Below are 142,781 nucleotides of genomic sequence, written 5' to 3'. Positions count from 1 at the left end.
AAGTGATACAGCCTGGTTAGGTTGGTAAGTCGAGGTTGGAAACCAGTGATCTTGGATAGATTTCAGTTTAAGGTCATATTTTGTTTTGCTCACACAATTTAAAAAAAATTGAATTGGCTTCCAACATTGAAGAAATCATGAAATTTCAAATAAATATTCATATTTCCAGCTTCTCTTAAAAGCAAATCCCTAAGACTGTACCCACATCCAGCTGGCTGAAAATGCCCAGAGCTAAGCAGCAGCAGCAGCGTCTCTGTTTAAGGATTGGGCGCCACAGTTTGCCTCCATCCCTATCTGAGCTTTGCTCCCTTGCTTTCAAGCTGGGCACCAGGGTTCAGTGGTAGAGTTTAACTATCTTGCTTCCTTATTTCTGAGCTTGAGGGCTGCCTCATCAGAGTCCCCCCAAGAACAAACATCCACTTTCTAAAACCATCCTAGCAATATTAACAGACGCACACCACAGATCATGATAAAACACTTTAATCTTTGAAAATGATCTTCTTGATACTTCAGTAGACATGTTGTCCTATCCAGTGAACACATGGACTAGTGCATACAGAATATTAATTGGGATTTTAGACTTAAGGCATTCAGAGTAGTACCTAGACATAGCCAGCACTCCATGTGTGGTGACAAGCATTTGAAAGTTGTGGCTTCTAAGAGGTTTGAGGGGGTGTGGGAAGAGAGCTGAAGGCCAGGGAGAAACAGAGTTCATGGGATCCCCTTCTGCCTTCAAAGCCACAGGAAACTCAGTGGGAAAAAGGGAACTGGTGATAACGAGCCAGTCCAGGGCTTGGAAAGCCAAGGTCACTGTGTCCTGCAAATAACACAGTTAATGACGGACTCTGATGCCCTTCACCCCACACTCCCAGCCTGCCTTTCCTTCACAATGAGCCATTTGTGTCTGTCAGGGGCAAGGAACTCACACAGAGATCATGAGATGCTACCAGTCATGCATGGGCTTCCAGCAGCCCATGAACCCCCAAGATGGAAGGCAGGACAGTGCCTCTCTGTGCATTTTTGGGTGGAAGGAATCTTAGAGTCCACAGCCTCTAAGACTATAAGATTACTATAGTAATCGATGCCAGGGGTCTTCCCTGGCATGTCCTCCCAAGGACCGCTGCCCACAAGCACACCAGAGACTTGCCTTCTACCACATGTAGTCGGCGCTGCCACTGGACCAGGTCAGACGGGTCCATTTGAGATTGATGAAAGACAATGATATTTACATGTTGCCTTTCATTGATATGATGCCAGGTTCTTAACAACTGTTTTACTAAAATATTCCTCTCTGTTCAGGCCCACAAGATGTCAGGGTATCTCATACACTCAACACTGGGGTGGCAGCTGGAGAAGGTTAAACCCAAGGCACAGGCTCCGTGATGCCCTCGGGAGGTCCCGTGACAGGCGTCCTCCTACGGCGTGAGGACATTCCAGCTCATCTGTCTTTACTGCAATCCTCCCATCTCTGGTGTGTGAAGGAAGTTTCCCAGGGGATCTTCTCTCTGATGAGGAGGAAGGCACTGGGGGCAGGGGAGGGGCACTGGATGAGCTTTCTGTGGCTGCTGTAACAAAATAACTCAAACTATGACTCAAAATAATAGAAAACCATGGTCATAGGTTCTGGAAGCCGCAAGCCTGAAATCAAGGTGATACAGGATCATCCTTCTCTGAAACCTGTAAGGAGAAGCCCTCCTTGCTTCTTCTAGCTCCTGGTGGTGGCCATCAACCCTGACTTTCCTTGGCTCATGGACACATCACTATTGTCCCTGCCTCTGTCATCACAAGGGGTTCTCCACATGTGCCCATGTCCAAAGCTCCTTCTTTGCCTAAGGACACCAGACAGACTATATTAGACCCTCTCCCCTAACAGCCTACTTAAAGTCATTAACTTGATTATATCTATAAAGACCTCTATTTCTAAATAAAGTCACATTCAAAGAATCAGAGGTTTGGACTTGAACGTATCTCTCAGGGGGACACAGTTCAACCATAGCAGACACATCACTTCCAAAGGTCCCATCACCTCTGTCCCATGTGCTGGCACCTCCTCTTGCCTACCTCCACTCCTTCCCTTGGGCTCACCAGGGGGGTGCCTCCCAACTGTCATAAGTGAGCACCTTCTCCTTGGTATACATTCTGAAGTGGGAATTTTTTTCCCTGCATCTCAGTCCTGTAGGACTGAAGTTCCTTCTAGATCAGGGTGTGTGGGTAGAAAGTGCATCTGCAGGTGTGAACCTGTGCATGTATGTGTGTTTGCATGTGTCTCTGTGTGTGCCGGTGTGGTCTCCACATGTCTGTGTGTCTGTGTACACGTGCACCTATACACAAGCATCTATGTGTATATCTCTGTATCTGTTCACATGTGCATCTGTGGATGTGAGTGTGTATCTGTGTGTACTGGGGAAGAGAAGGAGATACGTGTGAAGGGTGTAAGGGAAAAGTAGGAGGCAGGAAGACAAGGGGAGGGCAGAGCTACAGTAGTGAGGGTAGAAATGACCAGATCAGAGTAACACTGTCCTGCAATATGGGAGAGTCTGCGTGTGACAAATATGGAAATATTACACTGTTGGTCTCAGTCTCATTACATTAGTTAGGATATCAATTCTGCTACTTTAACAGAAGCCAAAATAACAGCAGTTAAAGGAAGACCAGAGTTATCTTCTCTTTCTTATAAATTTTCAGCTGGTGGCTGGTCCAGAAGAGGGAGCCTCACCCTATGGTGTTGATCAGGGACCAGACTTGTTGCTCTGCCATCTGTGAATTTACTGCCCCTTTCCAGGGTCAAAGCTGGCTTACCACCTCTCCTGCCTCCCAGACACTGGGGAGGGTTTTTTTTGGGGGGGTGGGGAGTGGAGGACATGTCCTCTCAAGGATCACTGGACGTTGCACTCATCACTCCCACGTCTACTGGCCAGAACTTGATCACTTGCCTTGCTAGCTGCAAGGGAGTCTGGGAAACACAGCTCTTATTAGAAGTCATGATCTCTGGGGTTCTACTAAAATTAAAAAGTCAGGGAAGCACTGTGGAATAGCTAGTCTATTAGAGAAGGAATATGATTTTGGAAATAGAATTATTAATCTACCCCTCATCCCTAACAATAGCAACAAAATAATAACCATTGTATCCACATAGAGAAACTATGAGAGGCACAGGATTGGACGAGGCTGATGGTCCAGTAGGATGTGTCCAGTTTTAAGCAGCTGTGTGGTCATGACAAAGGCTTAGTCTCAGGAAGGTGTGTGCTGGGTTGCTCCGCAGCCAAGGGGTTTTCAACGACAAAACATGCTCTGCAGTTCTCCAGAACCCGGGCCTGGAAGTACACCTTGTCCTTCTGGTGCCAGGTGTCAGACTCAATGTACACATTGAATGGGTCATGGGAGTGCTCCAGCTTCTTGGAGCGGATGTAGCTCAGCATGATGCCCAGAGTGAAGAAGCCAAAGAAGCCCAGCACCATGAGGATGTACAGGGCCTCCAGCTCACCCTCGCCACCGCCGGGGGACCTGCGGGACAGGCTGGAGGCATTGCTGCCCTGCGGAGCCGCCCCTGGCCACAGGCTGGTCAGGAAGGGAATTGTCTCTGTAGAGTTAGATGGGTTCATCCTGAGCTTGATGGTTCTACTGCTGGAGGGTGAACTTCTTGGGCAGACTTTCTGAAAGAAAGGTGCTGTTTGAAGTCAAAAGGTATTGGCCAAAACCCACAAATATATGCATGCATGTGCACACACACACACACACACAGTTTTAAAATCCCAGGCATGGGTGTGGGAGTCCCTAACATACTCCCCATCAATCACCTGTGCCTCTTGGGGTCTGCACAGTGACCTCTCTTATGGGCAAGTTGACTCCCCTTTGTTTCTGCTCACCACAACCCCGCCCCCCCACCCATGGGGGACTCCAGAGTGAATTCCTCCAACAACAGGTCGTGTGTCGTGTGGTGTGTGTGAGTTCTTCTTTCTGCGCTATGAATTGAGTTGTGTCTCCCCCACCCATAGGCTGTAGCCCTAACCCCTTAGGTGACTTGGAAATAGTGTCTGCAGGAGCTAATTCAGGTTAAACGAAGTCATAAGGGTGAGGTCCTAATCTTACAGGACTCACAAAAATCTTATAAGAAGAGGAAGAAACTCTCTCTCTCTTTGTCTCTCTCCATCTCTCTCTGTGTGTATCTCTGTCTCTCTGTGTGTGTGTGTGTGTGTGTGTGTGTGTGTACGTGTCCGTCTGTCTTTGTCTCTCACGCTCTCTCATCGCCACATGAAGACACAGCCGTCTGTGCGCCAGGGCGAGCGCTCTCGTGAGCAATTAGATTCTGCTGGAAGCTTTGTCTTGGTTGGAATTTCCAGTCTCTGAAACTGAGAAAGTCCATTTCTTCTGTTTATGCCCCAGTCCGGCATTCTGTCCTGGCAGCCCGAGTGGACAGCAGGTGAGTGTGGGGAGTGGGAGGCAGCTCAGCCCACGAATTAACCGGCCGTGAGTGTCTCAGGAATGAGCGTGTTGGTTTTCCCACCTCGCTGAGGATTAGCGGCCCAGGGATTGGGGAGTGTGGGGTTCCAGGTTTGCCTCTGCCACAGCTGACAACTGCGTGTCTTCCTCACCTCATGGAAAAGTCACATGAGAAACACGTTGGCCTGTGTCTTTCCTGGCGGCTCTGGGGCTTTTGGGTCTGTGCCCGGAGATCTGTTAGGGGTTAAGCTGTGCGAGTTCAAGAAACTCCCAGCTACTGATGTTTATACGAAACCAGCCTTTTGCCCCATTTTAACCAGCAGGGCGGGCGGGAGTCAGATGGTAACAACTTTTGTTGTTAGACGGAGCTGCTGGTCAGCTGGAAATCACTCAAACACGGAGCCCCAGGCAGCTGGACAGGAGGCTCCACAATTTCTTCTGAAATGACTTGAAACCACTTATGCATGCAAGGACCTGCCCCAGAAACCCAGGGGCTCTGAGCTGCTAGTATAATCTTTTTCCAAAAACCTAGAGTGACCACAATTGGCAAGTAACCCTGCTGCTAATCACTGCCGGAGAGGTCTTATCCCTCAGTGGCCACGCGAGGCTAGAATGATGGCGACGACCTCCAAATGTGAATTGGTCCCGACCTCGTCACTGCACACAGTAAGTCAACTGGAGAGCAGCTTCTGCAATGAATGCAGATGGGTGGGTTCAGCCAGAAGACCTGTTGCTTAAAACCAGATGGACGACTCTGGGGCTGGAGGAAGCAACCAGAAACATCTGCTTTGAAAAACTGCCAGACCAGCCATTCCCAGCCTCACGTCCAGATGAGGACACTCTGCTTTGAAATGCGCCAGCAGAAGACACCCTTGTCCAGCGTGGGGTGTTGGGGGGTGGGTGCTGGGCTCCTAGTGTGGACAGGTGAGGGGCAGGCAAGGCAGGAGCAGCAGCGACTCAGGGAATTCCAATTCCAAACAAAACCACCCCGGAAGCTGAGCCTGTGTCCCACATCCCAAAAACTGGCCTGGGTGGGCCCAGAAAGAAGAGGGTTTCAGAAGTTTCTGTCCTACCTGGATTTGAGTCTCCCCAGGACGCACAGACACTGGCCCCAATCAAGGTTAGTGCAATTTTTGCCCTTCACTTAGACTCAGAACTGCTGGAAGAGTCACTCAGGATTCAGGGCTATGGGTGGGCAGCTGAGCAAGACGGCCGTGTCCACCATGCTGGGGCCCACGGGGGCCCCCAGCTACACCCAGAAGAGGGGGCAGTGGTGATGTCACATTGTCCTGGCACAAACTAGGCCCTTCTGCATCTGTCCTACATGTCCCAGGAATGTCTCGTATCGGCACCGATAACAGCCTGGAAGCTCTTAGACAGAGTAACTGGGGTTGCCATCCTCGCTTCCTTCTTGAGCACGCGCTGAGCAGGCAGCCTTCTGAGGCTGCCCCGAACTTCCTTCTGGGAAGCACAGACTGTGGGGTGAGCAGGGGAGTGGGCAGTGCCGGCTCAGAGTTCAGGGACCTGAGTTCTGCCCCAGTTCAGTCCCAAATAGCCCACAGGGTCCCGCGGGACCATCGCTGCCTCTCTGGGTAGGACGGGAATCGCCCCGCTGTCCTCAGCAGCGCCCCTTGATGCCGCCACTTGCCCTTTCCGTGAAAGGACCTCCAGTCTCCACCTCACCAGCAGGCCTTGTTTGTTCCAGAAAGCAGACTTCCAGAAGAAGGTCCGGCCAAGTCAGGGCTCCTGAGGCAGTGCTCCCGGGAAGCAGCTGCCGCTTGTTTACACTGTTATCCTAACATCTGGTCCACATGCTGAAGACAGGCTTACCTCCCGACAGGCGGGGGCTCCCCACACCCCTGGACTCTGGCAGTTAGCTGGCTCGGTCTTGACCTTCCCACCTGACCATCTCTGGGGAGGCAGCCAGTGACTAGGGTGCCGGGTTGCAAGGAATTGGGGTGAACCCCATCTAGAGGCACCACCTCGTCTATCCTGGCAGACCCGAGGGGAGCCCCCCGCCACCTCCCAGCTGGACATGGGGTGTGGCTCTTGAGCCTGGTCACAGACTGTGGGTGGGAGCAAGGGAGCTTTGGGGTGTCAAGGGTGGAAGGGGAACCACTCAACTGGCGAGAGGGACCCAGTGACACGGAAGATGGGGAGAGGGTGAGCATCCTGGTGGGGGACGGAGGGACGGGATCCCCGTGCTGGCGGGCAGCTGGCGGCGGACAGAAGGAGGGAGATGGCGCTCACCTTCCACAAATCAGACGCTCAGAAAGCCTCGGTCTCCTCATCTGACATGTGGGAATAATGGAGCCCCCTGACTAGCCTGCGGGGTTGTGCGAGACACGGACTGCGTCCACAGGCTGCGGCCTGCTGCCGGGGCCGCGCTCTCCACCGGGGAGACACCACCACCGCGTCCGCCTGGCCCCCAGGGCCTCCCGGGCGGCCCCTCCCTTCTCTGACCCTCCTGCCCGGTCCCCTGTGGACCTGACTGGGCGAATCCTCTGGGAGCTCAGGAAACCAGCGACTATCTTGCTCACCTTGACCCCAGTGCAGCACCCAGAAGACTCAGGAGCCACTGCTGGGTTCCGTGGGGATGCAAAGTATCACAGTTAACACCACCCCAGCGTGAACGTGGGCGCCAATAGCTGGCAAAGTGTAGCACATTCTGGAAAGAAACTGGCGGGTGACCAGGTGAAAGCCGCTCTCAGGGCAGTGTGTTCTGATGTCATACATCCACGATGTTCTTCACCTGTAGCATTTATTTTGCTTGGGTCATTTATTTGAGATATGAAAATGTATGTTAATAATTAGCTTACACGTGTGTCTGCACCCCGCCTGAAAGGACCCCTCACCGCTAACAGTTCAGAAGATGTTCCTCTCCCCTCCCCAACTCCAGCCGCCCTTACCCTGGGACGTACCCCCTGCTCGTACAATTTCCCTACCGTGCTCGTGGCTGCTTCGCCCCATCCAAATGCAAGGGGGGGAGGCAGGGATCCTAGTGTGTGCTCCCCACCCCCATCCTGAGGACTGCAGCAGGGCTGGCGGGGAGCACGCGGGACCCCAGGGGTGCAGGCAGGCAGGCAGGGATGCATGAAAGCTCCATTCAATGCCACAGAGGCCCCACCCCACCCCCCAGCCCCGCTCACCAGCTCTGCCTTCAGGGACGGAGGGTGGCGGAGCCTCCCCTCCTGTATGTCTCCAAAGTGTCCTGGGTTCTCACAGCGGCTCACTTCTCAGTCTGCCGGCAGAAGCCCACCTGCCTGAGTGCTCTGGAGACAGCGCGCCTTCCTCGGGGGTCCTCGCTCGCCTCCGAAGGGCAGCACGAAACCGCGGGAAGGTTTTGCCCCTCCCTGAGATCCCGAGACGCAGCGGTGCCGGCAGCCCAGTCCTCACGCCTGAACCCCAGCCCCGGCGAGAGCCCCGCGAGGCGCCCCGCGGAGACCCGGAGCGCAAACGCCAGCCCCGGGCGCGCAGCCCCGTCCCAACCCGAGGGTGGACTCCAGCCGCTGGTCATCGCGCGCGCTGTTCCCACAAATCAAGGGAGGGGCGGGGGCGGGTGAAGAGTGGGGGGGGGGTGAGGAGGGGGGCGGGGGTGAGGAGTAGGGGTGGGGGAGGGGAGCGCACAGCGTGAGGTGGCGCCGGCACCCGGCGGCCGCTCGGGTCCAAAGGCGCACGTGTCCCCCAATTTCTACACTCCAGCGCGGGCTGATGCTCCCGCAACCCAGACCTTCCTCTGGGGAGACGCCAGTCCAGGCACCTTCCTGCTTGGAAACAAAAAAAGTTCCCTCCGAGGCCCGGGGTGTGCGACAGGGGCGGGGAGGGGGGTGACAGGGCGGGCCGGGGCGGGGTGCGGGGTGCTGGCGGGCGTGCCGGCTTTCTTTGGAGAGCGCAGATACTTCCCCAGAGTCTGCGAGGAGCCTGCACCCTAACGTGGGGAGCTGGGAGCTGTGGTCGGCGCCGGTGGAGAGGTGCTCTTCCAGGCGCCCCGGCCGGGGCGCTCCACCCTCTGTGGGTCTCACACTCGGGGAGTCGCCGGCCTCTGGCCTGGGGGCGCCCGGGGCGCACCTGGGAATGAGACCCGACTCGCTGGCTCCACCTCAAGGTCGCCCTACGGGGATGCCCCAGTGCAGGGCGAGGACCCGAGGCGGGACCCCGACTTAGTGGGTGCGCGCGGGGAGCCCTGCGCACGCCGGAGGAGGCTGGGGTCGAGGCAGCGCCCGCGGGTGCGCGCGGCGCGGGCGGGGCTCCCCGGAGCCGGCAGGCGCCCCACCTCCAGCGCCGCCGCCGGGCCCACCCCCACCCTGGGGCGACCCGAGCTCCCGCAGCCCCAGCCCATTCCAGGCCTCCGCACCCCGCTCTGGGGGCGCTAGCGGGGGCGGACAGACCTTCCGCTGCCTCCAACAAAAAACCCTCCAAGAGACCCACATCTTCTGCCAAGAGCCCAGAAAATCACCCCTTCAAACAGCTCCAAGCAATCACTTCAAAGTCGGCGCCCCCCTCTGCCCCCCCCCGCCCCGCCCGCCCCCAGCAGACTCCCTCCAGCAGCATCCAGCCGGGCGGACCCGCATCGTGCACCTGCTCCCTGGGGCTGGTCCTGAGCTGGGGCGCAGCTGTGGACCAAGCAGAAGGGACCCCGGGGCGCAGGAGTCGGTCCTGGCAACTACCCTGACCTTGGTACCCTGCTCCAAAGTCCTTGGGGCAGCAGGAACAGCCTCTCCTGCCGGCCGGGACGCAGGGCACCCCGAGACTCGGGGCAGTCCCCGCGCGGACGCCCAGGCCTGGGCCCGGCAGGGCCGGGAGCGGGGTTTCCCCTAGAGCTGGAGGACATTCCTGTGGTCACTGCCCCGGTCTCCTTCCCTGCTGGCATTCCCCTTGGGTGTTCTCGGGGGAAGGAGACTGGAGGCTCCCTCAGGGTCCCCCGATGCAGTGTCCTTGACCCCGTATCCTTCTGGGGCGCCCCTGCACCACCCTGCTGTTATGACCCACACTCTGGAAAATCTACAGCGTCCAGAGCCCTTGATGTGCCCGTGTGGTGAGGAATCTGCTGTGGAGCGGATCTGACCAGCAGAAAAGCTTTATGTGTGGGAAGTTCCTTCCTAGTTGTACTTATAAGCACAGGACTCTTCATGTCTCAAAGCAGAAAAGTGGTTAAATAAAGGCACATATGGTAGATCTTATTCTGCACAGCAGGAAGGTATCGGCAGGCATTAAGATCAAGCTGGCAAATCATTTCTAACAACCTGGTGTTTCTTATATTATAAACCTAAGTGAAAGATACAAAGCCCTAAATTCAGAGGGTGATACCCACGGTTTCCAAGGCTGGTGGACAGCACACCAGCATGTTAATAGTGGATTTGTTTTCTTATTCTCGTCTATGTTTTCCTCCCTTTTTGGCAATAAATCCATATGCTTTAATATTTAGTGAAAAAAATGAACTAAATGTTATCTGACAATCCCCTGGATTCTCCCTACTCAAGGTCACATTATATGTGTGTAGTATCTTCTTGCCCATCTCTACACAAAAGACTCCTTAGGGAGGGGGACATGCATAATGGAGTAAAGCCCGTTTGGTAGCAGCCTGGGGCAGGTGAACACGCCTCAGACCTGGGCAGGATGGCATCTGGCCCCAACAGGAGGCAGGTGCTGCTGCCCGCAGTCCCCCAGTTCTTGTGAGGGAAGGTGGATGCAAGAGTTTTCAAAAACAGAAGGGTCATGGGTGTTCTTACTTCTCTTCCTGGTTGTCTCCATCCCACATGTGATGGATTATTTTATTATGCTGATGCTGTTGTCATTTCCTATTAAATGATAAGACATGATTACACATGAGGACCTGTGTATCGTTCACCTTGGCGAACTTGCGGTGGTTTCTTCTTTTCTTTTTTCTCTTCCTTTTCGATTCTCTCTTTTGTTCTTTCTATCATGCACATGTGATTGATCAATTGACCTAGTCATCATAATAATAAGAGTGACGTTAGCTCTTGTACCCAGCCATTGGGTCATCCATCCATCCATCCATCCATCCATCCATCCATCTCCATCATCTAGCTGCTGCATGCTCTCTTGCTCTCTAGCTCTCTCTCTCTCTTTCCTCCACATTCTCCAATCTTTCTGGCCCCTTCCTGGGGTGGCAAATGTGACCCTTTGGTCCTCTCAGTGAGTTTATCTTCACTCCATGAGCCTGCATCTCAATGCAGATGATTCAAACCCAAAACTCCAGTCATATCTCAATTGTTTTTAGAAAAATCTTAAACCTTATCTTGCAACTTGGATGTCCTACTTATGCTCCTAGCCCTGCTCACATGCTGTTGGAGGAAGACACACAAAAGGACAGATGCTCAGTGTCCCCTGGCCTGGGTGCGTGGACAGCACTGGGGACATGTAGGCAGTTCTGCATTCTCCCCTGTGGCTGCCATTCACTCGGAGTCAAGATGCCCAATACATGAGTCTGCAGATGTTTTCTACCCTTTGGCCCCCTTCCTTGCTCTCTTACCCATGGTTTCTACCACCCCAACTCCTTTGTGATAAGAAACACCTGCAAGGCAAACACCCTTTCTTTGGTAGCAGCAGAGCTATGACCTGGATGCAATTGTATGCAAAAGCGACAAAGCTCCTTTCCTTTGCTAAGAACAAAGAGGGGAAGGGCAATGAAGTCTCCATCTTGCCCCCTTGGTGACAGGTGATGAGTTGCAACCTGATGGAAGGGGGGCCTACCCTACAACCTGGGGCACCCTTCACCCCAACCCTGAGCTGTTCACAACTCTATCATTGTCCCACACAGGTGGCTTGACATGTCTTTGTCTTCTCTCAGGTCTCCTCTGGCTCCTTCCCTGGCCAATATCTCCCCGTCTGCCTCAGTTTCCTCCCAAGACTCCCCTTTGGTCAGGAGTCCTGCACAACTCAAGTGACCTATGGACCTCTGCTGTGCTAGTTGATTTGTAGTTGCATCATTAGGAACTGTTGACTTAGGACAAAGGAGTACCTTCTCCATAAAATAAATTCAACTCTGTAGCATCGATTCTATGAGTCCCTACTATGTCTTGTGGTGAAAAATTCCCACCGAGTGCTGCTGACTGGTAGAAAGGAGGATTGTCCATTAAAACTGTCATTTGTAGGGACCTCTCTGTGGCGCAGCGGGTTGAGCGCCATGCTGTAAAGCTGTCCGTAGCCTCTGCAGCATGGGTTCAATTCCTGGCCAGCCAGGGAGATTGCCACATGGCGCAGCAGGCCTCTCCTGCCGCCCGCTGCTCCCCTCAGCAGTGTATTTCGGTCTGTCTGCCTGTTCTGCTACCCGCTCTGTCTCTGGTGGCTTCTTTCACCCTCCTGCGTCTCTGACCTGTACCCCAGCTCTTGTATAAATAAATAAATCAAAATAAAATAAAATAGTCATTTGTATTGCCTCCTCCCAGGTCTCGGGGGCATCTGCACTAATCCTTGGCACCCTCGAGTCACCCAAGAAAGACACACAACTGGCTGTGGACCCTCGCATTCAGGCATGCCAGCTGTCCTCACATTTGACAAATAACCTTAGTCTTCACCTTGCTGTCAAAGCAGCACAAATCCAATTAAGAAAAATTTTCCAAAAGAAATAACAGCATTGTTCACCTTCCCTGCCTCCCTACCCTTGCCACCGCTTTCTCTCCTGGAATAATGCTATGCTGATAGGAAGGTGGATAAATTAATTACAGTATGGAACGTTATCGTGGCTAAGAAAGAACACTAAACCTACACATACAATGTTTGACGTTTGAATACAAACACTGCTGTTACGATTTTTTAAAAAGAACCCAATGGATCCAGCTTACACAGACATAGGCACAATCCTTTTTTAATGCTGTGGATTTAAAATCGCAAAGGTAACAATACGATGGGTGTTTAGTCAGCCTGAGAACAGGGAGACACAGGAATGAGATTAGCATCTTTTCAGTTGCCCTCTTGTCTGATATGATTTTGGTATTCCTCCAATTCCTGGTAACACAGAAACACTGCTGTGATCAAGCTCCCTGAATGGAAGGAACTGGCAAATCTGAATTTAAAACCCATGCAGGCTGCCTTTCTGAGAATGCCCACAAAGGTCACTTTTTTAGAAACAGGAGAGTCCACAGTCATTGCCATGGTTTCTACGCTATTTCAATCAGGACCTTCCTCTTGGACGTCTGGATTCGTGTGGCTTACTGCAGGACTGAGGAGTAAGTGAAGAAATCAGACTTTGAGTTGGCCATGGTGGAGAGGGCAGTGAGAGGAAATATATTCAACAATCTTTAGAAAATCAAATTCCAAAATACCCTCAGGTGCAGAATTTGTAAACAGTGAAGAGGTTTTGATGACAACTTTGATTTTCAGATTGTACCTTCATTTAACTAATGTCCTAGTCTGAACTCAGAGACCTTTCCTTAAATTGCTCCTCAATAAATAAGCTTCTCCTTTGATGACTGTCAGTTCAATGCCACATGGGCAGGGTGTAGGGCACCTGATCAAATGCATGCCCAGATTCACTCACCTTGCAGTGTAGAGCTAAGTGCTAACCCCCCTCTTGCCAAACTCTCCTCCTCAACACCCAGAAAGATTTCCAGGCACAAGTGACCTTCTCTCCTGTTGGACCCTGCTGTGAAGGGTCGTTGCCTCTGCCTCCCAGTGATCCCAGACCATTCTTCTCCTTTCATTTCTGAAGCCATTTCTCAGGCTAACCTGTACCAGCTTTGGGCAGAATCTAGTAATTTTCCAGGCTGATGCCCTGACCCAGTCTGACCATCTTTATGAGCCCTTGAGTGGTCCATTTTACCACTCCATTTTCCACTCACATGTCAGTAATTGATGGCAACATTGGTCCCTCTAGCTGTGAGCTGTAAACTCCCAAAGGATGGATTCTACCCATCTCTATCAGTCCTTGACTGTGGCCAGTAGGGGATCCTGGCAAGAAGAAAGGGACACAGATACTTCTTGAGTAGAGAACTGGTTGCTCATCCACCAGGGATTCTGGAGATACCCCAATCTGGATAGAAGCGAGGTGTAGCATAACAGAGCCCAGGGGACATTTATCAGGTCAGGTTGAATTGCATGTGATGTGTAAGCATGGGAATCTGTGCTACAAAGGAAAGTTGGAGGAATAGGTGTGAATGACAGTATCTAAATTAAAATCCATGGCTGTGACAGCTCTTAGACGTTTTCAGCTCTGACATTATCCTTCTGGAAATGACAAAATGTCCAACGCATCATAAGCATTGAGTAAGAGTAAGGGCATCGCCTTTAACAAATGTCATGCTTCGTCAGCGTTCTGGTTGTCTTGGCAGCAAGGGGAACTAAAGACTAAAATGGGATGGACCCTGGAGCTGGGTGCGGAGGTGCAGACTCTGCAATTAACCTTCCATTTACTCAGCCTGAGCCGCGGCACTTGAACTCTTTTCTTGTTTTGCTCATTTGGCACTTGGGTGATGAGAATACCTGCTCTATTTGACTTGTGTTGGTGTGATGAAGTAAAATAGCTTCTTTAGACATCCTTGTGCAATTAGGTAGTGAATTGAAAATAAGAGATAAAGGGGGAGTCTTCTGGACAAGACAGTTCAAAGAGTTCATGCTTTGAGCCACCCTCAGCGCAGAGCACAAAGCCATGACACTTGAGGTTTAAAAATAGAAAGCCACAAAGAGATGCCTGGCCCAGCAGAACCAGGAGAAAAACGGGAGTATCCAGTCCACCGGACTCTGTCTAAATCAGCAGGGAGTGTGGCTCCTATTGGGCGAACCCAAGATACAAAGACCCAAAATGGAAGACAGGAGCTAAGTATATTGCTGGAAGTCAGGAACTGGGGTGGGACCCCTCCCTGAAAGAAAGAAATCATGGTTTTTCCATTGTGTGGTGACCAAGATTTAGAAGAATGAGAGTCTAGGGGCTGGAATGAGGTAGGGGGACTCAATCCCCAGCCAAAAACTGAGCTTAGTCACATACTGGCCTCACAATGATTCCAGGGTTAATATGGAATTAAAAACCCCAAACTGTCATTATAAAATCCGGTCCAAGATGGAACTCCAGGGCCCAGGTGGAAGCTGGTAAGGATCCGTTGGCATTGTGAGGTGGGGTCAAGTGAACAGAAAAATGGAAGGAAACATAACAAAAGAATTAAAATGTGGGTGGTTAATAGGATACAAATGTCACAATTAAATAAAAAGAAATAATCTTGCAGGGAGAAATGAAAACGATGGGTTTGTATTTCCCTATACACACAGACTCAAAAAAATACAAAATAGGGCCTCCCCTGGTGGCGCAGCGGTTGAGCGCTGGGTTGCGAAGCTGCCCGCAGCCTCTGCAGCGCAGGTTCGATCCCCGGCCACTGGGGACAGACCTCTCCTGCTGCCTGCTGCTCCCCTCAGCAGTGTACTTTGGTCCTTCTGCCTGCTCTGCTCCCCGCTCTGGCTCTGGTGAATTCTCTCACCCTCCCACGCTTCTGACTGTACCCAGTGCTTGTATAAAAATAAATAAATAAATAAATAAATCTTTAAAAAAAAATACAAAATAGTGACACATGCCTCACTTGGATGAGCCATGAAAACATTGTGCAGACGTTCAAATTCCAGGTCTGCATGTAAGGAGCTTAGAAGTCACTACTCCATCCTGATAACTAATAAATCTAATAACTAGCAAAAAGCTGAGCAAACTGAAAAATCAACAACTTTCCTTAACTTGCTCAGAGAAGCAAGATGATAGGGCAAATGACGTTCCTTGAACCTGGAGAGACAGGCAGACACAGAAAATCTCAAATTACTGAAGTAGAAACCTGTGAACAAAACTCTCTGTGGAACCAGGGCCAGGGCAGGAAAACCTGAACTGTCACTGACAAATTGCAGGAGGCTCAGTGTCAACAGGCTTAAGAGTTAAAAATTCCAGGGGGAGCCTAGTCATAAAAGGCCCACATGGCTTTTGTGAGTTTAACCTTAAAACTCTACCAGGTTCTTGCAGAGAAGATTGGAGAAAAATCCTCTTGTACTTCTCTTAGAGGAAGGGGACAAGTAACCATTTCAAAATACCCTAGCAAAGTCTACCCTCCAGAGAAACTAGTTTATCAGAGTCAAACCTGCTGGGTTGGGTTTCATCAAACCTAACCTACTTGGGGGAAGGGAACTAACCAATTCTAGTCCACCCTACCCATCCTCTCCCACCTAAGGTGGGAAATGACTGAGAAGCACTTGAGAAGTTTGTAGTCCATAAACAAGGTGACAAAAAGGCTGAGTTCTAACCATGGAACTATGGAACACTTCCTCTTCCACACACTTTGCCACCACATTGCTAAATGCCTATGTACTGAAGTTTCTTTTAACCAGTATATCATGTCTAGCTCTTGAACCAAAAAATTAGAAGGCATGTTAAAAAGCAAAAGAAACGAAACAGGTTGATGAGACAGAGTGTAAAGATAAGACTTAGATATGGCAGGGGTGTTGGGCTTATCAATTTGGGATTTAAGCCAATTATGAATATAATGGGAAAAATTGATGATATGTTAGAACAGATCAGCAATATAAGCAGTGGAATGGAAATTCTCACAAAGAATAAGAAAAGAAATGAAAAATGCCATGGATGGACTCATTAGGAGACTGGACATAGATCAGAGTATCTGAAGTTGAGGCTGTATCATTACAAACTTCCAAAAGGTGAACACAAAGAGAAATAAAGGGTGGAAAAAAAAAAAAAAACAGAACAGACAGGTGGAAAAACCAACAACTGTGAAACAGCAATGGAAGGTATAGTGATACTTAGTGGAAATGCCAAAAGGAGTGAAGAGAAAGGGACAGAAGAAATATTTGAAACAATAATCACTGAGAATTCCACAAACGAATGTCAGACACTCAACCACAGATCCAGGAAGCTCAGAGAACACCAAACAAGATAAATGCCAAAAGAAATACACCTAGCATAGCATACGCAAACTGAAGAAAGTCAAATGTTAAAAAAAATCTTGACATAAATTGGGGGTGGAGGGAACTTACTTTTCTTTAGAGGAGCAAACATAAGAATTAAATATGACTTCTCAGAAACCATACAGTCAAGAAGAGACCAAAGTAAAATATTTTGTGTGGAGAAAAAAATAATCACCAATCTAAAATTCTCTCTGCTGCGAAATTATCCTTCAAAAGTAAAGGAGAAGTAAATAACTTCTCAGACACACCAAAATTGAGTGAACTTGTCCATATGCCTATCTAAGAATATAAAAGAAGTTCTTCAGAGAGAAGGAAAAGGATACAAGTTGGGAACCCAGATTTACATAAAGAAAGGAAGATCAGTGGAGAATGAAGGAGTGAGGGTAAAATAGAGACATACCTTTCTTGTTCTTAATTGCACTTAGAGAAGAACAGCTTATTCAAAATAATAATGGCAACAATATATTTGGTAATTATAGTGTATATGAAAGTAAAATGAATGGCAGAGGTGGTACAAGGAATAGGAGGAATTAGGAATTAGGAATATTTTGTTATTAAAAGGTACTTGCACTATTTGTGAAGAAACACAGTGTTATTTGAAAGTGAACTTGGATTACTTACCAACTATGTTGCAAACCTAAGGAAAGCACTTCAGGAAGCAAAAATAAATAAATACAGCATATCTGATATGCTAAAAAAGGACAGAAAATGGAATCATATAAAATATTCAGTTAAAACTGTAAATGCAGAAAGAGTGGAAGACAAAAATAACAACAAAGAACAGGGGAATAAACAGAAAACATGAGCAAACATGGCAGGTAGTAATCCAATTATTTCAGTCATCACTTTAAATGTCAATAATTTTTTTGGTTAATGTCAATGATCTAAACACACTGATTAAAAGACAAACTGTTGGTAAATCAAAAAATAACACCTAACCACGTGTTGTCTATAAGAAATCCTTTTAAAATATAAAAACAAATGTAAATTAAAAGTAAAAGGAATTATTCTGAAAATGCAAAATCTTTTTTAGGTCTATTAAAAAAAATGAAATGTACAAAGAAACTTAGGTGAATCTCTCAAGTATAAAACTGAGCAAGAGAAGCCAGAAAGGACTGTATAACTTCGGATTCCTTCCTTTAAACTTTTAAATTTTTAAACTGGCAACTAGTGTGAGAAATTAGCGAAGTGTGTCTTGTGCAGAAGTGAAGAAGATGGTGGCTGAGGGATGTCTTAGGAGGCACCTGCTCAATGTAATTAAATTCTATTTTTTGGATCAGTTAGTGGTTACATGGGTGTGCTCTATTTTTTTTTTTTTAAGATTTATTTATTTATTTATACAAGCACTGGGTACAGTCAGAAGCGCAGGAGGGTGAGAGAATTCCCCAGAGCCAGAGCGGGGAGCAGAATAGTCAGACTGACGAAATACACTGCTGAGGGGAGCAGCGGGCGGCAGGAGAGGTCTGTGCACCATGTGGGACCCCCACTGGTGGTCAGGGATCAAACCTGCGCTGCAGAGATTGCAGGCAGCTTTGCAACCCAGTGCTCAACCACTGCGCCACCGGGGAGGCCCACATGGGTGCGCTCATTTTATGAAAATGAATTGAGATGAAACTCCTGATTTGTGCACGCTTATGTATAGCTTGATCAACTTCAAGGATGGAAAGAAAGTAAGACCACAGGAAGAATGTTTATCCACATGGATAAATGTTAAAGACGATATTGAATATTGAATTTGTCATATAATATTTAATCTATACCAATCTTAAAAAAACCATCTATAAAGCAACTATATCTTGCTAACAGACTTACATAACTTCGTCTAAGTATAATAACACGTGAGATTATAAATAACAAATTCAAGAGAGCAGATATTTCAGCAGTAGGAGAAAGGGAAATAGAAGCAAGGAGGGAGGATTAGTAGCCTCTGTTCTCCCTGTAATGCCTTACATATGAAAGATCTAGAGCACATATCACAAAAGACAAACCTGTGGTACTGTGGGTCTAGTTACGAGTAATCATGGTATTAATCTCTATTGGTTTTTCTAGTTCTGAAATATGTATACATATTTGTGTGTGTGTGCACGCACACCACAGAGCTCCATGAGAACATGTAACTAATGCTATAAAGAACAATGACAGTCTAGGAAGATTGATAATTATTTTGTGATCACTACTTGACCTTGACCTCTGGGTTGCTGAAAATGAATAGGTTCATAGATCCTTTACAATATGGTTAGTGTTGATTTCTTTTTTTTTTTATCAAGAGTTCTAACTCAGAGACTAACGATCATTGCATTTCACCAGCCTCTTGTTAACAGCCTATCTTTCATGAAGTGTAATCTCAAGGTTATCTGGAAGATAAATTATATCTGCTGACAAGTCTCTTTAGAACCACCGGGAACAGTCAGATATTGGAGGTCAATGAGAAACCCAACCAGCTCGCTCATTCACTTACTGCATAAACCCAGCACTGCCTGGTCCAGGTGAGAGGAGATGGAGCTTGAACTCCATTGGTTGCAGTGGACAGAGAAAAAAACAGATCTGAGAAACATTTTCAGGAAGAGCTGCCAGAAGTGGCTGAATGACTGAGTCATGTGACAGACCCAAGAGGTGAGAAGAAGAATCAAGTCCTCCAGGGCTGACCCGAGAGCTGCGTGACAGCTGAGATGGGAGCATGGGGAAAAATCAAGGTCTGATTTTGTCTTTTGAAGGTCTGAAGCCTGGGATGCCTTTCAAGGTCCGGCTCCAGGAGTGGGCAGTTGGGTGTTGAATCTGGGACTCAGAGAGGGCTCAGGATGGAGATGTGCACTGGGGTGTCGTCAACATATTGATGCTACTTGATGCCAGGGGACTTGAGACGCTGGAGGAAGAGGAGTTTGAGAAGAGAATGTGGATACAGTCCTGAGACACTCCAGTGGTTCAGGCATCATTAAGGAGATAAATGAAAATCATCCTTGCTTTTCTCAATGGCACTCTCCCCAGCATTTGGACAGAGACTCAAAGGCAGATGGAGGTGTGGGAAGCTCCATGGTCGAGACTGGGGTAGGGGGCAGCCTGATGGGAGACTGTTGTGCAGGGGAAGCTGGAAGCAGCTACCTGGGAGTAGGGCAGCGATGTGATGCATGAGGACGGGTATATTGGCTCTCTCTGCCTGGCCCTAGGTTGGAAGCAGGGATAACAATTTGGAAGCAGTCAGTCATTCATCAAGTCCTGGCTATTTTGCTAGAGAATTTATTATTTAGCTTCCTGGGTTGTTATCAGAGATAGCAGCCTGACTTTATACACATCTGAATCAAAACAGGATGTCTTCCCAGGCTGGTGACTGAGCATAGTGGTTAATTGCTGGACAGGCCACTCCCCGTCATGGGCTCAAAATTCTATGTTCATGGATGTTCTGGTCATTGTCCATTGCATATTCCACCTCCCAGGAGAATAAAGCAGGAAAGAAGGCTGAGAAGAACAGCTGAGACACAATTATCACCTTGGAAATGCAGCAAGCAAAGAGTCTCAAAAATAGGGGTGGTTAACTGTGGTGAATATTGCTGAAATGTCTGCTGAGGTGAGGATGCCTGGGTGTGCAGCTTCTCCACAAGAAAAGGAGCTGCAGCCAGCACTTTCTAACATGAGAAACATTTTCCTGTTTACAGAAAACAGGAACTAATAGGTTAAGAAGAGAAGAAATTCTCCCGCCTGGCAGGGGCACACTTACCACAGTTAGGGCTAAAGAGCCAACACTGCCTCCTGTGGGGAAGAAGCCATTTCCAGGCCAACTCTGGATTCCATGATTGCTTAAAGGAGGCACCTGACACTGCCGTGACCGAAACCCAAGCCGAGGTCTTCAGCACACACAGTCTCTAATGCTCCATACTGGGGAATTCGATTGTCAAGTGGCTTGGAAAGCAGGTCACTTTGTAGACTCACAAACAGGAGATGGGGGTAAAGAAATCCACCCCTGAGCTTAATCCTCAGTATTTCACCCAACGGGACTTTGAATCTTCCACAAGTGTTAATCACGAGCAGAAATTGCTTAATGATGCTTTTTATTAACAAAAGTTTGGTTTTTCTTTGCCTAAATAATGCAACCGTGTTCCCCCCAAATGTGTAAAATCAAAAATAGATCACAGTTACCCAGAAAATCTCCCCTACCCTGGCCCATTTAGAATCACCTCATGTTGAGTTCTTCTTTGCAGAGTGATATAAGCCGATATTTCTGCCCCTTTATAAGGGGACATTTGTCTCATTTCTTGTATGAATAGTAACTCCTATTCTAGAAACTGACTTAAAGGCCACAGAAACCTAAGAGCAGAGAGAAATGGCATAGGATGAACCTGAGCGATGGTGAGTGAGTTGAGCAAGGTCTAAGGCTCTCTTTAATCTATCTCAGGCCCTTTCTCTTCTTCCTAGTCCTTTTGCTTCACCCTAGCCCATCTGGATCATCCCAGAATCACCCACCAGGTCCCCCAGCCTTACTTCTCTCCCGTTTACTCTCCACACAGCCACCAGAGATTCTATCAAAATCTTTCCACTCTTTTCACCTACAAAGTTGCAAAGACCTCCTCTTGCTCGAAGACTCCAATCAGGACTCCCCAGTAATTCACAAAAGATACCTATGGCCCCTAGAAGGGGCTGCACCCCAATCAGTCTGCTTCCTGCAGTGCTTTTCAACCTTTCTCCACTTCAGAATCCTGGGGAGCTTTAACAACTGCCCTGAGGTTCTGGTTTAATCAGTCTGGGGAGGTTCCCAGATGTGAAAAGTTGACATTTGGGGCATCATTTAAAGTTGAAATTTTGGGCCTCCCTGAAGGTGCTTAGCTCCATAAAGCTGTCCACAGGCACTGCATCACGAGATTGATCCCCAATCAGTAAACTGACCCACACGGCGCGGCAGACCTCTCCTGTCTTACCTGCTGCTCCCCTCAGCAGTTATTTCAGTCAACGACCTGTTCTGCTCCCTACTCTGTCTCCGGTGAGTCCTCTCACCACTACCCCCCACCTCTGACCTGCACCCCAGCTCTTGTATGGATAAATAAATAAACTAAATCTTAAAAAAAAAAGTTGAAACTTGTGAGCTGCTCCCCTGCCCTCCTGTGTCTCTGCAGGTGTCTCTTTCTTAAACCAACTACTTCCAAACGCTTGTCTCTTCCTGCCGGCCCCATGACTACGCAGGTGATTCTTTTCCCAAAACTGTCCCTGTCAGGGGCAGCTCCTCCTGCCCACTGTGTCTGTGCCCTTGCCCTTTGCTTCCCTTCCTTTTTTTTTTTTTTTTAATAACAAACCTGCCCTTTTGGATATAAAAAAATTAAATAAGAAAATAAAGTTGAAATTTGTGGGGAGACACTGGTATCCACCTGAACCGAGTGTATTTGCTCGTCACTCAGAAAGGCTGAACCATGAAGAATTTCCACAAAGGAGTGTTATTCTGGGTGGTACCCGCACAGGGAGCGTGGCAGGGTTAGCTTTCCCAAGAGTCATCTCCCTAGGTCCCCGTGGAGACAGTACATAAGGGGGCAGAAGAAAAGTGTAGGCCCAGGGCTGGCTGTGCAGGTAGGTGAGGCACCAGTCCTGTTTTCCTGCTGGTACAATTCTATTTTTTAACTAGGCTGGGGTGACTGCTGGGTGGTGTCTAAGAGGCACAGGTGTTGCCAATTATCTTAGAAAAACAACTTTCCAAGAATTATTGGGGTAAGTGGTACATTGTAACCTTTTGGTTACCTTTTTTTGGTTGCTATTTTTTATGTTTACTGAAGTCCTTTTGGTTACCTTCCACGAAAACTGTTGTATCTTCTGTGCAGGCAAGGGGTCCTTTACATAAGACTCCAACATTTCAGTTATAATTAAAAACCTTTCAGAAAAAGGACAGATTCCAAAGGACAAGGCTTAGGGAAGGGGATGGGGTCAGGACCCCACCTTTGATGGCCACACTGCCTCACTAGTATAGTCTGAACTGGCCAAAGGCAACTGCATGAGGAGATCATCGAGCAAACAATTGGGAAGCCAGGTGGGTCACGAGGACGATGGACTTTTTACAGCAGACTAAGATCAATTACCAAGTAGGTAGAGCCCCAAATACTTTAAGCTTGTTAATGCTAATTAGCACTAATTAACTCTTTTCTTTAACCACTTAACTCACCTGCTCTTCCTATAAAAACCACTGACTTTTTTTTTTTCAACTATAAACCTGAGAGACATTATGGGGGGTGGAGGAGGGAGTAGGATCAAAACAAGGGGGTGGGGTGGGAATTGTACGGGGACTATAACCAAGATGAAAATGCATACATTGTGCAAAAATGAAAAATGATGAAAAAATATATAAAATTTAAAAAATAATAATAAATAATAAAATTTTAAAAAGAAATAAAAAGAAAAACCACTGACTTTTGGCCCCCTGGGGCATGTTTTAAGTTTCTGCCTGAAGTTGTATATCCTAAATTGCAAGTCCTTGATCCCAAAGAAATCCACTTTGCTTTTTTTATTGCCTCCTGAATTGTTAGGTTCCACAGGTAACTGGTAACTGGATTTGTAGTTCAGATTCCTAGGATTTGGTGACATCTTCATTGGGGCAGCTCCAAAGCAAGGTCTTTTGGCGCCTCATACAGCAGGTTTCAGACAGAGAGATGGGGTGGGAAGGGGCAAAGGAAAGAATGAAGACATGAATCTGGGACTCCCCTGTGAAGCTGAAGAGGTAGCAGATGCAGCACTGAACGGCAACCCCAGAAATGGAGCAGCAGCTGCAAGAAAGGAGGCTTCTTACACCTGGACTCGCGGAGCTTCCTCCACATGGGGGCCATTCTCCAAGGCAGCCCTGGGATCCTCAACTGCTTATGAACTTCCTGGCCGTGCAAGGGCAAATTGTGAAGGTGACTGCGAAATCATAAAATTAAGAAGGATGGTCTCGCTCATAGCAGGAATTTAGAAAACCTAAATAAGGGACCAGGAAAAAGACTAATTATAATAAAGTGAAAATCAAAATCAACAAGCAACTATAAACCAGACACACTGGGGCAGGGGAGGAGGGATTAGGGTCAAAACAAGGGCGAGGGAGGTGGGAGTTGCATGGGGACTATCACCAAGATGAAAATGCATACACTGTGCAAAAATGAAAAATGATGTAAAATATATAATAAAATAAAGAAAAGAAAAGGAAACATCCAAAGCAGAGGCAGAGCTTTCAGGAGAGTGTGGAGATTTAGGAGCTTTTAGGAGGTTCTTAGCAGAGAAAGGATGCAGGCCTGCCATGCCTGACCACGCAGTAACTCACATTTACAATCGCGTGGATCTCCCAGAACCAGCCGGCATCCGTGTTACAGAATGCACTGCCGCGGAGGGGCGCGGAGCACCACACACCAGGCCCCAGGGAAGGCCTCCATTTTCCCACTGACGCTGACTTGCCTCCTAGGGCTACACCTCCCAGCATGCCATGAACCAGACTTCATGAATTGGGGGCAACTGGGAAGGAGGAAGGAGCGAGGAGACATAGAACTTGAGGTGGAGTGAAGGAGAAGAGAGACATAGGAGAGAGGGACTCATGGGGATGCTGGTGCTGGTCCTTAGCAGAGACAATGGCGGCTGTTCCCTTGACCTCTTGGTGGATTACATGGCACACTGTGAATTTCTGGTCTCTCCTGGCCAGCTCCCTGGGACCTGCCTGACCCCCTGCCTGTGGTTTCTGCTGAGATGTAGCTTTGGGGCCTCAGTTACACTGCTCTGGAACTGGCCTGTTTGGCCAGGCATTTGCTCACAGGGGGATCCTGTTGTTTGAAATCCTTTCTTCTCTCTATGCCCTTTGAACTTTCATACTAATTAAAGATCTTCAAGCTCATCAAGAGTCTGCTTTCCTTGCCCTTGTGCTCACAGATGGCTGGACCTTTTTAGAATGGGCATAACAGATCCCCCCGTCAATGGTGTGGGGCCCCTGGGAATCCCTATGTCACACAATTTCATCCTGACAACTGGGATTCAGGTGTTTGGAGAGACTAGATCCAAGTCTTCTCGCAGAAACTGATACAGGCTGTAGGACCTTGGTCTCAGAGGACAGCCTGCATCTGCACCAGCCTGCAGGCATCCTCCCTTTTGCATGTTTTCTTTCCCATTTTAAAGACTTTTATCAGGGGGCCTCCCTGGTAGCTCAGGGGTTAAAGACACAGCGCTATCAAGCTATTACCAGTCACTGCAGCATGAGTTCGATCCCTGGCCAGGGAGCAACCCATATGGTGCAGCAGACCTCTCCTGATTCACCTGCTGCTCCCCTCAGCAGTGTACTTCAGACAACCTGCCTGTTCTGTACCCCACTCTGTCTTTCGTGACTCCTCTCACCGCCCCCTCACCTCTGACCTGTACCCCAGCTCTTGTATGCATAAATAAATAAATCTTAAAAAAAAAAAAAAGACTTTCATCAGTTTGCTTGAAAGAGGCAGCTCTGCCTATACGAGCTCTGCATCCCTCCTCCACATTGGGGTACTTACATGGTGTTGCTAAGGGGTGTTCTCAAATTGCAATCCCCTAAAAACCTCAAATAAAAGTCTTGTTTCCATTTACAGATAAAGTTCTGGTTCTCATCTTAGTGAATTCTTTAACAAAGTACAAATAAAAAGAAACAGGATTTTCCCTGGTGCTGAAAGGGAAAAGGAACCCCCTCTCTTGCTTGGAGTATTTTCTTTAGAATCATTTTTCTCATCTTTTTGCCATGGATATACATCTTTCAAAAAATGAAATAAGCCCCCTACCAGCTTCACTTCCCAGGAATGCCCTTCTTGTGTGTCTTTGACTTTTTTTTATAGTATTATATTAAGTCATGTTATTGGGAGATTTTCTCAACGGTTATTTCAACAACCTCAAATATGTTCTTTGTGGTTTTTTGTCTTTTAATCCTTGTTTATTTTTTCACAAGATAGGATTTCTCCCCTCAGGTGAGGTCACCCTAGTTTTCCCACCACCACAGTCCCCACAATCCTTTACCACGCCCTCCTCCACCCCCCTGCTCCCTGGCCTCCCCTCTACCCCTCCCCTACCCGCATGGGTCTCAGAGCACGTGTGACTTTGAACCCCGGGCCTCCAGGTGGATGGTCGGCTCCTGGCTCCCTGGGAGGTTCGCCTCAGCGCCTGGCTGCAAGTCCTCATTTCCTGCTATGGGAAAAATGGAGAATCTTGGTTTTCCTTAAAATTGGTGCTTCAGCTGCCTGCCAGTTTCTGCTTTGGGTGGGTGAGGAAGGTGTGACTTGGGGTTGGAGGGGGGCACCGCTCTAGATGGCCCTTTGCCCGAAACTGCAGGGCTTGCTCTGGCCTGCAGGTGCGGTCACCGCCTTAGGAAAGAGGGGTTAGGCCTCAGAGAAGGGGGATTAGGCCTGAGTCAGTGCCAGGTAGGAAGTCGCGCCACCCAGAACCGCGCAGAGCCGGCGTGGGGGAGCCCTCTGCAGCGCGAGCGCCTCACAATGAGCTTTTCTGATCGTGATGTAAGAGCTTGACATTAAACTTGTGATTGTTGAGGTGTTTGTTTGAAAGACAGCCAGTCTGAACAAACACACCGTGGCTTCACGGTGAGAGAAAGAGCGGGCTCACCCCCCCCCCCCCAGCAAGTTCTCATGTCAGGCAGTCTTGGGAGCCTGACAGCTGAGGGCCTGGGTGTCTCCCCGAGTGTGATTCCTGCTCTTGCATCGAGTGACCCTCCGAAAGCCTCGGCGCCCTCCGCTGACCCTAGCAAAGGCGAACCTCAGGAGGGCACGCTCCACCTGCGGCCTTTCTCTGTGCCCCGGGGCTTGCCCTCCCCCGCCCCAGGAATAAAGCTGGTTTATTCAGATCCCCTGATGGGTGATGCCGAGGGGCACCTTGAATCGTCACAACTGGCCCTGACTCTGGTCAGGGGATGTCTGTGGGGGCTGCCCTGTGGAACACAGGCAACTCAAGCGACCCCCAGGCGCTCCTGGCCGACAGCGCTGTCAGTAGCCTGAGACTGACACAAAACACACCCCAGATCTCATGGACAGGGGAGTAGGGGCTTCCCCTATGTAAATATCACAGTAGAGTGAGGCCCAGCGCCTCAAGGTCATTGTCTGGTGAGTCGGGGTCAGCCCTGTAACAAGCTGCTGTGCAAGGGAAACTGAGAGAAAAGGACCCCCACGTAATGATTTTGTGGTTATAAGAGTGAGTCCACTGGCTGATGTTTTCAGACTTTCTCTGAAGGTTTTTCTCCTGACTCCCTATTTACTACCTTTAATAGCCCTCCCTCCTTCCTGCCCTTTCTTCTCTCTGTGTCTCTCTGTGTCTGTGTCTTTCTCTGTCTCCCCTCCCTCTATACACACTAAAAGATGTGCACAATTTGATAGCCTGACTTTTCCATTTTCAGCATATCAGAACCGTCTCATGGCATTAGCTATTCCTTGCAGTTGTCTTTTTTTTAATCAATCTGCTTTTTCCCCATGAACATCCCTTATACTCTTGATATTTTCTCTCTTCCCCCTGTCTATTAATCTCAGAAACCTGAGATTAATTCAAACTTCATTTATTAGAGGCTGCTGGTTTTTATAAGTATTTTGCTTTACCAGATTGTCTGCTGTGTAAATGTCCAATATTTGTCTTTGTCATTGCAACTTGTTTTACTACACACAATTCCCTCAAACTCCTTCCATTTTCTTGCAAATGGCAGCATTTTGTCTTTCCTTATGGCTGAATAATGTTCCATTGGTGAACAGACCATGTCTTAAGCCAGTCCTCTATAAGTGGGCACTGAGGTTGTTTCCAGGTGCTAGCTACTGCAAACAGTGCTGCTACAAAGACTGTAGAACATTTGGTTTTTACATTTGATGGTTTTGCCATCTTTGGATAGATGCTAGAGTGGGATTGCTGGCTCAGAAAGGAACCCACCTTCTTAAACACAAAAGCAGTCCGTCCTGGATGAGAGCAATGTCCAGCTGGGGCCTCAGGGCTACTGCTCCTGACTCTACTGGGAGTAGAAAAAGGGGCTTCTGGCATGAGGTGGGGACAGGGACCCTCTGGTCTGGGAGGACATTCCCATCTCCAGGTGTCAACCCTTGTTATTGTCTTCAAGGTAGATACTCAATGATTTGAGAAAGAGTGTGAGATCATTCCACTAGTTTCAGGGCCCACGAGTGGGATTTCAGAGCCCGTGGGCAGGAAGGAGGTGGATGACAAGGTTTTGTCTCTGGGTCCAAAAGGTGTGGTTGGTGAGTCTATGGGAATAGTAGAGAACCAGCAGAGCCTGGAGGTTTGAGGGGGAAGGCAGAAGAAAGCTCTAAGTATATGGGCCCCATGCCAGTGCCCAAGACAAGCTCAGACATGAGAACCCACCCTAAAACTGTGATCTCATCCTCATAGGCCTCCACTTTGCAGCTGGAGTATCTAGGACTTCCACAGGCTTAAGATAGCATCTCCTGTCTCTGGTCTCCAAAGTACACCCCAGTTATACTCAGACTCTGGAAACAACAAGCTCTGCAATCACCCCAAAACTTTGCAAGCCCTTGGGGATCACTGGGTCTCAAGGTGGGCTTTGAATGTTATCACCCACTGGTGGGAGTGGACCCGGAAGCACTAGCCTCAGCAGGCACAGGGACATTGACATGCTGGGCACTCTGGGTGGGGAATGCTCACTGCATGTCTACACACATTGGCTGTTGTGCTACCCACTTAAAGCTTCTTTGCCTATTTGACCCATGTGGCAGAGTCTCCCTTCTATGAGAAATCTACATCAGCCTCACCTTGCTGAAGGAGACTTTCATTGGATCTCCCCTCTAAAGAGCCACTGTGAGAGGCCCTACCTATGTCAGGTGAACCCACCGGGGCTTGTGTTAGCTGGCATGGGGCTCTCAGAGAAAGGGGGATCCACCTATGAAGTAGAGCAAGAAGACTTTGGACCTGGGTGTACATGGGAATGGGTGGGGTACAGGGGCCTAAGGGAGAGTAGGAGAGCAAAAGTGTGAATATTCCACGAGACCCCATCAAACCCAAAACAAGTGATGAATAAAGATGGTCAACATCACTGGTCATCAGGAAAAAGCAAGCTCACGTCATAGCGCGATATCATCTCACACCCATGAGGACCGGAATGAAAAAGTCAAGTAAACGTGGTTAAGGGTACAGAGAAATGGGAAACCCTATACATTTGGGGGCATGGCTCAAACAAAGGACATTTGTTTGTAACCCTGAGGGCAACTAGTCCCATAGACTCACCAACTGCAACTGTTGGACCAGAGACAAAACCTTCTCAGCCACCTCCATCCTGAAGGTTCTGAAATCCTATTTGTGGGCATGAATTTTGAGACCTGGGTAAGCTCAAGTCCCAATTCCATTACTCCAGGAAGCCCCAAGCCATGATGGCTCAGTTGCCATGGAAAAACAGTCTAGCTCTGTTAAACACAGAGTGACCCCATGGCCAGCAATTCTACTTCTGGATGTATACCCAAGACAAACGAAAATGACACATCTGCACAGAAACTTCTGCACAGATGTTCACAGCAGCATAAATCATAATCGCCAAAGAGGGAAACAACCCAAAATGCCCATCAACTGATTAGTGGATAAATGAAATGTAGTAGAACCACACAATGGAATATTTTTCAGTTCAAAAAAAAAAAAATGAAGCTACAGTGCGGGTGACCCTCAGAAATGTTATGCCCGGTGAAAGGGGTTCGTCACCAATGACCATGTGGGGTCCCTCCACATATGAAGGAAGGCCCACAGCGGGGAAACCTGTAGAAACAGCAGTGGTTACTTAGGACTGGGCTGGTGCTAAGTGGGGGAGACAGGGAGGGAGGAGACAAAGGACCAGGGCTTCTTTTCTGAGGTGAGAAAGATGCTCAAACACACTGCTGCGATGGTCGGGCATGTCCGTGAGTATGGTCACATGTCACGAGTGACGTTTCAATGGACCGTGTGTCTGACGGTGGTCCTGAGAGGCTGCCCCATCCAGCCTCCGGGTGACGGCTCTACCCTCCAGGTGTGTGCAATCACCCCTCTGATGTTTGCTTGATGAAATCACCTGTGGCCTAATTTCTCAGCATGTGTCCTGGTCATTAAGTGGCAGGTGGCTCTTTACCCAAAGCCACTGACTGGACATCACCCAAGCAGGCGGTGAAGTGTGTGTATGTGACTTATATTCCCACAAAGTCATTCACAGCAAACAAAGTGGAGGCTCTTTTTTTCCTGCTCTTTTGATTTCTGTGGAAATCCATGACCACTTTGTGACATGGGAGATGGGGGCCAGGAGTTTTCCCAGTGGTTGTGCCCTTGGGATTTGTAGGGCCTAGCTAAAAAGGCTGGGGAAAAGGGGGGTGCTGCTGACCTGCAGAATGGGGCCAGGTGGGGTGAGGCATAAGGTGGGAACTGCAGGCATCATGCATGGCTTGGGGCTTCCTGGAGTAATGGAACTGGGACTTGAGCTTACCCAGGTCTCAAAATTCATGCCCACAAATAGGATTTCAGAACCTTCAGGATGGAGGTGGCTGAGAAGGTTTTGTCTCTGGTCCAACAGTTGCAGTTGGTGAGTCTATGGGACTAGTTGCCCTCAGGGTTACAAACAAATGTCCTTTGATCTACGCCACAACCCTGGGAGGTGGGACTGTGCTCATGTCCCAGGAACAGGGCTTTGAGTCACATTGTTTCATTCAGGGTCACTTTGTTATAATGTTGATAAGGAAAAAGCAATCCCCTCGGACAGTGAACAAAAGAACAGGATTACAGGACCTGCTTTTGTTGTAGGCTGTTTCTGTTAAAGTCACGGACTCCAAACAACTCCCCGACCTTGACCTGACTCATTCACTGTATGTGCTTTGTCAACGTGTCCCCAGCGTCCCTGAGTATCACTAGGCAGGTTATTCATTCTCTCCGCATGAAATAAAGTGAGTACAAGCCCTCTCACTGGTGACTTCAGCTCCAGAGAGGTCAAGACCAGCTCCCCAAATAGGACCTGGCCTGGCTGCCCTCATGGTCACTCTTACCTCTCAGGAGAGTTTCTACCTTCATGTTGCTGGAAATTCCCAAGTGTACAGAATTGCTTGAATGACCAGAGATGATGCTGGGAAAAAAAGTTTTTAACTGCAGTGTTTGTTTTTTTTTTAATAGCACACTGTTTAGAAATGATTTCAAAATACACTCTTTGTCCGTTGAGTTAAGGGCTTAGAGATCAAATTCCTTACATTAGAGGATTATTTGGCTCTCATTCCCAGGAATGAGCTGCTATTGTGCATTCAGAGTTCTGTAGCTATAGTGGCTCCATTCTGCAGGTCAGCAGCACCCCCTTTTTTCCAGCTTGTTTAGCGGGCCCTACAAATCCCAAGGGCACAACCATTGGGAAAACTGCTGGGTGTGGAGACTAATCACGTCTTTGAAGTGTTTTCTCATCACTCAGTCATTTATTGCTTCAATTGAGCTCTGCTGCCCAGGTTGGATAGGTCAAGAGACGAACACAACCCTGGGGGCATGGGGACGAGACCCAGTCTGCCCTGGAAACCTGGGCAGAGCCGGATCTGAGTTTCCATGTTGGAACACATTGCCTCAGTGGAGAAAACACCCCTTGTGAAATATTTATGAGGCTCACCGCTTTGCCCTAGGCTCCACCACCTACACAGACACAGCCTGTTCAGTTCAGTTGTGTCTGGGGGGAGCTGCCTCTAGAAAGAGCTACAGAAAAAATAATCAAGTTGGGTCATAATCAATTCAGCCAATAGATACTTACAGTGGCTATTTCATCTGAGCGCTAGGATTGCTGGGGGCTGTGAAATCAGAGATAAATAAGTTGAAAAAATTGGCAAACTGGTGGTGGTTAGGGGCAGGGAAGGGGCAGGAAGCCCACCTCTGGCAGGGCCAGGTCCTCAAAATAGAAGAGGGAATGGCCAGGAAGTGACTGGAGTGGGGCAAAGAGGCAGAGGGCGACTTCCATGGCCTTAACTTGAGTCATTGAGTGGATGCGACTGCTGGACATGTGGAGAGGAAAGGACTGGACATGCCCAGCTGGACATGCAGTTATAGAGTCCCTGAGAGAGGGGTGGGCTCAAGAGTGTGAAGAAGACTCAGAACAGAGACTGTGCAGAAGGACACTCAGCTGGCTTCCATATCATCTTCCTCCGAGGCACACAAAGAACTTAACACGTTACCTCAGGTCTCCTGGGTTAGCTCATCTGTTTAACTCAGGCTTTGGGTGTTTCTAGAACATTTATGAGGTCACTCTCTCTTGAAAGTCTTCAGAATAATTAAGTATTATGAGAGAACATGTTTTTTAAAACAGGGGAAATATGCAAAGAGCGAGGAAGCAGTCACTGGGCAGCTTTACAGAAATAGCCATAAAAGCGAATATAATGATGAACAATGTCATTTTTCTTCACCCACATGTCCTCATATATAGAGGGAATTAGGTTGTTTTCTTTACTATGTTACTAATGCTTTGATAGTGGTGCAAAATTAGCTGACAGAAGATTTAAACTGGAATTTTAATTATCTATTGGAGCAACAAGTCACTGCCAAACTCAGCAGCTTAAAACAACCACTCCTGTATTCACTCATGCTTCACTGGCTTCAGCTCCTCTGGTCCATGAGGTTGAAGCCACAGTCTCTGAGGGCTCTATTTGGCTAGAACATTCCAAGATGGCTTCTTCACTCACATGGGGCTCCTTCCTGTGGTCTTTTTCTCTACAGAGGGGCCCATCTCCTAAAGCCTTTCCCTGTGGCCTCTCCACGGCAGGTAGTTGGACTTCTTGGTAGTTGCCAAGAGGATAGAAACAGAAGCTTCCAGAACAGACATGGTATCCCTGTATCCAATAGAACCGTGTTCTATTGGTTTAATCAAGTCTTAATGGCAGCCACACTCAGCCGGGAAGCAGATGGCTCCAGCGTGGGGACATCAGGCAGGCAAGACTCGCTCCCGGGCAGCCCCGACCCCGCCGCTACAGGGGCCGTGTGGTGCAGTGGCTAGAGGGAAAGTTCTGGAGTCACACCAAATGACCAAAGAATTGAAATCTTGGCCACTTCCTGCCAACACTAGGAGATGTGACAACGTAGTGTAAGACATCAAGCAAGATTCAGGATTGTGATCTTCACGTCTGGTGGAATCAGAGCGTCTTGAACGGCCACCCCACAGATCCCCCTCCCCACTCTGCTCCTGTGGATCAAGCCCCTCAGCAACCAACCCTCCTAATGAGACGCCAGGCTCAGCCTCTGCTTCTCCTGAGCAGGAGCTTCCCAGCTGGGGGAATCACTCAAACAGCCCCATCACATTCCCCTGTGACCACCGGGGCCCCTCACCCGCACCACCAAGCCTGCCTCCCAGAGTCCTCTTGTTCACTGTCCAGAGCGTGGCCCCTGCGTGGCCGTAATAACCTCCGCTGCTCTCACCTGTCCAGGGTTGGGGGTTGGGTGTTCACCAGCCCTATGATCCTGGGGTGGGAATCTTCCCCATGTTCCCCTACCACATCAAGGGGGCAAAGAGGAGGGATCAGAGACCTGCTAGGAAGGGGTCTTGAGTCAAAGAATGCAGGTGGCCTCTGGACACTGAAGCAGGCAGGGCTTTTTCCCTAGAACCTTCCAGAAGGAACACAGCTCTGCTGCTACCTTGATTTTAGACTTCAGGCCCCCAGATCTGTAAGATGACAAATGTGTGTGGTGATTTGCTACAGTAAACACAGGAAATGAACGTACCTGGTTTACCTGTTCCATGGTCCCCCTTGCTGTCTGAAATTAAGTTATATGTTTACTGTCCAATTCCTCTGACTAAGCTCTGTGAGAGTGGGACCCTGTTAGCTATTTTGGCTACCTCCCTTCCCCTTCAGCTCTGGCCACAGTACCTGGCATACTGGATGCTCAATAAGAACTTTTGGAAAGAGCAAGGATGAAATGTTAACAATATTTCATCGCAGTGGCTCAAGTATGGTGTTACCTGTGCTCTCCCCCAGTCACTCACAGGACCGTTGGAAGCCTGATTTTTATTTTTTTAATTTTTTTTCAAGATTTATTTATTTATGCATACAAGAGCTGGGATACAGGCCAGAGATGTGGGGGTGGGGGTGGGTGGTGGTGGTGGTGAGGATTCACCAGAGACAGAGAGGGGAACAGAACAGGCAGATTGACTGAAACACACTACTGAGGGGAGCAGTGGGCAAGTCAGGAGAGGTCTGCTGCGCCATGTGAGTTACTCCCTGGCTGGCCAGATATCGAACTCATGCTGCAGAGGTTTTGGATTGCTTCATAGTGTGGTGCTTAACCCCTTGCGCCACCAGGGAGGCCCTGGAAGCCTGATTTTTAAACCAGAGTAAACTATTTTGTATATTTCAAAGTAATACGTCCTACCAAGAATATTGTACCCTTAAAAAAAAACCCACCCAATTCATCTCTGTGTCTCTGCAAAACTGCCTCAGAGACATGGTAAAATCTCTTGACAAATGCATCATTAAAAAGGAGACAAGAAATCAGTGTTCAGGTCAACATGACCTGAGGCGTGCAGTGCAGGGAGGGACTCAGGTGGCTCAGGTCATTTGGGCTGACTGCACATGAGGTGCTTGGCCTGCCCTCAGGGGCTGACCTTGAGCTGAACTTGTGGCGCCTGGCCCCGAGAGATCACACCTGCCCTTTGAGGTTAGACCTCACACCACTGTGTTCATTGTCTATTCCTGTACAACTAGTTATCACCAGTGGAGGAGTTTACAACAACACATATTCAGTACCTCTCAATTTCCATGGGTCAGAAGTCCAGGTGTGTGGTGGCTGGGCCCTCCGCTCAGGGCATCCCCCAGGTGAGCCCACCTTGAATGCAAGGTGTCCCCAAGGCTCAGGATCCTCTTCCAAACTCATGCGGTTGTTAGCAGAGTTCATTTCCATGCAGTTCTGTGTAAGATCCTAGGTCATCTTTTTTTTGCTAACTGTTGGCCAGGGACTGCTTCCAGCTTCTGGAAGCTTCCTCCAGAAGCCTTCCTCGTTCAACCTGGCAGCCCAACTCTTCTGGGTCAGCAGGGGGGGCACTGTGACTGCTTCCTGTCTCCTCTAAGAGCTTGCCTGTTTAGGTCAGACCCACCCAGCATAATCTTCCTTCTGATCAACGCCAAGTGAACCCACTAGAGCTCCGAGTTCTGTGGGCAAAGTCCCTTCTGCCATCTACACTAACGTAACCACGGGACAGCTTGCTCAAGGCAGTCACAAGTCCTGCCTAAGCTCAACGGGCAGTGAGGCAGCGCTTATTCCTGGGGGCAGGCCTGGGAATATTAGGGGCCACCTCAGCCGTTCTTACTCAAATGCTCGACTTCCTTCTCGCCAATCCACTGAGTCCTCTCAGGCACAAAGACCTTACTTGTCAGACTCGGGACACCCGCCTGCTGAGCCGCATCACCTTCTCCCACAGGTCCCTCCCAGGTCACCTCTCTGTGTCTCCTCACACCCTCCAGAGCACCGTCAGGTCCCATCTCCAAGCCACTTCCGTGTCCACCGCTGCTGCGCCTCTAGGTTCTCTCAATGGGCAGCAGGGGGCGCTATTGTCCTTGGCGAGGGAGCCACCGGAGCACATCTGGTCCAAGCTCTCCCCAAGAGATACCCAGTCTTCTCCTTTGTCGGGACCCCCAGTGCTGGGAGGAAACTGGCTGGGCTTCTGCCTGAGGGTTCCTCTCCCCCAGCCTACCTCTTCAGGGTTCCAGGCCCTGCCCCCAGGTGGGTGCCAGAGAGCATGGGCAAGCGGCTCATGGGCCAGGTCCCTGTCGGCAGATGAGCATTGGTTCTGTATGAATAAATAACTAAATGAAATAGTCATACATCACACTCTAAGGAAATAAATATAGCCCAACATGATTTTTGAAGTTCACAAATGGACATGGATATACCATAATTTTCTAGAGAAGCTGAATTAGAACGCTGACATTCTAATTTTCCATGCTGTCTTGCCTGGCTAGATAATACCGTCTTTTAAGAATGCTAGTAAAGTGTTACCCACTTGAAAAATGTTTTGCAAGGTTTGTGTCGTCACTACTGCTGCTATTGCTGTGTTGCTCAATCAAGATCTACAGCATCCCTCACGCTGGAAACTTCTCACACGCCCTCCAGTCCCATGGCCTCTAGCTGTGGCCCTGTTGTGCAGAGAAAAATGTGAAAACAAAGTCTTTTTCCTTTTCTCATTTCAACCTCAACTCAGGGATGTCTCCTTTTTTCCCTCTTTCATTCTTGCTGCTTCTACGAGCCTGGCGATTTGTTGGATCAAAGCATTGAGCTATCGGCTGGCTCTACTGACTAGAGAGGGGAACGTGCCTCATTATTTTTCTGTTCTTTCTCAGTGACTTCTCACTCCTCTGCCTCTGAAATCTCAATCCATCCACCCACGCATCCATCCACCCACCCACCCATCCACCCACCCATCTAATTTTGCTGTATGTCTACTATAAGCCATGATTTAGGAGAAACCTCACCGCCACTTGATTTACGTTCTAACAGGGAAGACAAACAATGTAAGTTATGCTTTAAAAAATACATATTACACCTGCTAAGTATGGCACACAATGGAAAGCACAGCAGGGGAAGCTGGGAATGATTCTCAGGGGAAGAGACAGTAATGATGGAGACCTCGTGGACAGATTCCAGTGAGTCAGTTCATTACTTCAAAAATATTTGAGTGCTGCAATCGTGGCACAGGGTAGCTGCTAGTGATTGAGGTGAGTGGACAGGCATGGATTGCTTTGTGGGCTGCATAGCCTCTTGGAGTTAGCCTGCTATGGGATGGGCAGAGGGAGAACGTTCTAGGCAGAGAGAACGTGTGTAATGGTGCATGGGGAAGAGAAAAGTTGCATTGTAAACACTGGACATTCCACATGACCAGGGCATCAATGTCAGCTAGGAGGGGGGCTCTGGTGACCTTGAAAGAGTGAGCTGGGACTGGGTACACAGCAGACACTTGACTTTGGAGGTGGAGAATGGCTATCACATCCCTTTTAGAATCTTTTTTTTTTTAAGATTTATTTATTTATGCATACAAGAACTGGGGTATATGCCAGAGGTGCAGGATGGTGAGAGAATTCACCAGAGACAGAGCAGAGAGCAGAACAGGCAGATTGACTGAAATACACTGCTGAGGGGAGCAGTGGGCAAGTCAGGAGAGGTCTGCTGTGCCATGTGGGCAGCTCCCTGTCTGGCTGGGGATCGAACTCATGCTGCAGAGGCTGTGGATAGCTTCATAATGCTATGCATAAACCCTTGCGCCACCAGGGAGGCCCCCCTTTCAGAATCTTGAACAGAAAAAGAAATGTCGAATACCAGGCACCACATCTCAACCACTTCGAGATAATTTCCTTCTGCCTTTTGTAACATAGTCATGATTATAAGGACCTTTCACGAGCAGCAGAGGGGCTGCTGAAGAACATGAGGCATGTGAGAACAAAATCCATCTACCTGATTGCCATGTAGCTCTTGGTGAATCACTGGAGCAAGAATTTTAGATGTGCGTTAAAGATGGCCAAGAGCGAGGTCTGCCTGAAAACATTTCACGAAAGTCCTATTTAGAATTAGAAGACCAGAGCATTTGGGGGAAGAAAGATATATTCTTAGAGTCTAACTTCTTCTTCCCCATCATGTTATGTAGCTCTGTTCTGCAACCACCCCAGGCTGGGTAGGTTCACAGCCAGTTCAGGCAGCTTAAAAGAGAAACTTGGAGCCCTTGACATCATCCCTGCAGGTTTTCTAACAGTATGGGGGGTGGTGGGGTGGGGAGGGAAGCCAGCAGGGGAACAGCAACTTGACCCCCTGCGAATCGTCTTACCCTCTTTTCTCTGGACTTCCTCTCACAGCGCTGCCCATCCACTCACAGCTATTCTCATTGCTGAGTGATGCTGCCCTTATAGCCTCAACCTCCAGGCTCAGGGGGCCCACTCACGCAGGCCCACACCTTACTCCAGCTGTTCACCATCAGGCATGCGCACTCGAGCCCATGCTCCCAAGCGCCTCCTGCATTCAAGGCCGCAGGGGAGAGCCACAGAGGCCCGTGGCGTAAAGGCCTGAGCACCTTCATTTACCCTACAAGCTCCTGCTGGGATTGCTGACCTTCAGATGAAAGTCGTCGAAGGGACTCTCACTTACAAACAGCCTGCCAGGCCCGCAACCTGGAAGCACACGCTCAGCTGCTGGTTCATCTTTGGTCAGCTCATGTCCATTGACTCCTTTGCAATCAAATATTTGATAAAACCTATTATTTGTGTAGTGAGTTCTGTGCCATTCACCTATAATTAAAGCTCCCTAAGAACCCAAATCTCCTGTGGGTACTGATTCGCACACATTCCGGAAGTGTGAAATCCTAACTAATTTGCTGACTGCAAATCAATGTTTATTCCTCGAGTACCAACCACTGCTACTCTTATGCTTCACCAACTGTCACTTGGATTGATCGCCCATTACAAGGGACTGGTTTTCTTTTCCTGGATGACCCTAAGTTACTCGATCATCTGATCAGAAATACACGCCATAAAAATGCATCTAAGGAACACGTTTGATCAATGGCAAAGGGCTCTCTGCCTGCTTCTGCCTGCTTCGTGTCTGTCATTGTGCTTTGGACAGAGCCCCTCACTAGAGGGGCCACAGAGCTGCATGCATGCTGGGCAGGCCCAGAATTGGGGCTCTTGGTAGCCATCTGCCTGGAGCCAGCAGCACACACTGCTGCCTTGAGGCCAGCCACGGCAACCGTATACACCATCGTGGACGACCCATCAGAAGCTGGGTCTCAAGCGGGAACGTTCACTGACGTGCTTTCTGCTCTAGGACTCGGGGGCTTCCCTGGCAGTAAGACCACCTGCCTCTATTTCCCCCATTGTGTCAGGGGAACCCCTGGAAGTCTGAGTGAACTATAGCACATTTTGTCGTTTACCCAGGGCGATTTATGAAATCAGTCCTGGGCCAGCACGCTGCCCAATCCAGCTCTCTCTCGTGTGAGCTCCCAGGGCTTCCAAATGATGATGGATGACGGCACGCCACGCCGCCAGTGACCGCCCAGTGGTCAGATTTAATCAACCTGGTTGAAATGTGGATCTTCCAACATATTTAAACCTCAAACATCTATGGCTTTAGAGTAGGCAGATAGCTTCGGTGGCAAGAAGCCCCTGAAGCAGCCCAGGAGATGGACGAGGAAGATCAGAAATGGTAAGAAAGGCAGAGAAACTCAGGAGCTGCGGGGAAGGTCCTGGCCTCAGGCGCAACTTAGAAATCCAGCAAAAAATCAGCTGTCTTTTTTTGCCTGAGGCAAAGGTGATCTTTAATCCCGTTCCTGAAACATCTGGGTTCCCTGCCATAATATCCGTTGCTGCCAGTAGCTAGAAGGAAGTGTCTTGGAGCCTGCTGTGCATTTAAGAATAAACATGTGTAAAGAAGAAAAAACGCACGCACTGGCTCATCTTCTCTGTGGTTCTGCTCCCTTGGCCACTTCTCCCTGGGCTGTGAGGTCAGAGGAAACCCAGCCCAGGATCCTGCTTGTCCTCGGTCTAGGTTACATCTGAATTCTGTTCTGGGGGGCATTGGAAGGGCTATATAGAGAGACAGACATACCTATCTATCTGTATTTACATATATATGCAAAGGTTTCGGGGGATGACAGAATGGGGTGACTCATAAGTGGAATAAAGAGGAGCATGTGAATTTCATGGAGAAATGCCGAATGACAATCTCGATGGAGCTGGGTGCCATCTGCTAGAGTTCAGCCAATAAAACTGGGTCACTTAGGTCTGTGTGGGCCGGTACGGGGGGCTCACCACCATTTATAGCCTATGTCCCGGGGTAAAGCTGCCCGAGAGTCAAACGGAAGGCTTCAGGCCAACTTTCCCCACGAGACCAGCCCTAGTAACAGCGTCTTCCCTGTCCAGGAAAGACAACTCCGGCAACTGACAAACAAAACCATTATTGTGCGGTGGCGCTGCGGGTGCCTGGGGTTGTCATCACAGCATCATCTCTCTGCACAAGGGACATGCTCAGCCTTCTGATTTCAGTTTTACATTTTGCCTTTCAGTGAGCCTGGCTGACCCTCCGTGGACTCTGGCAATGAATCAGGACTTTCTAAAGTCAAACCAAAGGCTGTATCCTTCTCAGACTGCAGGTCCCAAAGATCATTAGAAATGAAATGACAAACAGATAACTTTCCCGTAAAGAGCATATTGTGTCGATTTATTATAGAACGCAGTTAAAAAAAATATCTTGAGGTTAGCCTCTCCGGTTTAAAAGCACTTGACTAGAACACTTGAACAGCTACACGATGCTCTCCCGCCCCCTCCCCGCCCCCAACCAGGTACTGTAAACAGGGTTTTGAGAACATTCAGTCGATTCCTTGATATGAACAACCCAACACACTTGCTTCTCAAAGAAAACCATCTTCCGGATTTCCAAAGCATGCATTGTTTACTCGGCATTAGGCATTTCAGAACGACAAACTCTGTTATGGTATCGTAAGGCCAAAATGTTACACTATTTACCAGACACACACATTACAACTGGGGAAGGAAATTACAGACGTCGACCTAGTGTAACAGCTGCTTCGGAAACGAATGGGGAAAGGCACTGCATCCCTCGTACACCAGCACACAGTATTTCCACTTCACATGCGTGGAATTCAAGCCCCGTCAAACATTTGAACGGTGTTTGTTTTTTAAACAACATACAATTCACAGGTAGGTTAATACATCTTACACTATTTTTCCACTGCCATATTTTCCACCCAAGTGTACAACAGGTATGAGTAAATGCGATCAGCTTTATTTACAAGTTTATTTTGATGTTTTCGTGGGGTTAGAAAGAAAAATCAACTCTCTTAACCAACAGTTCCCCCCCGGAAGGCGTTTGGCTGTGATTCACGTATATAAAACACCATGTAGAAGAAATAATGTAAAACTTATGTCTGACCCCAAACACCTGAAGTTTCTCACCCACGAAAAGCTGGCAGTGAAACGGCTGTTCTCTGGATTTTAGAAGTGAAACTCTATGTGGGAATTTCAGATCAACTTTTGCAAAAGCACAAGTCATACATTGTGCCAAATAGGATGGGGGGTGGGGGGGAACGTATCCTGGGTAGAATATCACTTGTGGGAGCTGCTGCAAAGAGAGCTGAGAATCTAGAAAGGTAACCGACTCTGCAAATGCTTCCCGACCTCCACCAAGGGTGTCAAACAGCAATGGCGCGACGCTATCTACGGACCAAGGTTAGTTCTGGAAATTGGGAATATACATGCACAAACATTGGGATGTGAGGGGCAAAGAAATGACACACTACAGTTTCCACATTGCATTGTTGTTGTTCTCGCAACTTTTCTGCACCAGACACTTTGCGGTTTTGCGTGGTGCCTTCTCCAGCCAGAGGAGACTCGCCCCGCAAGGCTGCTCAGAAACAGAGAGTTCTCTCCCCAGGCCCACGGATCAACCTGCCCTTAGCAAACACAGAACCTACCAGAAAAGAACAAGTACAAAACACTATCGTGATCAGTCTTCTGGACACAATCCCCAATGCCCATGTGTGTGACCGCCCCAGACTCAGTGGCTGGCCCAGGCCTCGGCCAGGGGCCACGGACATGGGTCACAGCGTCAGAACCAGGAGGCAGAGCCCCATTCTCTTCTGGGCAACATGACCTGGAATTTCTGCCACCGCGATCGCCGTGGCTGCCACCTCCAAAGTTGTGACGAGCTATTTCCACAGTAAAAGATTCCTCCCCGTGAATGAGTACGATTTGCAACGTGCCGTCGCCCGGGTGCCGCTTCAGCTTAAGTGGATGGGCGCGTACTCTGGCCTTCGGGTCTGGATAATTTTTGGTTTGGGTCTCTTGATTCTTTCCATCTCATCTTCCTCCTCGTTCTCCTGATCGCTCTCGCACACGTGGACCACCACGCTGGGGGTGGTGTCGGTCGCGGCGTGCAATTCGTACTTTTCCCCTGCGGAGAGAAAATCACTGCAGGGTAACTCAGCCCTGGTCGCCGGGGACCAGAGAGCGGGAGCACCTGGGAACGCAGTCCAGAAAGCTCAGGGCTCAGGACCATACTTGCAAAATCTTTGCAAAAACCTGCTGGCTGAAGCGCCCACCCAGGAGATACTGTTCAAGCTCAGTGTTAAGTGAATGAAGCGCGAGTGGATTCTATCATGTCTACTTTCTAGAAAGACTCCAAAAAGCGTCTCTAAAGGACTGGCAGGTGCTGGAGAGGGAGGAATTTTCTTAGCAGTTCTTCTTGCCTCCAAGCAGTCTGACAAGCAGTCTGTCCCCAGGAGGACAGCACCGTCTGCTGCTCTTGCACCCCAGCAGACCCCAACCCTCAGGGGTGCTACTGCACCCACTAGGTGCTGCTGGGCGGGGCAACCCTTCCTCCAAGTGGCCATTTCCACCTTGACCTTCATGCCTGGACTGGCAGGAAGTAACACGATTCCTGCTTTCTGCCAGAGGGGACTTCCGCAGGGGCAGTGTTTTTGGAAATGTGATCTTTTCCACATAAAACTGCTGATGGTCCAAGAAAATAAAACCTTAAGTGCTCAAAGGGACATCAGGTTGCTGGTGGAGAAGGGGGAGTTGATGGTCTCAGCATTTATCCCACTGCCTCCAGGCACAGGGCAGGAGGGCGGCTCGACCTCTTCACCCCACCACCCCGCTGTGCCTGCCCCTCACCCCAGTCCTGTCGGGACACAGCTGCCGCCATTTTGGTGTTTCTAAATCTCAGGCGCTGCCTGCAGGCCGAGTGCCGTTTGAAGTGCTTTTTAAATCATGTCCTCACCCCCTGTTCCTGACTCCACCAGGTATCACCCGCTTTGTGGACCAGCAGCCCGAGGCTAAGTACCGTGTCCTGCAGAGGACTGCCCCTTTTCCTGTCCAGAGGTTCAGAGGGGGAGCACCCCAAGGGACCCAAAGGGAGTCTTTATTTCACTGTGATTTTTGTTCCTCCTCTGCATGTCATAGAGGCCAGAATCATGGCCATGTGTGGAGTGACTGTGGCTAAAAATGCAGTTTCTAGAAGGGGAAGGGGTTCCGTTTTCCCCTTCCAAAGCCCCACAGTCATCCCCACTTGGGAATGAGAAAGGGAGGCTGAGTCTGACCACCCATAGGGGCTGTGCTCAGTGGTGGGGGGTTGTACTCACCCCAAATTTGTACGTCCCCCTAAGACACAAAGCCAGAGGCAGGCGGGATGCTCCTGACACAGGCCAGAGTGACGAGGAAGGATGTGGATAGAGACGCTGGGCCAGCGGGGTCCAGAGGACCACGGAGGGTAGTGGGGGGGGGGTCTCTGGTCTAACTCTGCACATCTTTTCACCCCCCTCCCCCCCCTGCAAGCGCTGCTTACCTGGCCCGAGCTTGGAGATAGCATATAAAAGATCATAATTTATGACGGGGGTGGCGTCTTCCACTTGCTTCCAACCAACCGGCGGAGAGGCGGGAGGAGAGATCAGAAACTGCTTGTCAGGATTGGGGGGAGCCAGGTGTGAGCTTCCTATGTGCAGAGTCTGGGGAGAGAAAGAAATGCAAGTGGCACTTAATGACCCTGCGGGAAGATGGGGTGAAAGGACAAATCCACGCCTAGACGCCAGAACAGGGGTGGCTCAGGGATGACTCCTAAAAGGTCTGTGTGGGGAGGCAAAAGGGAGGTGTGAACACTGGTTAAGGCGCCCACGTGTTCGGAGCCCCTCCCATGACTGTGGACTCGCAGGTACAGGGACCGTCCGTGTTAAACCGAGCTGGGCAGCCAGACTAAGAACGGAGATGGCTTTAGCATAAATAGAAAAAATAAGGCCACTCTCACTGAGGTAAGAAGGGCTCTAAGAAACCATTTCTTCTAGCTCCATATCACCAAAGCTGAAGGATGTGTTGTTTCCAGGGACCAGCAGGGACGGGAACCCAGGACTCCCTCCACCCACCACACTCTCCGGCTTCCTGCTCCCAGCAGCTCGGTGCTTCCCTGGGCTTCTGCATCAGATGCCAGACGTGAGGACAGCAAAAAGCATGCACCTTCCAGCAGGTCGTAAAGGAAGAATAACCTGTGATCCTCGTTTGGCTTAGACGTGATACTGGAGATTAGGGGGCTCCAGGAGGAGCGTAACTCAAAATCCTCAGAGTTGGGTTTTTGTGTGTGTGTGTGCAGTTGGCCATGAGCTCAGGGGTGCCCACCCCTGTGAAGTCAAAACCCAGAGTAGAGCTTTTGATCACCTCAAAACTTAACTCCAGTCGTGCCTTGGTATCCTGGCGGGGGCCTCTCCCCACGCCCAAATCCTCCAGCCCCCGCATCCCTTGCAGAGCACACCCTCATGTGCGGGTTCTGCAACCTGCGTCTGCGGCTGAACCCCAGGATGCCGCGCCTGTGGGTGCAGAGGGCCTCGCCTGCGGGTGCAGAGGGCCTCCCTGCACTGAATAACCCGCGCATAACTGGACCCCAGCAGTTCAAAGTGTGTGTTCAGGGGGTGACTGCACTTCAAACTTCTTTCCCCTGCCCAAATCTTCACGATGAACATGCATTACATTAATCGCAGAAAAAGTCGTGGATTAAGTGACTCTTAGCTGGACCAAGTGATCCTTAAGCTAGACTCCCCACCACCCCCGGGCGCCCCACCCCAGGATGCAGAGGAAGGGACTGTGTTCACGAGGCAAAGCCCCCGCCCACCGCCAGGGGGCAGTGCATCCCAGGGGTAAGTGCTGGCCGCACGGAGCAGGCCCTTGGACTTGAATTGAAGAAAGGGCATTTTGATGTCCTCCCGCCAGCCTCTGTGCAGGGTCTGCTGGTTCCCCATCCCCGTGCTGGGGAACTCAGAGACCCTACTCCAGCTGTTAGAACCTGCCCTGAGATTGTGACTGCCTTCAAAGTGGGCCCCCCACCATCACAGGCAGCCTGGGTGCCCACTGTCTCTCTCAAGTCCAGCCTGCAGCCTGTGCAATGTGCAGAGGCCTCGAGGACTCCAGGTGCCGCGGCCAGTGAATGCTTGGCTGACAAGCTTCAGAGACAAGGAACCCCCCTGGTCTGCTCTGGGGACCAAGCCCTTAGCCTCCACCCTCCAGCAAAGTCATAGGCCCCCTCTGCACTCAGGCAGCCATGTCCACAGCACCCCACCCGACAGCGTCCCTGAACCAGGATAGGCATCTTTCTCCCATCTTTTCTTCACTCAAGGTTGAGGCCCATTTCTTGTTTTCTTTATAATTAACAATAATAATTAAGGTTTTTTTTTTTTATTGTGGTAATATTGGTTGACAAAACCGTGTGTTTTGGGGGTACAGGTTCACACCACTTCAGACGTCTAGATTCATGTGATTGGCACAAAGGTCCCCCAAACCTGCCACAGAGCTCTGGGGCCAGTTCTGAGGCCGCTTTCCAATACTCCCTGGGGTGTTCTTAAAAGAGGTGAGACCCTGAGTAACAGGTTGTGAATCTTGCTTTTCTTGAGCTAAGCGGAGTATGTAATATAACCAAAGACCCCACTCACCTGAGCAAAATATAATTTCATTTCCTTTCCCAGAAATTCAGTCTTATGCAGCTGGAGTCTGGCATCCGCTGCAGATAAGGGGTTGCTGAAGTTTATTCTGACTCGCTTGAAGCTCTTAAAATACTGAAACGTGATGTCCTTGTCATATGTCCGAAAGAGGGCCTCAAATTTGGCCTGAAAAACAAAAATAAGAGGAGTTAAAATGAGGCCTGAGTCACAGCATCATTGCATTTCTCACTGAGGAAGCAAGTTGTTCATTGCAAGAGCACCTGGCTCCTTTCTTAGAGAAGGCAGAGAATCGCCTGTCCACCACGAGACTCTGCCCCTTTCAATTCTGATACTGGGTATTTCATGAAAATGCAAGAACGTATGATTTACCACATTTATTTAGTCCATGGAACAATGGCCAATCCCTATACACTTCTCAGAGTCACAGAACATGCTTTATGAAGTGGCTCGGGCATCTTCCCAAGAGGTCACTCGTTGCCCCTCTGGACCAAGACGGCTCTTGTGTCCAACACCCACCCCCATGCCCTGCCTCTTGTCTAGGGCGGTCGAGTCAAGGGTGCTGCTCTGTATGGACATCAACTCTTTTGGGCTTAAAAGCATTGCAGCTAATTTGAAAAAAAAAATTACTGACTTGGAAGACAATGAATAAAGTTTCTTAATGTAAAGGAAGCCATTTAAAACTAAAGCCTACGTTGGCCTCCCTGGGGGCACAGGCAGTTGAGCGCCACACTGTGAAGCTGTTGGCAGCCTCTGCAGCGTGGGTTCGATCCTGGCTGGCTGGCGAGAATCCCACATGGCAAAGCAGACCTCTCCTGTCTCACCCACTGCTCCCCTCAGCAGTGGATTTCGTCAGTCTGCCTGTTCTGCTCCCCGCTCTGTCTCCAGTGAATCCTCTCACCCTCCCGAGCATCTGGCCTGTACCCTGGTTCTTGCATAAAAATAAATTTAAAAAAAAAAATAAATAAAGCTAAAGCCCAGGATTGTTCTCCCACTCGCTCTGTTACTTTTTAACTCTCTAAAATAATACTGGTTTTAAAGATTAACACCCTGCAAGGCCCTTCTCTGCTTTCGTGCTCCGAGAGCCAGCAAAAATGGGATTGCAATGCCCGAGTTTGAGATGCGAGATCGAGTTCAAGCATTGCTTGTCTGGGGTCAGGAAAGCAATCTTCAGCCAGGGGAAGCAGGGGTGTGGGGAGCAGGGAGGCTGCTGGGATCCCTCCCAGAGTGGGAGGGTGGTGCTGCACAGCAGAAACTTTCAGAAAGGTGCCCGGGCTTCCAATCCCCAGGTTTTCGGAGCCTTTTCCCCAGGCCAAACCCTTAGGACAGGTTGTGGGGACCCAGTGAAAGGAGTGGGGGGCCCACCAGAGTCCGGCCTGGGCAGCTGACCGCCACACGGAGGGGAGCAGAAGAGGCTGCGAGCCTGGGGAGCTGTGGGTAGCACGCACTTCCATAGAGGGGAGCGGACGCCACAGGAGAGGGGGAAGAGTCCCTGCTACAGACTTGGGGGAGAGGGGCCCTGGGTTGCTGCTCTGTGGCTGGTGGGGGGTTGTAAAGGGTGCCTGGGGGCAGCTCACAGATGCTCTCAGCCTTCCATTGGTGAGCGCCCAGGGCTTGTCCCTGAGGGCTTGTGCAGAGGTGAAAATGGAGGAGGCCAACGTGGAGCAGATGCCACAGGCCGGTGGCATCTGCTGCACGACCCTTTCTGCACCTCCTCCCGTGGAGGCGGGCTCTGGCATGCAGGGGGCCTGCGTCAACCCGGAATCTCGGATGACCTCATCAGCAGGCCCGGCGGCCAACCCTTTCGTTTTGAAGTCATGATTCAGAATTCAGGGGAGGTGACGCTGATGACTATTTTTAGAATGCAAGTCAGGGCTGAGCACCAGACGCGCCAGAACACACACGAGCCCCGGACCCCGTGCTACTACGACGCCACCCCCCCTCTCCTCTCCTGGGCTCGCTCCTCCTGACACCCGCTGCCCAGCTGGCCTCGTCGCTACTCCACCACGTAAGGCTGGTGGTGAAAACACAGCCTTTGTTGTCCTTTTACACACGGGAGTGCTCGATCTCTACTTCCACAACTGCCGTCCTGGCCCACAAGCATCGTACGTGATTACAGAGTGGTTTGATTTATGAAAAAAAAAAAAAAAAGGTCACGTGTCCCGGAATGGCTTCGCGCTTAATATATAACCCGATCGCCACCCCCAGACAGAACCCTCTGGAGTCATTCATATACAACGCTGCTGAAAATCAGCTGGCTAGCGAGGGATGAAAACCTTGCATCTTAATCAAATAAAGAATAAAAGCACAGTAATTAAAATGACTAATTATATTAATTACCATCCATGAGCGCTGCCTCCCCGAGGTACACTTAATCCCACACTTTAGTTATTTATCTGGTTTTATTATTTGCTATAATAAATATAGCATTTTCTCCAGCTAGAGATCTGGAAACATTCTCGAGCTGGAGATTCACTCAAGCCTGTGAATGTACAAATATCTTTATAGCATCCACTGGCTAAGATAAAGACAGAAGATTCTGAACTCCTGGTGTCAGAGCGAAACCTTCTGGCGACTGTCAGGAAAAGACGTGCTGCCAAAAAGTTTACTTACAACCTGAACAGGAGGAGAGACAGACCTCATGCAAGCTGCCTTGCGGGTCTGGGGAGGACCCTGGAGGTTTCCAAACACCCAGAGCTTCAGAGTCCTTTACCTTTCACTCCCCGGGCAACATCTCTGGATTTCTTAAGGCTGACGGTATTTTGGGTTGCTCTCCAAGCCCAAACCCACCCACTCACCCCCCCACCCACAAGACAGCCTCAGACCCCTAACTCTTTCAGTTAACAGCCCCGAGTCATGTAATGCTTTGAAAACTCTCCCCCCAAATCACATTGTATGAGAAGCCTTACCCTGGTTTCACTTTCGCTGAAGATATCACTGTTTGCCACACAGGCAATCAGGGAGCTAAAGCTGTAGTTGAAGTTTCTAAAGTGCATATTGCTTTCTTGGAGTGAAAGCGCCAGAGACCCACGCAGTCAAGCCTCAACTGAGGTTCCGGATCAAAAAGCTGTGGGCTCTTTCCTGAGCCCGGGGTTTATAAGGCGCGGAGGTCCGGCCCTCGGGGTGGGGGTGGGAGGAGGCACAGCTTCCCGGGCATCCTGTTTGGACAGCAAATTCCTGAGTCAAGCTCCGCATGCTTGCAGGCAGACAGGGACAGAGTGTAAGTTTCTACTGGAAAGAGGTGACGTCAACACCTTAGTCATTTTCTCTATGCTAATTAACTTTGCTTGGGGAGAATGGAAAAAATAGCCGAGGTTTGCTTTGCAGCTGCTTTATCAACCCCTCTTGCAGAATAGTTTCCACTGGTAGTGATTCCATGGAGCCACTCAGACACCACGCTCCTCGGCTGAATGGGAGGACCCTTCTCAGGATGGAAAATGTTACAGAAGAAAAGGGACGAAGGTCGGCAGTAAACAGTCATTAGCCTCCAGGGGAGTTTTAAGGCTTTGGGAAACCTGGAAACCAAAGTCTTGGTGAATTGTTTGATCCCTGCAATTTCCTGAAAACCTCAGTCAAAGTTTCATGTTGGGGTATTAGAGAAAACACATTTTGAAATCTGCCTTGGTCAATGAAGTCTGTGTTTTGATTTGTTTTGTTTTTTTTTTTGTTTTTGTTTTTTTTTTTTTAGGAAAAAAGCGGACCTCAGTGGGAAACGCTGCTTTTTTTCCCCCCAATTGAACTTTATTGGATGAGATGTCCCAATTCCCACTTGTATTCCGCAGTAGGCTCGTGGGACGAGATCCACAATCAGGCCTAGGATTTTCATAGGAAACCTGATTCCTGTCATCTGGGAACCAAGAACATGCAATCCCTTTGATCATTTCCCAGCAGCTTCTGAATACAGAAAATGATAGGAGAATGTTTCAGAGATCCTAACCTCTGATGACGAGAAAAGAAACAAGAAGAGGTCCTGCTGGGAGACCCCCGACACTGAAAGTTTGTTTTTTTTTTGCTAGGAAAGGAACAAGACAGAGGGGGAAGTGGGCTCAGCTGGCTGTTTCCAGGTACGGTGTCTGGGCTGGAGAGGCCTCCTGGGCTAAGGCCGCGGGTCTTTCCAAAGGCTGCCTTGAACTTCTGTGCACTTCACACACTAGATCTCTAGGGCACTGGGGGAGGGCCCTGCATCCTTCCCACTGCCCCCAATTTCATGTCACCTAAAGGCACTCAAGGTACTCAGAAAAGCATTTCTAGTCTAGGGGCACACGAAGACATCTCTCAAGCTCTCTAAAGTTAAAGGGAAGCCTGCCTTTCACACTGGAAAATGAACCCCCAGTCAGCCGATCACAAACAGGGAATATGCAACTGGGAAAAACCCAGAGCATCTTCTCTCTCCAAAGGGAGATGCCACGACTTCTTGGATGAACAGTGTTGCTGAGTTTCCATGCAGGCACCTTGCTGCCAGGCACAGAGCTAGGTAAGAAGCCACTTACACCTGACTCTCAGCCCCCAAAGATCTAAATCTAAATACATCGGTTCAAAGAACCTCCCCAACAGCGCAGCATCAGCACCCAAGGGCAGGTCTAAGGGTGGCACCTGCAGCTTGTCCTGGAGGCCCCCAAAGACTGTGGTGGCCAGGGTGGGGGTGTGGGGGGCATTGGTGAGGGGAAGCTAGAGATGTCTCTGGAGAAGGAAGACGTATGGGGAGCCAGAAGGAAATCTGGAGGAGGCGCATGGAGCAGAGACATGGGAAGAAGCTGCGCTTGCTTCTTGGTCCTGGCCTGGTTGACACAGATGTGGGTGAGAGTCCCTGGGCAGCTTTTATCTTGATTTTCTTCCTTCTGTCCCAGACGTGCTGGGCCTCTTCTGTCCCTTTCCTCTGGGTCCCCGCCAGGAGGTGCCTTAGACTTGTGGCAGGCTTTTGGGGTCTCAGTGGCCCTGGTTTGTGTCAACCCTGTTTGGCTGGGCAGTTACCCACGAGGGGACGGGTAACTCTGGGTGCTTGATTTGGAAACTTTACTCTTCCCCTTTTCTGTATTGCACACTAGTTGTATTAAAGTTCCTTTCCATGGAAGGGCTTACGCACTGGAGTTTGCTTTGTCTTGATGTGGTGGAGGGCAGAACCTATTTAGAGAGAGCAGTTTTGGGGGTTTTGGGGTGCCCCTCATCCTGCCCAATAACATACCTAGGCCGAGAGTAGCAAAGGAAAGAGGAACAGGGACCTCCTCACCCCTCTCCCCCCACCCCCACACCTCCATCTTCTCTTCCTCCCTCCTCCTGTCCCCGCTCGGCCTCCCTGCCCCGTCTTCTGTCTGAATCATGACCTGAAGCTCCAGGTCAAATGTGGTCAAATTTGGAACTTTACTGCTCGTCTGAGACAACTCTTTCTGAGCTCCCCCAACTTTACACTTCCGGCTTCTTTCTATGAATGGGCATGAAAACTGGTGTCTGAAGACTGCTCTGTCCTCTTTGCTCCTAGAAATAACTGGGCAGTGATAGATCTTCCCCGAGGTTGCTCCCCCTGAGCCCAACAAGATGTGTCCTTCCCTTCCTCTGAACTGCTGGTTCTAACTCCTGCTGAGCTGGATTCAGTGACCCTGACTGCTTCCATTTACAGGTGGAGAAAAGGGCTCAGGATGGCGGCAGCTGCAGGGAGGCTGGGCCAGACGGTGGCAAACGTCACTGGGTCACGCACACAGTGTCCCAGGGCCGGGACCAGGAGGGAGGGCGCCTGGGGTCGGCATCTGGGCTTCGACATGAGTGGCCTCGACGTGGGTCACCCTGAGGAGCGCAGCTCCTTCCTGGTGTCGGAACCCCCTGACCCACCGGCTGGGGGGACCACAGCTGTCCCGCACCCACGGGTAACATGGCCTCCCGCGCCCCTCAGGGCCCCTTCGCGGGCTGAGCTGACACTCACATGCAGAAAAAGCAAAGGGACAGACAAAACCAAACTCGGCCCAGCCCTGGAAATCCACTGCAGAATTGAGGCCCCCAGGGGGAGAAGGAGCCCAAGGGAGGGGCCCATGGGCTGCGGGGGAGGGTTATGGGTGCTCTGGGGTGGGTGTGGGAGGCCACACACCCCAAAGAGGTGTGACTGCGCCCCTCAGTGTGCCCACAGTGTCACAAGCCGTCACCTCAACAGTAACAAAGAACCTCTGCTCTTTGGCTGGGTCTTGTTGTCTATGAACGTGGATTTCCACACGTCCTTCCAGCCAAAGCCTTGACTCTGTACGTCGCGGCTGCCTCCACCAAGAGGAAAAGTGGATTTGCAGCGAGTATTTTTAAAAAGCTGACGGTCCCCTCGGCCACCCGTGGCCGGGAGGTGCGCCCTGGGGACTCTGGCTGCAGGGAGGGCGCTGGGGGCAGCGCGTGGCCTTGCTCGGGGCGCACCTCGGGCCCGGGAGCCTCCCGCTAGGGAAACTGGAACCAGGAGTCAGGACAGACGCGGAGCCGCGGTCCCCTCCAGGCTGCAGATGTTTTCCATTTCTCCAGTTCACACCGTAAAACCCTCCACGCAGCTCTTTAACCTGCGTTTGCCTCCTCGGCTCCGGGCGGTCAGACCTATTTTCATTAAGCTGCTTCTATTTCTGGCGAGGAAAAGCTGAGGTTTCTGTTGCATTCCACCCTCCCCTTACAGCATTCCCAGAGCCCCGTTAGGGCGAGCTCAGCGGGCCCCACAGAAACCCCCAGGAGTTTACGGCTCCGCCAAGAATGTGGCAGGCGAGGAGGGCCTGGAAGAGGTGCCCAGCCGGGCGCGAGGAGGAGGCGTCGGTGCGGTTGTCTGGCACGCGGGCAGGACGCGCTCCTCGCCTCCGGGACGGTGGGCCAGCTTTATTCTTGTTTAACGCTTGCAGCCTTGGCCCCCAGGATTGGGACGGTTGCTCCCTGAAAATTAGAGGCCGGGGCTCGCGCGCTTGCTCACCTCTGTCTTTCCCGTGTGCAGGGGCCCTGAGCCCGGAGGCCCCGTCCTCCACTTGCCGCTGGAGAGCAGGGCAGGGGGCTGGACAGCCATCGGGTGTGGGGGCGAGGGTGCCCCGCAGCCCGCGGCTGATGTGTGTCAGTTACACCCCATCTCACTGAAAATGATTCCCAGCCTCGGATGGGCACAGTGTTAGGAGAGCCAGGCTTGCCCTGGCCTCTGCCTCAAACTCCACGCTAATTCCAAGGACCTGCGTGCGCCGAGGCAGTGCCCTGTGTGACTAGAGCTCATGCCCCCCCTTCATTCTCAGGCCCTCTGGCTGGACTGTCCAGGGCACCTTGGAGGTTGTCTCCTATCACTTCATGGGTACATGAGAGGTCTGTGGGTTCTCTGTGCACCCCCCACAACCCCCAGCATGCCAGCGCAGACAGCCCCTGTAACCAGTGACTTCCGACCCCCAATGGCCTTGGCTTCTTGCTACAGTCCAGCGTGTCGTTCCCACAACATAAAACTGCCCAAGCTGAGCTTATTACATTCCTCTCCTATCATAAGCACTGCAGTGCTGTTCCCTTAGGTTGAAGATGACTCATTAAGCATCCATCTGTTCATCCATCCATTTATCCATCCGTCACCCACCCATCAGACCATCCATGTAGCCCTCACTCATCCATCATCTATCCATCAGCCACCCAGCATCTTTCCTCTACCCGTGCATGTGTCCACGCACCTATCTGTCCGTTCATCATTTATCCACCCAACCAGCCATCATCCACCCACAGTTCATCCCTCCATCCAACCACCAATCTGCTATCCCTCTTCCACCTGTCCAGGTGTCCATCCATACCCAGTATTCTACCCATCCTATCTTCTATCTACCACCCATCTGCCGTCCATCCATCCATATCACCCGAGCGCTGTTCTAAGATACTGAGGATTTGAAAGTGAACAAAGAAGACAAAATTCTCCACCCTTGTGAGCTTACATTCTAGTTGGGGAGAAAAGGAAGAAGATGAGCAGGTGAAATGCATGTAGCATGTTTAGCATTCCCTCGCTGGGAAGGCAGCGAGGAGGGACAGGAAAAGCTGGGGAGAGCAAGTATTAAAAGACTCGCCAGGGAGACCTCCGTGAGATCACATGTGGATGTGTCAGTTCTGAAGGGAGCGGGGAGTGAAGCACAGGGTGTTGGGGGCTGCGTTCCGGGACACAGAACCGCATCCCAAGGCAGGAGTACCCAGCACGTTGCAGGCCTGGCCAAAGGCTTCCGATGGCCGCAGAAGAGGGACACAGTGGCTGGAAACGAGGCCAGGCGAGACCTTTAGGAGCGGGAAGGACTCTGCTTGTATTCTGACTGACGTGGGAGCCAGGAGAGGGTGTGGAGCAGAACAGGGGTGTGCTCTGACCTCCATGTGCTAGAACCACTGCAATGTCTGGGTTCAGAGCAGAACCACAGGGCAGGGCAGAAGTGAGGTGTCCAGTGAGGCATGTGGGCATGGAGCCCCTGGGTCCCCTAGGCAAGTCCATTTCTTCAACCAGCTCCTCCTTTGTCTCTTCTCTGCCTGTCAAACTCCTATTCATCCTTTAAACCCCACTGCAAAAAGCACTTCTCCAGGAGTCTCCCTCTTTGTCCTTTACCTGGTAAGCTCCAGGCTCTCACCAGTCAGCCTGGCATCTAGTTACATTCTTACTGGGCAATCTCCCTGCTACGTGGCGAGCCACACGTGGGCCATACTCTCCGCTCGTGGCGTGGGACCTGGTGCTTGTGATGTTCAGGGACTTGCAGGAGGGAAGGGGCAGGCTCAGAGCCAGGTGAGATTCACCAGGCAACCCAGGGACACGGCCTTTTGTGCTTGCCCACAAAGCAAAGGCCTTGCCTTCCTTTTTGCCCCAGGAGGTAATTCACATGTTGACTCAGTGGGTTTACCTTCTCGGTCCTGGCTGTGTGTGGGGGGGTGGCTCAAAGGGCACCTGGTCTGGGGCTGCACCACCAACTTGACCCTGACACCCAAGGCCTGCGATCCTTCTTACAGGTCTAGGGCAGTATCTCTATCACCTTCTCGTGGGTCGAAGAACATTTTCCACTGAATGTGTACTTTCTTAAATGCCTACTTCCAGGAGAGGCATTATTAAGGTGCTCAGCGTATGAGAGAACATGTATAGAATTTACAAATAAAATGCGTTTACTGGAGGATGTGCTTAAAAATCTTGTACCAGGGCCTCCCCGGTGGCGCAGCGGTTGAGCGCTGGGCTGCAAAGCTGCGCACAGCCTCTGCAGTGCCGGTTCAATCCCCAGCTGCTGGCGAGGGTCCCACATGGCACACAGACCTCTCCTGCCGCGCCCGCTGCTCCCCTCAGCAGTGTACTTTGTCAGTCTGCCTGTTCTGCTCCCCGCTCTGGCTCTGGTGAACTCTCTCACCCTCCTGCACTTCTGACTGTGACCCAGTGCCTGTATAAATAAATAAATCTTAAAAAAAAATTAAAATTCTTGTACCAATGAGATTCATGATCAAAAGTGTTTGGAAGCCATTTGAGCACGAGGGTGATTCAACACCCAAATTTCTGCCTCTTCGTGATGGTCAAGTGTAAGAAAGAGAAAGGGAGAACGATTCTTTGTCATCTCACCAGGAACTTCCATTCTGCTCACTGTCAGAGATAATCGGGGAATGGGCTCAGGGGAGGCCGGCTCGGGAATGCACTGCTCCCAGTAAGCTTATTACTCAGAACATGTGCTGGGCCAAGGCAGGGGTCTGAGTTCAAAGTCAGCATAAAGCAGAGCAGAGAACCTTCTTTTCCTGATGGGCTTCAAGGACTCTGACTGGGACGCCCAGATGAAGGCTGGTTCTCCGCTGCAGGGGGCGAGGACTAGGAGCCCAAAGTCTGAAATGAGAACCTCACGTGCCATGACAATCACCTGTAACTTTCATCTTCTGCAGCTGGAGGCTAACACAGGGGAAATGACAATATCCTAACACCAGCCGGGCGCCGCTCTGATATTTCGAGGGGGAAAAAAAAAAAAAAGAGAAAAACCTGAAATATCATTTGATACTTTGCATGTATTAGGACAAGAGAGTGGACAAATAATTTGTATTCGGGGTAACACAGACCTTTCAATTCCCTAAACAAAAGGCACAAGTGGCCCGTGACGCGTGCAGAAGACGCTGGACGTGGAGTTTAGCGGAAGGCTGATGGTGTTTTGCTAAAGTTTATGGTGGAATAAAGAAAGATTTCCATCACCAAAAATAAATAAAATGAAGTGAAATAAAATAACCAGTTGATGGTTATTTTATGGGAGGAAGTAGGGAGGAAGGCCACGTTCGGATTTATACCTTGAGATAGAGGTCATGGTTCTTGTGCGATTTCATCTTGTTTGTTACATTCCATGTGCGCCTGAAATCCCATTAACTTGTTTCCTTATTACCTCAATCTTTCCTTAGCACATAAAGGTTAACCATCCCTCTGTAACTTCTTGGAAATGCGCTGCTTGCAAGACTTAAGGAGGAGAAACAGCCACAGGCAAATCAAAGCTCTCCTTAATAACTTGGGGAGCAGCAGCTGCGGATTAAGGAGGCACCATTTATTTAGAGCTGGCTGCGGCCAGAGCCGCCCTCATTAATCACTCCTTGTTTGCTCTCTTTCGTTTACTCCTTTCCAGACCCACCTTACTTTAATTACTGATTTTAACTTTTGCTTTGCTGCCATGGCCAGGCTGGGCCCTTGACTGCAGAGACAAAAGTCTGGGCAAGAACTATTGTCTAGCAGTGGGGGGCTGAGAGGGGTGCTGCTTTGGGTTCCTGGGTCTCCTGACCTGGTTGCCTTCCACTTTCCTAGACTGACCTGCTCCCATCAAGTACCTCCCTCTGCTTCTAAGTGTGAGCGCCGCTTTCCAGAGCTGAGCTTTCCTGCCGCCTGCACTGACCCGGGGAGCACACATGACAAAGCCGGGTGAGGGCGCGTGCCTGTGCCCTCTCGCGCTGGGAGGTTCTCCAGGGAGGATGGCACAAACACCCCGCCAACACCTGGCGGTGACTGGGCAGCCCTCAGAAGATGCAAAGGTGAGGTCCTGGAGGACAGGGGAGAATGGGGCGAAAATCACCATCTGTGACTCTCTAGTACCAGAAGTCAAACACCCTTTGCTAAGTGGAGTTTGCATCCACCTCCAATTGGAAAGTTCAAGAATCAGCTCAGTACTCATTTTTTGCCAAGTGCAGCAGGAAAGGGAGTGACTGGAGTGACGGTCTTTGCGACTCTTTCCGTGACACCCCCAGGCCCTGCATAATTCCCTTCTGACACGGTCAGAAAGGTGATCTGAAAGTGGATTGAGACCCATGGGTTTTCAGGGGGAAGTTTTTAAGTTTTAAGGTCTTTTCAACGACCATTTGGAGAAGCTGGCATTTTAAACTGCCCCTGTACAAATGCAGGATACAGTTGGATCGATCTTCCTATGTTAGCAAGACCGTGCTGACTTTTACAAAACCCTCCCCTGAGTGTGAGCTGCCCTGGGCTGCTCCATCCCGAGGGACCTCCTACCCTCTGCAGGGGTGCAGCAGTGACCCGCTGCCGCCACCCACCATCTGTATGCCCGACCAAATCCAACAGTCATTGGTTACTTCCAGACTCTGAGACGGAAGTTCCTGAGCAGGAGATTTGGCAGGGAGTCCCCCAGAATCAACACCCAGGGAAGACGTAGGGAGAGAAGGGAGAGCAGGCAGAGAGGTAGAAATATAAGCGGGTCAGCTCTGGGATAAGGGCTACCTGGAGAAGGGGAGGTAGGGAGGTGGCTCTGTTCATCCAAAGGAATCCCCAAGGATGGCCAGGGAGACACATCTTTTATACCTGAAGGGGCCAAAGGTATGTTGGTTTCCCCCAACCAACCAGCAATCAACAAACCAGACCCAAGGTCAGTGAGACAACCAGACCCGAGATCAAGGAGCCACCAAGTCCCAAGGTAAAATATTTGTACCCTAAGTTAATTTTCTGAAATTTCTCACAAGTATGACATGCCAAATCATAATTAGCTTATCGATCTGTGTAAGAAACTTCAAGAGGAATATGGTAAAATAAGTAGGAAACTCAACAGCTTAAACTTGCAGTATAAACCAAGGCCACTAAAACCGGGTCCAGGCATTTATTTCAGTCCTAGGAATTTATTCTAAGGAAATCCTCAGGAGTCCTCAAGATTCATATGCAAATCTATTCCCTGCAATGCTGTTTATGCAAACAACACCTGGAAGCAACCTACGCATCCTACCGGTGACCAGCCAGGACATTCCTCAGGCTGGGAGCCCATGGCAGGAGAGAGGAAGATGCTGCAGCTTGTGCTTTGAAAGTAACAGCAGGTGACAAGCTCCTCTGTTTTGGTGAAAAGAAAAATACATACGTGGTAGAATTAAAGATGTTTTTCTTTTACTTCTCTGGACTTCCAAGAATTTCCACAATGAACACCTATTACTTGTTTAATAACAAAAAGGCTTTTCTCCTTCTGCTCCCTGCTGCCACATGTCCTATGAGGATGGTCACAGAAACCGGAGTTAACAGACCCACCATGTAAGGCCAAAGGGTCGTCACCGAGGAACTGGAGCCCTGTTCTGTGCACGGTGGTCCAGCATCCCAGACTTTCATTTCTTTGCACTGGATTTGTTCTGCATAGTTCCCAAACCTGGTAATTTTGAACCCACTGATATTTTACAATATCGATGGTTGAACGAATCTCATTTCTTACCCGAATACCTTTGAAAACAGGAATTTCATCAGAAAATATTGACTTTGTCTCTATTTATAACCTCTCCTGCCAACGGCACTTATCTGATGTAATGCCCGACTAACAGTTAAGCTGGCTGAGCCATTCTCACCAGCTGGGGCTGGCCAGGCTGGGAAACAGCCATGGACTCTGTCCTGTGCCCGGTGGGCAGCTGGGCCCTGCCCTGCATTCATGTAGCAGGTCTCAGCCCCAAGGTCTGGAAGCTCACAGTGTGGCCAGCAGAAAGTCTTCACATTCTTCGGAAACTCTCCCATCCGGGCATTGCATAAGCCCTAAAGCAGTGCCTTCTCTGAGCAAAACTATCAAATTCTTTCTGGTCATTGCCATGTCCTCCATCCACTCCCTCCTCATCACCCTGTTGTCTGTCTTTCCCACTGTCCTGGGATCACATCCAGGTCTTTTTTTCTCCCTGGCACGGCCCCATCTTCTGCACCTCCCATCTAACAGGGCTGGAATGTTACCCCATGACTTCTTCCCCGAATGGCATCGATGGTCAAAGTTGATTGATGTAAAAGACCTCCCAGATAATTTGTGCGTAATCAGAAAATTCTGATATCCCAGTCTCAGGCCCGCAGGAATGCATCCCTACGGGGAAATCCCAGGCAGCAAGTCAGTGGACAGGAGGGCTCTGCCGGCCCGGGTGCTGCCGACCTGGAGAGGAAACGCGTGTTTTCGGGAACCGATGCTGAGCAGTCTTGGGCGGGATGGGTTGGGCTGAGGATGGGCTTTGAAGTCTAAAGGAAACACTCTCATCCATTGGTTCATTCAGCCGCCACGCGCGTGCCTTCTCCAACTCCAGGATGGGGCGAAATGACACCCTTACATATTCCCAGAACACCAGGCCCCCTAGTCCGTAGCCTTATCCCCTTTCCTTGGTCTCCTCTCCACTAAATGAAGGGCGGATGGAGCCGCGACACGGGAACACTTAGGATTCTCCGTAAGTATTTGCAGAACGCGCGCGATGGCTGAGGACTTGCTTTTGCAGTGAATTGCGGGCGTGGGTGGAGATGTGAGGATGGAAGTGGGGGCCACAGTGAAATGGGCCATGAACCAAGGAGTTCTGTGGCCTCTGGAATGCGGGAGGAGGCAAGGAAGCCGATCCCCCAGAGGGACCGAGCCCTGCTGACACAGTAATTTCAGTAATTTCAGAGCGACAACCGACTCTGACCTCCGGAAGCTAAGAAGACTGGGTGGTTTTCAGGCACTACATGCGCCATAGACTGTCTGAGCAGCCGTAGGAAAGTTATCCAGGCTTTCACCTTGAGGAAGGTAGCTTTACGGGACACAAAGCAGACAGAATGACGGAGAGGGATGGCTTTTAAGATCAATAAACTGCCACCTCTTTATCCCTCATCCTGACGCAGCCCCCTCTTGGGTGGGCCAGGCCCAGCGGTGGACCCGGGCACAGGAGCCGCATGGCCCCGTCCCACCACCCGGCTCCAGCCCTAACCCGCTGGGGTCCTGGGTCAGCTGTCTGATTGGCTTGACCACCCATGGGCTGGTCCTCCTCTTAGCTAAGTTGTGGGACTGTACCTCCAGGCGGAAGCCTCGGGTCTCCTGATCTGTACACGAGGCACATGTCAGGGCGTAGAATCAGCATAGCTAATACTCCTGCAACTGACTCCCCAAGCAGCAGCATCTCCTGACCTGAGAACTGGCTACAAGTGCACATTTTTGCCCCACCTACTGTACGAGGCAGGGCTCTGAAAGGCCTGAGATGCCACTCCCTGGTGGGCACGCCCGGCTTAATCCCCAGGACATGGCAGAGACGGGCTGCACCCACCCCCACTAGGTCACGGTACACAGCGCGATTGTGCAAAGGAGATTATCCAGGGCGAGCCTTGAAAGGGACCAGGCTCTTTCTGAAGTCAGGGATCCCCCCTTGCTGGCTTGGGGTGGAGGGATGGGCGTCAAGGAAGGCAAAGGCCTCCGGGAACCAGAGCAGACCCCTCGGTCCGTAAGGAAATGGGGATGGACAGTGCCTGGAGGCAGATTCTCCCCCACCCACAGAGTCCACAGGACTCCCGCCCTTGGATGACCTTGAGCAGGGAGAGCCAGGCCACGCCAGACTCGGTGGAGTCACTAAGTCTATGGTCCTCTGTTCCACAGCTCGGCCCACTCCAGTGCTTCCTGAGCCAGCAGCTGTGTCTGAACAAGTCCTCCAGCGGCCTGGGAGGCTCCTCCAGCGTGAGCGCCTGCCTCTGGCTACATCAAGGGCCCGGGCACCACACTCCGAACATGTAGGTCCCGGGGGGGTGGCAGCAGCTGCCACATTAGCCCACTATGTCTGAGGATCTTCTGGCTCCCACATGCATTTGAAAACATTTTAAAAGTATAGAAGAAAAACCCTTCAGACATGCCCTTTCAGGCACGGGAGCAGACTGACCAGCGATCATTCTGCCAGCACCAGACCAGGGGTCGTGCTGAGAGTCATTTTCCCTTCAACTGAAGGTCAAGGGCAGCGAGAGCGAATCCCCGTAAAGCAGCTGCAGGAGAGTTCTAGGGGCAGGCGGGACCGCACCTCGCATTCAGAGGGGCTGGGAGCAGGGGTGGTGGGCTGCTGGGCCCCTGCACCGTGGCTGGCTCAGCACTGGGTCTGGCACTCAGGCCTGTGGTCGGCGTGAGCTGCCTAGGGCTCCTCTCACCCCTTTATCCTTCGTCTGACTGGTCCTGACTCCAGCTCTCACTGTCTCTCCCCAGTGTGAGTGTGAGCACACCTAGTCCTTCCCACCCCGTTTGCTTTTAACCTAGATCTGCCTTGTGTGTACAGTGTGTTTCGTACAGACAGCACAGGGCGGGTTTGGATCCACTTGGACAATCTCTTTTAGCTGGTACATTTATTTACTTGTCTGCAGGGACTTTCATTGTGTTATTGCTTTGAAACTTACTCCCATTCCTGAGATCCCTCTGGCCCTTCCCCACCCCCTGCCCCTTAATCTCAGAAACCTCAATCCGGTTATGCTGAGGATGTGGAGAAAGAGGACCCCGCATCCACTGTTGATGGGAGTGCAAGCTGGCGCAGGCTTTGTGGAAGACAAGGTGCAGACTGCTCCAAAAAAGGGAACTTCCATATGACCCAGGAATACCACTGTAGGCAGATACTCAAAGGCCATGAAAACAGTGATGTGAAAGGTTTACACACCCCTGTGCACAGCAGCATTACTCACAATAGCCAAGGCATGGAACCCACCTTAGTGCCCAACAAAAGACTGGATAAAGCAACTGCTGAATATGTACTCAGTGGAATATTACTCAGCCATTAAGAAGATGAAATAGTGCCTTGTGGGACAAACTGGATGGATCTAAAATGAAGACACTCAGGGAAATAAACTAGAAAATGAAAGACAGGCACTGCATGGCTCACTCAATGTCAGATGGATGGGCAGCCAAGGAAGGGGGTGGTGAGTGCCCTGCGTGCAGGAGGGCACCCCCTGGAGGGCTGTGTGGCCTGGACGTCCACCTCTGTCCCGGGAAGCCGGGCCGCCGCTCCATGGAGACATGTGGGCCGTGACTCTAAGTCAGTAAGACCTAGCGAAATCCTCCTACCCCTTGACAGACCTCCGCCCGTGAGCCCCACGCTGGCAGTTGGGGTGCAGGCAGGCCTGGCCTTCTTGGGATCACCAGCCACACAGACTTCTCAGTGGCAAGTGATGCCTCAGAGAAACCCAAGAGGCCAGGGCCAAGGAGCATCACAGACACACACACACATACACACACACACAAGCGTGTGTGCACAGACACATGTGCACACACAGACATACACAGATACACACAGACATACAGACACATGCACACACAGTGTCCTGGTGTCAGTTCTCACTGGAACCCCATCTGGCCCGGGCAGGCAGGTGACTGCTCTGCAGTGTGGGCAGTGGAAGCTCATGCGTGCGGCCCACGTGTCCAAACCCGGCCGGGCACGTGGGCACACTGGCCTGACATTTTCCAAGAAAAGACTGTGTTGGTGGAGGCCTGTGCCTGGCTCCCCCCGCGGAGAGCGGACAGGCATGACTAAGAGAGCCATTTTAGAAATGAGGAAGTCGAGCTCCAGTTCCTGTGGTTTCTGATGAAAACTGCTGCAGGGCGGGCCCCGGGGAAGGAAAGCTCTGAAAAATCCCTGCTGTCTTCTGAGGAATGAGGACATCCTGGACCCGCAGACCCTGGACGTCCTAAGCGCCTGAGAGCCTCCACTTTCGCTCCCCCTTTCTCCAAGGTGACACTAACGCCCTTTGGCAGGAGTCTTCCCTGTGGGCCCCTGTCCTCCACGGCCCGGAAGGCCTAACACCCTGCAGGCCCCTCTCCTGCCCCTCCCTCGCCGACCCCTCCAGGGCGCCCGCCCGCGCTGCAGCCCCCCTGCACCCCACGGGTTCTCAGAGGCCCCTGGGAGAGTAATAATAACTCTGGGATCTAAAATTAAGCAGTTTTGTTCCGACCTCCTAAGAATAGCCCAGCACACCCAACACACTCATTTAATTTCTTGTTCAACAGGAAAGAGTGACCTCTTTTAGGCAGAGCCCCTTTGAAGCGCGTCATTGCAACGGGGTCCGAAGGAGATGGTCCAGGTGGCCGCCCGCGGCCTGCGGCGACAGGGAACCCTGAACCCCGCGCTCTTTGATCCCCTGAGGGAGGCGCGGAGACAGCGATGCACAGAAGGGAAATGGGCAACAACAAACAATTCGGTGACTCAGAACATGGCTAGAAATCACACTGGACCAAGGTTCATTTGTTTCCATTTAAAAAAAAGGCCTATTAACCGCGTCTCCCACCCAGCGTTTGCCAGCAGGCCGGGCGCTGGCTGGGTGCTGGCGCGGAGAGGCGGCACCTCACTCGGGCCGCGAGGGCTGGCCCGGCGTGTCCTCCCTGCTGCTTTGTTCTGCGTTTGCCTTTTCCTCTGCCTGCTGCAGCAGGGCCCGGGGTGTGGCTGAACACGAGGGGGCCTGAACAGCCCCCGCATGTGCCAATGCGCAGTCCCCGGGCGCGCAGCTCCTGTTTGATTTAGAAGCCGAAGCAGGGGAGGAGCCGGGAAGCAAAGTCACTGCAGCGCGAAACCCCTTACCACTGTCTCCCCCTCGGAAAGCCGTCCCGGGGGGCACGGAGCACACCCTGGAGCAGGAACTGAAGGCCAGGAGGAAGCGGCTGAGGACAGCGACGGGGCTTTCCCTGTTTGACAAGCGCTAGGTTCCATCTCCGATGCGGAAAGACGGCGTGTTTTCCCATGAAAAGGGGAAACAGGAGGGGCCGGGGCCGACCCGTGACCATGTCCTGGCTGGAAAACAGGACAGGTGGGAGATGACAGTCACGGTGCATGACTCCGTCCAACGGCACTTCTGGGGGTAAGGATGGCTCCGCGTGAAGGGACAGGTCTCCCCCAATCCGGTTTAAGGTCCACACTTTTACCAGATCATCACAGTGAGCCAGGTGGGTGGGTCTTGGGGGTGGGGCTTTATTTGGAACCCAAAGGGTCACAGGAAGGCTCCCCCAGGCTGTGGCTACACTGTCCCCCAAGAACCAAGGATTAGTAGAAGAGGGAGGAGCGCAAGTCTCAGCCCCTCAGGAGAGGGGGCAATTCCAGGGGACCCAAAAGACCTTTCGGGGTGACCAGGTTGTCACTCAGGCCTGTTGCCCACCGGAGACCCTTGCTCTTCTCCCTCACCTGCTCCTACGGGTCAAGAACAGCCCCAGGAGAGAGAGAACTGAGGGGAACAGAGTCCCAGCACAAAGAATGAGCCCATGGAGAGACAGGAGAATGAAGCAAGCCCAGGAGCTGGCCACTGGCTGGGACGCAGCTGTGTCCCCTCCCGCCTCTGCATGCCGGAGCCCAGCACAGTGGGTGGTAGGAGGCCTCAGAGGTCGGCACAGCCCCCCACAGCCCTGGCACCTCCATCCCCAGGCCCCGGAAGCGTGCGGGAGAAGCATGTTTAAGCCACCGGTCTCCAGCGCGGCTATTGGCTTTTGTCCCTCTAAGGATGGAGGGAAACTCACAAAGTCAACACCTTCTTGCAGCCAGGACGGTGCTGGCGCGGCTAAAGGTAAGAGACACTGAAGCAAGTTGAGGTTCGAGCTTGCAGGGGCCTCTGTGAGTAGCCCCTAAAGGGGGTGCAGAGGTGCAGGAATGTGAAGGGGACTGGGGCAGTCGGTCACCTCCAGGGCCTACGTGCTCTGGGTGGAGGCAGGCGTGGTTTGCCATCGGTACCCACTTGTTTATCCACCCACTCACTGAATGTCTACCTGGGCCACAGGCTCTGCTGGGTGCTGGGACCCAGACATGACCTGGCCTTAGTTTCTGGGGGATCCAGGAGCTATAGACGCGGATTTGGGGCCCCTCCCTCAGAAGCTGCTGGCAGCTGCCAGAAGGCACGTGGTAGGGGGCAGGTGGGGAGGCAGGCAGCCCTGCCCTGCAGGGGACATCAGTGGTGTTTCTATATCCCCTCTGAGAGGATTGTGCAACTGTTGTTGCAGTTCTTACCTTCACAATAAAATTGCAGCTCTGTGGTACCCCCCCCCCCAGACCAGCCTTGAGGAGAAACGTCACAGTGTATCCCTGTGCTGAGTCATCAAGTTTTCAATAAGCCTCAGAGAAGGGGCACGTGCCCCCCACAGCAAGCAGGAAACCATGGGACTGGGCCACAGCCCCTCGATGCCTGTGACAAACACCAGACACCCCGACAGTCAGTTCCTGGGGTGTGTGCAGGGCGGGTCTATCAGAGGAAGGGATGCCTGGCTGTTCACCTGCGCAGAACCACAGAACCACGTAACCAGCGCCGGACGCTGGTCGAGTCAGACAAGCCTGCGTAGCCACAAAGTCCACCTTTCAAACCAGCTTCTCGCCCATCATGTGGACTACTGTGGCTTTTCTTTCGTTTCCTTCCAAACAAAGACCCCAGGAAAAGACTGGAAAGCTCTGGAAGGCACGGGACTCTAACGGGAACCACAGAGCGTGTCCGCCTGCCAGAAGTGACTAAGTTTACCCTCTGTCCTGAGCACTGTTTCTTTTCAACCCCCAGGTATGAAAGGTCGTCTGGCTGGCTGCTCCTGGAAAGTCACAGGAACACACCCGCTACAGTTTCTCCCTTGGGAAGGGAAAAAAAAAACAACAAACGACAGGTCCCAAATCCTATGTCCTAGCATCTTCAAATAACATTGATTTGCTGGTTTATCTGAAAACCTCACGGGAATAAGAGAACCACCTAAGATTTAGCCTGCTCCACAGTGGCCAGCGAGGGCAACCGTGTTCTGACCCTTGTGGTCTGGAAACCCAGCGGCGGAAGCATCTCGGCTGGGACACCCCCCGGGGACAGTCTTTCTCAAGTCTGTCTTTAAATTCCTGAAGCTTCTCCCCGAGGGCTCCCAGCACCGACCCGTCACAGAAGCTGGAATCGTGTCTGTCCTGAGCTCCCTGAGCCCGCTCCCCGCCTGTTGGCAGAGCGGGGCTGAGTAAGGGCTCAGAGGAAGCCATCAGATAGAACCCCGAGTTCCAAAACTTGTCTTCGCACTGAGAGTCCCGTCGGTGGAGAGGGAAGAACGCCCAGACCTTGACGAGGCTTTGGCAGAGTTTGGGGCAGGCAGCGGGTCCCCAGGCGCCGCTGGCCCCCCGCGGCAAGGCCACAGGCCCCTGCGTGCGTGTGGTGTGCAGGGACGAGGTGAGGACGCAGAGGGCCCCGTGTGCCTGCCTCGGGCAACATAACCCTGCTGTGGCTCTCCCGACTGACGGCAGCACAGCGCATGTGTCCAGCACTGGCCAGGACATCACGGGGGTCCGAGCCAGCAGCACCCCGAGATCCAGCACATTTTAGCGAGATTCCCAGGTGACCCCAGGTGCACTGTCTTAGTCCGCTCCAGCAGCTGTAACAATACCCCAGGGACGAGGCGGCTGTGGACATGGCTCTGGGGGCTGGGGTCCACGATGGGGTGCTGGTGGAAGCGCCCCTCCTCCTGGTTCCTAGGGGTGGTCTTCTGGGGCTGCTCAGGCGGCAGAAGGGGCAGGGAGCTCTCTGGGTTCTCTTTCATAGGACCCTAATCCTGTTACGAGGGCTCTACCCTTGTGACCTAACAGCCCTCAAAAGCCCCACCTCCTAGCACCTTCACCTGGGGGTGGGTTTAAACACAGAAATGGGGGGCGGGGACACAATATTCCGTCTATGATACATAGTTTGAGATGCACTGGGGGGCTGTGCGATTTTTGCCATCTGATTGCCAAGCAAGACCATGGGATAAGGTCACTGAAAAGTCCTGATAACTCTGCAAGACCCTTGCCAGGTTGCCACAGAAGCAAACCTGGTTTCTAGGACCACGTCTGGAGAACGTGCCTGCCAGGTAGCCCGGGGCATCGGAGTCAAGGGGAGCGCCAAGGACGCTCCGTGGGAAAGTGAGTGCCCACAGGCGCCTTGTTAACTGAAGCCCCGTGAGATATGCTGGTTTTAAAATGACCTACCTGTCCATCCTTCCGTCCATCCTTCCACCTGTCTATCTGTCCATCTGTCCATCCATCCACCCGTCCATCCATGTAATTATCCACACACACACATATCCTTCAGTATTACAGGTTGGGCTATATCTCTGCTGATACCTCAGTCTCTCTTTCTGCCTCTCTCCCAAGCTGGCATCACTAAATTCTGTCTGCGCCCATCAAGAGCGGCAGGGAGAGGTGACTTCCTTGCTCCTCTCTCACTGACTCACAGTGTCCGTAAAACAAGAGGCGTTTCCTGCACGTGCGTGCGAGTGGTTAACTGTTTTCGGCACGTCCTCTACAGATGCAGGATGACCACCGCACTCCACTGAGCCTCTTCCCTCCCACAGGTTTGTCTTTTCTCTCCACAAGGATGACAGGAGGACAGGACGCACTGCCTGGTTCTGAGTTTCGGAGCAGCAGAGCCAAGACGCAAGCCAAGAGCGCAGAGGTGGCAGCCGCTCTCAGACCATAGATGGCCTGTCCTGGGGACCAGCAGGCTCCAGGGTCTGAGCAGAAGCATACAAACAAAAGAATGTGACAGATGCGCGGCCCCTGTGTGGCAGCGGTGCTGTGAGGCCGACCTTTTTGCAGACCTGAGCTGGCAGCTGAGGGTCTGCAGGACAGACGCCCCTCTCCCCGGTGGCTGGGGACTGCTGGGGGCAGCTGGGGGAGGGAGTCCGTGCGAGCCGAGAGCCGGCAGCTGAAAGGCCGTGCCTTTTACTTTGCAGTGCTTTTCAGTTTGATCTCAAAAGCCACGATAAAAAAAAGACCCCAGGTGTCTGGAGCAAGATGCCCCATGATTTACGGCGCATAAAATCATGGAAAGTCAGGCCACTTCCTGAAAGTGCACAGCTCATGCCGGCCGCTGCAGCCTTCCTCTGACTAATCCATTCCCCCCTGGTTTCCAGGGCTGACTCAGGCCAGATCCACTTTTTCTCATTTCCTGAAATGATTCTGATGAAGGTTATTCCACATAAAACGGGGATGATACAGAAAGCCCAGAAACCTAGTGCGATTTAAAAACCTTAACTCCAGGTCCTAAACAAACGTCTAGCTGCAGAGAGGGATGAAGTGGGAGCATGGGGTGGCTGGGCTCTGAGGGCCCAGGAACCCCAGCAGGTGAGCCTGCAGCCGGAGCCACTCAATGAATTCAATTCAGAGACGTGTCTGCTTGTAACACAACAACTAGGCTATTAAAGCAAAAAAGTCTTCAGCCCGAAGAGATGTCTGAAGTCCAAAAGAAGTAAGATTAGGACACGGCAGAGCAGAAGGCACATGGGCCCTTTGGCATTATGTGAGGCATTTCGATACCTAACCATGGACGGCTTCTACATTCTTACAGAAAGAAGCATGGGGCACTTTAAAATCCCTGACTTTTGTTGTGTTTTAAAAAGATAAATGCCGGGCCTCCCCTGGTGGCGCAGGCAGTTGAGCGCTGTGCTGTGAAGCTGTCCCCAGCCTCTGCAGCACCGGTTCATTCCCAGCCGGCCAGCGAGGGTCCCACATGGCGCAGCAGACCTCTCCTACCTCGTCCACTGCTCCCCTCAGCAGTGTATTTCGTCAGTCTGCCTGTTCCGTTCCCCGCTCTGTCTCTGGTGAATCCTCTCACCCTCCCACACATCTGGCCTGTACCCTGGTTCTTGTATAAATAAATAAATAAATCTAAAAAAAAAATAAAAGCAAGAACTTGCTTTAAAAAAAAAGATAAATGCTGATAAAATTACTGCCATTCTCTTAAAAAAAATCTCTTAGAAACCTCACACATTTCGAATTTTTATTTGGACCTCGTGGGGAAAGAGTAAACAGACCCTTTCCTAGTTATTTCTCATCCTCATCCTCATCCTTTGAGGCCCAGGATTACTCTGGTTTTTCTAGTTAGTTTCCTGAGAAAGAAGTGCTTCTCTATAAAAACGTGAGACCATTTTGAATCATGCCCGATTTTCTCCTGAAAAGCATTATTCTGTTAGTCACTCAGTGATTCCAACACTCACTAGACAGCACTTGCTGGAAAGTCCTTCCAGCTGAGCGACGCACTGGGTGCTGACCGCCAGGCCAGGTGCTGGGGCTCGGCCAGAGGCCGCCTCTGGGGCAGGGTCGGGAGTGACGGCTGGACCACCCAGTGAAAGATGCTGGGGAGTTTTATAAGCTGGGTCAGTCTGACCCCACTGTCCTCCAGGGTGGCAGGACTTGGGAGTCCCAGGAGAGGCGACCAGTCGCGATGTGCCCCCCAGGTCCACACTGTCAGTAACACGCGTCTCAGGTACACAAAGGCCGAACTAACAGGTCACTCGATCTTGACCAGCCGCCCAGACCGACCTGCTCATGACACACAAGAGGGCCCAGGAGGGACCCCAGATGCGGCGGCTGCTTCCAGAAGGTGGCTCATTTCACCAGCAAATGACCCAGCGTCCCCCAAAACACCCAGGGGATGGAGACCCAGAGTACGAGACAGATTTCAAGGAGAGACACGTCAACCACACGCAAGGGACGCATCTAATTTGGGCTCTGATTTAAAACAAGCTAATTATAAAACAGATTCATGAGGCAGCTGGGGAACGTTGAACATAGAATGGATATTTGATATTAAAAAATACTTTCATCTACTGTTTTCTGCTTAAAGCAAAGAGCCCTCATCTCCTAGACACGTGTGTAATCGGAACATGACGCCTGGGGCAGGAATAAAATGCCCTGTGGTGTGAGCAGGGGACGAGCTGAGGACGGGGTCTTCACCAGACCATCCTCTCTGCGTTTGTGTGCAACCTAGAATCTCGAAAATAAGGCTGCTTCTAAAAAGTGAAAAGTTAAAAAAAGAAAGTCGTGAGGACCTGACAAGGGTTTTGAAATACGGTCAGCACTACCTGTGCTAGGTCAGGGAAGACATGGTCTAAGATCATTTTTCTGACAAAATGTGTAGTCACAGAACTGGACGTCCCTGTTCCTAATTCGACGTTTAGCAAGTTTTCAGGACAGCAAGGTCTCTGCTGAAAAGGCTCAAACCCTGCCACGGGCCGTGCAGACCACAGAACTCTCCTGGGCACAGTTATTTTTGCAATTTCGGTGATCCAGGCAGGAGGGGAAAGAGCGGGGTGAGTTTTGCAGTCGACGGAGGGGGAAATGCTCAGGACACAGCTCACGATGCCTGGAAGCACGGGCGGAGAATCGCCCAAGCCCACCTTCCAGGGGAAGGTCGAGCAGGATGGACATTTTGGTCTTTTGCTGAGCAGGAGACCCTGCCACGCCCGTCACCGGCCTGGGGGTCTGAAGGTTCAGCCGGGCAGGGCGGGCTCACTGCTCTGCGGGTAGGATGCTGGGTCTCCTGTGTGGTCTGAGCCATGAGGGCCACGCCAGGCCGTCGGCCAAGGTGACGGGCAGGACCCACACAGCTCTTGGCCTCCTAGTGCTCGTGCGGCTCTGGAGCCCAGACTCCCACCCACAGTACCCAGAGAGGTGTGCAGGCCGCAGGCTGCATGTACCTGTTCCATCCAGGTGGAGAGTGATGCAGACACGTGGCCGCTGGAGTCAGGGGGTGACTCCGGGAGGTGGGGACAGAACCCGCCCCAGCCCTGAAGCCCCCATAGCTCCTGCGCCGCCATCGACTTCTCCCGAGTCTGGGCGAGAGGCACACTGGCCAGTGTCCGGGACCCGGCTTTTCAATTTCCAGATAAAATAAACACCAAGGCAACTGTCACGTTTCATGAAGTTAGAAGCTGGGTGAGGCAGTGCCCATTTTTTTTCAGAAATGATGCTAATAGACTTTGCAATAGGGCCTCCCTGGTGGCGTAGGGGTTAAAGACAGTGCTATGAAGCTATCCGCAGCCTCTACAGCACGAGTTCTATCCCTGGCCAGGGAGCTACCCACATGGCGCAGCAGACCTCTCCTGACCCGCCTGCTGCTCCCCTCAGCAGTGTTTTTCAGTGGATCTGCCTGTTCTGCTTCCCACTCTGTCTCTGTCTCTTACCCCACCCCTTCCCTGCACCTCTGGCTTATACCCAGTTCTTGTATGCATAAACAAATAAATCTTTAATAAAAAAATAGACTTCACAGCAAAGAGTGGTGATGAGGACGGAGGGAAACAACAGCCTCTGTAAACCGAAAGCTGATCCCACGAGGCCCAGCGGGGCCCGCTGCTCTGCCTCTCCAAGACCCTGTAAGACAGGCCACTCTCTCTCTTACGGAGGAGAAGCTAAGGTCACATCTCAGGCATAATTCTCCTGGATGTTTGACTCACAATTAGAATTTGAAGCAAAGCAATAGTGAAATTATACCCAGCCCAACACAAATTCTTAAAATAGTGAAGGACGATCCATCACGCCCAGTGAGAAACTGTGCTGACAGGTTCAAGCTGCCAGGGAGGAGGCCGTGGCCCCACGTATATGGAAAAAAACATAATTCTTTTCATGCTACTGGCAATTCACAAGACAACATCCAGTCACGCCGGGAAGGTGCCGCCCGCACAGGTGCCCAGCGCTAGCAGAGAGACGTGGCCGAGAAAGGCAATGGTGTGCAAGCCCCATTCCCGGCAGCCAAGGGATGGAGCAACCTGTGTCCAGCGCAAGTGGAGTGGACAGAGAAGATGTGCAGTGGAATACTCCATGGCAGTTAAAAAAACAGGATGAAAACTTGCCATGTGTGACAACAGGGAACGGCAGAGGACTGTGTTAAGGGAACTAAGTCAGAAGGACAAATAATGGATGATTCCACGCATCTGTAGGAGACAAAGAAACAAAGCAAAGCAGCAGACAAAACCAGACCAAAGGCACCTTCAGAATCTGACTCTAGAACTGAGGGTATGGTCGGGGGTGGAGAACCAAGTGGAGATGGTGCTCAGTGGACTATGTTGGAGGCTTTTTGGGGTCTTAGTGGTGGAAGAGATGTGCACCTGCCCCCTCTAAATCACATAGAGGGTTGTAAGCCACAGTCACCCCAGTACAAAATAGTAAGGAAGGAAGAAAAGGGGCCCAGGCTCCAGACTCAGGCCAGGCCTTGACACACTTACACGTTACACAACCACTCCCAGAGCAAAGGCCGTGGCTGAGGCTCAGGAGGACGGGTGAGCCGAAAGATCTAGAAAAGGCATGACCAGTCAAGAAAAGGACGCTGACCCTTACTGCAGTGGAGAGTCGGCCTATTCTAGACCCTGATCCCCGGAAGGGTAAACGCTGGATGTCTAAGCAGAGGCCTCAGCGCTGCGGCCTCGAGCCCTGGCTCTGGTGAAAAGCAGCCTTCTTCCCGGGAGGACATGCGCCTTGCTGGAGCTCCGTCTCACCTGCTGCATAACCAGCAGTAAAGGTTCCGTGAGCTCCAGTGCTGACTCCAAGGGCTCCACCTGCAGGACAGCGGGGAGGGGGAGGTGGCCAGCGGGCGTCACCCAGCTTATGTAACGGGGCCGGGGACGCAGGCAGCAAGGGGGCACGCCAGGGATTAATATTGATGCTGATGGCGCGCTCTCTAAAAGCGCTTCATCTGAATACTAAAAATAGGTTTCCGAGTAATCAAAGTAAAAAAAGATCATCAATTGCTGTCACCCTAGCTGCTTGAAACTCCCAGCAGAGTTACTGGAAATGTGAACACGCGGAAGGTGGCAGAAGGCAGCCGGCTTATTCCGGGAACAGCTGGGAATTCGGAATAAGGCCAGAGGCAGGGGGGAAGCAACTTGCCTGACAAATTAAGTGGTGTCAGGAGTGGAATACATCCTGTCTTCAATGCACACCGCATCTTTCCACACGCGCTCTCCCAGACCCTGCTTGTTCTGAGTAAAGGCTGACAGGCTCGGGCATAGGCCCGGGCAAGAGCGACTTAATATCAAGCGAGCTCTTGATAAAATCCTGTTAGGGAGGCGCCCCCCGCCCCCCAAGACTTTCACAACAAAGGAGAAGATGAAGAACCTCGGGCAAGGCCTGCGGGTCAGGGCGGGAAGCCTCTCACCCACCCCCTTGTTCTGGTGGATGAAGTCAGTCAAAATGCCGGGAACTGAGTCCCACACCGGTCCTGAGGACACACCTCACATTTTCCAGTTTCTAAAGCTGACTCTGACTGATGATAATTCTGAGTTTCATTCAACCTACACTTTGAGGTTTACAAGGTCTTCTCACCTGTCCTAACTCATCCGGTTTTCCCTAAACTTCCCCCGGAGGACACAGGGGCGCACTTTATCCTCACCTTTCCGGAAAGGAGGCTGGTGAGCTCAGATTACTTGCCCAAGGTCAAGGTGCTCCTACCTGCCAACATCAACACTCACATCCACGCCCTGTGACTGTCCCCCAGGAAGGCTGCCTCCAAATATCCTTCCAGTAAATCCTTGCCATCGGACCAGAAAAAATTCAGCCCAGGGATCTGGACAAGCCCTCCGACTTCTGTGGTGAGGCAGCAAACCCCACTCAGGAGACACTGGTGAGCTCCTTCAGGCCTCAGGCTCTGAACTGAGGGAGGATTAAGACTGTCAAAAATAATGTCATGTTCTGGGCCTCCCTGGTGGCACAAGGTGTTAAGCACAGCACTGGGAAGCTATCCGCAGCCTCTGCTGCACAAGTTTGTTCCCCGGCTACCCACATGGCGCAGCAGACCTCTCCTGACTCGCCCGTTGCTGTCCTCAGCAGTGTACTTTAGTCAGTCTGCCTGTTCTGTTCCCTACTCTGTCTCTGCTGAATCCTCTTACCTTCCCACCCCTGTACCTCCAGCTTGTACCCCAGCTCTTGTATGCATAAATAAATCTTAAAAAAAAAAAAATGCCATGTTCTAGCCCAAGACGTCAGGCTCTGCACATTTTTGAGCTCTGTAGTCAAAATCCCAGAATCTGCCTAAGAAAGCAACAGAGGGTGTGTGACGCATGACTGGCAAGCACACTTTAATCTGAAGCTGAGGCTGATCAAAGATACCTCACGGCACAGGTGCAGGCAGCCGGCCAAGGTGCAGCTGAGGGCGAGCCCCCTGGATGGGGCTGGGAGTTTCCATGAGGAGGTGAAGTTCGAGCTCTTTCTGCAACCTGCGCCACGTAAGGATGCCAGGTTCTGGCCTTTGGCACGAATTTAAAACAGGAACTTCCTTTGCGGCTTTTCTATCTCGTACACTGAGAGCACAGGTCAGGGGACAGGCGTGAGGCCGGAGGAGGAAGTCCAGCGTCAAGCAACGCCACTGCTGACACTCATCTCAGGCTGTGGGTTTCTGTGGGGCACCCGTTTACTGGAAAACGTCTTTACCAAAGGAAGATTGTTGTAAAGTTTTAAATGATGGAAAGAGGGTTTTTAATGGAAACTATTTTGCAATTTTTGAAATAATTTCCATACTTAATATAATAATTTGAAATGTACCAGAAGAAAATTTGGTTGAAGTGACAACAAAAAGAAAATAATGTGTTAAAAATCAGAAATATCGACGTGATTTCACAAAGACATCAGAAGGGCGATACATCTGTGGAGGCAGCACATGGAGGGCCTGGGGCAAGCAAAGCAGAGAATTAGTGGTGAAATGAAGAAAGAAGAAAGAGAAATGTCCCGTAAAGCTGATCTGCTGGGTTGGAAAAACGAACGCTGTGTTGAAATCACCATCAGCATAAATACAGGATAAAAGTTCCTCATCCATGTGCTGTTTTTCCAGCACCGAGAAATTGTTTGGGACAAGGAGTTACTTCAAGAAACTTTTACTTTTGGTGCAAAGAAAAATAATCCGCAAACTCTATCAGGAGGCCCTGGATGGACGATGCTCGAGGTCAGGACCCGCTGACCATAAGCGCTATTCTAAAGCTCCCTCGCTGAACAAGATCGTGTTTGAACAGTTTTATCTTCCTCCAGCTAAAAATATGATGGCTGCTTTTACTTGGCTGGTGGGAGCAACTAAAGCAGAACTGCAAGAACTAGCACTTTCTAGAAAATGGAGAGCTCCTTCCAGATTGTTTTACACAATGGTCAGGTGCTTGCGTGAGCTGTTTAGGAAAAGCAGCTCGATGTGGATCCATACACAGTGTCACCGGCTATAAAATCTGAATGTTAACTCGGAAATATGCCGTCCTCGCCGGCGCCCTGTGGCTCTGACCTTAAGAGGGGAGACTTGGCCTGGACACGCACCCCCTTCCGTGCCCCCCAGGAGCAAGCTTATCCGTCTCTATGACTTTCCTTCTCTCCCCCACGAGGGGGGTCGGAGTCAGAGTAGTCCTACCCCAAGCGTCCAGTTTCCTGTGGGTGGCCCATGCCTGTTGACTTCCTGCCCCCAGAAAAACTGCACGTCGCTGCATCTGATGATTAAAAAGCTGCAGTTCGTGTTTGGCCTTTTGCTCCACTCTGGGCTTCCAGTCATTTATTGTGATGATACATCTATTAGCTGGAAGAGACTGGAAGCGGAAACAGCAGCTCTCCCTCCCAGATAGCTTCAGAAGCTCTGAGGCTTCTGCCCGAGGAGCAGCAGCCCCTCTTCAGCCCCCCGCCCCGGGGCACGCTGCTGCTCCCGTGACTTGGTGTTTGGGGTGTCACGGGCTGGGCAGCTGGGAAACAGTCGCCTTGCTCAGTTCTGCAGCTGTAGCCAGTGGGGGGAGACACTCCTTTACTGTGACACACCTGGGCGTGGCGTCTCCACAAGACAAGGACAGGTCAAAAAACACTGCCTACGCAAGACCAGGCGCCTTTAAATAGCACCAGGGCCTCTTCCTGAAGACACCTTGAATTTTGGTCATTTTTAAGAGGCAGCAGCTGTCCTTCTCTGCACCCTCTCAGAGATCTGTGGCCTATTTAATAAATCCCAGCCGCGCAGAGACCTACCTTTTGATTCACTGGGATTCCTGGCATCTCCCCGACACGGACTACGCATAGGCACACGCTGGAGCCCCGGGAAGGTTCACACCTGAGATTCGGTCACTGATATGTGTGTGCATTTGCAGGTTGGCCTGCCCGGGGCAGGTCTCAGAATGGGGCCTAGCCTGGACGTGCAGGCATCCAGCCCAGTCGGCCCGAGCCCGGGGAGAGGACTCTGGGTGCTGGCTGACAGCGCTAGGTGGCTGCCTTTCGTGAACACACACAGGTCCAGGTAGCTTGGATGGTTAGAAGTCAGACACTGAGGGGGAGGCTGTATCTATCTCCCTCTCTGGAAGAAGAAAGCAATGCGTTGCCATGGGTGGACGTGACCGTCACCAAGTACCCTTGTCAACGCCTCCTCCCCGACCCCATGGTATTGCGGGTGGGGACTCTGGGGTCAGGTCTCATGACCAGGCCTGACGCTCTTTGAAAATAGGCCAGGGAGCCAACTTGCTCTTTCTCCATGTGAGGACACAGGAGGCAGTCGCGACAGTGGCCATCTGCACCCAGCCAGGCTCTCCTGCCAGACGCCCACCGTGCTGACCCCCTGGCTAGGGGGTTTTGTTACAGCAGCCTCAGCTGATGAAGACCACAGAGCCACCCGAAGGCCAGGTTCAAATTCAGGCCTCTCAGACTCCTGCCCCCATCTTTCCCCAAAATGTGACAGAGAATAGGGAGCAGCCCTTTCCTACCCTGCCACTGACTGCACCCCACTCCAGGTGGGCACCCCAGGGGACATGTGGAAACGCTGTCCACAGCCCAGGGACAGCCCCCTCAGATCTAGGAGGGTACCTGCTCCCCTGGGTCTCAGACCTAGAAGTGGGCTGGGGTCACCTGGAACTGCAGGGTCCTGGGTACCCAGAATGTGGCCCAGCTGGACGGTGTAGGTGCAGGGGCAGGGGGTGTGGACAGACGGAGCAGGGAAGCTTGGGGCCAGGCTGGTGTGCATGGCCTGGACCCTGGGGAGGTGCTGATGAGAAGCAGGCTGTGTTCCCCACCCTCCCCCAAAACAATGTGGTCCCATTGTCCTCTAAGTTCTCAGTTACAAAGGACCCGACGCCCCTTGCTTCGTCTCTGCTCCTTTTCCTTTCTCCGTCCTTGACAGCACACAGGCCGGTGCGGACACCTGCAGGGACACGTTCTGTGCGCTTGTGAGCTCCTGGCCACGCCCAGCCAGCACTGGTCCCGGGTGATAACCCTCACCTGGACAGCAGGCCTGGGGAGGTCAGGGCCTGGCTAAGCACCCGCCCTCGGCATTCCTACCCGTGTGGCTCTAAACACAGACCTGGACCCCACTGTCATGGCTTCTGCCCCCAACCCCAAGCCTAGTCACAGTTCTCAGCGTTTCTGCAATTTGATGCTCTGTGGAGGCACAAAGCCAAGGCTCCCGTGTGAGAGAAGTGCGTGCGGATCACTCCCACAGAAAAGGAACCGGGAATTCTCCAGAGCCTGAGAACACGGGCTCTGTGAAGTGGCTGTTACCCCTCACCCGCAACTTGCTATGTCTTCAGAACAGCTTGAAAGTAGCCACCAGCCTCCGACTGACGGGATATCGCCCCAAGGTGCAGCTTCCACCAAAGGAGGCCCTTGAAGCTCAGGCAGCACTGGGACTCGGGCCGGAGCAGGTCTGACCCTGCTGGCCCCTCTGGACTCAGGTTCATCAGTTATCACTAAGGGGCCATCCTAGGACAGGAGACGAGGACTTGGGTGGCTGCAGGGCAGACCCTGCCGCCGAGCTCTGGTTGTGTGTCAGGTTTAGGGAAAGAATCCATTTTAAAAAGATATATCACTACAAACGTTGAAAATAGATTTACCACACCACCCAGCATTCCCACTCCTAGGTAACTACCCACGAACACAGAGACACAAGTTCAAAGGGATGCACGCACTCCCGTGTTCACGGCAGCACCAGTCTCGAGACGACGTGACGAGACAACCTACGTGCCCAGCGCCGGAGGAGTAGATAAAGAGGTGGTGAAGATGCACGTGGAGTACTACTCGGCTGTCAAAAAGATGACGTCTTCACATTCAAGGCAATATGGGCAGACCTGGAGGGGCTGATGCTAAGAAAGTGGGAAGGAAAAAGACAAATACCGGGCGATTCCACTCACATGAGGCCGATAAAGGCACAGACAAAACCAAAACAAAACAAACTCCCGGAGCCTGACTGCAGAACTGAGGGGAGCAGAGGGCCCCGCGGACCGTGGTGGAGGATGGCCGGGGCTCGGCGATGGGCGTGGTGTGGTGACACACATCTGAAGAGGTGTGTACCCCTGAATCAAACACCGTGTTGCAAACCGTTGGAGGCCATTTCAAAACAACTGAACTTGGTCTCTAAAGTTTCTTCCAACGTCAACATCCTGAAGTCCAAGAAAGAGGGTGGATGTGGCTCAGCCGGACTCTGCTCCCGGGTCTAAGAAACGACGGCTGGAAACTCCGCGTGCGGCTGAGACTGCTCGCTGGGCGGGGCTTTGGTGTGGCCGAGGCTACCGCTGGGAAACTGACTTAACGTAAGTGGAGAGACTTAGCAGAGACTCTCAAATCACGCGACCCAAAGCTCCCAACTTCCCGTCTCCGCTCTCTGGGTGTCGGTCTAGCTGTGGTGGCGACTGGAAGGCCGTAGAGAGAACACGCTGCCGGGACTGGAAGGGAGGCCGACTGGTGAGCCAACCTCGCGTGTCGAGCAGCAACTCCTGTTGCTGTGCCTGCCAAATTCCAGGCCCACTCCTGCTCACGGGTTCTGATTACCGGACGTTACAAAACTGGGCCGACCGGTCCCGACAAGCACATCCTCTGTAACTGCATCTGGACTTGAAGGCTTCTGGGCCACACTCCCTGCCACCATGTTTCCTCAGCAGATGCTTCATACCTTTCTACACCCCCGAGTCTTAGTCAACGTCGATGACCTCAACTTCGGCTTCACAAGACCATCCAGGCCAGGAGGCCGGCGCTGACGCCTCCCCTGGGTGCCACACGTGCCTGCCTCCACGCGCCCTTGGCGCCTTCTCTGCCCTGTCCTGAAGAAGCGGCCTCCCCGCTCCTGAGATAAAGCCTCTTGCTGTGCCCTCAGCTCGGCTTCCACCCGCCCCCACAGGCCCCTGCTCCATCTCACAACTACTCCTCCGGGTAATTTCTGTTATTGCTCTGACAATATGTTGCTTTTCTAATTAGAAAATTGTCAAAATTATTTATGAAAGCACATAAAGTAAGAAAATAGAAGCAAGAGAGAAGCCAATTTCGGAGGTCACACGCCCGCTGACTGGAGTCCCAGAAAGAGGAGAAATCGACCCGGGGGGCATGAGGACAGATGCAGAAATCTCTACATGGCACAAAACGAAGCCAGTCATGGAGCGAGGCCCAGTGCAGACAGGCCCAGGAGGCATTTCTGAGCTTCAGAGACCAAGAGTGATGTGAAAAGAGGGGAATAACGTCCGTCACCCACCGCGGGGAGCAAGCCAGCCTGGCGTCCGCCTCCGGGCTGGGCCTGCGGGCTCCGAGAGAAACCCGCGGGCGCCGCGAGCTCCACGCGCAGGGCAACGCGCGGTCAAGTGGCACACAGGTTTTAGGGTTTTTTCAAGGCAACTGGCCTTTCCGCCCCTCTTGGGGGAGGGACACGTGTTCATGTGGGCGCAGCCCAGCCGCGTGAAGGCCTGTCCCCCAGGAGAGAGACTGGGCCGTGGAGCTGCCCCGCGTGGCCGGAGGCGTGACCCTTGCCGCCGCCGGCACCTGGCACGATGTTCGGGCTTTAGGATGAACTTAGGAGCGAGGCACGGGCGGGGCAGCGGAGGATGCAGCTGTTGCCCGCCTGGAGGAAAAGCAGGGCTGCCAGACGCGGCGCTGGGCCACGTTTATCTCAGATGGGTTTTCAGCGGCCTCATGGGGCGCGCCTGACCCAAACTGGTCCTGGGGTAGTTCAGAGATGTGGTCCCAGTGAGAGCCTCTTCCCCATGGCCCTCTGGGCCCTCGCTGCGGTCCAGCCTGGCCCCCTCACTGCAATCCCGAGTGACCCCAAAACGCCCAGACCCTCCCTCGGCATGGACGGCAACATGGCACAGAAAGAGCACGGCTTCGCCTTGTGCCCGCCTGGAGCCACACACGCTGCTGGTCACTGCCTGCCTCCCGCCTCCTCGCCCTCCCTCCCTCTCCTCTGTGCTTCCCGCAGCGCCGGGCAGGGCAGCCCGGAGCGTCCTCACCCCAAGGAGTCAGAACTACGCCTGGGGTGATGGGGAGGAGAGGTGAAGCAGGGTGGGTTTTGAGAGAGCAGCCTCGGGTTTCTCGAGTGTGATTCCACGAGCCGGAAGCACGCGTGTGTTAAGTGTCTGCTACCAAGAACACAGGCGCGGGGGAGACAGCGGTTTGCCCTCAAACACATTGTTTCATTAAATCCTCAGGCTAACTCCTTGGGGAGCTGGTTTACGGTCGAGAAAATCAACTCCAAGACCTCGCTGAGACCCCACCCGCTGCCCGGGATGGTTCACCGACTGAGCAGGTGAGTGACTGAGCCTGGCTCCCAGGGGTGTCTCCGAGACACTCCCACCAGGTGTGCGGGGTGGAGCAGCCGTGTACAGGTAGGGGAGCTGGAGGGAGGCTCGGGTTGCTGTCCAAGAGCCCAGCAGTTGTAGCCTGGCTTAGAAGGAGCTGGGTCCAGTCCAACCACGAAATTCCATGATTCCATCACTGGCCTCCCACGCCTTCCTCCTATTGCCCAATGTGGGGCAGGTGCCCTCGAGGCTCACACCTGCACCTCTGAGTCTGGGGCTGTGCCCTCTCCCTGGCCTGTTCTCTCCAGCAATCGGGGCCTGTCCAAGGGCAAGGCCCTGGGTTGCATCCAGCGGGGTCAGGACGTGGAGCAAAGAACCTGGGACACTGTCCAGCTGGGACACGGGCCAGCTGCGTGGGGGCAGCGAGGCGGCGTGCTGTGTCTTCAAGTCACACTTTCTTTTTATGGAAGAATGAGGAATTGTATGAGTGACAAACCCCACGCCAGGCAGCAGTGTAGACTTTAGAAGAAAAGAATGCCGGCAGGTGAGCTGATGGCCAGGCACGGGGACGTCTGCAGGTTTTGGTGAAAACACGTGAATGGCCTAAAGTCTAAACTGGGCCGAGTCTGAGGGACCGAGCTGCCGTTTGGCAGGAAACCCACTGCCACGAGATGAATTTTTTAACAGATGGGTGAAGGCCCGAGGACAACCTGGGAGTTAGGTTTGATCCGTTGGTTCAGTTCGGCGACTTGGTTTTTCAGTGACATGCCAGCTCATTCATTCACCCAACACTTACTCGTGGCACATAAGATGGCAAGCTACCATGCCGGGTCCTGGCAACACGAAGGCAGTTTCCTCACTCTGAGAGTCAGAGGTGAGTTGGGAAGAGGCTCAAAGTCCACTGAGAAAAGGCTGCCTGGGTGAATGGGGCACAGAGAGGGGTTTGGGGTTGTGGAACCAGTCTGAGCGAGCTTGGTGTTGTCGTGGACACGGTCGTTATTCATTTGTCCAAACCCACAGAGGGTCCGGGCCTGGCGTCTGTTCTGGTCTGGGTGGGCCCTAGTGGGGGCGGGGCAGGCTTGCCAGAGACAGAGGCGGCTTTGGAGACATCCCCTCAAGGAACCCCCTCGAAGGGTCCAGGGAGAGAGACGTCACGGGAACCTCACAGGCCCTCTGCCAGGCGCGTCCTGGAGCCTCAGATACATTCCCGAGCATGACGGGGGGCCATGCTCTGCCCTCCACCCCTGCCAGGCCACGTGGAGGTCTGGGAAGAGCAGAGCTGGGCACCCAGTCCCGACTCAAACACAGAATTGTGTAACCCCAGGCAAGGTCCCCGACACTTGGGCCCTGGGTTCCTCCTCCAACTGACATGAAAAACAACCAGCACAGAAGAATCAAGCCAAGGAGAATTTCTATCCAGTCTCAAATGTGGGTCCTTCGGAGATTCTCAGGCCGGCTGCTCAGGAGCCACTTGGGGAGCTGGACTAACCCCGATGGCGGACCCGGGCCAGGGGAGGACCAGCATCTGCACACTCAGGCTTGGGAGCCATGGGATTAAACGGTGCTCGCAGCCCCTTCCGGCTCTGACAAGGCGCCACTGGGGTCTCTGCGCGACAGGTGCTCTCGGCCTGATCAGCAACGGTGACCCCACACCCGGCAAGGTGCAGCTGCCTCCCTGGGCCGTGAGTAACTCCTTGCTTTACAAGCAGAATCAAATGAGTTCGTCAGGGGCCCTAAAATAGACCTGGCTCTCCCTTCCCTGGAGTGATTTTCTCCAACTGCGAGAGTGTCCACATGCCCGAGCTCAGAGCAGGGAGCCGGTGTGTGGGCAGCGCCAGGGCCAGGAGACAGAAACGGCCACCACCACCCCCCTGCATGGGCACTGGGGAGAGTCCACAGGGGATTTTCAGCAGCCAGGGCAGTGGTGACGGCACCTTGCGTCACCTGCAGACCTGAATGACGTGCTGAGATTAACGCCAGGGCCGAGGGCCGGAGGGAGCAAGGAGGACGCACACTTGCTTGGCTTTCGAAGGCAAGAGTCCGGCTCAGAGCCCCTCCTTCCCCTCTGGGCATGGACTCGCACGGCTGGTCAGCTTCTGCGACTTCCTCCGGCCGCTGGCATCCAGGCCCCCGAGCAGCAGGGCCAGCGCCAGTGGAAAGAATGACAGTGCGTCCTCCCATCTTCCCGGGCCCTGGCTGATACAGAAACCGGCTGGCGCGGGCTGCGGTGGAAAGTATGAATCTGCTCTTGCCCGGGGTTGAATGACTGAAGGATAATCAGATCAGGGCTCATGTTAAAATATCACGGCGGCTCACTTGACAGGCTGTAATCCGCCCAAGTCCTCCGGGGCCGGCCCCTTGTGCTGCAACCCAGAGCAGCTCAGGTGGAGCCAGTCGGCGGGCTGACCCTCATGGGCGACCTCAGCCTGGGCAATTCCATAGCCGGGTGCAGGCTGGAGCTTGGGACCAGGGTGCTGTCCTCAGTTGCTCCCTGAGGCGGGCCTGTCGGAAGCACAGACCCCAGACCTCCAGTCCTCTGCGTCCTCCTGGGGGCTGTGCCTTGGGCTGCATCTCCCCGAGGGTGAGGCCACTTCTGGGCTCTGCTACCACTCACTGCATTGGCTGGGCACTAGAGTGAGTGCTCGCTGTGTGTTACTTCTCATGAGGACAATGGGAATGAAAGGGGGGTCACAGGGTCCTCTCTAACAGCAAAAATATTCAAACTGATGGAGTGATTTGGCCAAGGTCTTCAGGTAATGTGAACAGACACGGGGTCCCCATTGTCAATGGCCACGTCTTAGGCCCTGGAGCTTTACAGAGCAATTGGTCTTAGATGGTTGGAAGGAATGAATGCATGCATGAACAAATAAATGAGTGAATAAATTAAGCAGGGAAGGTGCTGGGTATGGGCATGCAAAAAAAAAAAAAAAAAAAAGATTGACAGTGCTTGCAAAAGCAGACCGTGGATGGCTTCCGAGAACTAAGCTGAGAGGTGAGCTGGGTGTGGCGATCACCTGTGTTCATCGCCTGCACGTGCCCAGGGGCTGGCCTGCTTCTTCCCTCACCTGGTGCTTGAGTATTGGTGATCTGATAAGTGCAGAGTATTCACCCCACATTACGGATGAGGGGCTCCAACTTCAGGGGAGTAGGCAACGTGCCCAAAGTTGCACAGAGCAGGGATCAAAACCCGGGTCCTGAGTCTGAAACCTGAGGCCTCACCTAAAGCAAGCCCTTCTCACTCTGCTTGCACCCCCTGCATAAGCAAGAGAAAGCACCCAGAGGCGGCCAGGCAGGGGGTGTCTGTGCGCAGCGACAGGTAAGGGGTGGGAGAGGGCCAGTTTTTTAGACAGGCGGAGAGAAGAGCCCCTGCAAAACGAAAGCACCAGGCCTGAGTCAGGAGTTCTAGGCCCTTCTTGGGACAGGCCCGGAGTTGCCCAGAGAGGTCTTGGTTTCTGCAGGAAATGCCTTCAAGCTGGAAAGTGTCAATAACCCATGTGCTTGCGCCTCCATGACGATTGTTTCAAAGGGTGTCTGAGGACAGCCTCACCCCAAACAAACCAAGATGCTGTTCCGAGGATCCTCAGTCTCTGCTCAGAGACCAGGATGGTTCGGAAAAGGCTTGTCCATAACAGAACACAGCGGAGGCGAACGGCTCACAGAGAACACGCAGTGATAGTTCAAACTGAGAAAGTGTTATCCACACCCCCTCTTTGAGGGAGGGCACCCGAGTCATTTCCTCAAGTGGAAGAGAATAAGAAAGATGGAGGAGGGAAAGGAAATGCCCACCCTTGCAAGCCCCCCAAGCCCTCCTCCCTTTGCTCATGAAAGGCAGGAAGCCCCGGTAAACAGCAGCCACCCCTCTCCAGGCCCCCCACCTCCAAGAAGGCATCAGTAGAAAAGGAAAGTCTCTGCTGTGCGCAGGCCCCAAGGAAGTTAGAAGCAATTAGGGACCCCGTGGGGCCATGTCAGTGGCGTCCTAAAGCAAAGAAGAGAGAGGCTAGGAGGGCTGGGGAGGGGGCAACGAGCTGGCTGAGCGGGTGGCAGGGAGAAGGGCATCTCCCAGGGGTGCTGCGAAGCTGGGACTCTTTCCACAGAATCAGGGGCCAGCTTGCTCCCAACCTCCCAGCTCTGGATTTGCGCTGGAGTGCCCACAGGGCGGCTCTCATTCAAGCCCAGGAGCCATCGACTCCTGCAGGTAGTTTCTCAACTGTTAATAAGCCCAGGCGCTGTCATCTGAGTATAAGGCAGGGAAGGGTGGGGGTTTCTCCCTGGGGTCACTCTGGACCAGTCTGCGTTCACCCACAAAGGTGGTCAGCCTGCTCAGCCTTTGACCCCCCCAAATTTCAGTTCTCCACGGAGTGCCTACCCCTTAGCAGGCGCTCTTTTGGGGTGTCCGTAGCAGACACACCTTCAGGAATATTCTTGCAAAATCAGACAGTAAGCAATTGAGCCCTGGGGTGCCAGGCGTGAAGAGGGTTCTGAAGACAGGTGAGGGGCCGGGGTGGACAGGGAGCTGCCTTGGCCAGGGGCTCAAGGCCTCAGGAAGTGACATCTGGGCAGGGACCTGGGAGGGGGGGTCTCCCAAATGGGCAGATCTGGGGAAGAACATTCCAGGAACTCCAGGCCTTGAGGTGGGGGCACATGGGAGAAACAAGGTGGGGGGTGGCTGCATCCTGGGGTTTGCGCTTGTGTGCTGGGCGCTGCTGGGGACTCCCGACCAGTCCTGGTGGGGTTGCCATGCGGACAGCCTGGGCTGGGGTGGGGGTAGGAGGCAAGGGGAGAGGTGAGAATTTGGAGGTTGACGCATTAATGCAGACAATGGATGATGCTGGCTTAGGGGAAGGGGGGGTGGAAAAGGAGGTGAGCTCCATCATCTTCCCAAGTGACACCCACCGCCCTGGCACCTGGGCAGGTGTGGGGTAGGAGCCCGGCAGCTGCCAGAGGAGGCGCCATGTTCAAAGGGAGAACAAAGGCTGTGTTCCTTGTTTTGAGAATGACAGGCTAGTGAATTCCTGCAGAAACTCTCTTTTTACTCCAGCTTTGCTGAGGTTTGGAACTTCTGTGTCCAGGTGCACCCCGGGAGGACCTGCTGACACACAGAGACGCTGCGACGTTGTGGCCATGGCCAAGCCAGCCCCCCATCCACTCCACACGGCACCCCTTTGGGAGTGTGCTGAGAACACAAGATCCGCTCCCACGGCAAATCTCAGGTGCACAGCACTGTGAACTGGTCACACGGCGCCCCTGCCTCCACAGACCGTGTGTGTGTGTTTGTGTGTGTGTGCGTGCGTGCATGCGTATGTGTGTCTGGAGGTCTGTCCCTTGGACCTACACGCCCCCACCCCAGGCCCTGTCACTGTTCTGCTGGAGAGGAGACGACACTAGCAGTGCTGTGGGCTGAGCAGCGCCCCCACATCTGTGTCTTAAAGCCTGAGGCCCCAGTTGCTCACAAGGTGACGATGTGGAGGCGGGGTCTTTAAAAAGCTGATGAAATTAAAATGAGGCCAGCGGGCCTCCTTAGTGAGGGGGCCAGGACACACAAAGGGACAGGAGACGGAGCACACCACAGAGGCGCTGTCAGACGGCCAAGGAGAGCAGCCTCGGGAGAGCAGACCTGCAGTGGCGCCTCAGCCTCGGCCAGTCAGCGTCTGTGAGAAAACGAACCTGCATTGGGTAAGCCACCGTCTGCGGAGCTGCGCCACCGCTGCCCTAGCAAAGACACCAAGCGCCTCTCTTTTGCTTTGAATTTCCACAGGGAGATACATGTAAGTGCCACAGACAGAGACCCATGAGCACATCGGTCCAAAAACCTGAAGGCTGACCATGAAGGAAACACAGATGTGCACACGTGCACACACAGAGACACACACAACTCGTATAAATCGTGCAGGCACACAAGAGCTTCCTGTTCACGCCCAGTCGCCTATAGGCAATTTTTTTCTGAGCCTCTGCTGAGGGGCACGCTTGCCCCAGCCTGCACTCAGATTCCGGGGGGAGCGGGACAAAGCCCGCTTGCAGGAGCATCTAGAAGGGCCAGTCTGCTGCCGGACGCCATGCCACAGTCTGTGGCCCTTCACCTTTTGCCTGTCTTCTGGAGGAAAAGAACCTCACACCTTATTTGAAGTCATCTCTATTAATATCACTCCTGAGTCCTCGGAAGGTAGGAAGACTCCAAGGGGAAATAAGAAACCCGGTTAGCTAGAAAACCCAAAATGTCTCATTCAGGATGAATCACCAAATGACTTCAAAGCAAAGTGATGATGAAGAATAAGTCTTCTGACACCGACGCATTTCTCTTTCTGAGTGTTTCTACCAAATCTAAGCACATAGGCACTGCCAAGGTTAAAAAAACTGTACTTTGCACAAAGAAAACTTCATAATTATAGTTCGTTCTTGTGAATGACTCTCAACGACAGCCTTCCTGCACAAGGCTTTCTCTTGCCGACCTGTTCTCCTTCTCTCGCTGACTGCAATGGAAAATTACATTCCCCCACGAAATATAATCCTGTTGATATTAACACCATTAAGGTTTTCATCAAATTGCTAGGTGAGAGGGTATAATTATGGACAAGCAGGGAGAAAATTACAAAGGATGCGAGGACATCAGTCCAAAGGAGGTAAATACTGTAAAGATCAGAAGTTGCTTTTAACTTTGCATCATGTGCTTACACATTACAAAGAGCTCTCAGACGTCTTCAAACCACTGCAGAAGCAGGTACCTGCTTGCCTGGTGAGTCTTCTTGAAAGTAAACCTGTACATTTTCTGAATCCAACTTTCACCAGGAGAGTCAAAGAGCACTCTGCGTCCAATGGCAAAATTAAATGCACACTCACCACTAACCATAGAGCTTCACGGAAATGTGTGGAATTGGGAGCCAAAAACAAAATTATCTGTTTTCTGAGGGTCATGCTTTGCTATGCATGGAACAGATACCACTTCTCTGTGCTGAGAGGGCGATTTTATGCTCTTGCATAAACTGTGTGCTTTGCTTATTGTAAAAATGGCATAAATCATTCTTGTTTAAAATAATTTTTCTCTTTTTCTAGGAAAATCAGGAAGAATCTAGGAAAACCTTTTTTTCAAAAGGAAATATTTTTTAAAGATTAATTAACAATACAACATTACCCTTTTAACTCATGCTGGTGACTGTGATTTTAATAGCAGCAGTTCTAAGAGGTCTTGAAGGATCATAGTTGTATTAAAAAAAAAAAGAAAGCAAATTCATAGGCATATCCAGAATGCGTTAGCTACATAAGTAGATGCTAAGATGTCATTTGTTTTCTAATTTGGATTAGCCCTTACTAAGTCAGGGTTCACACCGTGATCTCTAGAACAACCACTGAAAGAGCTGTAAAGGGACGTATAACAGACAAGCTAGGAGAAGGAGACAAGGAAACAATGAAAACAATACTGATTAATTCAAAAGATGGCAAGAAAGGAAAGCAGAAAAAAAGAATATGAAGCAAATGAAATAGTAAGATGACAGACGCAATGGAAAAAGATAGTATTTGTCGTGTAATAGTAATCAGAAAAGCTGGTATAGTGGTACTCACATCATGCAAATAGACTTTAAGACAGAAAGCATTATGAGCAAAAAGAAATAAAAAGGACATTTAATAATGACTAAAGGGTAAGTTGGATGCCAGGGGGATGTAACCATTCTAAATTTGTATCTACTTAATAATACACACACACACACACACACACACAGCAATGGCAAAAGCTGGCAGCAGAAGAGACAAATCTCAGTAAGGCCATTGATGATACGAACAAATAACTCTACCCAACAACAGGGAACACACATTCTTTTCAAGTGCACATGAAACATTTATCCAAACTGACTATGCTGAGCCATAAACCAAGTCTGAAAAAAATGTCACAGGACTGAGATAGAGTGTTTTCTGGTAACACTGTGGGATTGCACTAGAATCAATAATGTAAGAGATAAGTAGAAAATCCCCAAATGTTTATAAATTTAGAATTGCACTTATAAATAATCCTTAGGTCAAAGAAGAAATCAGAATGGAAGTCAGTGAAAGATAAGAAAGATGTGACATATTAACACGTGTAAGGAACAGCAAGAGTCATATACAGAGGGAATTTACAGCCTTATATACATATATTGGGAAGGAAGAACCGCTGAAAATTGATGACTTACATATCAATCTCAAAAAGCCAGAAGGCAGAATTGGCTCACACAATTTTGAAGCCTGGCATGATCAAAATCTGCAGGCTGGGCCAACAGGCCAGAGACGCAAGGAAGAGCTGATATTATCAAGTCCAAAGGTCATCAGGCTGAACACCTAGGAGAGACCCGATGTGATGTTACCTTCAAGTCTGAAGGCCTTTCCCCTGCGGAATTCACCCTCGCTCCAGGGAGGTCGGTCTTTTTGTTCTGTTCAAACATTCAACTGATTGGATGAGACCCCTATTCAGGAGGGCAGTCTGCTCACTCACTCGCAATTCACCAATTCAAATGTTAATCTCATCCAACAACACCTTCACTCACAGAAACCTCCAGAATCACGCTTGACCATCTGTGTGGGCACTGCGGCCCAGCCAACTTGACACTTAAAATTAATTGTCACACATGTAGCAACAGCTCACTTTTATTAGTGGTTCTATTTTATGATGTAAATATCACACAATTTATTTATAACCCGACCATTGCGATGTCTGATGTCTTACCTGTTTGGACGTTTTCCAGTGTGAGGATATGAGAATAATTCCACTATACCAGTCTCCCATTATCTGGCATATATTCACATTGCTGTTGCATGTGATGCAGGGTTCTTTTATCATGCCAGGTTTGGTTTATTATTTTCCTTTTGGAATTTCTAGATCTATGTTCATGAGAGATGTAAGTCAGTATTTTTTTTCTTTTTTATAATATCCTTGTCAAGTTTTAGGATCGAAGTCATGCTGAAATTGTAAAATAATTGAGAAGAGTTCCCTTTTTTTGTTGCTTCTACTGAAGAGTTTACATAAGGTTTATGTTATTTCTCAAACGTTTGGAAGATACATCTATAAATATGGAGATCGTATATCCCATTAGCTGTTTCCTGGAGAACCCTAACACAGAGGGCGAGCAAACACTTTCCACACCTAACCCTTTCTGCCTGGCTCTCTCCGCTCTGTGCACACTGGCTTCTGTGTGAAGAGACCCTGCTCTGAGGCCCCTGCACCAGCCACTCCCTCTGCCTGGGTCTCACCTTGCTGTTTGTCCCCCTCAGACATCAGTTTGAACGTCACCTTCTCAGGGAGCCCTTGGGGTGCCTCCAGTCACTGCTGATCCCGTCAGCTTTCCTCATGATAGTAATCACACCTATAGCCAGCGTACTTGGAAAACAGTATCTGTCTCTTCCATGAAAACGTACATTCCTGAGGCAAAGATGTCACCTACTTTCCCCGAGTCCATGTATCCAGAACAGTTCAGTAAATATTTGTTGGATGAACAAATGAGCGAGCACACGGGTGGGATGTTAACCTCAGCTCTGACCTAGGGGGAGGAAGACCCAGAGTGAAGGGGAAGAAACAACATGCCAAATCCTTTATAAATTCCGTCTCTTTGAGTATTTTCTCACATTATCCTGTCACATTTTCTTCACATTAATAAACCTCTGGTCCAGCCTCTGACCAACACCTGGTCCCCTGCTGGGTTCAGACACCTTAGGACAGACACTGTGATTTCAGACACTGTCTCCTGCTCTGGGGGAGCTGCGGTAAGGGCTGGACTGCCACACCCGTGAAGGTCCCAGGGTGCGAGGCCACGGAGGGGAGGTTGTACGGAACACATTTCCCACGGAGTCCCATGGATGAGTAAGGCCAGGTCCTGCAGAAGCACAGAGTCTCATCAGCCCATCACAGCTCACGAGGAAGCGATCGCATCTGCTAAATATGATGCTCTAGACGGTCTGGATCTATGACACTGTCGATCTGGGAGGCAACGAGAAAGGTTTGTTTCTTCAGTAGAAGCTCCCAAACCGTGCCCTGATTATCTTTTGCAGGTGATGTCTGTGGTGTTCAGAACACCCTGGCTGGGACTTGCAAGAACTATTTCCCGGGCCTCCCTGGTGGCACAAGGGCTTAAGCACAGCACTGTGAAGCTGTCCGCAGCCTCAGCAGCACGAGTTTGATCCCTAGCTGGCCAGGGAGCTACCCACATGGTGCAGCAGACCTCTCCTGCCTCCCTGCTGCTCCCCTCAGCAGTGTATTTCAGTCAGTCTGCCTGTTCTGCTCCCCACTCTGTCTCTGGTGAATCTTCTCACCCCCGCACCTCTGGCTTACACCCAAGTTCTCGTATGCAAAAATAAATCTTAAAAAAAAAACAACAAGCAGAACTATTTCCCTAGGAAGACCATGTACCCAGAGGAAACCCCTTTTGTTCCCCTTCCAGAACAGGGTCCAGCAATGCCAGTAGAAATCATTCTCAGGAAAGACCCTGTCCCTCACTGGATAAATATCAGTTTAGGCACCTGCTGTATACCAGGCTTAGCTCTAGGAAACAGAACTCTCTCCTGAGGATACAGTGGTGAGCACAATGAAGCAGAGCCCCACCCGAAAGAAGTTTCCAGTCTTGTCGGAAGAGATGGATGGTAAGGAGCAAGGAAAGCACACCACATGTCGTGTAGCAGGAAGTGGCTTCTGGAGGAAAATAAAGTAGGGTAGGGGACAGAAAAAGGGGGACAGTTGACTAGGATGGCCAGGGACAGTCTCCCTGAGAAGAGGACATCTGGACTAAGACCCAAAGGAGGTGAGGAAGCATGCAGTGGTCTTCTTGGCAAAAAACAACTGTATTCCAGGAGGCAAGAAGAGCGAGTGGAAGGCCTGGGGTGGGGCTGGGAACACTGAGCCTCCAAGAACAGCAGGAGGGGCTGGCCAGCTCACAGAGCGCAGGGCTTGGAAACCCTACTGGGTGTGAATAAAGGGGCAGGAAATAAAGGCTGAGCTTCAAGCACAACTATTTTAAGACTAAATAGAGCTTAAATTTGCTTGACTTGATTCCAGTTTGACGGACGGAGCTATCTAAAGGACTCCAAGATTCCACGAGTTGGACCTTATGATTGCGAGGCTGAGAGCCAAATGTCCATCGTTTTAGTCACCGGGATGAGCCATCATCAAACTGGACCCCTCCGCTTCCCTCCCCCGCTCCCACCCCAGCGACAACACGCGGGGCACATAGCCAACCGCACATACCCCGGATTCCAGCTGCCAAAGTGCCAGCAAATGTCATAGAGCAGAACCCCCACCTCCTGCCAGCATTTCAGACACCAACGGCTACCAGGTCTGCCTCTGTGTGGTTTAGAGAGATGGAAGAAAAATGACGGCGAGACAGACAACCTGAGAAAACTGCCCCAATTCACACAAATGTCTGAAGTTCCATTCCGGAGTGAAGACTGGCTTGGAGAGGTGGCGGGCAGGACCCCGTTCTGGCGGGGTTGCACGCAGCTCTCCAGCTGGGCAAAGGCCCCCTCCCCTAATCAGGCTCCTTCCTGCCCCCAGGATGAGGGCTCACGGGCACGCCCACACCCTCTGGGCACTGACCTCCGATTAAAATCAGACAGGCTAAAGGCTAAAAAAAGATTTGATAAGACCCATGGATCAGCATTTAGGCTGTTGTTCTTCTGAATAAAATACTGGTCGGAGGCTACGAAAGTTCCAGCAGAGGTGGGGACACATGGTGAGTCAATATAATGGGACAGTCTGTTCCCTGCACGCCCCGCCCTCCCCCGCCACCTCCCGGGCCATCTGGGGGCCTGCCATTAGTCCACGCCAGGACTCAAGGTCTGCAAGATTTTATAAACAGAATGGCTTATATAAAGGGTCCCCGTTGCCTGACGTACCTTCCGAAGGGAACAGAAGCCAATCCAATGTGACTTAACGTTTTCTGACTCCAGAAAGAAACATTTCTTGGCTGAGGTGACCGTGTTCCTGATCAGATTTTCCTATAGAACTCTAAGTACTTGTATGCACAACTTCTATGTAATGTGGAGACGTCACCCTCCAAGGACAAGCAGCCTCTCGGGGCTGACTCTGACCTGCAGCTGGCAGGACATGGGAGAGGCCTGGAAGGCTGTTTCTCTTCGGTGTGAGGGGACCTGGAGGTGGGCCCGGGCTCTGCAGCCGCCAGGGCTGCTGACACACACAGAGTCCCCGGCTGAACTGTGCGGGGCCCACACGTAAGTGGCCTTCGCGCTGAGAAGAGCTAAAACGAGCTGATTCGTCCTCACCTGGTTGGTAATACAGCATGGCCCCCAGTTCAGGAAGTCTCCGGACTCACAGGACGTTCTCCATCTGTGTTAGTTTCGGAGAAGCTCCCAACTGGCCCAACAAGGCCAACTATCGCAGAGGGAGGCGGACGGTGAAGCACCAACATTTTAGGTGAAAGACACTCCAGGGCCCGCAGCTCTGGGGACCTGCACACGACACTGAGGAGCCCTCGCCCAGCAGCCACTGCTGCCTGAGTGCCCATGACCGCCAGGTGGGCACAGCCTGTTTGACTACAGGCGGAGGTCACCTGCGTGAGGCCGGCCCTTGAAACTGGTGCTGAAGTCATGGAATTGTGAATGAGGTTGGCTCAGGGCACAGGCTGAGGCATGTCTTCTGCATATGCGCACCAGGGAAAGCGCTGAGCTTAGGCAAGCCCCCGGGCCCCCGTCAGGAGGAAGGGCAAGAGGCAGCCTGTGCTGGAGCCATCCTGCCTCCTTGATAGAGGGAACCCAGAGCCGGGGAGGAGGAACTGGGTCCAGTAGTCCTGTGGTGGGCTGCGGGATCCTTGGCTGCCGAGCTGACTGACGCTGAGAAGGGAGGTGCTGTTTTGAAATTGGAAATAGGTTGTTTTCTTTCTTTCTGGGTCTACCTTCCCAGGCATATGTGAGGTCTCCACTACGGTTCCCTCAACAGACACCTCAGGTAGGCTGCTGCACACCAGCTGCCGTGCCTGCCCTCAAGGAGCAGGTATAGACGAGAGGAGTGACTTATGCCCTGGGCCGCCACCGCCCCAGACACGCAGACCCCTCTCGGGGAGCAGGGGCAAAATGGCTGGTTGACACTTGAGTTTTTCCCCGAGGCTGGGGGACCGGGGCATAGATGAAATCTGCATCCTGACCCCTTATTTGGCATTATGGGCAAATGATTATCTTCAGAAAAAGACCAGAAGTTGCTTATGGGTCAATGAACTTGGAGGAATTTCTACCCTGAGTGAGAAATGGCCTTACCTTAAACAAACAGTCCAGTAGCTGAAAGGACAAAGGATGTGAGCGGCCCAGAGGAAACAGACTGGAGGAAACAGAACTCGGAAACAAGCCTGTGGGAAAATAGAGCAACTTACGGCTGGAAAAAATGAGAATGTCTGCAATCTCGAGGCTCATTCCCGGTCAGAAAGCCACAATGGGACCTGGGGAAGCTGAAGGGTACCCAGGCATCCCGAGTTGTTAAGCAAAAATAAAACATTTTGCCCATCCTAAAGGTCTGGCCATCCGTGTGCACAAAGGCAAAGAAAGCAGACTCTTGGGGTGCTCGAGTGTCTTTAATCGGTGTGAAATTCAGAGGGCAGAGAGAGAAAGAAGGGTCTTAAAGACTCCTGGTCAAACTCCACAAATCAGCCATCTCCCCATGGACAGATCCCCCATCAAACAGATGGGGCACAGAGCAGGGTGCTGAGGCCTGGGAGCTTGCGGGAAGGCCAAGGGACCTCCCGAGAGGAAACACAAGAAAGGGGCCAGGCAGGTCCCAGGGAGCTGGGACAGAAGGAGAAACCCCAAATTCACAATGGACCATATACTCTACCATGAGGTCACACTGATGGCTGGCATCATCCTGCCCACCTGCCAAAGCACTAAAGTCCCAAGAGCAGCCTCTCCACGTGTCTCTCCTTCCTCCTTCACGCCACTTCAAATACCTATCTGCTTTGCTCCTTCCTCCTTCCCAGCGGCCCCCGCTTCAGGAAGTCCAGTTCATGGCATGCTGAGAATTGCAGTGCATGGCATCTGGATGTCGTGGGCATGGCAGTGGGGGCAAGGAAAATGGTGCCCATTGCAGCAGCCACTGCAGTGCTGCTTCCCCTTTCATGGTGACATATCCTGTAACTGTTCCATGAAGAGGAAAGGATTAGGCACCCCTTTAGGGGAACCTTGAGCCCTCTACAGTTAGTTGCATTTGACTTGATAGTATAATTGAGGAACAGTCCAGGGGTGGATGGCAATGACGGGTGGGTGGCCGGGCACACAGGATGCTCGGGTGTATGTGAACCCCAGGCACACCGAATCCAGGCCTGCACACCCTCTGGGCTTCAGTGTCCTCATGTAATAAGAAGTGAATACCAGGATGCTGGTGTGAAACTAAAGGAGAGATTGAAGCTAAAATGAAGCAGGGGTGGTAGCTAAGACAGCTCTGGCAGAAAACAGCCTGGGATCAAATCTGGCTTAGCCACACCGAGTAAGTCACCTCACGTCTGGATGCCTCAGTTACTCCATCCAGAAGGTGGGGTAATAATGGTATCTTCCTCACAGGGTTTGTATGAGGTTTGAATGTGTCCAGATTTCTAAGCATTCCACAGCGCCCAGTTCAGAACAAACACTGCACAGGTGTTTCATTTAAGCACAACCAAATGAACCCCGCCAAAGGGGACTGGCATATAGTAGGTGCTGAATAAACAGTAGGGGAAAGTCACGGTAGCCATCTGCCTTCCTGCGCATGTGCTGGGAGGCTGGAAAAGGAGGGAGGGGGAATTACCTAGTTTTTAAGCTCTGAGGGAGTGCGCCAAGGCTCTCCCCTGACCACGACAAGAAAAGTTAGAGCAACACCTGCAGAAAGAATAGAATCCGAGTGATTGTGTGTTCTGAGCAAGCTGAGCTTGACCTTTCAGCAAATTACTAACTCAGATGACAGTATCCACACAACCCGTCTATTCATCACAATTGCCAGCCTTGGGAATGGGCCCCCAGGGCAGGCTCTGCAGGTGGGTGCAGATACCCCGTGATGCAGTGCTGAGAGCAGTTCTGGGGGTTTGCTGGGTGCCCTTCCCACCTGAGGAGCCAACTTCCTAACTGGCAAGCAGGAAAGACACACACACCTGCCCTTGTCTGGGATTGCACTGCTGGCCAGTCCTGTCAGCCAGTTCTTGACAGCCTCGACAGAGGCCACTGGGGCTGGGCCAACTGCCCCCAGAGGCCTGAAACCCTGCTGCCAGATAAATCAGCAACAGCTAGCTCTGCCCAACGGGGACAGAAGCAGGGTCCAATCAGGAAGGGGACTCTCTGGGGACCACCGGTGTAGCCATCTGCATACAACCAGGCCATGCTCCTCCAAAATGCCTGCCTAGAACTCTGACTGGGGGGGCAGGGGTGGGAAGGCTGAGGTCAGCAACCCCGTGTGAGGAGCATTCAGTGTGGAAGGTGCACAGGTGAGCCAGCCCTCTGAGCATTGTCTATAGACTCATGGAACCTTCTCTGGGGTGTGACTCCCTGCCCCATTCCATGACAGAGCTGGTGAGCTAGTTGCCAGGTAGCCATGGTTACCTTGACCAGGTCTAGATCAGGAAAGGATCTGTCAAAGATACCCAAAGATGAGTCAAACACCATCTTGCCAAGCCAGTGGTGACACAGGGACATTTCCCTTAAAAGTTGGGTGCAGGACAGGAGTGCCAGCAAGGGACTCCAGGTGGCCGGCACTCCTAACCACGAAAGTCCCACCCATGACCTTCAGACATGCCTGAAGGGCCATCCTATGGACCAGAAAAATCAACGAGTTCCCTAAAGGGTGGGTCACACCTGCTTCACTTGTATGCCTGTGGGAGGGAAAAGCTAAGGAGAAGCAACACCAGCAGAAGCCCCGAGTGACCCAGGAGCCCCTGGCTTGAAAGGCCTGGCTCGAGTAGGAAGAATTCTGTGACTCGTGAGCGAGGCCATGGCGCCATCCTTACTGAGGGGCCCTGCTTCAAGGCTGGGGCCCTTAGCTGGGGCCTCTGAGAGGCCTTCCTTTCTTTATTCCCCTCCTGAAGCAGGAAGTTTCCCAAGTCGGCTGCTTAGGGGAGTCTGCTCCTTAGAGTCTGCTGCTTGCTGGAGTGGAGAAGTTGCTGGGTGTACCGCACCGCTAGTTCACAGTGGTAGCCAAGGTTACCTCGACCCTCTTCCCGAACAATAAAGAATGCTTATGCTATGACGGATGGGATAGCAAGTTTCCTCATACAAACAGTATAAAACCCTGCCGTTTTTACTCTTGGGTGCTCAGCCTTTTGGGAGTGATCCCACTGGGCCCACCAGTGTGACAAGTAAGCCTCTCTCTTCACCTCTCCGAGCGCCGTCTGATTTATCCGGGAAACTGCCGTAACACCCCGACTCCCAGAAACCTCAGCTCTCGAAGGTCTGGATTAGACATAGGGGCAAGAGTGAGGTGCTTCTGTCTTGCTGAAAGCAGAGATGTCCACAGTCTTTTAAGGAGCAGGACTAGCAGACACAGCTGGACCCAAGGGCGAGTGCTAACATTCCCTGAGGGTGGGAGCATGGGGTGATGGTGCGCCCAGTCCGTGCAGGGGCCAGAACCGGGACAGAGTGCAGGGGACGGGCCTTGCAGCCCTTATTGCAGAGAACTTTGCAGTGCAGAGCGGGATGACTCAGTGAACGCTCAACTGCAGCACTTCACCCTCCACCCACAGTCGGGGGAGGTGGCAGGGTGAACACATGCTTGCTGAACACTACCAGTGCGCACACCAGGGCTTTGGCTGTTATTTATGGAAGGGAAATCGGAAGTGAGGAGTGAAGTGGGGTCAGGCACAGGGGGAAGCACCCGAGGGGAACAAGAAGTCTGGGCTTCTGCTTTCAGTTCTGTCATGAGCTTAGTCATGTGACTTGGGGCCAGTCTCCACCTCTCTGGGGTGCAGTGAGTGGCCGATGGGTCCCTTCTTGTGCTGCTAACACCACATCCTTTTACTGAAGAGCCTGGCCCGTGCTACTCAATTCTGCAGCACAGCCATGGATGGCAATTTCAATTAAAATGAATTAAACAACACTGAAAATTCAGCTCCTTCAGTGCATCCACGTTTCAACACTCATTGACTATAGCACCAGGTAGTACAGGTGTGAAGAGTCCCCTCGGTACAAGGAGTGCCATTGGGCAGTGTCCACTGTGCTGATGGACAGATGGTTCATAGAACATTCCTAGAGTCACTCTTTAAAAGGGGAACTGACTACAGCTTACAAAAAAAAAAAAAAGGCAATAGAAGGGAGCTGGGGGTGTTTGTGGTATGTGACCAGGTCTAGATCAGGAAAGGATCTGTCAAAGATACCCAAAGATGAGTCAAACACCATCTTACCAAGCCAGTGGTGACACAGGCACATTTCCCTTAAAAGCTGGGTACAAGACAAGTGTGCCAGCTGCTACTGCTATGTGATTTAGTGTTTTAGTGTCACGTGGGTAAGAGAATAAAAACAAAAGTGTGGTAAGGAAGACGGTAAAATCATCGCTACATGTAGCTGATGAGATTCTTATACCTGGAAAATGTATACACATCAACAAATAGAAAAGATAAGAGACTTTTTAGTATGATATCTGGCTACAAAGCTAAAACACAGAAACATTTTCTCATATGAAAGTGAAAGGAAGTATAACAGAAAAAGAAGGGCTCATGTTTCTATAAAAACAAATTTTGTTTTTAGAAGAATCTAATCCAAAAAAAAAAAAAAAACTAACTCGAGAAATAGGATCTAAATGAAGAAAGTTTCATAACCTGTACTAATGGCAAAAAAAGACCACTTAAATAAGTAGAACATTATCGGAACATGATATTCAAAGAGGCCAGTTCTAAGGAACTCTATGATAAACTCAAAGCTCACTCAAAATACCAGCATTTTTGTTGCATTTTTGTCTTTGTTCATTGTAGGAAGGCGGAGGATAGACTGGAGATGACAGAATGATTCTAAAGTTCACTTTCAGAATAAGCAAATGAAAATGACAGAACAATAAATTCTGAAAAGGAGAATGGGTAAGAATTAGCCTCAATAGGGCCTCCCCGGTGATGCAGCAGCTTGAGCCCAATGCTGTGAAGCTGTCCACAGCCGCTGCAGCGTGGGTTTGATTCCTGGCCAGCCAGGGAGCTACCCACATGGCGTGGCAGACCTCTCCTGTCTCGCCCGCTGCTCCCCTCAGCAGTGTATTTCCGTCTGTCTGCTGGTTCTGCTCCCCACTCTGTCTCTAGTGAATCCTCTCACCCTCCCGTGCCTCTGGCCTGTTCCCCAGCTCTTGTGTAAAAATAAATAAATCTTAAAGAAAATTGTTAAAAAAAAAATTAGCCTCAATAGAGCTAAAATGCAGATAGCATGAAACGGACTCAAAAATGGACAAAGGTCAGCAGAAGAGGCCAAAGCAAGTATAGCTGCCCATCCAGGTGCTGTCTCAAATCTGCAGGCACAGCAGGATTGCCTAGAAAGCACTGGAGCCCCGGGGTAACATGAAGAAAAGAAAACCACAGCTGCACACGTGCCTTGTATCAAAATGTCCAGCGAATGAAAGGCAAACATCAAAAATAAAAATATGAAAATGCGAGAAGAAAACATACATACTCCCAGATGTCTTCGTTCTTTGCTATGATACAAGCCCAGAAGTCTTAAGGCAAATTTTCTATATTTGAACGACAAACAGAATAAAAATTTCTGTGGGGTTAAAAACGCCATAAAAAACAAGTGGCAATATATGTGCTAAAGTACCAATTTTCCTTAATATACAAAAATCTCTTACAAATTCACAAGTACCGACAAAACACTTACCAGAAAAATAGTAAAAATATAAAGAAGTTATTGGTTAAAAAAAAACCCAAAAGCATAAATGATGACTAACCTTGTTCCTTATTAGGAATAAACGAATTAAAACAAAAGCATACTATTTTTCATCTATCAAAGATCCTGCTGATGATATAAAATGATCTGGAACCCCAGCACTGGCAGGAATGTGGGGAAATGGAAGCTTTATACAATAATGGAGGTGATATAAACTAGTATAAACATTTTGGAGACTGTTTTGACAAATCCTATCAAGATGGAAAGCAACCATAATGCCTCAGAAATTACCCTTCTAGAAACTGGTTCACACACCTATTTACACAACAAAGATATCTGTAAGGATGCTACTTGAAACATTGTTATAATAGAGGGGAAAAAACTAGGAAGAATTTAAGTGCCATCAATAAGAATCAAAATCAACAAAAAACTATGAACCAGAGACACTTTTTGGGGGGTGGGGGGCGGGAGGGGAGGGATTGGGGTCAGAATGGGGGGGTTGCAATTGTATGGGGAATATAAAAATAAAATTTATTATTTAAAAAATAAATAAATAAATAAATAAATCTTTAAAAAAAAAAAAAAAAAAAAAAAGAATTGCCAGTTAAATGTTTCAGCTCTTGTGTAGAGAACCAGGCATTCATCAGGAGAAATGCACCAAGTCTACTGGAAAAATGTCCACAATATTTTTTTTAAAAGACAAGTAGCAAACGTGTATATAGGGTATACATATCATGACACTGTATACACAGATATGTATATATATATTATATATATTTATACAGGGTGCATATTTTATGGCATTTCTCTCTCATCTACACCATCTGCGTCTTTACAAAGGTATAGGGAACATACATCAAAGAGTGAAACGTAGCAGAGGCTTTTTCTAAGATACGGGTTTGACAGAAGAGGATGAGGAATTTTTAATAAACGCTTTCATTCATTTCATGACTAAATATTTACTTTTATAATGAATTACTCTTGAAATCACAGAGCAATCTAGATGAATGTCATAACCCATCCTAGGTGCTCAGCAAATGTAATTACTGTGAGCTGTACTCTTCAGAAAGCCCCTTTCACGAGCTGTGCCGTGTAGACCTAACGCAGTGGTGAGTAACTCCTGGCTGGTCAGCGGCGATGGCTGTGCTCTGTGGCCAGAAGGCTGAACAAGGGCCGGGTCATCCTGAACCTAAAGCACAGAGAATTGGCCCCAAGAACTGTGAGCCCAGCTCACCCCAGGCGAACACCCCTCACCTCCCTCTTCCAATCCCCTGGTGCTGTCCTGACACACCGTCTTGAATAACTGGGCAGGGACTGCTGCGTGACATGCTGCGCTGCCGCTGCCGTGGGGTGAGCCTCAAGTTTTTAAAGATTGGCTCTTTTAATTAAAAGCACAGCAGGCCGCTGAGTACTAAGCAGAGAACATGCATTTCATTAAGGAAGGTCATCCTTCCTGGCAGATCTAGTGGAAACCAGGGCAGCACTGGGAGATAAGAAGATGACAAGGTGATGTGCCTTCTCGGGAAGAGATCAGCAGAGTGACCGGCCACCTTCCATGACCAGCCACCTTCCATGAGGCGTGGGGAGGCTGCCTCTTGCTATAGGTATTTAGCAGGTGACAATGAATTTCTGAAAGGATCTGCATGTCCCCTAAAAGGCATTCTGAGAACATTTAGAAGACAAGGAAGACAACAATTAGGGAGACAAGGAAGGGGGAGAAAAAGGGGAGGGGAGGGAGCACCTCATTACCAAATCCAGCATTTATTTTTCAATTACAAGATGGTGTTTTTTTTTTTTTTTTAATTGCACTCATAACCTAGGCCGTCGGGTCATCAGCAACAATGATTTTATGTTTTGGAGATTTTGTATGCATTGTCTTATTTGAGATTAATATCTTCCAAGTGCCCGGCTTGTTAAGTTGTTTTCACCTTTGCAGCTCATTTATTATTAAAAGATTTTTTTTTAATTTTATATAATTTTTTTTAATTTTTATTTTCCCCATACAATTGCGACCCCCTTATTTTGACCCCAATCCCTCCCCTCCCCGCCCCTCACCCCCCATATAATGTCTCTGGTTCATAGTTGTTTGTTGATTTTGATTTTCACTTTCTTATAGTTATTCATTTTCCTGGTCCCTTATTTGAGTTTTCTAGATTCCTGCTATGAGTGAGACCATCCGGTATTTTTCTTTTTCTTTGTGGCTTATTTCGCTGAGCATGATCCCTTCCAGCGCCATCCATGTTGCTGCAAATTGCATGTGTTTATCTTTTTTGAATGCTGAGTAATATTCCATGGTGTATATGTACCACATCTTCTTGATCCAGTCATCTATTTTTGGGCATTTGGGTTGTTTCCAAAGCTTAGCTATTGTAAACAGTGCTGCTATAAACATAGGAGTGCAGGTGCCCTTTGGAATTCATGTTTCTGTGTCCTTTGGGTAAATACCTAGGAGTGGGATTGCTGGATCGCTACATGCAAAAGAATGAAGCTTGACCACTACCTCACACCATACACAAAAACCAACTGAAAATGGATTAAAGAACTAGACACAAGACCTGAAACCATAAAATACATAGAAGGAAATATAGGCAAAACACTACGGGATTTGCACATCAAAGACATCTTTACAGACACATCACCCAAAGCAGTGATAGTGAAGAGAAAGATAAACAGCTGGGACTACATCAAATTAAAGAGCTTCTGCACAGCAAAAGAGACAATAACAAAAACAAAGAGAAACCCCACCAACTGGGAGAACATTTTTGCACCCAACACTAATGATAAAGGACTGATCACAAAAATCTATTAAAAGATCTTTTTAGGTCCCAATGTACGACAGCGCAGTCTAAGCATTTACAAGTGAAAACAAGCCTGCCTGGCTCTCTGGGGCAGTGCCCCTCGGCACGGCGTGCTAGTGCTCAGGAATCTCCACACCTACTACTTTCACACAGGTGCGTGGACACGCGTCCCTGCAGAGATCTTAAATCTGAAGACCCCGCCAGCCTAAAATCAAGTATGCAGGTCCTGGAAGTGCCCAAATTACCCCTGGGAAATAAGTCTTAATATTTAATGGACTTAAAAGAGTAACAGTTTCATGTCTATGTTATGTTAGTGTCTTATTTCTGCTGATCCAAGAATTTCCCCTAAGTGCCTGCTGTGCGGTGGGCAGTGTCCCGGGCCCAGGGAAACGGCAGGGGCACCGCAGACACTGGCATCTCTGCATGTGCATATTGTAAAAAATGACAATCACGTGTACTAGCGAAACACTTCCTGTGAGCCTGGTATTATTCTAAGCCCCTTATTCCTATGATCTTCTTTCATCCTTGCAGCAATCCCATGTAGCAACCCCATCTCTACACTCCCGCTGCAGACACGAAGAGGCAGAAGCACAGGGAAGTGAAGCTACTTGCCCGGGGTGCACAGCAGCCAGTTGCTGACTGGGTCTGGGCTCCCCCTGGTAAGGAGAACACCGCAGCACCTCTCAGCACCCACGGGCTCAGCTGTCCACAGAGAAGGGGGGGCGCCCACGGGCACACACACACCCTCCCTCGCATACGCTGCTCTTTGCTGAGCCACAGAAGATCAGCAAGCAGCAGAAAACCCCTAAGCAGGCTCCCCGCACTGGCTAGCAGAGAAGACAAGGGAAACAGAAAGAAAGAAATGAACGGCCAAAAATTAACTGGAGACCCGATGCAAAACCTCTTAACAATGTATTCACTGACTCGAAATGGGAGTCCTTGATGAAGACTACGCAAGCATTTTTGGGGTGTCTCCTGCCTCCAGATGCTCAGCGAGAGGTATGCTCTCTGAGGAGTGGTCACCGGGCGATCTCATCACTGTGCGGACGTTGTAGGAGATGTGTTACTCCTCAGGTGGTATCTGCCCATCTGGCGGGCATGGCATTCAGGAGGGCGTTGCGGAAGGGGAGCTGCACCACCCAGGACTCCGTCCCAGCACTCCATATCACTCCCGTAGTGCTCTAGGAAATACGGGACCTGGGGGCCGCACGGTACGTAGAGTCCACGCTGAATTTCATCCCACAGCATCCAGGTAGGCCAAGGCGCCACCAGCCCCTCCTCTTACAGATGCAAGATGAAGCTGGGGGGCCTCAGGTGCTGCCTCACTCGAGGTCACTGGGGGGCTTGGAGTGCTCCCTCCTGTCCTCTGCATGACAACGGACAAAGGCAGACATACCACCTCACTACCCCTAACCCTACCTTACAGCCCGTCTTGGGGGCAGTCCCCGGTGGTGAGGACCAGGTCATTTCCCTGAACTTGCTCTAAACTGAAAAACTTGAAGCTTGGCAATGACAAAGAATTTCACGACCATTGGCAGCACCCCCCAGGATACTCCAGGATTAAACAGGAGCACATTGGGGTGCAAGTGGCCCCTGCAAATTTATGAATCACTTGAAGGAGATGCGCAAGTTCAGGATGGCTGTGAGAAACCACTTGGGAAATGCTGAGCCAAGACAGAGCTGGTGGGGCATTGGGCGAGCCTCAAAGAGGTCTCTGCTCCTCCTGTTGTTGCAAGGACATGCAGCCCGCCAACCCCACCTCACTTCCCCAGTGTCTGCCAGTGTCTTCAGGCCAGTTCAGGAACTGGAACCCGGTGGAATTTTCGAATGGTCTGTTTTTAGGAGCTTTGAAGGAGCTTCCAGACCGTTGACCCCCACCTGCAGGGGCCCTCACAGCTCCTGAGACCCACAGCTGAGGCCTCAGGCGTTTGTGTCAGCAGAGGCAGAATCTACGCGAATCCCCCAGAACCCCAGCCCAGCGCCAGTCAACTCTGCACTACACGGTCTGAGCCGCAGAAAAAGCTGGAATCCTCCGAGGACAGGGGCCCCCAGGTGAGGGGACACACCCCACGCTCCTGGTGTGTCACCCACACAGGTTTTGCCTCTGAAAAGTAATCAGCAAGCGATCTCATCTCAGCAGGTAGCTCAGAAAATCCCCATTCTCTCTGAGAAAGGGCTGGTTTATCTGGGTGCTCACGTTGTATTTCTTTGTGCTGATCTTTGAGTCAGAGTCCAAATCAGTTGACACAAATCTGAGCATGGGGCAGGGAGCATCACAGCTTGTGCCTGCACAGCGGGAGCAGAGGCCCACTTCCTTAGGGGAACATGGGATGGCATCACCCTGCACGGGGAAGGGTCACTCCAGGGGCAGGGTCACTCCATCACAGAGGGGCTGGGTGACTCCCCTGCTCTCTGTGGGGGAGGTGGCTCCACTTTAGAGCTTCAGCTGCCAATCTGTCTCTGGAAGCTCCTGTGCAGGAGCGGGCGGGACTCCTTCCTGCTGAGCAGGCCCTTTCGGAAGACCATGTCAGCCACCAGGCTGCAGGGCCGGATGGACGTGAGGTGACTCCCCTCTGGTGGCCAGCGCTGGAGTTCTCAGGCGTGTGGGGCCAGCTCTCCTGGCTGGCTCTGGGCCCCTCTGGGAGCGGGGCAGGTGGACACACTGCCTGAGGCATCCTCCACATCATCGCAATGGGGACAGACTCCCCAGGGCCTTTTCCAGCTGACCTGCCCCCAATGCCTCCCAGTCATTTGCATCTGGGGGTCTTTTTGGGTGGGGTGGGGGTGGCAGAGGGAGGACGCTATTTCAGAGTTAAATGGGGGGCATAAAATCCAGCTAGTGAGGTGGGGGAAGAGATTTGGTGGAAATTCCAGTTCTGCCAGGACCAGTGGGCACTGGGCCTAGTCCCTCCTTGGAGAAAAGAGAGGCTCTGGCCTGAGGGCCCCTCCTGCCCAGCTCAGCAAGAGCTCCCGGAACCAGCTGTCCGTTTCCATAAGATTTTAGGCTGCTGGTTTGTTTTGCAAAGATGATAAAAAGTTGTAAAGAAGGGCTCAATGGAGTGACACACGTGAGACATTTTGCTAAGTGTTACTAATTATATAATTTATCACCCCAACTTCAGAATGAAAGGGGCTGCTGCTAACTTTCCCGAGATGCCAAGAGTAAACCAGATGGACAACTGGGGACATCAACCCTTGTCAACAAGGCAGAGCTGCCAGAGGAAATGGAAAGGGCTCCCAATAATGGACACAACAATTGACGGGTTTCCCTTAAAAGTGTCTGGGCTTACTCTGTCCGGCAACCCTCCGGGATGGGAGGTGGACAGGGAGGTGGACAAGATGCTTGGGTCCGTGAGACCCTCAGACAGCAGCTGTTCTCACATCTGTCCTGTGGGCATTTCCAAAGCTGCTCAGACTCAGCATTTAAGTGACTGAGAAGTACCCCCTTTCCAACTACACCCTAGCAGGGAGGCCTCCCCATAACCAAGCAGGGCAGGGCAGGAGTGTGAGTGTGAGGGAAACAGAAAGTCACACCAAGTTCATCTCTGACACGTCAATTACTCTGAGCTGATGGGGATCAAGCAGCAGCAGGCAGGGGCATCAAGCAGCAGCAGGCAGGGGACACTCTCTGTGTCCCTCCCCCCAAACTTAGTTACAAATTCTCTCTCTGCTGGCGATGACAGTGAGCTGGGGTGGTTGCCTGGACTCCCCAGCCTCAGTCACCTCATCTGTAGAATGGGGATGATGATAGCACCTAGTTCATACAGTTCCTGTAGCAATGGGATGTGTTACACAGAAAGCACCTGACATTAATGCATTATGTTTAAAAATTGCATATCTTTAAAATAAAGCACCAATTTTAGCCAAAAATATAAAGGTGGTAAAGCAAAACAAGCTATTGTTATGTTGGAGATGGGGGATCCAAAGTTAGCTATCTGCATTAAATAACATTTTTGTTTTTTAATTCTGAATTCAGGCCAACCTCAAATACCCTCTTTTTCTGGTGTTGATGGTTACTCATGGGAATTTCACGCTGCACCTGCTGAAATTAGTAACAAAAAGTACCAGAAAAGTACCAGACCTTCCAAGTTACAAAAAGTTTGGTTTCCTGAACTCTTCTTTCAGAAATGTAGTGGCTAATTGCTTTGGATACTTTAGAAATTTAATAGTCCAGCTATAATCCTATCAAACTTAATAGTCCGGCTATAATCCTTGTGGAGGCTCAAACTATATTCTTTTGTAGAGTGACAGCTAAAAACACCAGTTTAGAAAATACCTTAATAAATGTTTCTGAATATTAACTGTAGTCAGAGAATTTTACAAAGGAAAAAAATGTACTAATAAACAGCTACAGTGTCCGGCAGAGAAGGCCACCCCCAGGTAGTTGTGCCCCTGTGGAAGCCCCTGCCTTGTGTGTGGGCACACGTACCAACTCACTTCTGATGATCAGAACACAGCTACAGTGGCAGGGCTGCACCCTGAGGTGAGGTTACAAAAAGACTCTGAATTCCATCCCAGGTGGCTTGCCTTTCCTTGGTAGCTCTGATGGCAGCCAGCTGCCACGCTGTGAGGGGCCTATAGAGAGGCCCATGCAGAAAGAAACTGTGGGAGGCCTCCACCAACCCCATGAAGCTCAGTTCAGCAACTCACTAGAAACTCCATCCTGCCACCAAGCAGGTATGTGAGGCTGGCAGGGCCACTCCCCACTCCAGCCTTCCGATGACACCAGAGCTAATATGTTGTTGCACACTCCTGAGCAGAGGCACTAAGCTAAACCATCCCTGAGTTCTCATAGAAACTGAAATAATGAATGTTCCTTGTTTAAAACCACTAGGTTTGGCTGTATTTGTTCCACTGCAGTACATAACTAACACACCATTACAGTGTATGTTTATGAGATGTCCTAGTCACTGTGATAAGCATTTTATGTTCATCATAAAATGTATATCCTCCCACTTAACAGGCAGGGAAAGGAGGAGACAGCTGGGGTAAACAGTCCCCCCAAGTCACAGTGTGTACATGGCAAGGTGATCTGAAAACCCACACCCTCAGCTGATGTGTTTCACTGCCTCCCCAGAGACAGACTTCAGTGGGGAACATGAGCATATGAAATCCACTAAAACCTTTAGAGGTAAAACAACCTAAGTACCCAGAAAACTTAGGATTTCCATACAATGGGCTACTATTCAGCCCTAAGGAAAATGAAGTATCACCATTTTGAGCAAAATGGAAAGAACTCTGGGGATTATCCCCGGCATATAAACTAGAAAGATAAAGACAAATACTACATGCTTTCACATACAAGGAAACAAAGCAGATGAACTGATAAAGCAAGATAATTATAAACTAGTGAACACTGATCAATAAATTGAGGTTTCTGGGGTTAAAAGGGATAGGGGTGAGAGGAAGTGTCAAGGGGTGTGAGGGATGGTGGTGGGGGAAAAATCGAAAAGATACATAGATATATAGATGGATGATACAGAAGAAGAAAAGCTCTGCTTTTTAAAGCTGTATTATTAAAAAAAAAAACATTCTATCAGCAAAAAAAATTTTTAAAGGTAAAAAAATTAAATGACAACAGTCTACACCATCTAAATGAAAAGTCAGGGATTTCTACAACGACTAGAATCCGTACAACATGAAGCCAACCCTTTCCCCGACGTCAAGGTTGAGTTAGGTAATTAGTATTTTCTGGATGTTTTATTTTGAAAATGTTTCTGTTTTGCCTGAGGAGGGTGGAAGAGCTATCCTGACCTCCCAACACCGAGCATACCCCGGCAGGCTCAGAGAGCGCAGCACAGTTGTTTGCTGTCTCATTAACTGTCAGCATCCCCGACGCTTTGACGGTGATGAGTGTTTACAAAGGAAGAAAATTCCCTTCCACGAGTGAATTGTATTTCAGATGACTGGCACTTCCCCGCAGCCCTTGAAATGAGTCCCAGTAATTGCACATAGAAAATGCACACGAGGGGCCTGTCTCCCCACCCCTGACAACAGACACTGATGTCGCGACCACAGGTACCGTCTCTGGAGAGGTGCGGTCACAGATTGGGGCAAACAGGCCCCTCGGTGACATGTCTGAAAAAGAGGGGCCTGTGTCATCTGGTTACATTTTTAAAAGGGTAAGAAGTAAAGAACACTCACTGCCTGGAATACAAACACTGAAATCAAACAGTCTCTGCTTTAGCTATTCTATTCTATCACAAAACCTATTTTTTTGTTTCCTTAAGTAATTGTCTTGGGGCTTGAAAAGTCTGTAGTTGCCGGCAATGACATTTAAAGCTGCTGCTACTGAAGAAAAATTGCACTGAGCTACGTATGGTGGCAGCAGATTGAGCTGGAAGTGGAACCAACACTTGCTTAGGGAGGGGGGTGGTGAGGAGGGACAAAAGGAACCTCACAGATGCAAAGAAAAAAAAAGAATCCATTTGATTTTTATATAAGAATCAGGAACTCTAAAATTAGGGAAATAGCCAGATAACTTCTAAAATTAACTTTGCATGCCTCTAATAGGTACATTTATTTTTTAAATGCACAACATCATTCATCCCAAATAAAGGAAGCCATACCATATTACATGAATAGCCCTCCAGGCTTAAAGAGGTTTAAAGGGGAATTTTATGCACCGTTTAAATCTAAGAAATCACATGTCTATGACACGAGGGTGGAAAGCGGCCTCAAAACACCCAGATTTTACGCTGTAATAGAACCCAACTGTTACTATCCTGCCAGGATGTCACATTTCACAACACACAGACACACACTGCCTTGCGATGGGAACGGGCAGAGACACAGTCAAGTGCAGCCAAGCTCCCGGGCACAGCCGTGTATCACCAGCTGTGCCACGTGCATCTTCAAAACATTTCAATCATCAAGTGACCACGGAATGATCTCTTGTCTGCCAGCAAACAAGTCTCATGGTGACAAAGTGGGTCCTGACGATTGGGGGGGAGACAGCAGCGCATGATGAGCACATGAGGGGACTTGGATGAAGGCGGAGGGAGCCGAGCCGGGTGAGTAAATAAATGCTCTTATCTCCTGTGTCCCAGCCGGAAGGCTCAGAGCCAGGCTGACCGCCAGTCGTCCTGTCTTCCAGCCACAAGGTCAAACACCACTTAGGAGGCGGCCCCTGCCCAAGAGCAGGACTCCCATTTCAGATTCAGGGAATAGGAGGCACAGATCTGGCCACAGGCAGGGCCAACAATCAATTATTGATAGTCTTTTCATGGAACAGCTCCATGGGCCAGGCAGAACCCCTTCTATCTAGGACCCGGGGGCTCAGCCTTGACTCCCAAGTGGAATCACCTGGGGGAGCTTTCCAGGAGCTCCTCCAGCACTGAGACTGGAATGGGTGTGGGGTGGCCTGGGCATGGGGGCTTTTCAAAGCCCCTCAGGGATCTGAATGAGCAGCACCCTGCAAACTGCTCCGGGGTCTTCAATGATATGATGAACATCGGGACATCACTCAAGTTCACAGCAGGAGCCACCAGGCTACTCTGTGCTATAGACAGGAGGCCACAGAAGTGTCACAAATCTTAAGTGGGCATTTGTTTTAAGAAAGGTGAGTTAATTCAACCAGGAAAGAGCAGATTTCTCCATGATTACCATTTTCCAACGTAGCCTTCAGGCAAAGTTCTCCTAGCATTCAAATTTCACGCTACAGAAAAAATGGTATTTGTTTCCATTACTGTATGGAACTATATTTACTGCCTGCAAACTAACAGAATACTATTTGAGAGTTCTTAAATTTCTGGTTAGCTTGGTGATGAATGAATAAACTCTTATTCTAGGGAACCAATTAGCCATTGCCAACAATCCAAAGCACATGTAATTACTGGTTCAAAGCACTGCTTTGCTTTCTCCTTGAAAAGAAAAAAAGTCTCCCCAAAAAGAAAGGAATGTGCTAAGTGAATATTTGTACAACAGAAAATAATCTTATTTTAATAAAAAGTTTCATTCTTTTGTGTATGACTAATGAGTAGTACTTTAATAGTTCAAATCAATGACTGACTTGCAGTTATTTTTTAGATAAACATATGATGAACATAGTCATTATAAGTCACTAGTAATATTGATGACGCTGCAGCTAACTAAACAAGTTTTACACATCGGACCAACAGCGAGAGCTGGGAAGCAGCTTCCATGCAAATTCCCAAATGAACTGGCAGTTCCGGTCAATTTCTTCCTCATCATGTGCAAAGCAGTTTACCAGACTTTTTGCTTTAAAACCACCTGTCCTAGTGGCTGAATGTTTGATGGTGACTCGCCCATTCAATGCTGAAGTCCTAATGCCCCTCCCCCACCCAGGTGATGGCATTCGCCGGTGGGTCTTTGGGAGGGGTTAGCTTATGGGATGAGACCCTCACCAAGGGGATTGGTGCCCTTATAAAAAAAGACAGCTCCCTCTTCCCAAAGTTCCATCATGTGAAGACATGGTGAGAAGTTTGGGCACCCCGATCTTGGACCTCCAGGCGCCAGAGCTGTGAGACATAAAATTTCTGCCTTTTGTAAGCACTCCCCCCACCCCACAGTCCGTGGGGTTTTATTATAGGCGGGGGGAATTTAGCTACTGAGGAATTCTCTTCACTGGAAGGCGAACCGCAGTCGCAGTCATTTCTGCTGTCATCCCTGGTTTCACAGAACGTTTCCCTTCAGGGTTCTGACTGCTCCATCCAGGGGGTTTTGTGTCTACACTGCATGCTTTACATCTTACTGGGTCCTCTGGATGGGCAACCAAGGCACAAAGCTGCCCCACCCCATTCTGGGGCTTCTGACTCTGGACAAGATGGGCCCAAATGGAGGCTCTGTCCTTTGTCCCATCTCCACCACCACCCTCATCCACACACAGCCACACAGCCCTGAACCCCAAGTGCCAAGAGCCCCCTAAGTCATCTAAACTCCACGCTTCCTCTCTTGCCCACCCACCTTCCTTCCCCAAAGACCCACCCCCACCCCTACTTAGCTCTGCAATTGGAATCACTACCAGGGCCAGTTTCTGGCGGCCACGACCTTGGCCACTGCCCCACCCCCTTTCTGCTAAGGGGTTCCTTCATGCCCTGTGAACCCACTTGGTTCATTTCAGCTTTGGAACCTCTGGATCTGCCATTCCTTCTCCTGGACTTCAGCCATACACACACGCGGAGTCAACCAAATCCGCGCTGTACTGAGAGTACCTCTGGGGCCACCCGGCTAAAGTACCCCATGCGGACCCCTCTCTGAAGGTTGTCTTCACCCACACTGCTCCTGGGGCCACCCTCTGCCCTCACTCCCCTCTGTGGGCTTGGAAGGCTGAGCCCTCCCGTGGGCTGCCAGCTGGCTCCTCATGGAGACCTGGAAGCTGGGGTAAGTGGAGGCAGCGCTTCCCCTTTCAGCAGCTCCATCCCCCTGCACATCCCAGAGGCTCCTCTCGGTTCCGGCAGCATCACTTCCTACGCGACCCAACCAGGCTTTCCTTGTGACTACTTGCAGTCCTGCGCCATTAGCCAGTTCTTCATTAACCGCCCTGAGCCACCACCGCGTCACTAGGACCGGACGGATGGGACCCTGCCCACCCACCGCCCGTGGCCAGCCTCCATGACACCACCTGTTTTACTTTCTCCCTTACTGGGTCCACATACTTTTTTCTAGTCTCTAATTCCCGCTCAACCCATACAACATAAGCGAGGAGCTCATCGCGATCACCACTCAGTCCTCTGAGTCGAAAACAGAGCCAGGATCTTAGGACTCAGTCAACAAACAGCAGGAGAATCCAAGAATGAACGAATGCTGGTCCACTGTCTCTGCTCCAAACACCACGGCGTGAGGAGGACCTGCTCGTCTTCTGCAAAACAGCAGCTTCCCGCCTCCCCAGGGCCAGGTTCTGCTTTTTCCTACAGCACCACTGCCCCCTGATTCACCGGACATCTGTTTATTTGCTGCTCCCCAACAAAAATGTCAGCCCTGAAGGCACACTATCTCGAGCCGAGCACCACACCTGCCCCACGGCGGAGTCACCGTAACGTTGCACAGCCACAGCTGCTCAGAAGAACAGCTAGCAAAGGGAGCAAGATTCCATACAAAGCAACTTCAGGCTTGTCCCGAATTTACTGAGAAGGCGGCAAATCATGGATTACTAAACAGCCAAGTGAATGAGGAGAGGCTTACAGGGCCTGATCTTGCCCCACGACAAGACAGCTAGGAAAGGGACTTGCCATGTGGCCAGGCGGGGGCCTACCAAGAGAAAAGATTTTAGAGTGAGGTGGGTACGACCCTGCGTTTGTGCCAAGCGTTGCTTTAGAAAGCACGCGGGAAGCTTACCCACGCACGGCCTTCGTGAATGTGCTCTGGAAGTAGACGGCCACATACATTATAAATAAACGGGACTTAACACGCCATTCTCTGTTCCACCGAACGGCTCCTGCCTGCAGCCCTCGACTCCAAGTTCACTGACAGTCATGCAGACCCAGAGCCAAGCAGGGAGCAAGGGTGTGCAGCTTTCCTGACAGCTGCTCTCCTCCACCAGGCACCTCTCTCCAAGGCAGGTTTCATTTCCCAACGCCCACAGTGTCCAAATTTTATTCTGCACGCTAATTGCAGATCTGAAATAAATTCCTCCCCCCCCCCCACACACACACTCATTACTCACACCTGCCCCCTCACCCGCCAAAGGTCTAAAACTGTGTGGATGGGGAGGGGGGCGGGTAACCAAGTCCCCGTGTCCTGACAGTCCCAGCTGGAGGCAGGTTACGCCTGCTGGGATCAAAATTCCCAACTCAACATCCAAAAGGCCTAGAAAATGGGTCCCTTCCTCCGCCCCCAACTCCATTCAACCAAAACTGGCCAACGCAGGCTAGTGAGCAACCGCAGATCCTCACCCAAACATTGGCTTTTCTTCCAGGAGGCAGCCTGAGCGCGCCGGGAGCCGTCCTGCTTATCCTATTTATGAGCTGTGAGTCCGGGCGCTGCACGGCCGCCTCCTGCCCCCGGGAACCGGGCGACCCGGGCCCGACGGGTGGGCACAGGCCCCGCGAGCCCCCGGGTGGCGGGCGCGAGGCCCCGGGAGCGACCTCACCCCCCGCCGGCTCCGCTCCGTCCCCCCCACGCGGGCGCAGCCGGGGCGGGCCGGGCTTCCCGGGACGGCGGCCGCCCGGGTCCGAGACTCGCTGCGGCGAAGCCCCGCGCGTGGACCCGGCGCCCGGACCAGGGGCCACCCGCGGGCGCAGGGGCCGCGTCCCGCCCGCCGCCCCTCGCCCGCCCCGCCGGGCACAGGTGTCCCCCTCCACTGGTGTACCCCCCCCCCGCCGCAGGTGTACCCCCGCCGGGCACAGGTGGCCTTCCTAAGGGCACAGGTGCCCCCCCCCCCCCGGCCGCAGGTGTCCCCCCCGCCGGGCACAGGTGCCCCCCCCAGCCGCAGGTGCCCCCCCAACCGAGCACAGGTGCCCCCCCCGGCCGCAGGTGCCCCCCTCGCCGGGCACAGGTGCCCCTCCCCAGCCGCAGGTGCCCCCCCAGCCGCAGGTGCCCCCCCCAGCCGCTGGTGCCCCCCGCCGGGCACAGGTGCCCCCCAGCCGCAGGTGCCCCCTCGCCGGGCACAGGTGCCCCCCGGCCGCAGGTGCCCCCCCGGGGCCCCGCGCGCGGCTCACCCGGCACAGCCCGTCCACGAACACGCGCGGGTCCAGGCGGCAGGCGATGGTGGCGCCGGGCAGGTCCTGCAGGTCCACCTCCTCCATCGCGCAGTCGATGAAGCTCCAGTCGCCGCCGCCCTCGGCCGCCGCGGCCGCCCCCGCGCAGGGGGCGAAGGGCCGCCGGGTCCCCCCGGGCCGCGCCCGCGCCCCCGCCGCCTCGGCCGCCGCCCCGCGCCGCGGCCCGGCCCCGCCGTCCTCCATGCCCGCGCCCCTCCGCGGCGCCGGCCCGCGCGGGACCCCCGCGCAGCCCCGTCGGCCGGTCGGCGTCACCCCGCGGGCGCGCGCGCCGCCGCCGCCGGTCACCACGGCTCCCGGGACGCGGCCTCCGAGCGCCCCGCCCGCCCGGCCGGCCCCGGGGGCGGAGCTCCGGCGCAGGGGGCGGCGGGCCCTTTAAGGACGGCTCGCCCTGGGCGCGGGTAGCCCGCCCTTCCCGGAGAGGACCAATGAGGAGGCGGGATTCTTCTCACGTGACCGCCACTCTGCCGCCCACAGCCTGAAGCCGTGGGCGGCCATCTTGGTTAGGGGCAAAGGCCTCCTATTCAGTTTCACTTTTCCAGGAGCTGTTGCCAAATGAATGGCGTCAGGCAGGGTCCTAGGCTCCCGCGCCCTAGCTGGGGCGGCAGCGCGTCTGCGGCTCCCACACTGGGACGGCTGGAGGTGCACAGGCCACCTCTAGGAGCATTGACAAATGATTTTGGACAGATAACACAAATTCTAATTTGTGAGATTTAATCCTGGCCATAGCTCTGTGGCCATTGGCAAGTGACCAGATGCTGACGCTTATTGTTAATATAGTCACAAATAAGCATCGAACTAGACTATGATAAAATAGCTTATTTTAATATTTCATCTTATTCTTCATTATATCATTGTTCAAATGTTATATACTTAGAAGTTTTTTTTTTTTTTAATTACTGGTGTATACTAACAAAGATTTTAACGCGTTGGTCCTTGACTTTGAGGAGTTTATAGAGGGAAAGCAGAAGTCTTCATTCGGCCAGCCAGCTCTCTGTCTTCCTGCAAAAGAGGATTCCTCCACCTTGAAGGACAATGTGGTACAGTGAAAACTTGCTTCTGATGTTCGGTTTTGCCATCATTACTTGGACAAGTAACCTGAACGTCATTTTCCTTATCTGGAAAAAATGGGATCATATGTTGTAAGGGTACAGTAAGGACCCAAGAAATGATAGGTCTGTTTATGTGCAGGGTTCTTAGGGAGATGTGGAATTAGACCTGTATTTTCTTTTCAAGAAGGCAGTAGGCTTGCCCTGTAGTTAGGGACCGTAGCTGATTATATTAAAAAGCATATCCGGTAACAGCTGATATTTATTCAGAACATGCCAGTGTGCTGTAGTTGCTAAGCTCATGACAATCTTGGGGCTGTCTGTACCCTGCAGGAGCCTAAATCTGCGGGGAGCAGTAATATGCATGCAGAGATAACTCATAAAGTGCAGCATAAGGATCTGAAGAAATTGGAACCATCCTACAATGCTGGTATGTATGTACAGTGGTGCTGCCACTTTGGAAAAATACTTTAGTGGTTCCTCAAAAACTTAAACATGGAATTACCATATGACCCAGCAAGTCCTCTCCCAGGTGAAGACCCAAGAGAAATTAAAAGATATGTCCACAGAGAAAAACCTATATATGAAGGTTCATTACGTCATTCATGCTAGGCAAAAAGTGGGAATAACTTAAATATGGTATCAATTGATGAGTGACCTTACCGGATGGATAGCCCTCCAGTGGCTAGTAGTTAGCCATAGAAAGGAATGAAGTACTGACCAGACTACAAGGTAGATGAACTGCAAAATCATGCTACACTCAAAAAGCCATTCAGGAAGGTCAAGTATTAGGCTCTATATGAAATGTTCAGAGTAAGCAAATCTGTTGAGACAGAAAGTAGATTAGTGGTTGCCAGAGGCAGGGAGAGAAAGGAGAAGGGAGTGGCTGGCAATGGGTACGGGTTTCTTTTTAGGGAGAAGAAAAGGTGCTAAAGTTGGATTGTGATGATGTCAGTACAGCTCTGTGAATCCACTAAAATACTACTGAACTGTACCTTACAGAATGAATTTTAAGATATGCAGATTATATCTCAAGCCTTTTTTTTTTTTTTTTAAGAGAATGGGATAAAGGCCATGAGGGGTTAGATGGAGACAGAGTGGATGACATTGCAGAGTCCAAAATGCTCTGTAAACTCTGCCCACATTCTGAAAAGGGTGACAAAAGGATGAGGCACCAGTTTTGGAAAAACAACGTGCAGCCAACCCGTTGCTGGGTGGGTCTGTGTTGTCATCAGCCTTAGGACAGTGCGCGCTTGCAATCCTGGCTCAGCCTAAGCCTCTTCCAGCAGGCAAAGTAGCCTGGTGGACAAAAACTTCAAGAAGAAAGAAAGCACCAGCAAAACAGAAACCTGAAACAAGCACAGGTGAGTATCCCAGCTAGCTAGCTGCTGAGCTAAGGGAAGAAAGAACAAGTTGAACTTCAAGCAAGCCCATGGTAGAGACCTCGTTACTGTCATTGAACCAAAGAAAAAATCAGTGGAGAAAAGTTGAGGAAAAATAAGGCAGAGGGAAAGGAAAGGGAAGGAAGGACAGGTGTAGAGGATTGAGAGAAGACCTCAGAAGTTCTTGAGGCTCAAAATGAGGAGTAGGGGCAATAGGCATAAGGAGGATCTGGCCCTCCCCCAGTGCAGCTGCCCATTCAGGGCAGGCTCCCAAACACTCAGGACTAGCCCTGCGCATGTTGCTCTCTGAGGGATGGAGAGTTCTCAAAATAGCAGAATCTCTCAATAAATAAGATTAGCTTCGTACCTCCCACAACTGGGTGCCTATCGTTCTTGTCTGTTGCACACAACATATTTTATAAATCAAATGTCAGGTGACATTTTAGTTTTCCACTTAGGAAATAAAATTTTGTAGTAACTACCATCTTCATCATGTCTTATAAGGTCAGGAAAGACAGACACTGTGCCCCCTTCCTTCACTGCCAACCATCAGTGACTTCTCCCAGGGAGGTAAAAATAAACATGTGTTGTCAACAGTACAGAAAAGTGACATTGCAGGCTTTTCTAAAGGTGAAATCAGTTACATTTGGGGGGACTCTTTTAAGAGCTATTCCACAAAAAAATGATGTTCATAATCACTTATCATTCAGTAAATGCAAATGAAAAACACCATGAGATACTACCTCACCTATGACTGTGTTTAAAAAGACAAACAACAAATGTTGGTGAGGGTAAGGAGCAAAGGAATCCGCTTACGCTGTTGGTGGGAAGACAGACTGGCCCCGTCCTTAGGGAGCACAGTATGAAGGTCTCTCAAACTATTGAAAATAGATCTACCATATGATCCAGTAATTCCTCTTCTATGTGCCTGTCTGGAGATGAAAACACTAATCTAATATTCACTCATTGTCACTGCAGCGCACTTCACGATAGCCAAGATAAGGAAACAATCTAAGTGTCCATCAATGGATAACTGGACAAAGAAGATGTGGTCTATATATTTCAGAATATTATGCAGCTATAAAAACAAAAGATGAAATCTTTTCATTTGTGACAATTTGTGAGTGGAATGTAAGAGGATTGTTTAGTGGATTAAGTTAGAAAGAGAAAGTCAAATACCAGATAACTTCACCCATGTAAAATACGAGTGAAAGAAAACAGACAGAACCTTGGCTTCTGACAACACTGACAATGGTGATACTGACGGGCACAGAGTAGAGTGGGGGATCGGATGGAGGGAGTAAGATGGACCCGGGAGGGCTGAGGATGTTGGTGGGTGTGATGTATACACTTGTCAAGATATGAGGCTGTACACATGAGCCTTACACAGTGTTGTAACCCAATGTAACCACAATTTAAAAAAAATGTAAGCCTTACACCCAAAGTATCTAGAAAAAGAAAAATAAAGCCCAATGTCAGGAGAAGGAAGAAACAATAAAAATCAGAGCAAAAATAATACGAAGAAGAAAGGTGCTGGGAAAACTGGACAGTCACATGTGAAAAAATGTGGGAGCACTTCACAAATTCACTGACTCAATTCCCATAACCTAATGACATGAATACAAGCCATCAATGTGAGACATACATGTAAGAGCTAAACACATAAAATAACATAGAAGAAAACATAGGTGATAAGCTCTTTAACACCTACCTTACTGAGGAGCAAAGACAACAGAAAAAATGGGGCTTCATCCAACTTCAAAGCTTGTGCATAAAGAAATCATTGTTAAAATATAAAGGTGGCCTGCTGAATGGGAGAAGATATTTGCAAATCACATCTCTGATAAGGGGTCAATATCCAAAATACATTAAAAAAAACTCATACAATTCAACAACAAGAATTTCACAATCTGATTTTAAATATGGGCAGGTCTCAATTAGCATTGCACCAAAGAAACCTTACAGACAGCCAACACACACATGAAAAGGGGTTGTACATCACGTGTCGTTAGAGAAATGCAAATCAAACGCACAATGAGATTTCACCTTGTACCAGTTATAATTGCTGTTATTAAAAAGGCAAGCAGTGGAAGTGTTGCTGGGAATCTAAACTGGTTCAGCCACTGTGGAAAACAGTAACGAGTTTCCTAAAAAATTAAAACGGAACTAACAAATGATCCGGTAATTCTACTTCTGAGTATTTATCCAAAAAAAATGACAACTCTGATGATAGGTTAATTATAAGATCTATGCACCCATGTTCATTGCAGGACTATTCAGATAACCAAGATATGGAAACAACCCAAGTGCCCAACAAGTGAGTGGATAAGGAAGATGCGGTGTGTGCACATAATGGAATACTACTTGGCTATAAAAAAGATGAAATGGCCCCATTTGCAATAACAAGGGTGAACCGTGAGGGCGTTAATGCTAAATGAAAGTAGTCAGAAGGAGAAAGACAAATATTGTATGATTTTACTCCTTTATGGAATAGAAAGGAAAAAATCAAAATGAAAACAAACTCTCACACTCTGGTGACGGAATGGTGGTTACCAGAGGGGAGAAGAGAGAGGAGACCCCTGAGTGGTGGATGCCGACGGGACCTTTGGTGGTGGGTGTGGTGTGGATAACAGCGGCTGAGGTGAAAACATGTACCTCTGAAACTTACACAGTGCAGTAAACTAATGTGACCTCAATTAAAAAATAAATAATGAAAAAAAGAACAACGCTCCTCAAGCATCCTCTGGGAATTGTTAACTTCCCTTTTCTTCCTGGTGTAGCGATGGAATCTAGGACCCCCACTCATGTGCCACCAAGAGATCTAATCCCAGAGCCTTCCCTTCCTGCTGGCACACGGGAACAGGATTTTTTTCTTTGTTATCCTTTTGTTTCTTCCCTTCCTACCTTAAAATTCTAGGTAGCAGGAGCCGGATCTTTGGATACCCAGAACGGAAAGGAACCACCGCAGGTAAAGAGCTGCTCCAAATGATTCTTTTTAGAAAGTGGGGCAGGGCCAGGGGGACAGCATCCACGAGTATATCCTTCCACGTCCCCAGAATTGCAGCAGTTGCAATTCCTAAATGTGGAAGCTAAAGAGGAGCCCCAGAAAGCCACCTGCACATATTTCCATTCTGACACCTGTCTCTGCGCCCCCGCACCCAGTTCTGCAAACCTGCCCGGTGCTGATAACGAGCCTATTCATTTGCCAGGTGAGATAGTTTCACTCCAGGACTTTCAGGTGCTTCCCCTTTAGTTCTGGAAATTGCAGGGGCTGTGTGCAGGCGGCAATCGATGTGTGCTTATTAAATGAGCCAAAGCATTTCTGCACATTCTGGGAAATTACAGACATTTAAAATTTCACTGGAGCGAGAAGGCAAAGAGCCGACTTTCTGAGCGAGTGTTTGCTTGGACAGAGAAGGAACTGCTCCGAAGATTGTGCAGCCCATGACCCCCCAAAACACCACAACCAGAAGTTTCTATTTTGTCACCTCCTATAAAATGAATGGAAATGTATGCCGGGCTTTGTTGTTGTTATTTTGGCTTGTTTTAAGCAAACTTTTTCCCCTACTCAAGACTCATTCTTAAAATTCACTCTTAAAACCCCCATTATTTTTAGGGTCTTCTGATGCTTTTAAACCCAAAGTTATCAATTAGGTTTCGGGGGAAACAGCAGCATTTGCGCACGCTGGCTTTCCTTTCAGGAGGGTTAGGATTTTCCTGGTGGCAATTACCCCGAGCCCCTGGAGCGGGTGTAAACCAGACAGAGTTTAAATGAAGGCCATAGACCACGCGTGGGTGACCAGAGGCAGGGACGCTGGAAACTGAGCCTCGAGGGCTGCTCACCCTCTAGGGCCACCCGGAGGCCGCAGGAGGCAGGGGACCCGGCTCCACTCCTGAGAGCTCCGGGTCAGCTGTGCTGAACCCCGCGCCTGCCTCGGTGCAAAGCTCAAGTCACCGCTCCTGTGATTTGCACAAAGCGCCGCTAGCCCTGCAGCAGCCCGGGGCACCAGCCGAGCGCCAGCCCGGCCTCGGCCTCGCGTGGCGTGGCCTGGGCACGGCCTCCATCTCTCAGAGCACCTGCTGCCTGGGTCGGGGAAGGCGCCTGCACACCTCCTCCCGGGGCTGGCGGCGGCTTGAGGCCGCGTCCTCAGCTCCTGGCCTCACGTGGCTCGCCCCTCTGCTCCCACCTCGTCCCCAGCTCCATCCAGCGCAGCTGCTTCTCTGCTCCAACCCCCTGCCCCTCCTGCAACCCTGTGATGACACCAGGGTCCGCGCCCGCCCCTAGAACCTCCGTTTAATCACCCCTGCCAAGTCAGGAGGAGTAGGCACAGCCCTGGCCAGCGCCCGGCAGTCCTGGGGGGCTGGTCCGCGGTGATTACGCACCGGACACGCGGGAATCCAGGACCCCGAGGCCTGGGCCTGTGCAGCCGCCAGGAAGGAGCTGCCTGCAACCCCGAAAAGGAAGATTCCAGAGGCGCAGGTTCGGGAGGGGCATTATCAGGAGCTCACCTGAGGGCCTTTTACGCCGAAGGACCCCGAGAGCTGAGCGCGGACTGCGCAGGAAGCAGGTAGATGCAGGGGCGGGAGTCCAAGGGCCTGCTGGGCCTGCCTGCGAGCTGCGGCTCTCGGCGCATTTAAAGGCCGCTCTAGGTGGAACGAGGCCCTCGCGGTCCCCGGTGGAGGGAGCGCGGAGTCTGAGTTGGATTTAGCCAGCCTGGGTGCCTGGGCAGGGGGCGGGGAGGCCCGGGACCCCGGGCACTGGCGTGTCCCGGGAGCCACAAGCCCCTCTGGAGGAGGGAGGGACCTCGCTGTCCCCCCCCCCCCCCCGCAGCAAGGGAGCTTGGAGCAGACTGGGCGCTGACTGGGGTGTGGGAGTTTGGAAGTCATCACTCACTTCCTATTAATTAGTTCATGATTAGTAACTTCCTCTTCATTCGTAAAACCTCTGCTGACATCAAGAAACATGGAAACTTACAACTAATGATAGTACTACTACTACCACTACTACTACTACCACCACCACTACTACCACCACGAGGTTGCAAACTACCTTTGTGCGTGCGGTGGGTGGGACTGAGGAGGGAGCCTCCTGCTCCAGCTGCAGAGCCGCCATCCCCACCACGGGGCTCAACACGGTTTCCCCAAGGGGCTGATGTCTGTGCAGTCACATCATCTCACCAAGACACCATCAGTAAGAAACTGGGAGTAACGGAAGATTTTTTGAGAAAGAAGATCTTTGAGAAAATGGAATAATGTTGATCGTGTGTAAATAAAGTGTTTGCCTTCATGCACCTCCCAAGCTGGTGGACACTGGGAGGAAAAGACAGTGATAGAGATGAGAGAAATTTGGGAGAAAGAGGGGGACATACATGGGAGAAGTGGGGACAGTGAGTTTATGTAACTCTTTTAAAAAGTCGTACAATAAAGGGGGGCAGCGGGGAGAGGGCAGCACTGGCAGAAGGGAGGAGGGAGCTGTTTGTGTGTTTACAGATGGGAGAAGAAACACAGCTTTGTGGGCTGACGGGGGGTGACTCAGTGCCAGAGCGCTTGATGGGTCGAGGGGGGTTTCTGGAGCCTTCCCTGGTCCGCTGGTGCCCAGGTGGAGGGCGGAGTCCGCGTTGTCAGCTGAGCAGGCAGCCAGGTGGGGCAGGTGTGGTGGCACAGGCTATGCGAACATGGGGCAGGGCTTGCAGGTTTCCTGCAGTTGCTCTCAGGTGGGGGAAACAGAAAACAAAGGCATCAATTGAGGGGGAGGATCAGGAATGTGGCATTGAGAGGTTTTTTTTTTGATCCATTTATTTATGCATGCAAGAGCTGGGGTGCAGGCCAGAGATGTGGGGGGTGTGTGTGAGAGGATTCACCAGAGACAGAGTGGGGAACAGAACAGGCAGATTGACCAAGGTACACTGCTGAGGGGAGCAGCGGGCAAGTCAGGAGAGGTCTGCTGCGCCATGTGGGTAGCTCCCTGGCCGGCCGGGGATTGAACTCATGCTGCAGAGGCTGTAGATTGCCTCATAGTGAGGTGTTTAACCCCTTGCACCACCAGGGAGGCCCATTGACAGTTTAAGGCGTGTGAGGAGAAGGTGAAGGGAATGGATGAGAGAAATGTAAGAGCGTCACATCCGCACACATACGGGGTAATATGTACAGTATGTGAGTCTGTGTGTCTAGCGACAATACATAAGCACGAACATATGTAAACAAATATATCATATATAACATGTACTACAAAGTAATTATCAATAATATTAATATATACTATAATAGCACCATATATGTATACCAGTTTATATATCATCTATGAAAATAGAGTCGTGATTTTGTGATAAATAAAAAACATATATTCAGATGACCAAAATAAAAAACATATATTCAGATGACCAAAATATATTTCTCAAATATATATATATTTCTCCATACCCAAGTTCTTTTATGCACATTTGGCCTTCATCCACAGTGGGGGTTTTTGGGAGACCTGGATCATGTCCTCTGCCAATTCTTTGAATAAGAATTTGGGATCCACAAGGAAAGCAGGGAGCCTGGTGAACGCTCACCACCTGCTTGGTGAATGTGTGACCTGGGGAGCAGAGCCCCTCTGAGAAGGTGGAGACGCTGTGTGCACCTCCCCCCTGCCTTGTCCCTTGCATCTGGCTGTTCCTGATTATAGACTCTTAGAATAAACCAGAGCTCTAGTGAATAAAAAGTTCCCCTGAGTTCCGTGAGCCTTTCTAACAAACGAATGCACCCGAAGAGGTCACCATTGGAGCCTCTTATTTACAGCCAGGGTGGCAGAAGCACCAGGGTCCATCTGGGCTTTTGACAGGTGTGTGAAGAGGGGCCAGTCAATTTTCATGCTTTTCGATGTCCCCGAGTTCTTCTTGCAAATGTGGAGGAAGTTATTAGTTTTTATGTTTCACGAATGGGATTTTAAACCCACAGGATCCCTTGGAAGCTTCTTAACAGCTTAGAAAATTGTGCTTCCAAGTGTTAAAGTGTGAGATATGAGAGTTTTTATAGATGTCATGCATTGTTTTTTGGCAATAAAATCACTTAGAGATGGAAACCTTTCCAGATTTCTGTTTTCAATATGTTCTCACCATAGCATAAGTTTTTGGCAGAAAGTGGTTACTTTCACCCTCACTGGTAAAGGTTTCCTCGAACCCCAAGATGCGGGTTGAGTTTGTTTCTTTGTGTTTTGAACCACACTGAGCCTCCTTTGTGCCTCGACTGGTGGAGTGGAGATGGGCCCCTCTCTGCCTCTCCCCTCGCCTGCCTTCCTGATGAGACCTTGGCACCGGGGCTCCGCAGGCATCTCCATGAGGCACATGTCCATTTCCATGTGGTCTCGTTTGTTTAAAAAGCTGGATCACCTCCTTGCCAATTCTTTAAATAAGGATTTGGGATCCGCAGGGGAAGAGCAGGGAGCCAAGTAAACCCTCACCACCTGGAGCTTCCCTGGGCCTTTGGGTGCCTCGTGTGCCCCTGCACCTGCCAGTCTGGCTCCTGCAGCATGAGTTCAATCCCCGGCCAGGGAGATACCCACATGGCGCAGCAGACCTCTCCTGTCTCCCCGCTGCTCCCCTCAGCAGTGTATTTCAGTAGATCCGCCCGTTCTGCTCCCTACTCTGTCTCCGGTGAGTCCTCTCACACCCCTCCACCTCTGGCTTGTACCCAAGTTCTTTTATGCACAAATAAATAAAACTTAAAAAAAAACAAATAAGCAAAAAACCAACTGGAGCTGCAATATTGCAGGTGGCTGTTGTGATGAAGATGGTCAAAATATCCGTGTTGATCAGCCCACCCTGTGGATAGACACGGCCTGATGAAGCATGGTTTTACTCTCCTCTCCAGCTACTCTGCGCCTCAGTATTCACCCAGATAAGCTGACAACTGATGTCCACACCCACACCGTGTGATCTTACGTTCAGACCACTATTTACATGAGGCCACGGAGGTAGAAAGGGAGCACAGGGACAGGCGAGCCAACAGCTCTCAGTCCCAGCCATCCTGCATCTCCCCCAGGTGCTGGGGGAGGCGATGCTGTTTTCCCCTTGCTGGAGCCAAGGGGGGGTGTCTTTCAGAGATTATATCAGTGTGGTTAGCCCCAGATTTGGGCAAGACCACATGGGCCTGGCCATGAACACACTCTCCAATCTGCTTTCCTGTTTGTTTCAAAATAAACCCTGCTTAATGTTGGAACCACTGAGTGGTTCTGTTGGAGGTTAACAACCTGCACATGAGTGTTTACAACAGTTTTGTTCATTATTACCTAAACGTGGAAGCAACCAAGGTGTCCTTTAATGGATAAACAAATTCTGTTACCTCCATACAACAAAATGTTATCCAGCAGTAAAAAGAAGTGAGCTGTCAAGCCACATAAAGACGCAGGGGAGATTGGATGAGTCTGCTGAGTGAAAGGAGCCCATCTCAACAGGCTGTGTGCTATGGGGTTCCCCATATGTGACACTTTGCAACAGGCAAAGGTAGAGAAACAATGAAAATATCAGAGGGCACCCGGACCGGGGTTTGGGGGAGAAATGACCAAGAACACAAAGGAATTTGCGGGCATCGAAAATAACTTGTATCACATCATAATGCTGGATACCTGTTGTCACACACTTGTTCACACCTACAGACAGTACACCACCAAGAGTGAGCCCCTAAGGAAAGCACAGACTTTAGTTAATAACAGTGCATTGATTAATTGTAGCAAATGAGCCTCTCCAAAGCAAGATGTTAACAACAGGGCAGCGGGAACTGTGTGGGGTTGAGGAAGAGACGTATGGAAACTATTCTTTGCACTCTATGTTTCTGTAAACCTCAAACAGATCTTTAAAAGTGGTCTTTTTGAAAAAATTCCTTGGGGCCTCCCCAGTGGCACAGCGGCTGAGCACTGGGCTGCGAAGCTGCCCACAGCCTCTGCAGCGCCGGTTTGATCCCCGGCTACTGGCGAGGGTCCCACATGGCGCGCAGACCTCTCCTGCCTCGCCCACTGCTCCCCTCAGCAGTGTCCTCCGTCTGTCTGCCTGTTCTGTTCCCCGCTCTGGCTCTGGTGAATTCTCTCACCCTCCCGTGCTTCTGACTGTACCCAGTGCTTGTATAAATAAATAAATAAATAAATAAATCTTAAATAAAATAAAATTTAAAATTCCTTAATAACATGGACACAAAGTTCATGTCTTAAACAAGGAGGCTGAGTAGACTTGCCAGAACAAACCAGTGGCAAATTGCAAAAATTGGAGAGGATGTATGGCAGAAGAATGATTCTGGTTTTAGAGCAGCTAATGGTGAGAGTGTTTTTCCCCCTCACCCCTTAAAAATTTGAGAGAGCATTTGAGAGAGACAATGTTGATAAAATGTATATTGGTGCAGCACTATGGAAAATAGTATAGAGGTTCTTCGAAACATTAAAAATAGAACTGCCATATGATCCATTAATCCCACATCTGGGTATTTATCCAAAGACTATTAAAACACTAATTTGAAAAGATGTATGCCCTCTATCATGTTCACTGCAGCACTATTTACAATGGCCAAGTTATGGAAACAACCTGAATGCCCAACAAAGGGTGAGTGAATAAAGAAGATATGGTCTATATAAATAGTGGAGTACTACGCAGTCATCAAAAAGATGAAATATTACCATTTGCAACAACATGGGTAGAGCTGGAAGGGATTACACTAAGTGAAATAAAATTGTGGTAGAAAGACAAATACTGGATGATTTAACGCATGTATGTGGAATATAAAGAAAAGCAAAAAAAAAAACCAAGTAAAACAAAAGCAAATTCTTGGATTCTGGGTAACAGAATGGTGGTTACCCGAGGAGAAAGGGGTGGTGTGAAATAGGAAGGAGGGGTATACTGAATGGTGTTGATGGTGACTGGACCTTGGGAGGTGGACATGGCATGTGGTGAATGCAATTACTCAGGTGAGAAACTGTACACCTGAAAACTATACAGTGTTGTCAACGAAGCTTACCTCAGTAGAACAATACCTGAGTGGACTCACCTGTCTGCTGGGGCCCCTTCTTGCAACACATGGAAACACTGCCACCTGGTGGGAGAGGGCAGACTTCCATTAAGGTGGTGTAGAGCATATTCTGTGATGTATCTTTTTTAAGATGATCCAAGGCCACTTACATAATCTTCTGTGATACTGTTATGGAGCAGCCCCGATATAAAAAACGGGGTGCCTGACTGTGGGTCCTCACCTGCGCACGTAAAAGGGACTTATTAATACTCCACTGCAGGCACACACAAAAGGTTAATAAAAGATTTATTTACAAGGGAAAAGGAAATAAGGAAAATGTACAACTCAGGGAGAAAATAGGGAAATAAAATCTTGAATGCGTCCTACCCGATCCGCCGACCTGGAAACCCAAAGGCACTCTCAGAGCTGGCCGGGCTGCGAGCTGGCAGAGAGCCAAAAAGGGACCCCCTCCCCAAAAGCCCATGTGTCTGGTTTTATATCCAACCTGGCTGCTTAACCCCACCCTCAGGTTCCAGCCACCTTCCCTTTGGTGGCGATGGTATTTGTCTCTCCCAATGTCCTGATGGCTTTGGCCTGGGGTGGGGGTGGAGTCCACAAAGCCTGCATGGAATTAGCTTTAGGACATCCTTTTCCCCCTAACAGTATCACTAACACTGGGGACGTGGACACATCCCTTTGTATAAGCGGGAAGGAAGGAACAGATGAATGACTGAGGTCCGTGGAGAGAAGAAGGAGCACTTGGCCGCCCAAGTTGTCGGGTACCTAACATTTTCCACGGCAGGAGAATCAACCTTGGGTGGCTGGGACAGCAGGGTCCACTGTGCTGTGGTGCTCATGCCGCCCCCAGCCATGCATTCTGAAACATGAACACACTGAACTTCCCTGCAGGCTCAAGATAGTGACCCATATCACCTCTAGGTGGCAAATGTAACAAAATAATGGTTCATCTTTATTTCATCCCCAAGTTCCTTTCCTATTACCACATAGGATCTCACAAAACGCCTCCAGCAACAAGACTGGGTCATAGGACTAAATCAGCCCCTTCCTACCTCTCCTCTGAAGAGCTGTCCTGGGATAGTTTAATAATCTTCTAAAGACAGAACCGTCCAGGGGATTGTAGAACTCTGCTCATAGACTCCATCCCTGCTGCTTGCTCTTGATCTTCTGGGGACAAGAGCTAGAGGCCTGCCATCACCCCCGCCCCTCAAGTCCTGCCTCAATGTGGGGAACAGGCATTGTCCTTTAATTTCTGTGTGAGTCCCCCACTCCTAACACTTTATTCTTTGCTTATTTTACTCAGTATAACCTCCAGGAAATCACTCCACAGTAGGGCAAAGAACCAGCCCTCCTTCACTGTCCATTTCCATTATGGACCTGTGCCCTAGTTTACCCAACCAGTCTCTAACTTACTCAAGGAACTCAAGATCCTTCTAGATGGACATTTGGGACATTAAAAAACAGCACCTCTAAGACTCGCCTGGAGCAGGTACCTCCGATGTATTTGCCAGCGTGTCTTTGGAAAGTTTCCTAGAAGAGGGGTCGCTGAGTCTATGTGTCTGAAACAGTCTTTATTAAGGGCATGAAAACAAGCCAACTTGACCACTTACTTATAAGGCAATGACAAAGGTGTCCTACTATCTTATTTCCAGTGTTCGTGGCTGGCTGTTATCATTAGACATCATTAGAACAATTGAGTTTGAAATGATTTCAATGAAAAATATTCATGCTGGCCCACAGGTGGAAGAATTCTGGGGCTAGAGCACCCCCTGCTGGCACGACTAGTCCCTCAGATCCTGTAAAAAAGGAAAGTGTTTCCCACCCCCAGGATGTTACATTTCCTCCTATTTGGTGTCCACTGTGGGCTCACTCCTGGCTGGCCTCACATCACTTCCAAAGAGAGCCAGTAAGGATCCCCCGCCCCGGACATTCTGGAAAAGTTTTGATTCTATTTATGTGGGCATCATGGAGTCATGCCAGCCTGCCTGATATAAGTAATTAGGCACGTCATAAATTCCATGAGAATGCCGCCCCCCATCAGGAAGTTTGGGTCCCCTTGTTTAGAGCCTTTGGTAGCAAATCTTTGCTTCAAATTCCTGGAGGTTGATCACCTGCCAACACCCCCTTCATGGTGAAGGTGAGCTGAAAGGAGGACTCGCTGCCTGGGATATTTGATTTGCTCGGCTAATGAGTCTACCAGTATTTCAAAGGGCTTGTGAAGGGGAGGAGGGGGCACAGTGGAAGAAAACAGGAACTTCGACCTCTCAGACCCTGTGGGTACCAGGGAGGGATCAGGTGATTGATTCATTCAAAAGCTTCCCTGTAGAATAAATGCATTTCACAGGTAACTCCCGGAACAAAACAGGTTCACTGAAACCAGATCACTGCTGGCTTCAGGAAAGATTAAAGGGATGGCTGAGCCTTTCTGAAGAAACAGGGTGCACATCAGCCGTGTAAATTTCACAGGAGGGGAGTACTGGTAAGAAAGGTCACCAGACAAATCCAGTTTGCAAATTCAGTTCAGAAAAGAGAGACGTTTGGAAATCTGAATTGCTGCCCTCGCTCTAAAAAAAAAAAATCACTTAAATACTGGTTTTGGATTGGTGATAAATGTACAGAATTCCAAAGTCAAAGGCACACGACAAAGGTCTTCGCAGAGACTCCTCTCTCCCTGCCCCCTCCCCCAGGGAACCATTTAAATTAATTTCTTAATTTCCTCTTCCAGCATTGTTTAGGTCAATGAAAGCTATTCCAGACCGTATCTGAGTCCCCCACCGGCCCTGGCTGAGTACCTGCCGCGGTTCTGAGAACTTGGGAGAGGAAATGGGAGGAGGCTGGGTGAACAAAACACCCGGAGCCCAGGAAGCGGCCCCTTTAATCCAGGCTCCTTGCTCCCCAGGGGCAGCGGCATCAGGCCTGCTGCGCAGAGAGGGGCCTCTGGGCGGGTGAGCTACGCCATCGCTTCTGGCAAAGTCTGCATTTGTCAGAAGCTGGAAAAGTTCCTGAAAGGAAGGCGTTGAATCTGGGGATGGTGGAAACCTTTGTTCAAAACCATATTTTAAAGCATTGGGATAAATCGATCCAGTCCTCCCACGCAATCCCCCATTCCAGAGCCCCCCTAGCCAATGGTCTGTGGGCAATGCCAGCAGTTACTGACTAGCACAAAAAAGCACCTGTGAGTGCATTCCCAGCTTCCCAGTATGACGGAGGCAGGGGCAGCAGGACAGGGCTCTCTTCCCGCACCCCCCACCCCCCAGCACCCCTAGTGCTTGCATTTTTAACAAGTTTTTTGTTTAACAAATTTGTCTGTTTAACAGATTTTGTCTTCCTGTATTCTAAGGAAAAGAAAGAACGTTCCTAAGAAGATAATATGGAAATTAAACCCCAGGAGCTAACAAGGCAGAGGTGGCCTCACCCTTGCCCATCTCCCAGATCTCCAGATGCCCGCATCAAAAGGATAGGCCGACCCTTCCTATCTCCCCTTTGCAGACCTCACCATACCCCCCCCCCTTTTTCACTCCTTTGTATGCGTACCCCTGCCCTCTCTCTGCCAGAGAGCCGGACAGTGGGCTTTCAGCTCCGAGTCTGCTGCCCGTCTCTGTTTGTCCACCAGTGGAACTACTTTCCTTCTCCTCAAACTCTCCTTTTATTGGCTGAAGGAAACTCAAGTCCACATTTGGAATCTGAAAAGTAAGACGCGGTGAAGAACAACCAGGCCAAGCTTCCTCAGGGTGTTAGGGGGAAAAGGATGTCCTAAAGCTAATTCTGTTAGGGGGAAAGGATGTCCTGAGCTAATCCCATACAGGCTTGGTGGACGCCACCCCCACTCCAGACTAAAGCCATCAAGACATTGGGAAAGACAAATCCCGTCACCACCAAAGGGAAGGTGGCTGGGACCTGAGGGTGGAGTTGGGCAGCCAGGTTGGGTATAAAAACCAAACACGTGGGCCTTGGGGTGGCTCGCTGTCGCTCGCCTCCTGGCTTCACGGCTCCTGGCTGGCAGCCAGCTCTGAGTGCTATTTGGGATTCCTGATCGGCGGATCGGGTAGGACTCATTTAAAACTTTGTCTCCCACTTTTCTCCCTGAGCTGTCCATTTCCTCATTTCCCCTTCCCTTGTCAATAAACCTTTTATGAACCTTTCGCGTGTGCCTGCAGTAGAGCATTGATAAGTCCTTTTAAGCGCGTGGGTGAGGACCCACAGTCAGGCACCCCGTTTTGTATTGGGGTTGCTCTACAACAGTTCCATACAGGCTTTGTGGACTCCACCCCCACCCCAGGCCAAAGCCAAAGACACTGGGAACTCCAAATCCCATCACCACCCAAGGGAAGGTGGCTGGGGGTGGGGTTCAGCAGCCAGGTGGGTATAAAGGCAGACACGTGGGCTTTGGAGGGTGTCCCTCATTTTGGCTCCCCGCCAGCTCGCAGCGTCCGGCCAGCTCGGAGAGTGCCTTTGGGTTTCCAGGTCGGCGGATCGGGGAGGACGCAGTAAAGACTTTATTTCCCTATTTTCTCCCTGAGTTGTCCATTTTCCTTATTTCCTTTTCCCTTGTGAATAAACCTTTTATGAACCTTCTGTGTGTGCCTGCAGTGGAGTATTCATAAGTCCCTTTTAAGCGTGCAGGTGAGGACCCACCGCCAGGCACCCCGTTTTATATCGGGGTTGCCCCGTAACAGACTCACATATGTAAAGAGTGCTGAGAGGAAACAGTGTTTCAATGTGTACTTGCATTTTCTTCCTTCTGCCCCGGGTGCCCCCTTGGGGACCACTGCCCCACCGCCCTGGCCCTGGAGGTGCAGGGCTGGCTGGGAGAGTTCACCTTCTCAGACCTTCCTTCATGTCACGGGGAGGTTATAGGGGCGTTACAGGATGCTATGAGGGGATGGGTTGCCGATGAGCGTCGCGTGGCCCAGCACACTTTCCGCACACTCCGTCCTGGGCCCAGGGATGCCCACCCGGGGCTGGCGCCCGGTCTAATTCCTCTGGGCTTTCCCTTCACTCTTCTGCCCCCACTGTTGCTGTCACCTTTTCTTGGGCCAGTTAAGCTTCTGTTCATCCTCAGGGACACTTAAGACCTACCCAGCCCCAGGCTGGGACTGGGCACCTACAGGCTCCAAGACACACGGCCTTTTCCTAACAGGACGTGTACTGCCCTCCTCAAGCCTTCCCCCAGTGCCTGGCTAGAAGGTCTGGAGCCTCCCAGGAGTGGCTCCCTTAGGGCAATGGCTGCGGGGCTTTGCCACCATCTCCCCAGCCTCCTCACAGTGTGGGGGCCCCAGCAGATCCCGCTGAGCACACACTCTTGGCGCCTGCACACACACAGTCTCCTCCAACAGGAGGCAGGCTCAGGTCCCCGGCTGGTCTGCGGCCTCCCTGGGGTGCCCTTGGGTTCGTCCTGGCCCTGTCTGCTCCACGGTCTCCTCACCTCTGGTGTGCGGGGCTATTTCCCCAGGATGTCTGGGAGAATCATGAGTTACTGTGGGTGACACGCTGCAGCAGTGCCTGGCAGCCCAGTGGCCCCAGGTCAGAGTTTGCTGCTGCAGTTTCTGAATTCTTCACAGAACTTACCCACACTAAGAGGATTAGAGATTTGATTTGAGGGAGATTGAGGTGATTGGGAAGAGAAGGGGAAGCTGGGAGTCCTCACGTCCCTGTAGGAGGAAGCCGAGAGCCTGCAATTCTTAAGAATAACATTGGAACCTCAGAAAGGAATGCAGGAGCAGGTGGAAGATTCCAGAAGTGCGCTCATTTTGTAAGAATCTGGTAGGTTAAGTTTGGGTCCAGGAAAGGAGATGAATACAGCCCTCTTGCTTCTTTTCTCCCTTATTTGGCCTTCTTTTCCCAGGACCCCCATAAGAGCTTCTCTGGGGGCCTCCCTGGTGGCACAAGGGGTTAAGACGCAGCCTATGAAGCTGTCTGCAGCCACTGCAGCACAAGTTCGATCCCCGGCTGGTGAAGGAGCTACCCACATGGCGCAGCAGAACTCTCCTGACTCGCCTGCTGCTCCCCTCAGCAGTGTATTTCAGCAGATCCACCTGTTCTGCTCTCCACTTTCTCTGGTGAGTCCTCTCACACCCCCACCTCTGGCCTACACCCCAGGTCTTGTATGCATAAATAAATAAATAAATATTTTTCTTTTTTAAAAGAGCTTCTTCGGGCATCTCATCACCATTTATCATGTTTCCAAGAGGAAAGCACGTTTCAAGTTCCCACCTTCCCACCTGTCAACTTATCCACCAGAAAAGAGGGGCTGGCCAGTCTTAACTCTGGTACATTCGTATCAAGCATGTGGTTAAGATGGAAAAATTAAGTCTGCTGCAGGGGCACTTCGAACTCTCCACATGTATGCCATTGGGTCAAGGCTGGGATTTAATGTTCAGAGGGGCGGGGGCTTCAGACTTTGGAACAAGGTCATCATGACAGCAGGGGGCAAGGAGAGGACATTTAGTCTATGTGTTGAGGTAACACCGGCTCACAACGCAGTCTGTGTTCTGGGAGTGCAGCTTCATCCCTCCCCAGGGGTCTGGAGGAACAGGCCGCCCACACCCACACGCCAGGGACCCTCCATCACTGACCACCGGGCCCTCCTCCCCTCCCCCCCTCATATCAGCGCTGTAGCCAGAGGCCCGGGCTTGTCCTGGCTTGGCTTTGGCTGTTCCTTTGCTCTGTTGCCTCGTACTCCACACACGAGTGAAATCACCTGGAATGGGCCTCTCTTCTAGGGCGTCGCCCCTCAGTCCCATCCCAGTTGTCACAAATGGCGAGACCTTACCTTTCCCCGTAGCTGAGTGGTCTCCGCTGTGTGCGTAGCACGTCCGCTGAGTCCCCTCCCCTGGCCCTGGACTCCCTGGTTCTTTCCAGAACGTGGCTGTGGTGAGTTGTGCTGCGGTGAACACAGGCGTGGACAACCCTTCAGATTTGCGCTTTTACGTTCTTTGGCTAATACTTAGGAGTGAAATTCCTGACTCCGGTGGCGCGTCTATGTGTGACGTCTCCAGGACCCTGTTTTCCACGGGGGCCGCCTTCTCACCCACAGTGGACAGGGGGAGGGTTATTCTCTTGATTCCTGACCTTGGTTCGTTAACCTTCGATTATCTGAGCTCTCGCAGTTGCGAAGGGAAATGATCAGATTACTGGGAAGCTGTTGTGTTAACGTGGTTATTTAACCAGTCAGGTCAGGCAGGGAGGCGCACAGCAAATATTTGCCTGACCTGTGCTGGGGCCCCGGGCGAGGCAAGGGCAGCAGCAGCCCGGGGAGAAGTTCCAAGAGTCAGGGTGCTGTCAGCGGGACCCCAGCTCTGTCACTCTCCGGAGTCCCCACCAGGGCAGAGCAAGTGCCCTGGGATGGGCCTCGCTGGCGTGGAGCACACTCCCGGACACAGGCCGCGTGGATGAGGACCAGACGGGCGGGCTGCACTGCCCTGTCTAATACATGAATAGGGATTTGGGGGCTGAGTGTGAGCATCCTAAGGGGGAGAATTCAGGACAAGGTGGAGAGGGAGCATGGGCCCTGTCATGCTTAGAAGGTTTCACTGGGGAAAATCCAGGGGCCAGGAAGGGTCTAAAGCCCTGAAGAATCTTATGTATCTACTAACCCGCGTTCTGGCATTTTCCTCTCCCCTGTGGTTCTGATGCAACCAACTCCCACCCCCATTCCACTCGCCCTAAGTCTGGCTGTCCGTCTGTCTCTCTCTTATATTTTACCTAGTCAGTTAGGGGCCAAACATAACTTCTCACCACTTTTTATTTGGCCGCAGACTCTGGATTTAGGCTTTTGGTTTCTGTGAACACGGGAGGTCCTGAACTAAACACCAAACATAATTTTCTTTAAATTCAGAAGATAAATTTCATCTAAGTCATTGAGAACAGACGGAACAGACTGCTTTTCCTCTCTCTTTGTCCCCCGACCCCACGGTCCCTCACATCCGCTGTCCCTTAGCCCCGCATCTCAAGTCAGTGCCCCTCCACCGTCAGCCACGCGCCCACCACCCCTGGACAGTCTGTGCTTTACACGGCTGGCCCCAGTGAACTTTTAATTTCAAAAGCGAGTGCAGACAACTAATTGAGTCCTGACATGGCCAGTTACTGTCGGTGACTTTGGTGTGCTTGGGAGGCCAAGGAAAAGCCTTGGGCTGGCAGGGAGGGGAGGAGAGAGCCACAGGTAGACCCGGGGTGGGTGGGGTGGGCACAGGTGCCGGGAGTCCAGACACCAGCTGGGAAGGACCCCAAGCCTGTGGCGCCTCCCTCCACCTCCCCCTGGGGCTTCCGTGCCACTGACATGTCTCCAGGGAGAGCTGGGAGACCGAGATTTAGGCAACGATTGCTGTCCCCACTCCCCACCCCAGCGAACACTGATCTGCTTTCTGTCCGTATGGCTTTGGCTTGGAAACTGTGTCATAGAATGAAATCACACCGAAGGCAGGCTTCGGGCCTAGGCCCTTCCATGGCTCATATTCATGATGCCTCTGAGAGTCGCCCACCTGCTGCATGTGTCCAGCTCCATTGTTCACTAGTGACCAGTCGCCATGGTGTATGCATGTACCACGGTTTGCTTATCCATCCGCCAGTTTGAGGACATTTAGGTCCTTATAATTTTTTTTTTTTTTTTTTTTGTGGGACCCTTGCTGGTGGCCGTGGAACGAACTGGCGCTGCAGAGGCTGTGGGCAGCCTCGTGGCCCAGCGCTCAACCGCTGCGCCACCAGGGGAGGCCCAAGGTCCTTATAATTTTGACACATTTATATACTTGTGTAACTTGCACTCTTCTTAGAATAGACACAGAGTTTCCCTTTTAAATGCCATTGAGAAATAAATTCTAGATGAATGACTCTTAAACTTTTCTTAACCTATTTTGACTAACTTTTTGTTAGTTTGGTGAACTCTTCTCTGAATAATGTTCTTCCTGGGCTCAATAAAATGCATAGGATCTCCAAGGAAGCCAATTATATGGAAACCCAGTTATCAAATATTAAGAAGTAATAGTCATACATGTTTCACTTTATGAACATCAAATAAAATCCAGAGGTGGGTCAAATCACTGCTAAAATATCAAAGTAGTGATGGTTGTGACACTCTGAGATTATTCCCTTCTAGAAGGAGATATAAAAATATTTGTGGTTTTTACAAATCACAGTTATAATAATTACTGTTGTCACTTCCCCCTCCATTCATAATTGAAGGAAATGCCAGATTGCAATTTGAGGTTGGGTACAGAAGAACAAGCTTTGCCCCAGGAACGTCCTGCATCCCCTCTGGGTGACCTTCGGGGCCTTTGGTGAGGTGATAGTGCCTCGCCCGATGACATCATCCAGATTACTTTGTCTGTGACCTTTAAAAAGATTGGACTTCTTTTTGCTGACTTTCATATCCAGGGAGGTAGAATCGGGGTTCTTTGCTGACTCATGGCTCAGGATTTGGGCATCACCCACCAATTTCAGCAGACACATGATCCCTGCTCATCCCTGTGACTTCAGAAACTGCTCAGCCTACAGCCGGCGAATGGCCCTGCCTTCCATTCCCACGCAGGGAACTTCAACAAAACCCACAGTCCTCGGTAGATGGAACACCTGCCTCGTCCCGCCCGGGAGCACCGCACCTGAGCGTGGCAGTGAGCTCCTCCTGAAAGCAAAGCAAGAGAAGAGGCAAGACGAGTCCAGCGGGGGGAGGAAACCACCACCTGTATTCTGTGAGCTCTGGGTTTCTGCTGAAACCTGACTCAATTTGCTTCTGGGAAAATTCAACTTCCTGGTTTGAAGACAGGTTATAAAACAGCTTTCAAGATTTGCGTGTATCAAATGCTCCTGCCCTCACCCAGTGTGATTTTTTTTTCAGATGTAGCGATTATAAGCCCTCCCAAGACATAGCGCCCGGCCTGCCTTCAAACCATCAAGATTTACCTGCACCCCTATGTTTATAGCAGCATTGTTTACAATAGCTAAGCTTTGGAAACAACCCAAATGCCCAAAAATAGATGACTGGATCAAGAAGATGTGGTACATATACACCATGGAATATTACTCAGCATTCAAAAAAGATAAACACATGCAATTTGCAGCAACATGGATGGCGCTGGAAGGGATCATGCTCAGCGAAATAAGCCAAAAAGAAAAAGAAAAATACCGGATGGTCTCACTCATAGCAGGAATCTAGAAAACTTAAATAAGGGACCAGGAAAATGAATAACTATAAGAAAGTGAAAATCAAAATCAACAAAAACTATGAACCAGAGACACTTTTTGGGGGGTGGGGGGCGGGAGGGGAGGGATTGGGGTCAGAATGGGGGGATTGCAATTGTATGGGGGAATATAACAATAAAATTTATTAATTAAAAAAATAAATAAATAAATAAATAAAAGATTTATAAAGAGAGTAAATAAGTCCAAGAAGAATACAGATCTCGGCCAAATAGGGCTGCTTGCGAGTCTGTCACTTCACCCCTTCCTCACTTCTCCAGAAAACAGGCCTTCCTGCTCTTCTCACCTCCTGCCTGGATGCTCCTACACCTGCCAAGCTCCCAGGCACTCCTTCCCAAAGGTCCCGCGACGGGAACACACTCCAGTCATGCTTCTCCCCAAAGGCCCCAGGTGGGCTACCGAGGGAACTGTCAGACTCTCTACTTGAAAAACTGGTTGCACACTTGGGTGCCTTTATTTTTAATGTGTGCAAAGCTCTAATTTCTCCAGTAGAGAAAGGATGCAAAGCACAAACACTCCATGGTGGCAGCTCATTGACCCAAGTTCACCTGACAGTGTGAGGTTGGAGCTGAGAGTCTTCTTCCCAAACGGGCAGAGCTGGGAATACTGGGGGACAGACAGGGAGGGGTCAGAGGGGGAAGGGGAATGGCGGAGCTCACGCTCCAGGGCCTTCCTCTGCATTAATATTTCTGGAGGCAGCACCAAGGCCGCGCGTTCTCAGTCCTGCCCAGTCATTCTGCTGCTGAGTGGCTTAGCACTCCACGCCTTTCTTTTTAAGTCCCCCATTTATGGATTTTGCTCACACAGACTCTGTTCGGTCCCACACAGCTTCCTTCCCGATAGTACAGGTGGGGAAACAAAGGCCTGGATGACATTTCATAGATGCCGAGAGCAAAGAGGGAGAAGGAAGGGCTGGGTCTGCCTTTAAATGCTGCTTAAAGAGACAGTCCTGTGTGTTAGGAAATGTCATGGGTGGCATCCGTGAAATTCACAGACTGAAGCATGAAATGGAATTTATAAAAAAGCTTACAGATGTGGCCAGGAGGCTTCCAGAGGAGTGTCCTCTGCTCATGATGGGTGTCTCCCTTCCTCCCCTACTACCTCCCCTTCTTTTCTAAGAGAAGCTGCCACCTACATCTCAGCATCTCAGCAGAGAAGTCAGCCTGAATTTTAAAACTAAGGGAAAAAAAAAATGCCGCAGCTGCCCGCCCCCCCCAACCCCACCCCCAGGAGAGGCAGGGTGGTGTGCGATCCTGACAGTGCCCCAACCTCAGGCTCTTGGGGCGACTTGGACTCCAGGCAGAGGCCGAGTCTGCAGCCTGCAGGGGACTTGCGGAGAGCTGTGATGGGGGTGTCTCCCTGGGGACCAAGGGACCAAGGAGTGGGTGGGCTCCCTTCCAAGTCTTCTCCCCCGTTGCTCTGGGGGAACTGGGATCAGATGTCCCTGCAGAGGGTCGGGGATCCCTGGTTAAGCATCCACATCGAGTGGCGATGGGAGTAGAGCAGTTTCTCACCCCTTTGGCATGAGGAAACTTCTGGGGTTCTGGGACAAATCAAATGAGAGGAAGGCCCAAGAGGCTTCCTTCTAATGAGGCCAATGAGTCCTTGAAAAGAAAAGGAAAATGAGGCGAATGCATTTCAATCCTGACACTGTGTTCACTGCCCACGAGCCAAGCTGCCAGCTCGCTTCCACCTGGGCATGAACTGCAGAACAACTTTGCTAATGAAAAAACACTGAGTTGACTTGTTGGATGGATGGCGGGGCCTCTGCTCCTGAAGAAATCACTTAGACTAGGTGAATAATCTTACAACATCCGGTGGGCGTAGGTGGTCAGTCAAGCCAATTCAGCCAAAGAAATCAGCCACGCACAGGAGCCACAATTGCAAGAGCGTCCTGTGTGCCAGGCTGTGCTCCAGTGGTGATGAGACACCAGTGAACAAGAGGCAAGCTCCCTGCATCCTGCGCTCTCTGTCCTGGGGGGAGCCAGACTAAAAGGATGGGGGGAGGGCAGCAGCTTTACATGGGCCCATCAGGGAAAGTGGCCTTGAGATGGTGACTACAGAACCCACAGCCAACAATGCTGTGACTTCTGCTGTTAGCAAGCGACCCAGGGGTCCCCAGGGGCCCCCAAGCAAACAGGGTGTGGCTCTAAAACAGGATTTTGCCATCTGTTGCCTACAGACAAAGGAAGAAGTCTCTTGGTGTGAAAGATACTTTATAGAATTAGTGTGTATAGAAAGAGGAGAAAAGATAGTTCCAATAAAACATCCCAAATCGCCCATCCCCTCATGGGTAAATGCCAAGCCAAACAGCAATTGGCCCAAAATGGGGCTGCTGAAGGCAAAACCTCGCCACGTGCCTAGGGACCAGCAAGAAAGGTAAAACAGCTCTCAGAAGCTGGGCCAGCAGGAGAGCCCACGTCTAGATAAGGGCTGCTGCTCTCAGCCTCCCCACGCATCTCTCACCTGTCTCTTCTCCATGAGTCTCCTTCCAAGTCCCCTGGGTGCGAGGCAAAGCCAAGAAGCCAGAGACCCCAAGACCCCACCCACCTTCCCTGTTGAGAGCTCCCCTGGGCCTCAGTTCCGCCCCTAGTTCCCAGCAGCCAGTTCAAGGCGGTTCCCTGTGAGTGGGCCGGGGCACACAGCACCTCCCCTAGCAACCTTCAAAACCTTTAAAAGAAACCTTTAAAAGAAACTCATTGAATTCAAGTATTCCCTCTGGATCTTGGTGCCTATCTTGTGCTTAGAACACCACTTGCTATTGCGGTACCTTCCACAGCAAATCACCAACAAAATGCACACTGAAAAGCCTGGCTCTGCACGTGGCACCTGTTCACAGTGTGAGGGAGGGAAGAGAAGGCCTCGGCCCTGTGCAGCCTCAGCTGGGACCCAGCAATCTGCTCTGCGCATGCCTGCACACGACCATAGAAGCCCTGCGAGAGGCTTGATTTGGGGTTATAGGTATTTGCAGATGCAAATGGGATAGCAGCTATATACACATGCAAATGCAGATTTCCCCCAGCGTTCTGGTCCTCACATGATGAGGATGACCAGCCTTCATGGATTCCTTGTGTTGACTTGCAGCATCACTGGTAGACCAGCCTGAGCCACGGGGGAGACAGGGCACAGGGGGTTCAGTCACCTCCCCAGTTGGCTGGCTGTTGAGAAGGAAGCCAGAATTATTCCCCCCCCCACACACACACACACATCCCGCCCTCCTGTCCTGTCCTGGTGCGGCCTGGAACCCCACCTGCTGCTTTTCCGACACCTTAAGAATGCCCGGTGCTGTATGACCTCCACATTACTTGGAGATTTTAAATTCCTGTGCCAAGAACAGACAGCTGGGCCTTCCAGGACACCTTCCTGTGGTTTTGAGGGCTGTGGTGCAGGGTTTGATGAGGGCACTGCTGCGCCTCCTCGCTGCTCCTCGCGGTGTGGGGCTGTGAACAAGCTAAAGAACAGGACTTCAAATCCTGGGGTCTCCCAGTAGACCCTGTTTTCAAGGAGAAAGAAAGAATCAACCAGAAAAGAAAAGCTTATTCAAAACTGAAAAGAATGTCCCAGTTGGCTGGCAGGGGGAGAGGGAATTAGGGCTGCAGCCTTCCTGGTGAGGCTGATGGAGGCTTAAGGGGAGCGATTTGATCCCCGAGAGGGAGGCAGGCAGGCAGCTCCCAAGACAGAGCCCCATCAAAGTGGAGTGATAATAGATAATGAGAGTTGCTTTTTGTTAGTCAAAGTAGTTATAGAAAGCCACCGCGAACACTGAAGTAGTGTACGGGGAATCACTGATTTTAGGAGAATACAGTGTTAGGGTCCTGGGGGAGGGGGTGTGGGTGGATGTTGGTCAAAGGAAACAGGGGTTTGTTTGTAAGGTGAATCATTTCTGGGGCTCTGATGTCCAGCGTGGTGATTAGAGTTAGTGATACTGTATCACTGCTAAGACACCGAGAACCGTAACTGAAAGAATGCAGGTGTTTAACACTATTTTGGCAATCATTTAACACTGCATTTGTCTCTCATTCATCATGTTGTCGTCACCTTAAAGTTAGGCAATGTTATTGCCAATTATAGCTTAATAAAGCTGGGGTGAAAGGGGTGCACAAAACCCTACTTCCTGGCTGTCGGGGGTAATTATGATGATTGTTACTTTGCATAAGGCCTGAAACGTCCTATCGTCATGGGAAATAGTTCAGAAAATGACATATTAAGGAGTCGGTTTTCCACAACTCATTGTAATTGAGCCAGTTCAATTATGTATCACTTTACTGTCTTTTCCCCTGGACCCCTTCAAGCAGGATTCAGCTCCCTGCCATTCCCAGAAACCAACTTTAAACGAACAAGAATTGGGATCATGCCTGTGACATCCACACCTGCAGGAGAGTGTCAGAACTAATTCAGACTAGAGTGAAGACGTGGACAGACAAGTCACTGTGCCGTGTCAGTTTCTTTTGTTTTTTAAAAGATTTTTTTATTTATGCATACAAGAACTGGGGTACAGGCTAGATGTGGGGGTGGGTGGGTGAGAGGATTCACCAGAGAGAGAGTGGGGAGCAGAACAGGCAGACGGACCGAAGACACTGCTGAGGGGAGCAGCGGGCTAGGCAGGAGAGGTCTGCTGCGCCATGTGGGTTTCTCCCTGGAGGGCCGGGATCGAACCCATGCTGCGGAGGCTGCAGACAGCTTCACAGCACGGCGCTCAACCTGCTGCGCCACCGGGGAGGCCCGCCGTGTCAGTTTCTAATGGACACTACAGTGCTTGCAAGACGGACAGTTACAATAGATAAAAAATAGTTACATACAATAAAATTTAAATTACTTTTCCTGAAGTTTTCACACGTGGGGTTTTGCCCCAACAATACCATGCCAATTCCTAAGTAAATATAACGAAATAAAACCAAATATTTTTTCCCCTCAACGTGCAGCGTCATCAGTTTGCTGTTGAGATTTTTGTTACTACGTACGCTGTGTGGGCTTCTGGGCCTTTCTCCTTCTTCTCTTCCAGCCCTCCCTTCCCCCTCCCTCTGCCCCCAACCTCCCCTTCTCTCTCCCTCCTTCTGCTTCTCCTTTTCTTCCTTTCAATCAATACGTCATTTTCTTGGTTCATTTGAAATGAGGGAGTGTTGATAACTGTAAACATGAGAACTCAGGCACTCTTTGCAAAATGCTTCATGTAGCATTTTGTCTACATGAAGACACCTACTTCAGTCCTATTGTTGTAGAGCAGCCCCGATACAAAACGGGGTGCCTGGCTGTGGGTCCTCACCCGCGCGCTTAAAAGGACTTATCCATGCTCCACTGCAGGCACACGCGGAAGGTTCATAAAAGGTTTATTGACAAGGGAAGGGAAATGAGGAAATGTACAACTCAGGACATCATTTCCCCCTAACACTATTTTGCTGTTTCCAATGAGTTCTGGATTAAGACACCAGAAAATAGGCGTGATTGAGTTAGAGTGAAGACATGGGCTCTGAAGGTGCACCTAATGGGTTCCTCTTTGAGGAAGACACTCACACATTAAGAGGCAAACTTGTCTTTTTTTTTTTTTTTTTTTTTTTTTGGCTCTGGGAGCCCTTTTCACTCAGTTCTTGATTTAGAGCTTTGTTCTGCTCTGATTAGTGACTTCCAAATAGGTGAGCTGTTAGGTCACAGGTTACAGAACTCCAAGCTGAAGGAAGCAACCTAAACATCATCTGATCTAAGTCTTCATTCAAGGTGGTGCCCCACGAAGTGGAAAGACTCCCCAAGCTCACAGAACTGAGGTGTCACACAGGCATCTCCGGGAGGGTGTGACAAAGAGGCTCTCACCCCAGGATCCCCCACCCTTAGACTTACCTCCTACTGGTCCAGTGAGATTAGATTCAATCAAATATACAAGGAAAACCCAGATTTTAATAAGATGTTGGGGTGTAAAAATCCTGAGTTGTGATTTTATTCTAAATGTATTGAATAGTAAACTAATATGCCATAAGCACTTGACTCCAAGTTTTAAAGAAATTCTCATTTCACACTAATATGAGAGGACTAATGTTCTCCTCTGTCCACAGCAGCAACATTCACCATAGCCAAGTCATGGAACCAGCTAAGTGTCCAACAACAGGTGACTGGATAAAGAAATTATGGAATATATATATACTCAGCAGACGACTACTCAACTATTAAAAAAGATGAAATCATGCCTTTTATGACAAAATGGACTTATCTTGAGGTGACTTCCTCAGTGAAGAAATTGGGAAAGATAGCAACTGTATGGTTCTATTCACCTATAGAATATAAGTAAGCGAAGAAAACAAACTGGCAGAACACAACAAGAATAGTTCTTAGATTCTGTAAAAAATATATAGGAGGAGGGGAGAGAGAAGGGAAGTGGATAATGTCTAGGCACTGGCGCTTTGTTGGGTGGTAAGTGAGGTATGTGTGTGTAGAGGTATGATGTTGGATTTACCAGATTATTTAGCTGTATAAATGATTGGCAAATCAGTGAAAATTGAGTGGGAAAAACTCTTTGTGAAGAACAAAATTGCCTTTACAAAGGACAGTCATGACATTTCCAGGTTATAGTGCACAGTTATGGATCTTCACCATAAACAGTGTGTTATCAAAGTTATTGATGAAGTCTCGCATGGGATACCAGCACGAACCTATCAGAAACTCTAGCATCGAGTGAGTTTTTTTCCACTGTGCAGCAGGGGAGGAATCTTGTTTGGTTTATTTTTCGAACACTAGCTGATTCTGGATTGCAAAAATGGTCCTCAGAAAAAGTTTGTGGTATGTATGGAGGATGAAGGATGCAACCCAAGCATGAATGATGAGTGATGATGGATGATGGATGCATGGGTGGGTGGATGGATGATGGATGGATGGATGGATGAATGGATGGATGGGTGGAGAGGTCTTCTCAACCAAAGAAAACAAACTGGCAAAACATAACAAGAATCATTCTTAGATTCTGTAAAAAATATACAGGAGGAGGGGAGAGGGAAGGGAAGCAGATAATGTCTAGGTGCTGGCGTCACTCTCCAGGCTTGAGCAGGGATTTATATGCTCGCCCTAACATGATCTCATCTGCATAGTGAGAGATTTTTCGGTCTCTTCACACATGATCTGTGCTGTTCTCAAAACAAGCTGGATTTTGAACAAATGCTTCTTGGGATGATTGAAGGGATTTGAGGAAGAAGAGAAGCAGCAGGAGGAGAGAGGATGGAGCCAGGGAGGGGGTGGCTCCAATATTTTATTACAAGTCACTTGCCCAAAGCCCATTGGAAAGGCAACCACCAGGGAGGGAAAAGATTTCATTCATTTCTGTGAATGAAATGGAAATTTATTTTCCAGGTGACAATTTCTTGACCATATCAAATAGGGATACTCACTTATTTTTGAGGTATATTGCAGACTTTTTCAGGAACCTGCAGTAACAGGTAAGATGATAAAAGCAAAGGATTAAAAAGCCTCAAAATTCAGCTTGTGCTCCTCCTGGCCACTTTGAACTTACCTAGCTTCTGGCAGGTAGTTTTTTTTCCCAGAGTTTCCTGTAAGGAATGAAAGTTTAATCATCTGGGCCATGAAAGCTGACCTTTGGACAGGTGTCCAGGGGCTAATATTTGATATCAATTTTCTGTGCTAGGGAAGAGTGAAGTCAATTCCTGTATCTCAATAGTGGCAAAGAATAGGACCAATCATTACCTGAGGCAAACTAATAATGTTACTTGGCGATAGTGAACAAATATGGTTCCCCCCCTTACAAATTTTCTCTTTGAATGCTCAGAAGAAGCCCATGTAGTAGGTTTATCATCAACAGCCAGCAAGCAGCAGAAC

The 142,781-nt window shown here is 50.7% G+C and overlaps 2 protein-coding genes across 6 annotated transcripts; both read right to left on the bottom strand.

Annotated features, from left to right (window-relative positions):
- Window positions 1–503: 503 nt before the first annotated feature.
- KCNE1 (potassium voltage-gated channel subfamily E regulatory subunit 1) lies at window positions 504–7,818 on the bottom strand. 4 transcript variants are annotated; one of them, XM_037524489.2, is made up of 3 exons: window positions 7,590–7,818; window positions 6,981–7,192; window positions 504–3,653 (listed from the first exon to the last, which is right to left on the bottom strand). In XM_037524489.2, exon 3 carries the CDS (start codon window positions 3,600–3,602, stop codon window positions 3,213–3,215), a length of 390 nt encoding a protein of 129 aa, XP_037380386.1. In that variant the 5' UTR covers window positions 3,603–3,653; window positions 6,981–7,192; window positions 7,590–7,818; the 3' UTR covers window positions 504–3,212. The 4 variants fall into 4 exon arrangements, with proteins under 4 accessions (XP_037380386.1, XP_054556266.1, XP_037380387.1 ...); XM_054700291.1 differs by having other exon boundaries at window positions 504–3,649; XM_037524490.2 differs by lacking the exon at window positions 6,981–7,192.
- Window positions 7,819–39,439: 31,621 nt separating this feature from the next.
- On the bottom strand, window positions 39,440–112,543 carry RCAN1 (regulator of calcineurin 1). 2 transcript variants are annotated; one of them, XM_037524986.1, is made up of 4 exons: window positions 112,301–112,543; window positions 44,729–44,902; window positions 42,604–42,763; window positions 39,440–41,211 (listed from the first exon to the last, which is right to left on the bottom strand). In XM_037524986.1, the coding sequence occupies exons 1-4, from the start codon at window positions 112,541–112,543 to the stop codon at window positions 41,039–41,041; spliced, it is 750 nt and encodes a 249-aa protein (XP_037380883.1). In that variant the 3' UTR covers window positions 39,440–41,038. The 2 variants fall into 2 exon arrangements, with proteins under 2 accessions (XP_037380883.1, XP_037380884.1); XM_037524987.2 differs by lacking the exon at window positions 112,301–112,543 and adding an exon at window positions 47,644–47,911.
- Window positions 112,544–142,781: the final 30,238 nt, after the last annotated feature.

This window comes from Talpa occidentalis, unplaced genomic scaffold (assembly GCF_014898055.3).
Source record: "Talpa occidentalis isolate TD23 unplaced genomic scaffold, MPIMG_talOcc4v2.1 talOcc4.4, whole genome shotgun sequence".
NCBI classification, from domain to species: Eukaryota; Metazoa; Chordata; class Mammalia; order Eulipotyphla; family Talpidae; genus Talpa; species Talpa occidentalis.
Note: the sequence above shows the minus strand (reverse complement) of the source record. Positions and strands in the feature narration are given on the sequence as shown.

Coding starts and splice junctions, on each gene's coding strand:
- KCNE1 (XM_037524489.2), bottom strand. CDS start 3,602: ATGAACCCATCTAACTCTACAGAGACAATTCCCTTCCTGACCAGCCTG.
- RCAN1 (XM_037524986.1), bottom strand. CDS start 112,543: ATGGAGGACGGCGGGGCCGGGCCGCGGCGCGGGGCGGCGGCCGAGGCG. Junction 42,764..44,728: donor TGAAATTATATTTTGCTCAG/GTGAGTGGGGTC, acceptor TTCTCTCCCCAG/ACTCTGCACATAGGAAGCTC. Junction 41,212..42,603: donor TATCTCCAAGCTCGGGCCAG/GTAAGCAGCGCT, acceptor TTCTCTCCGCAG/GGGAAAAGTACGAATTGCAC.